This window comes from Microcebus murinus, chromosome 8 (genome assembly GCF_040939455.1).
Source record: "Microcebus murinus isolate Inina chromosome 8, M.murinus_Inina_mat1.0, whole genome shotgun sequence".
In the NCBI taxonomy this organism is placed as follows: Eukaryota; Metazoa; Chordata; class Mammalia; order Primates; family Cheirogaleidae; genus Microcebus; species Microcebus murinus.
Window position 1 is genome coordinate 87,136,306 of NC_134111.1, and position 144,179 is coordinate 87,280,484.

The 144,179-nt window shown below is 44.5% G+C and overlaps 2 protein-coding genes and 1 non-coding gene across 5 annotated transcripts; 2 read left to right on the top strand and 1 right to left on the bottom strand.

Annotated features, from left to right (window-relative positions):
* Positions 1-255: 255 nt before the first annotated feature.
* On the top strand, positions 256-53,241 carry SMARCAL1 (SNF2 related chromatin remodeling annealing helicase 1). 3 transcript variants are annotated; one of them, XM_012785181.3, is made up of 18 exons: positions 256-443; positions 1,566-1,602; positions 2,304-3,076; positions 3,868-3,918; positions 8,021-8,254; positions 9,943-9,993; positions 14,554-14,740; positions 17,053-17,203; positions 18,814-18,978; positions 21,475-21,540; positions 29,157-29,297; positions 32,759-32,977; positions 38,933-39,003; positions 42,300-42,402; positions 47,865-48,047; positions 49,128-49,228; positions 50,161-50,257; positions 52,954-53,241. In XM_012785181.3, exons 3-18 carry the CDS (start codon positions 2,362-2,364, stop codon positions 53,170-53,172), a joined length of 2,754 nt encoding a protein of 917 aa, XP_012640635.2. In that variant the 5' UTR covers positions 256-443; positions 1,566-1,602; positions 2,304-2,361; the 3' UTR covers positions 53,173-53,241. The 3 variants fall into 3 exon arrangements, with proteins under 3 accessions (XP_012640635.2, XP_075862039.1, XP_012640637.2); XM_076005924.1 differs by lacking the exon at positions 8,021-8,254; XM_012785183.2 differs by lacking the exon at positions 1,566-1,602.
* A 6,608-nt stretch (positions 53,242-59,849) lies between these two features.
* On the top strand, positions 59,850-68,578 carry RPL37A (ribosomal protein L37a). The gene is made up of 5 exons (XM_012785184.3): positions 59,850-59,853; positions 65,859-65,892; positions 66,250-66,378; positions 67,003-67,085; positions 68,456-68,578. Exons 2-5 carry the CDS (start codon positions 65,890-65,892, stop codon positions 68,517-68,519), a joined length of 279 nt encoding a protein of 92 aa, XP_012640638.1. The 5' UTR covers positions 59,850-59,853; positions 65,859-65,889; the 3' UTR covers positions 68,520-68,578.
* LOC142872785 (U4 spliceosomal RNA) lies at positions 63,282-63,422 on the bottom strand. Its single transcript, XR_012920879.1, has one exon. It is a non-coding gene; the product is annotated as a U4 spliceosomal RNA (small nuclear RNA).
* Positions 68,579-144,179: the final 75,601 nt, after the last annotated feature.

The window sequence follows — 144,179 nt, forward strand, 5'->3', positions numbered from 1 at the left end:
GAGACTCCGGTTTGGGAAACTTCAATGCCTCATGCTTTCAAGATCCGGCACTTAGCTAAACCTTCGAGGAAACCGAGAACTAAAACTCCCAGAGTGCATTCCTCCTGCCCCGCCTACGACGTTGCGTCTCCCCTAATGCTCTCCAGGCTCCCGGTCCAAACTACAAATCCCAGAAGCCGATGCGGCAGCGCTCCTGCTCCCTCTCACGTCACTCCGCTTTTTGAAGCAAAACTGCGGCCGCGTTGCCCGCTGGGAAATGTAGTTAAGTGGTGACCAAGCCCACCAGGCCTCGGTGCTACAGGAAGGCGGGCAAACTGGCGGCGCTTAAATACCGGATCCCCTAACCGTCCACTTGGAAGAGTAATCTGGCTTGGGAGGGCTCTGGAGACTCGCGCGGGTTCGGGGTCGCCTGTGGATGCGGCTTGCCTTGTAGGCCTTACCGGGTGAGAAGGCAGACTAGAAGGAAGGTAGCGGAGGCAGACGAAACCAAATGCCAGCCTGGAGCAGGGAGGGGGCTAAGGGGAGTGGGGCTTGGTGCCCCTTATCTTGGGGCCGACGTGAGGCGCGCCCAGAAACTGGGTGGAGCGAAAGTCCGAGGAAACGGGGAAGATGGGCGTCCTTGTGGTGGGATGACTTACTTTGTGGCTGGGGGCTTATCAGTGGGTCCTCCTCGCCCTATGGCCTTTTCTCCTCTGGCTAGTGGAGACAGCGCAGCAGGCCTTGCACCTGAGGAGTTTGGGGGTGTAGGAGAGCCCATGTCGGAAACTTTGGCAGGAGTGTGTTACCCAAGGAGATTGAGGGCTTCTGCTATGCCTGGGAAACAAAACCTTTCCCTAACTCCTTCCTAACTGCTGGTGGTTGGAGGAGGTGGAAAGTCTCCTAGGATAAAGGTTTGGGGTGGAGAGGAGGGAGGTCTGTCCAATGGGAGCCCCAGTGGGGAGGGAAACTTTTGAACCGTGGAGCTCCTCTTAGAGGCCTAAACAGTGCTCTTGGACATAATTTATAAGCATCACACGGCATTACCTTGGGTGGAGACTGTTTAGTCTGAACCCAGCCAGAGAAATTGGTGTCCCACCCCCTGGCTCTAGAATATTCCAAAAGTGGCTCAACACAGGAAAATCTAAAGGGTAAATTCATTAAAAAAAACACAAAAAACAAACCATAAAATGGAATGTATACAGTGATCATGTGTTTATAATAAATACCTATATCTCCTAAATTTGTGGTACATGGTTATGGATAGAAAAAAATTAGAACTATAAATGAACCCTATAAACAGTGGTTATTGATTGCTGGTGAGATTACAGATTACTTTTATTTTTTTTACATGTTTATGTAGCATGTGGATTTGTACAGTGAGCTTGTATTGCTTTGTTTACCATTAGTTTTCCAAGAGTCACTTAGTTTGTATTGTGTTTTGGAAGTCAAGTACTAAGGCCTGCTGCCCTGGCTTGCACTGGGTGGTCACATGCAGATTTATTTGCCAGGAATGATAAGAGTATTGAATGCAAGGGAGGAATTTAGTGTGCAGTCTATGTGAGGCTAGTACTTTTTTCTTTTTCCAGGTTGGAAAGAGGCTGTTTTAGCAAGTGTCATGCCATGGTATGTAATTGGTTGGTCTATTTCAGTCTAAACCATTATCTGTTCTCATTTAAAATGTCATCTTTTTTTTTTTTTTTTTTTTTTTTGAGACAGAGTCTCGCTTTGTTGTCCAGGCTAGAGTGAGTGCCGTGGCGTCAGCCTAGCTCACAGCAACCTCAAACTCCTGGGCTCGAGCGATCCTTCTGCCTCAGCCTCCCGAGTAGCTGGGACTACAGGCATGCGCCACCATGCCCGGCTAATTTTTATATATATATATATATATATATATATATATATATATATATATCAGTTGGCCAATTAATTTCTTTCTATTTATAGTAGAGACGGGGTCTCCCTCTTGCTCAGGCTGGTTTTGAACTCCTGACCTTGAGCAATCCGCCCGCCTCGGCCTCCCAAGAGCTAGGATTATATGTCATCTTTTTTTTTATCTGATGAATTTAAGTTGCACTGTATAACTTTCTTGGGATCTGAGAACTCACCTTGGCTGGGGGATGGGAAGGAGAAAAATATTGCTGCTGAAATACATTTTTTAGGTTTGGATTTGCTTTTTGCTTTTTCATCAGGATCATTATTTTAGCTCACGTTACCTACTATCCCTGTGTGTGTGTGTGTGGACTTTTTTAATTATCAAAGAAACTATAATGTATCTTCTGGTTGGACGCCTTATGCATTTGTTTCCATATTCTTTTTTCCTTCCACAGCTTTTGCCAACTTTCCGATTAAAGGTTGACATTCCTGCGTAAGCATTTCCTTGTTAAAATGTCCTTGCCTCTTACAGAGGAGCAGAGGAAAAAGATTGAAGAGAATCGACAAAAGGCTCTGGCCCGTAGAGCAGAGAAGTTATTATCAGAACAGCATCAGGGCACAGGCTCAGGCTCCTCCATTGCTGCCAACTCTTCCCAGTCCAAGCAGGTTCCTTGCCAAAATCTCCCAAGGGAGCCTTCTAAGCCAGTGAGCCATGGTGTCATTGTCAAGCAACAGAATCTCAGTAGTTCATCTCATAGTGACCAAAGACTTCATAATTCCCACAGTTGTCATCTCAGCCTACCAGAGCAGGCAAAAGGGATACGGAGGAGGCAAGAAGAAATGTCCACAGCTTGCCCAAGCCATAGTCCACCAAGTCAAGTGACTCTCACTGGAATCTCCCTTCCCTTGGCACAAAGTCCTCCAGAGGTCCCAAACCCGCAGCTCTTGGGTTATGAGTTAGGTCATGGTCATCCTCAGTCTTCACATGAGATGAAATTGACACCTGTTACTTCCGTCGGGCAAAACATTTCTGACGTCCTTTGTGGCTCAGGGAGTGCAACGCCCAGGACAGAAGGAGGACTCCAGCCGATATTTGAATCCTCACTCCAAAAAGCAGGAATCTCCCAGAAGGGAACATGCATAAGGAAAGGAGATCGGTTCCAGGTGAAGATAGGGTACAATGCGGAACTCATTGCGGTGTTTAAGAGTCTGCCCAGCAGAAGTTATGGTAATCAGTCTTTTGTTCTTTAGGCGGTTTGGGTTTTTTAAAAATTATTTTTAGAGTCTCTCTGTCTCTCTTTTTTTCTGGACTCTATTGTGGTTGAAATAAAGTCTCTTTTTAATCTAACAGTTTCTCATGAATATCAAGAGAATGCATTGGCACATTCTGTCCATCCAGTTGTTTAAAAATTTTCCATTTTAGCTTGTGTTTCTCTTTATAATAGTTGTTCCCTCAGACAGCTGCCAAACTTGAGGGTTGCCACATGGCCATATGGAGAACAGTGGAATATTTACTGAGAAGCCAGTTCCTCTGCCAGGTGCTTTATATGCATGGTAGCACTTAAGCCTAACAACAGTTTTTTGAAATAAGTAGATGTTATTTCAATTTTCAAGGCAGTGGAACTGGCTCAGCAAGGGGAAGTGACATGCTCAGTTTGATTGGTCTGGAAAGGTAGGGTCGGGTGTGACTAGTTCTCAGAGCCAACGCTCAGACCTCTTGGCCTGACTACACTAGGATCAAGAGAACATGGATTCATTCTAGTCCTAACTCTGCCCTCAGCCCTCTTAGATGAAGTCCAGAACTTCTCAGGATTTGAGCTGAACTCCACTATATGGAATAAAAGAATATTCTGTATTTGCTAATTGTCATTTACAGAGATTTTGTAAAATCAGTGGGGGCTTGCCAATCGGTTCTTTGGAACTTGGCATCCATTCATTCATTCATTTGGAAGATAAGCTTTTATTGAGTACCCAAGTACAAATTATAACTATAATCATCAGCCCTCTGTTTTATTTCAGATCCTGATACCAAAATGTGGAACTTTAGCATGAAGGACTACGGTGCCCTTAGTAAGTAGACACATCATTGTCCCTCATAGAGGGAGATACTGGCATTGAGGCTTCTTTGCAGTAGCACATGTGGTCTAGCTTATGGTGTGCATGGCTTCATAGGTGGCGAAAGTTTTCAGGGTACCACTCCCACATACCTTCCCACTAGCTAGCCTCATGGGGTGGCTCCTTGGGCAAAGGTCATTCGTAACATTAACAAAAGCTAGCACTTAATGATGCCTGCTATGTACTAGGCTATTCTAAGCCCCTTATGCTAACTCTTCTTTATTCCTTATAACAACCATTTTACAGATAGGGAGACTGAGGCCTAGGGAGGCTGAGTAACACAGGGTCATATAACCAATAAGTTATGCAACTGTGATTTGAACCCAAACAGTCTGACTTCAGAGTACATGTTTCCACCAGACTGTGCAAGCTCCAGCGGTGACAGGCAGTTGGGTCAGCCCCTGATCCCTGGAAGATAACAGTGCAAAAGCACAAATTTGTGCAAAAGCACAACTCCTCACAGCACACTCCATACAGCTACCGTGTTTCCCCGAAAATAAGACAGGGTCTTATATTTATTTTTCCTCAAGAAGACACCCTAGGGCTTATTTTCAGGGGATGTATTATTTTTTTAAGTACGGTACAATCTACATTTATTCAAATATAGTTAAGTCATCTTCCTCTGGAACATCATCATAACTCTCCAAACCCCAAATTCCATCCTGAATTTCTTGCGACTCTATTTCCTTTAGAACCATTGGCTCCAATCTCTCATGTCAAGCAATAGAGCTCTCATGGGGCAGATAAGAAGGGCTGCTTGTCTTTACTGCTCCCAGACGAAATGCATGGGTTGTGCAGATACGCTGTGTAGCCATGCCCATCACTAGGTCTTATTTTTGGGGTAGGGTTATATTGCGCAAATTCTGAGAAATCCTGCTAGGGCTTATTATGGGTAGGTCTTATTTTTGGGGAAACACGGTAGCTCGCTCGAGAGTGCAGCGAGGGGGTGCTGCCCAGCAGATTCCAGTTAATGCAGTGTTCAGTCATTGTCCCCTGGGTGTGCCACTCTGTCTTCTGAGATTTTGTTGACTGTCCTACGCGAAGGTTTTCATCCCCTCATTCTGATGCCCGAAGCCCACCCCCTGTCAGACAGCCAGCCGCCAGTGTTTTAATCTCCCATTTCACTCATCCTCCCGGCCTAGTGCAAAAAGGGAAGAAGATAGGGCTGTGTTCTTGGATCACTTCTCTGCACGTTTGGGCACTAAGTAGAATTGTCTGGAGTCACCAGTACAGTTTCTGGGGTAGAGGAATGGGGGTGATGGGATAATCCCTGCAGAATTTCCTGGTTTTCTCCTTGGCCTCCACTTCTTGAAAGATATGGCACTGGGTGAAATTCTTTCTCTGGTAGCTGACCAGGCTGCTGTGAGGGAGTACCACTGACTGTGTGGCTTAAACACTAGAAATTCATTTTCTCACAGTCCTGGGGCAGGAAGTCTGAGATGAGGTACTGGCAGCGTTGGTCTCTTCAGAGAGCCCTCTTGTTGACCTGCAGGTGGCTGCCTTCTCTGTGTCCTTACATGGCCTTTCCTCTGTGTGTGCACAACCCTGCTGTCTCGCCCTCTTCTTACAAGGACACCAGTCATGTTGGATCAGGGCCCACCCTAATGACCTCATTTAACTTATTAACCTCATTAAAGGCCCTGTATCCAAATACGGTCACATCCTCAGGTACTGTACACTAGGGCTTCAATATACAAATTTTAGAGGGACATGATTCAACCTGTAACACTGATGAAGTCAGCACCTTTTTGAGGGACTCATTTTTTAAAACATTTGTCAATGTAGGAAAGGGAGACCCAGTGCTCTGGGTTAAGGTTGTAGATTCTGACACCTGGTATTCTCATTGCTATTCATTTTTAGATCAGTGACTTGCACTGTTGTGGTTTGTTTTGTCATCTTTTTACTCCTGCTCTCGGACCACAATATGTGGTAACTTAGACAACTTCTGCTTTTGCGCATTTATTTAGGTTTTCTATGCCATATGGTTCCTTTTTGTAATGCTCCATGTGCTTTTTGAAAACTGTTGATTGGGCACAAAATTCTCCATGTAGTTTTTAAATGAATTTTACTAATTAAGTGTTTGGCTCCTCTTTATCCTTCCCAATGTGTTGCAAACTTGGTCTGTTATCTACTGAGACCTTGAAATCTCTCACAGTAATTTTGGATTTGTGAATTTGTCCTTGTATTTCTAAGTTTCAGATAGATTCATGATTGTTGTGTCATGATTGGCTTTGTATCAGTATAATATATAAAGATTGTCTCTATGTTGGGCTTCTGTCATTTTGTTTTAGGTATATCTCTGGATTTTTCTTTTTTAACCCTTCCACATACTCACTGTACAACATCTAGAACGTACATTAACATATAAGGAAGAAAAAACATCTCCCATAATTTCCGCTCAGTTAATCACTATTAACATTTTGGTTTTGTTCCTTCCAGCCTTTTTTCTATGCATTAAAATATTCACGGCTGGTCACAAACACCAAAAAAAAAATAAAATAAAATATACAGATTTTATATATGCATGTAATTTTTATCTTGCCATTTTTATTTACTGCTCCAGCATAAGCATTTGTATTTTAATGAGTGTTAACAGTTAATTCTAAGAGATAAAAATGTGAGTGTCATTATCATAACTGGTCATTGTGACCTTCAAGAAATGATTTCACGGCTGGGCACAGTGGCTAACACCTGTAATCCTAGCACTTAGAGGGCCTGAGGCTGGAAGATTGCTTGAGGTCAGGAGTTCCAGACCAGCCTGAGCAAGAGCTAGACTTCATCTCTACAAAAAATAGAAGAATTAGCCAGTCTTATTGGCATGGGCCTATAGTCCTAACTACTTGGGAGGCTGAGACAGGAGGATTGCATGAGCCCAGGAGTTTGAGGTGCTGTGATAATGCCACTGCACTCCAGCATGGGCGGCAGAGTGAGACCCTGTCTTAAAACAAAAAAATGATTTCATATTATTGAACATAACATTGGTTTCTGTACTTTTGTCTTTTCTAAATTTCTTAGTAAAAAAAAAAAAATGGCTGCATAACATTCCATTGTATGAATGTGTCATAAATTGTTTAAATCAATTTTTTTTACTCTTTAATTTTAATTTGCTCCCAGTTTTTCCAGTTTTAAAGCTGTAAGGAACATGTTTGTGCATAAGTTTTTGTCTGTATTTTCAACTGTTAATTGGGATAGATTCCCAGAAGTTGCATCATTATGATCACTTCTTAGAGACCTTGCTATATATATTGCCAAATTGTTTTCCGAGGGGTTTTATTCCCAACTAGCAATATGAATGTCTAATTGTTTTTTTATCCTGCAAGTTTGAAAAGTAGAAAACATTTTTTATTTCTTTAATTATTTGTGAAATTGAACATTTCTCTAAATGTTGATTAGTCTTTTGTCTCCTGTTTTGAATTGGCTACATCTCGATCCTTAGTTTGTGGTCTTAATATTTTTTGTAAGCATGACCTCTTTTTAAATTTTTTGCAGATGCAATTACTCAATAGCTTTTGCCTTACAGTTTGTGTTTTTTGACAATTTACTTTTATGTAGCCAAATCTGTTAATCTGTAAAAGCCATCAGTAATAGGTGAAGTAATCTTCAAAATTGCACGTTTGTGTCCTGGCAGTTCTGCTTCTCATTCCCTTGTCCTCTGAGCAGTAGACAGAGTAGTATCCTGGGAATAGGGTTAGGTGGGAGATTTGTGGTGTGTTGACTACAGTGGCTTCAACAACACAACAACATAAATTACCTAATAAGTTTATTCATCCTGGTGAGCTTCCTCTTCCCCTTGTTTATTTCTGAATTCTAAGTTTCTCAATTTGAAAAACTTGAGTAGAAGAGTTACATTCAATAAATAGTAACATTCCCAAAGCCCCAGTTAAGGGACACTTGCAAGCCTTTCTATCTGTCAGTGCCTTTTCTCACCCACCTGCCAGTCCCTGGTGACCCAGTCTGCCCTCCTCCTTCCCCCTCCTCCCTTCCTGCCTGAGCATCCCAGGGCCATGCCAGAGTCCTCTGCTTTGTCAACTTCTCTCCTTTTCCTCTTCTTTGGCAGTAAAAGCAGTCAAGCATCTCTCCATGGTCACCCTGGAGCCTTTGAAAGGTGCTGATGGCAGCAGGGAGTCACCCTCCACCAGCATTGGGGGACAGGCCAGCCTTCCGTCAGCTCCATCCCTTGCCTTTGTCAAAGGGCAATGCATGCTCATCTCACGGGCCCGCTTTGAGGCAGACATCGGTTATTCAGAGGACCTAATCGCACTATTTAAACAAATGGATTCCAGAAAATATGGTAAGGAATTGGTCTCTGAGTCCCAAGGATGTGGGACTCAGTAGTCAGTGATCTCAGCATAGGGTGTTTTACTTTATCTTTGAATATTCAAAAATGACTTCCTGGTCTGCTTTTCTTCCCTTGCTCCAGACAGCAAACACATACTGGGCCCGTTTTGTTGTTAAGGCCTCCCAAAGAGAAGGCCCCACAATTTTACCCATTCACGTGGTCTGTATCTTGGTAGAAGCAGATAAATTCCTACTTCAGCTATTTAAACACATCGGTTTTTTTTTTTTTTTTTTTTTTTTTGAGACAGAGTCTCACTTTGTTGTCCAGGCTAGAGTGAGTGCCGTGGCGTCAGCCTAGCTCACAGCAACCTCAAACTCCTGGGCTCGAGTGATCCTTCTGCCTCAGCCTCCCGAGTAGCTGGGACTACAGGCATGTGCCACTATGCCCGGCTAATTTTTTATATATATATATCAGTTGGCCAATTAATTTCTTTCTGTTTTTTTTATAGTAGAGACGGGGTCTCGCTCTTGCTCAGGCTGGTTTTGAACTCCTGACCTTGAGCAATCCGCCCGCCTCGGCCTCCCAAGAGCTAGGATTACAGGCGTGAGCCACAGCACCCGGCCAACACATCGGTTTTTATTTTGGCCTTAGCAGAGCAGAAAAACAGGTTGTTGTCATGAAAATAAATGTCTTTCCCTACACAAATTTAGGCAATGGTTTTCAAACTCTGAGGGTTCATGGGAACCTGGAGGGCTTGTTAAAGGCAGACTGCTGGGCCCCACTGGCAGAGCTTGGAATTCAGGAGCTCTAGGGTGGGGTCCAAAATTTGCGTTTCTCACAAGTTCCCTGCTGCTGCGGCTGCTGGTCACAGGCCCGCTGTCTGAAAACACGGGTGGTTGCCCACTCTGGCTGCTCCTTGGCAGCACTGGCTACTGCAAAAACACTGATGCCTGGTTCTCACCCAGAAAGGCTGGTTTATTTGGTCCCAGGTGGGGCCTAGGCATTGGTATTTTTAAAAATCTTCAGGTTAGCCTAATTATTAACCAGGCTTGAAAACTACTGGCCAAAGCGATAGTTTGATTTTATTTTTTGTGAGAATTTTCAAGAGCTTCCTGGTCAGAAATGGCTTTAAAATTCTGGGCTCCTGGGTTTCATTTTTAGCTTTGGCCACATTGTTGTTAAAAACTACCTGGCTAGGCTGGGCGCAGTGGCTCATGCCTGTAATCCTAGCACTCTGGGAGGCCAAGGCGGAAGGATCTCTCAAGGTCAGGAGTCTGAAACCAGCCTGAGCAAGAGCCAGACCCTATCTCTTCTAAAAATAGAAAGAAATTAATTAGCCAACTAAAAAATAAATATAAAAAGTTAGCCAGGCATGGTGGTGCATGCCTGTAGTCCCGGCTAGTTGGGAGGCTGATGCAGAAGGATCACTTAAGCCCAGGAGTTTGAAGTTGCTGTGAGCGAGGCTGATGCCACAGCGCTCTAGTCCGGGCAGCAGAGTGAGACCCTGTCTCAAAAAAAAAAAAAAAAAAAAGAGGGCAAGTACTCAATCTTATTACTGTATCCCTGGTGGCAAGTACAGGACCTGCCATGTTGTTCAGACTTAATGGAGGTGTATGAAACCAGAGAATAAAGGCATCAGTGTGATGACATAGCAAGAGGGCAGGGTGTCCCATTGACTTATGTATTTCTTCTCATTGCAGATGTCAAGACCAGGAAGTGGAGCTTTCTCTTAGAAGAGCACAATAAACTAAGTGAGAAGCCTTCCTTGCCTATTCTATGTCATGCGATTATTAAGTTTTAATAATCTGCCTTAAATTTAATGTATTATTAAAGAATCTCCTCCTTCCTCTGCTGCGGTAGCTTCAGATGCTTGAGTACAGGGTAAGTAAAGGTGGGAACGTTCTTGGCAGCCTCATCCGTGTCCACTGAGACAACGGCTTTGTGACAGCCTACTCGAACGCAGGACCTCTTCTTCCACAAGGGCGAGGCAATACTACTAGTCCTGCCTTGATAGAAGTGTTAGAAGGGAGGGTTTGTGGACTTTGGGAATCAGGTGAGCTGGGATTGCTTAGATTAGATGGAAGCTGCCCATTCTCCTAAGATGACCTCTGAGAGCATGCTCTCAGTTTACTTCTAGAACTAGATGACCAAGAGAGGCAGAGTCACTAGTAATGGGCTTCATAATGGGCTGAATTCTGTCAGGTGCAGAGGTCAAGACCAAGGGACTCAAGCATTTTAATAAGCACGTTGAGACTGACCAAGGTAAGGGGGTATGTGTACAGATATTTTAACTGTAAGAAGTAGTAGTCAGTTTTGGTTGATCATTTTCTTCTGTATGCTCTGCTTAGATGGGGCAATCTATTCTAATATGCCTGGGAAAGGGGCACATGGCCATATCTCAGCCTGTCCCAGAATGCCAGTCCCTCATCCATCTGGCTGTAATGATTCTGCATTGGGTATGAGGCTGGCTCAACTTAGGTTCCTACTGCTTGATGGCTGAGGCTCCTAGATGGAAGGAGGAGTCATTTTTTGGTACCAGTCAGGCCAGGGGAGACATGATCCAACCCTGGGAGCTCCGGGTTATTGGCTGTCTTGCCTATCAGGCTAGGGTTTTAAGGAAGAGGTTGAAAAGCAGGTTCTTTCCCTTTGTCTCCTTATGTGACCTCCTGTGTTACATTGAGTAGGTAATTCAACATTCCAGGTCCCATTTGTCCCTTCAGTTAAAAAAAGGGGGGGGGGGTGTTTAATCCATATCTGCTCTGTGACATAGAAATTACATAAAATGGAAAGGCTTTTGATTCCTTGAACGAAGACTTGCTATGAATTACAAGGTTAGGTTTGACTATGAGATGGTGCTGAGTATCAGTAAATGCTGGCTAAAGCAGAAAAGATAGCTGGTTCTCTGGCTGCTGCTATTTAGAAGTTGGGATTCAGAAGGAACTATTTGGCCAAAGCTGAATTTTTGATGAGAAATAGGAGCGAGTTCTTTCCTTTTTGCTTCTTTGTCTTTCCACCAGGAAACACATAAATATTCAGCTATAAATGTGTTGACTTTTACGGAACAACAAAAAGCAGGATACTTAGAGCATTAACAGATGAATGTAATGTTAAAAATCTATGACTGGTGACTCATACATACAGCATTATATAACAGTTCCTAATCTTTTGTGGACCATAGACTCCAAAATAACGCATGAAAACAATGGATTCTTCACCCAGAAAAAAATGCACATAATGGCCATACATAAAATTTTGCACTTGGTACTAATGATTCCACAGATCCTGAGTGAAGAATTTTATTAATAGATTTAGTTTTTACATGCTATCTCATCTTTACCATGTCTTATGGAATGTAAGACTGATCCTCCCCATTTCATAGATTGGAAAAAGCTTCAGCCCAAAGCTTTCCTTATTGGGAGCTTTTCAGGGTCATAGTAAAGTCAGTGACAGAAATAAGAATAAAATTGCCATCTGTGTTTGTAACCTGACCCATCATCAAATTTAGAATCAGCTCCATGAAGTAAGAAGCCGAAGAGGGAGGGCACTGCAGAATACAGCACCATTTCCTGGGCAGTGGGCTCCTCTCGCTTCACCCCAGGGTCTCCTTCCTCATGTGTGAAATTAGATTATTGACCCTAAGCTAGTGAGCACATACATATGAGAATGTCAGTGAGACCTGAATACATGGATCCTCAGTGATGAAGTAGTGAGAAGCATTTTTCTAGTAAGGCGAATCTAAGGACTTTCCTCCCCTCTCTTTTCTAAGTGTTGTGGGGCCTTTTGTCCCAGTGAAATTGGCATAAGGCTTTTTGTTTTCTCCTGGCTGTCACAGTCCAGAAGGGCTCTCAACAATCTTGTCTTGTCAGCTGCTATTTGAAAACATTAGCATCTCTGCTGTGTGGCTAGTAGCATTCTGCCAAAGAGCTATTTTACAGAAATGACTTCTAGATGACTCATGAAGCCAGACAGCATGCCTGTCATCTCCCAGTAGCAGGGAAATGACAGTAGAGACAGATGTTGACAGGGAATGGTGGCTTTCTCAAACACCCAGTTGGCAGAACTAGCAGCTGAGGATCTTGGAGATAGTTGGTAGGAGACATAGTAGATGTTGGTTTTATTCCTCTTAAATGGCTGAAAGAGCATAATGCTTACAAAGCACTGCATTTTACACCAGCCAGATCATCAGCTTGTTCTTAGCTTTCATCAGGTATTTGAGTTCTGAAGATCACTAGGATTAAAATGAAAATGATTTCTGAAAGCACATAGAGTGCTCAGTCTCCTGAAGTGTGCTGAAATCAGCATGCTCAGATTTAATTTGGAGGTATAAAACGTATTTCTGCATCAATATGGACAGTCTATTTTATATTAAAGCTGTCAGCCTTACCTAATTTCCTCTTGTGGTGATTCTGTTCATAGAAACTATTTCCAGAAATAACTGGTGCTTATATTTAGTGAAGGGCAGAAATTGATTTAAATCTATTGAAAATACAAAGTGATTGGAGGTAGCAGTAGATAGCTCAGTCCTGCATATGCACATCAGTATTTGCAATGGTAACCACTTGATGGTTGTAGCAAAAGACTTTGGGAAGACCTTGTGAGGATGTTAAGAAAACATAGGCTCACCATATGGAAAAGAGAACCAACAACCTTAGAATTTCAAATAATATTGGGTAGAAATGAATACACCCAGTTTTTCCTTTTGCTTTTTTTACTTGCTACCTGAGGACAATTAGCCTCTTGGGTTACTCTGACTCCTCAGGGTGCTATTGAAAAAGAAAAGGATAAAGAGCAATTGAAGATCTGTAAATAATGGTTGCTCTTCTAATTAGGTTTTTCAAAGGAAAATGATAAAAGGGAAGAACATCTTGAAAGTTACAGCCCACAGGACAGTGGGCTGTGATTAGTGATTTAATAATTCTACTGCCAGGGATCTCTAGGTCTGTCATCTTAAGTTTTTTACTTTTAACTCATCTCCCTCACCCCTGACAGTTATGTTCTGTTAATTCTTTCCTGTTTCTCTATTGAGTAAAGTTTTTTTTTTTTCTCTTTTTTAAATGTTAAAATTAGGTGAGACTAAGTTCTTTCAAAAAGCAAGGTCAGTGCAATTGATTTGTTTTCATTTCCATGTAGATTACAAATAATTTATTTCTCCCACTTGGGTGAATGGCCCTAACTAAAACAGATTTCTCCATATATTATATAGGGATCCAGGACCAGCATACTCGGAAGGAAAGTAAAGGCTGCTAAATGTAAATTGAAAGAGTCTGAGTAATGGTCACTTAAAGTAGTAGTTTAGACTCTAAGCTTAGCAGGGGTTGGTTAACTGTTTTTGTAAAGGGCCAAATAGTATTAATAAATATTTTAGGCTTTGTGGGCCATGTAGTCTCTATCCCAGTGGCTCAGCTCTGCCATCGTAATATGAGAACAGCCGGACACAATCCCTAAATGAATGGCATAGCTGTTCTCTAGTAAAACTTTACTGAAAAACAGGCAGGAGGCCAATCTGGCCCACAGGCCTTAGACTGCTGATCTCTGCATTAGAGAATAGGTAAGGAGCTAGCAAGGAACATCCAGATACAGAGTTTTTTAGCTTCTTTACCACAGAAATCAGTACTATAAAACTCACTTCTCTTGAGGGGAGATATTAATTCTCTTATGTAAAGGGCCAAAAATGTACTTTTTTTTTTTTTTTTTTAATCAGTTTGTGGCCTTTGCATAGACTTTGTCTTTTATTGTTGTTTTTAAACAACACCAATTTTTATCATACCAACCTTCTTGGAAACACCTAACAGCTTCTCCATAAAGAGCAGTGTTTCCTTGCCTTTTGATAGTTGGTAACTTGTAGTTCTCTGCCTCCTCAAACATCAGAACAAAACAAGGAGAACGAAAACAAGACAAAATTTATTCTAAGACTTGCTTTTTCTGGACTGATTTTTTTAGAGAATATAGGTCCTTATTTTTTTAATGGGAATACTGAGATAACTTTTTAAATTTCTTTAGGGTAAAAAAAAAAAATCAGTCACAAAAATGCAGTTCTTTCCAGTTTGTGTAGTACAGCAAATTGACTTGGCATTAATTCTTGCCTCTTATTTGCAGAAATTAAGGAATGGAGAGGGAAATTAGTTGTCCAGGTTCATGTACTTTGCCTGGGATGTAACTGTCAGCCCCTGATTTTCTCTCTAGTTAACCTTTTTGAGAAGATGGGGTGAAGCAGAATTTCAGTTATTGAACTGTATATCTCGAAGCTCCTTCTCTGTCCCCAGATGTTTTGAGAGTGAACACTCCAGCTCATTCACCTCTGTTCTTTCCAGTTAAAAGGGTACGCGATCTTCCACAAGTTCAGCTGGATCCCCTGCCCAAAACGGTCACCCTGGCTTTTGCTTCTCAGCTGGAGAAGACGTCTCTTCATCCCACGGCAGATGTCCCAGAGGCAGACCTTTCTGAAGTGGACCCCAAGCTCGTGCTTAATCTGATGCCCTTTCAGAGAGCTGGTGTCAAGTAGGTTCTTGATCTTGCTCACACCTTCTCTTCTCTTGCATGAATTTCATTACTCCCCACAAGCTGGGTTCGGGTGCTTCCCCTTTTATGAACTCTCATCTTCCACAAATACGTAGCAGAATCTAAGCATTAAGCAGCCAGGTGTGCTGTTTTCAAAACCTCATTGTAACTATTGACTCTGATTGCAGGGATGCAGAAACCCTATTTAAACTAGCTTAATGAAAGAGGAGGTTTCTCAGTGCATGTAGTAGAAAATCCAACATCTCTAAAGATCTCTTGAGGACTCTCCCTCTCTCAACTTTTCTTAGTTTACTCTGTTCTCACCCAGGTGCTCCTCGAGTGTGGCAACTAAGGCTGCCAGGGGCTTCCAGCTTTCAGTGCATCAGCTTAGCAACTACAGAAGCACTTTTACCCTGATGGGTTTGACACTGCAGTGGCTTAAGTCTGGTGTTGACGTTGGAGCCAGTCACTGTGGCCCTGAAGGCTTAAAGTCTTGTTGGTTAGACTGGGTGATAAGCCCATCCCTGAAGCCAGTGGGTAGGGCCTGCCCCCTAAAATACTTCAGCTGAGAGTGGGAGGTGGTGGCTCTCCAAAAGAAACTCAGGGTGCTGTTATTAGAGAAAGAAAAAAGATAAACCTGTGTCCTGACCTGTCCTTATTTTCCAGAGTTTCTTGGGAGAAGCAAAATGCCAGGTTTGAAGTTGCCATCTCTTGAAAATGCAGGTGTTGAAGGAGAGGAAAGAGGAAGTCTTGATAGTCTGTCTAGAGATAATGTGTGTTAGAGCTGTTATTAGGCAGTGTGGTTGGAGACAGAGTCCTCTGCAAGGGGTGGAACCTGAGTTATTAATATCAGTGGAGCTGACAAATGGAGACGGCCTGCCTGCCTGAGACCTGTTTGTGGTATTGGGCAGCAGTCTGGCTGCTGTCTCAGGCAGGACTCTGGTCTGTGTGCCGTCAGGGCACAACACGCTGTACCGTGGCCCCGTTGCCCCAGCCCTGCCTGCCACTCTTGTCTCCCTTTTTCTCCCATCTCTCTAGAGAGTGCACTTTACAAAATGTCATCTTGCTTTGCCATTTCAGTCCTTCATCTGTTGAGATGTCCTTTGTGCCTTGTTTTAACCAGGCTCAGAGTGGTTGAGTTCTTCTCCCCATACTTTTTGCTGATTAAAGGATGTTATGTTTTGTTTTCACTATGCGAGACAGAAAAGAAGAGCTATGCGACTGGCTTATTAGCAGGTTCCTGAGCAAATGTTCAGTTTTTCAGGAATTCATAGAAAGAGGACTAGTGTTTGGCACAGGGCACTAGACATCTGGCATTCAGGGTCCTTTTTGCTTTTTTCCACTGATTTCTTATGCAACTCAAGCAAGTCATTTTTACTGTTTGTGTCTTGTTTTTCTTTTTGAGGCATAATAGTTAGGATAGAAGCACTTCCTTAGCACTTACGATGGTGCCAAGCATTGTTTTCAGTGCTTTATATATTAACTTTGTTCATCTTCCTACAACACTGTGAGGCAGGTTCCTGCTGACTGCTGAGGGGCTGAGGCAGAGTGAGGTGAGGGAATGTGCAGGAAGGTGTGCAGCTTCAGAGTGGGGAGCTGGGACTCCGACATAGTGCTCCACACCCTTATTCATCAGCTATTACCCGGGGTTGTTGTACTCTAAGGGCTTTAGGATCCTGAGGCTGCTAGGGAGTGAAGAACTCGATGCTGAGGTTGGGGCTCCCTCTTAGACACACACCCTTGTTCCCCTTCTCTCCTGTTTGTCCTCTTCTTCTTCTCCAGCATTGTCTGTCTCTGCTAGCTCCGTCCCTTTGCCTTTATGTGTACTGAGCACTCTCTGATCTTCAGAAAGCCTTGTTTTCACGCCACCAACTCTTCTTTCTTTCCTTCCTTTCCAGGCGGACTCTCAGTGAGTGGGCACGCCCCTCCACAGCCCTGGCCATGGGCTGCCCCTCCCCCCCACTCCTCTGTCCACACCCGCTGGGCCTTGCCTGCGTTAGACTGAGGTTGACACTGACTCCTCTTACTGGAGACGTCCTCCCTTGTCTTCCATGACCTAAAGATCTTGTAGATCTTTTCCCCACCTTTTGGCCACCATTCCACATTTTCCCTGTTTTGACCTGCTCTTTTTCTTGTTTTGTTTGCCTCCTAACTGGCTTCTGCTCCTTCCTCTTTGGGGAGCAAGTCTAGCGGTGGGCGGGCCTGCGCTGGCCCGTGCAGTGCCCACCTGCTGCACGGAGGGCCGAGAAAAGCCCCTGGGAAACGTGCCATGCTGTTGCCTGTGCTGTTGTCCTCACCTTGTCTGCTTTCAGTTTTGCCATAGCAAAAGGAGGCCGCCTGCTGCTTGCCGATGACATGGGCCTGGGGAAGACCATCCAAGCTATCTGCATAGCAGCCTTCTACCGGAAGGAGTGGCCACTCCTGGTGGTCGTACCTTCTTCTGTGCGCTTCACCTGGGAACAGGTTAATTCTCTTTGTATTGTGATTTTTGCAGGGAAGGTTTTCCTCTGCGTTAGAGTAATGGAATAATTGGAGACAGGGCCTGGGGATCTTTAAGCATCTGTCTCAGGTAAGGGCAGGAGGAGAGATGAGATAGCCCCCTGAAGGCAGGCTGATGGTTTTCTGAATTAGAATCAGGGTAGATCTTTGGGGAAGAAAGCCAAGTAGTTACCAGCCTGGAGACCTAGCTCCTCCTGTCAGCAGACACTTCCAGTACTTCTGTGTCCCTGCTAATAATACCTTTTATCTGTAACATACTTAATTTTCAAAATATTTTTACCTCCTTTATTTTCCTTAATCCCATAACAGCCATGTGCAGTAGATGCACTAGATAGTAACCTGATTTATAGATGAGAAAACTGCATCTCACAGAGGTTAAGGCTGTGCTTCATGCTAATGAGGAGCCGCCATACAGGACCTTAAAGTTGCCTCTCCTGACATCCTGGCTCTGAGGTTTTGCACTCTGTAGAGGGTGGGGTGTGTAGCATGTTCATTGTCTGCCAGGTAACTTGATGGGTGAAGAATCTGACATGCACACTGTATTATCACTCACTCTTGAGCTTTTTCTACTATAAATCCAGGAATCAGAGTGCTTTTATGAAATGAATAAAAGTCCTTGTGAGCAAACTCAGAAGGAAGACCTAATCCATTTCCGTAGCTTTTTCTAGCTTTATGCTACTGAGGTCGGCCTTTGGCCTCCTCACCGCTGGGCTTCTTTGAGCCACTTGTGGAGAAGAGGCAGCTCCTCCTGCTCCTGGACAGCCTGATGCCCAGTCATGCCATTCTAACCGAAGAGAAGGCAAAAAAAACTCAAAAATGTGCATCAAAACAATACCTTATTCTTTTCCTGTCGTTAAGATCTGAATTCTGCCACCGCCTGTAGAGTATAGTCATTTAATACATATTCTGTGTGTGTTAGATTCCTACAGCACCCTCAGAAATTGTAGGCAAGAGTCAGATAGATGGTCACCAATGTTCCCTGTGTCAGAACAGTGTCAGCCCAGGCAGAACAGGGCAGCACCCAGATACTTGGGCACTGTTGTGAAGCCACCCTGGTGGCTTTCAACTGGCTGCAGCTACTCCGTTTGGCTAGAGAGGGTAAGATTGCTAGAGAGAGAGGGTGGATTTGGATTTGTAGAAATAGTGGCATAAATGTTTTCATCGTCATCAATAAACATGGTTGCCTTCAGTGTACCAGGCTTTGTTAAGTTCTTTATAACGTTCCTCTTAAAGAGAGTCTGTTCTTTCCCTGTAGAAATTTGCTGTCTAGTTAGAGATCCCAGTGCTGAGACCCACTGATGCCATGAAGTGACTGCTAACCAAGGAAGCGAGTGTCCTGTCAGGGGCACATGAAGCGGGTGGGAGGTGAGAGGGAGGTGTAGATGATGGCTGTTCATGGCCACGAGGACTACCGCGGATACAGGAGGACATGGTGGGAGAGAGACCACGTGTGTTCTTCAGGGTGTGTGAAAATTGGTCCGCGCTGAGAGTGCTGTTGACGGATTGGCTGGCGTCGTGACTGCAGCTGTGTGCCAGGTCATCATTGTGATTTTGTTCTCTCCTGTCATCTGCAGGCCTTTCTTCGATGGCTGCCGTCTCTGAGCCCAGAAGACGTGAATGTCGTGGTGACCGGGAAGGACCAGTTGAGAGCTGGCTTGGTCAACATTGTCAGTTTTGACCTGCTTAGCAAGTTGGAAAAACAGCTAAAGCTAAAAACCCCTTTTAAAGTTGTCATCATTGTAAGTGACTTGGCAAAGTCTCTTAAGTATTTTATCTCTCTGGAAACTTTCTTCTCAGAAATTCCAAGAACTTGCATATCCATAATCTCATTGAACCTCACTCAGGTTCTAGGAGAATAGAAATCACTTTCTTTATTTTAAGGGGAACTGGCATTTCATTTGTCTCAAATAGCCATTTGCAATCCTGGCTACATATTAGAGTCTCCTGGGGAGCTTTTTTAAAAATGTGATTTAATAGGGTCTGTGCTGAGGGTTTCTAGCCCATCTCTTCCCCATTGTGGGGTCACGGGTGGGGCCATCTCATGGACCCTGACCACCTAGGGCTCCTACAGCCTGGGCAGCAAGGGAGTGTGCCTGCGTCTGGTGCCATCTTGTCAGGATGGCTGAGACATGCAGTTCAAATAATTAAGCTTTTAGGCAATATGAAGATACCTCCCTCTATCCCCGCCCAAAAGGACTTTCTATTCTAGTTGCTTTTTTAAAGAAGGCTTTACTGGAGTCCTGCTGCCAGATTTGACAGCATATCTTGCAATTACTGGCTTTCCTTTTAACTCTTCATATACTGCCTAAGGAAAGTCTAGACAGACTTGGTACCCTGTCAGTACTGAATGTGTTGACATAGTTTGCAAAAGTATTGGAGGAGCTTAGAGAAGGGAAGGAGAAGATACAGTTACTGACCTCAGGGGATCTATTAGTATGTTTTGGACTAAGAACCACACTGTGTTCTTAGCATAAACAGACTAAGTGTTTATAGTTTTTTAAAGCTATACAGGTAATGAGTCTTTGGGGGAGTCATGTCTGGTTTGGCACAAATTCAAGTATGGCTTTGAAAAGATGTCAGCATACATGTGAAATGAAAACATTAAAAGTTTCCCAGGATGATAGTGATTGCCCTGGAGTGTGTGGGAAGAGTAATGCCTTCATTTCTTGAGTGTTACCTTGTATTAGGTACTTACATATAATCACCAATCTTCCAAATGGCCCCTGAGCAGGTATTATCCTTTATCCTTGTGAATTATCCATTTCACAGCTGATAAAACTGACAATGAGAGTAGGTACATAATCTGTCATAGGCAGAAAGCTAGCAAGTTGGAGAGTTACTGATTAAAACTAGGTTGCATCTGCCTTCAGAATTCATGTTTTTCTGTTTCTGACCCATCACTTAACCTGCCATATGATTTTTGGCAAGCCACTTACTATCAGTGTTTGTTCTTCAGTTAAATAAGAGCCCTATCCTCCTGTTTTCAAAAAAATGTTATAGGAAGGAATAGAGTCATGGCTTTGAGGTGTCACACTGCTTAGATGCTTCAGTATCAAGCTATTCTTTGTGATTTGCTCCAGTGTTGGCACATTTTTCAATGGTTGAAAGAGTCTATTCCCTTCCACATCCGACACCGTTTTCTGGACTGTCACAGGGCACATCAACAGGTTACGAATATAATACCCAGGCTTCTGGGACTAGTTATTGCCTTGACGTCTTGGGGATTATTTCACACTCCCCTTTGTTGTGGTCTCGAGGCCCCTTTTTGCTCATCATAGTTAAAAGGGAACAGGAGATTTCTTCCAGATCATCTTCAGGGACAGAGGTGGGATCTCACTGATCCCTCGGTTATAAGGTGGCACATGCCAGGAGTGCTTACTAAGCGGCAGAACTGTTCTAAGGACTTTGTGTGTGTTAGCCCATTTGAGACCCACAGCAACTCAACACACTGGGAACTGTAAAATGGGAAAATTAAACCCATTAGGGGAAAGTGGCACTGTAGAAAGGTCAACTAGTTGCTCAGAGTCACATAGCCAGGAATGTGAATGTGTACCAAACTGTATTTCCCCCAAAATACTAACAATGTCTTAGTTACTCATTTGGCTTTAGAAAACATGAGAAGTTTTGTGTTTGCTTATGCACAGAATGCAGACTGTAAATAATCAGACTCTGTTCTAAATATAATAGTCCCTTGAGAATAAGAATCATCACATCATCATCTTTCCATTTCTCAGTTCCTACAGAACTTTGTTTGCAGCCACTTCAGTGACATGTTAACAACACTGTCTGCTAGGTTGTCAGCACGTCTGACATCCTTCCCACACTGCAAGCCCCTGAGTGCAGGGGCTGGACCCCCAGGCTTCACGCTAGTGTGGAGCCCACCACGAGTCTTCAGCACACTTTACTCCAGTGCTACCCAGGTGCAAGGTGCCTCCTACATAACAGCAAACTACCTTTCAGTGGTTTGTTCATCCAAGCAGCCTCTGGAGTGGGCAGGGCAGGGATTCACTAACCCCACTTTACAGGTGGCAGATGGTCCCCAGAGAGATGAAGCAGCTTGCCGAGATCGTAGTAGAGAAGCTGCCACCAGAGCCGTGGGTCCTTACCTAGGCCTGTGAAAGTGCTAAGGGAGGCACCCACATTGCACGTGCCACGCCAGGGTCAACCTGAAGGTGGGCTCTGTCTCTGCCACTCAGGATGGGGCCTTGTTCACCCACATGGCTGTTTCTTTTCAGGATGAATCTCACTTCCTTAAAAACAGTAAGACTGGCCGCTGTCGAGCAGCTTTGCCCCTCTTAAAGGTAAGTACTGCTGAGAACAGACTCTGAGCCTGAGCTGCCTCAGCACTGAGATCTCACAGTATTTTGCTTGGTGTCGTGAAGGTCCTAGTAGAGCAAGGGCTGCAAGTCCAGGCCTGTGGGCCATGGATGTGACTTAGCATTGACTTACGGCATCTCTCCTGAGGGCTTTAGTGCCAGTTTCGTTTTTCTTCCTAACATCCTGCTAAGGAGCAAGTAATTAGTACTGTTGTCTTTGTCTCTCAAAAATGAAGACCTGTTGAGGGTCACAGGCTGGGTGGGAACTAGACTCCAGAACCCTCCTGGCTTCTTACCTGGGCAAGGGGAATCTCTGGCAGCTTGTCCACTAAACAGCTCAGGAAAAAACTGTATATCATCTAAGTCACTTGTAGTGGCAAAGCTATCAAAGTGCTGGAAATAAGGGAACTGAGTTAGACAAACTTAGAACTGGGCTAGATCCTATATATCAGCAAGATGCACTGACAACACTGAGACATGTCTCTAAGCCAGTGCTCTTTCCTGTGGTTCCCCTAGGCCTGTTTGGCTAACAGGAGGGCCAGCCATCCGCATTCCTCTCTTTAGGTCTGAACTTGTCCCTGAGTGCGTGAGTTCTGGCTTCAGAGCTGCAGAAATGGGCATTTGGTATAGGTTCAAATCTTTAACGCAACATCATAGGCTCCATGTTGGCTTTTTTGGTTGTTTGTTTGGGTTGAGGGGGCGGGGTTTGAGACAGAGTCTCTGTCCATCCAGGTAGAGTGCAGTGGTGTCATCATAGCTCACAGCAACCTCAAACTCCTGGGCTTAAGCAGTCCTCTTCCACAGCCTCCCAAGTAGTTGGGACTACAGGCATGCACCACCACGCTCACCTGATTTTTTTCTGTTTTTAGTAGAGATGGGATCTTGCTCTTGCTCAGGCTGATTGATCTTGAACCCCCTAGCTCAAGCCATCTTCCCGCCTCGACCTTCCAAAGTGCTAGGATTACAGGTGTGAGCCACCAGCCAGGCTCCATGCTTTGTTGGGTACTTTCTTCTGTGTCAGTGTTTGACATCCTAGTCTATACCCCTGACAGAGCACAGGCCTCCAGATTTCTTCCCATCTCTTTGGAGTGAGTTTTCCTAATATTGGGGGAGAAGAAGGGGAAGTACAATTAGAAAAGTAGCTTTTTCTCTCATGACAAGTTAGAAATCTCTCACAGATGATTTTGGAGGGACCCACTTTGGTTTGTGTAGACAGAACATATGAAAGCGTATGTTTATCCTGTGCTTAAATTAAAGCAGCCCTTGTATCACACCAGCATTTTAAAACTACAGTTTTGGCTGGGTGTGGTAGCTCACACTTGTAATCTCTGGGAGGCCAAGGCAGGAGGATTACTTGAGGTCACGACCAGCCTGAGCAAGAGCTAGACCCCGTCTCTACTAAAAATAGAAAGAAATTAGCCAGACAACTAAAAATAGGAAAAATTAGCTGGGTGTGGTGGTGTGAGTCTGTAGTCCCAGCTTCTTGGGAGGCTAAGGCAGGAGGATCGCATGAGCCCAGGAGTTTGAGGTTGCTGTGAGCTAGGCAGACGCCACGGCACTCTAGCCTGGGTGACAGAGCAAGAGTCTCAAAAACTAAAAAATAAAACAGCAGTTTTTATTGCTTAAAAGCTTTAAGTCTTACCTAAACTAGGAAAAACAAATATACTAAATGTTGATGAAGCTTAGTATTTGAAAATTAACTTAATTTTACCAGCTTCCCACAAAACACACTTATAAGTATCTACTCATTTCAAGTTTTTATTTATTTATTTTTTTAGGGATAACAGGTAATATACATATTCCAAGGCAGGGTTATGTCATATGCTCCAAACCTAAAAATAAAAGTCCTTAAAAAGCTTGATCCTCTGCTAATATTTCCTTTAAATATGTATATGCCGATAGCCATTTATGGACACACTTAAATGAAATGTTTTTCCTAGGGTGGTAACCCTTCTTTTGGGAGGCTTTAATATGTTTTCCTTAGAAAAATGTTAATAGGCTTTGGTACTCTGGTTCCAATATTATAGCCATAACTAAAATTAAATCTGTACCCTGATTGTTTAGACAAAAGAAATTGCACAATAGATAGATTATATCATTAAAGTTATAATATGAAAGCTTCTTAGCAACCACCTTGTTAATGCAGCTGTTGCCTGGTTGGGCAAGCTGAGCCACATATTGGTTTCTGAAATGTGTGCTTCCAAGTGGGACCTTTGGAAGCAGCAGGTACGTCTTTAATTATCATGGGTATATTTCAAAGTGACATTTAAAACAAATCTTTAAACTGCTAGTATATTTTATTCTGCATTTGCTATAGGACTTGGATGAGTTAATATTTTAAAATAGGACCCATGAACATGGCCTGCTATTTGCAAAGGTATATTGAAGTCACTCTCTTCTGCAACGTTGACTTCACATAATGCTGGACATGGCAGGACTGGGGTGGAGGGGGGTAGTGTTCTGTGCTATTCCCTTGACCAAACCTTTCATCTCTCTGTTATATTTTTGTCTAGATCAGAGTTTCTCAGGCTTGGCACTATTGAAATTTTGGACTGGTTGACTGTTTTTTTGTAGGGGGCCATTCTGTGTGTTGTAGGATGTTTAACAGCATCCTTGGCCTCTACCCACTAGATGCCAGCAGTACCCTCCCCCCATGTGACAACCAAAATTATCTCCAGATGTTGCCAAATGTCCCCTGGGAGTGAATAAATTACTTCTCACCCATCTCCTGCTCTCCCACCCTCATTGAGAACCACCGATTTAAATACTCTAAGGAAATGAATCTAAATGTTTTTGGAATAAGAAGATAATTGAGAGAAAATAAAGTATGTCTTTGAAAAGCCACATAGGGGCCTAATTTAATACCACTTTATTGTTCCTCTAATGTGTACATCTCTTAGAACTATATTCTGATAATATCACAAGATATTTTCAGCAAATGTGCTTAATGAGGTAATTAGATTATATTGTACAATCTGTGAGATAGCAGGGCCAGATCACATCCAGAAAATGTGGGTTTTGTAAATGGCGGCAGCAGTCAGCAGACCGGTGTCATCCTCCCCTGGAAAAAGGAACATCTTTCTTTTCTCCCAGCACTATTTACTGGGCTACTAATCTTTAACAAGGTAGTTCTGTTTTAATATATAAATGTGTGAAAGTAGACAAGACAGAAAAAAGTTAAAATCAACTTTAATCCCTCCAACAGAAAAAAACACTGTTAACAGTTTGGTTATTTTTCCAACATGTCAATTATAGGGCAAGATCATCATTTTCTTTTTTTTTTTTTTTTTTTTTTTTTTGAGACAGAGTCTCACTTTGTTGTCCAGGCTAGAGTGAGTGCCGTGGCGTCAGCCTAGCTCACAGCTCACAGCAACCTCAATCTCCTGGGCTTGAGTGACCCTTCTGCCTCAGCCTCCCGAGTAGCTGGGACTACAGGCATGCGCCACCATGCCCGGCTAATTTTTTTTTTTTTATATATATATCAGTTGGCCAATTAATTTCTTTCTATTTATAGTAGAGACGGGGTCTCGCTCTTGCTCAGGCTGGTTTTGAACTCCTGACCTCGAGCAATCCGCCCGCCTCGGCCTCCCAAGAGCTAGGATTACAGGCGTGAGCCACAGCGCCCGGCCAAGATCATCATTTTCAATGGTTATGGAGCATTCCATTATATAGACATATCCCATAATTTAACCCTTAGTATCAGACACTTGGTTGTTTCCCTTTTTTTGCTATTGTAAATAATTCTATAAGTGAACATAACCGTGTATAGGTACCTTTCGTACTTATCCTATTAGGACAAATTCCTATGATCAGGATTGCTGGGTCAGTTTTCATTTTACCTTTTGGTGGAGGCCTCTGAAATACAGTCTGGCAGGCGTTTAACAGTCTGCACTCCCATCCAGTCTGGTTCAGAGGTTCTTTTCCTTCACCTGACTGCAACCCTGAGGATTGTCAACACTCCTTTGAACAGTGAAATCCGTGTTTGGATTTTTTTTGTTTAGTTGCATTTTGTTTGTATAGATTTTTATTGTTAAAACGGTATAATAATAAAATGAAATTTTTTTGAGGGGAAAAGGACCGCAGAATCCCACCATCCTTTCTAATAAATAGCTGTTTCTCTTTTTCTGTGAGTAGAGTACTTTTTATGTCTCAGTTGATTGGCTAAATGAGATATTGACTAAAATGTTTGAGATTTTTTTCAAAGTAGGTTAAATAGACACCAAAGGGTAGACAGTGAAAAATAAGTGTTTCTCTGCATCCCCAGTCCCTTGATCTCCCCAAAGGCAGGTATAGTTACCAGATTTTCAAGTTTATTTCAATAAAATAGCTTGCACCCATGTGACTACAAATGTGTTTCCTTTCTCCCTCCTGAAAGTGATTCTCAACTGTTTTTTTTTTTTTTTTTTCTGAGACAGAGTCTTGCTTTGTTGCCCAGGCTAGAGTGAGTGCCCTGGCATCAGCCTAGCTCACAGCAACCTCAAACTCCTGGGCTCAAGCGATCCTTCTGCCTCAGTCTCCCGAGTAGATGAGACTACAGGCATGTACCACCATGCCTAGCTAATTTTTTCTGTATATATTAGTTGGCCAATTAATTTCTTTCTATTTATAGTAGAGACGGGGTCTCGCTCTTGTTCAGGCTGGTTTCAAACTCCTGAACTCAAACGATCCGCCCGCCTCGGCCTCCCAAAGAACTAGGATTACAGGCGTGAGCCACCGCGCCCAGCCGATTCTCAACTGTTTTACATTTATTTTTTCCCTTAATATATCTTGAAAGTCATTCCACATCATTCCAAATGATTCTACCTAATTCTTGCAAATAGTATTCTATTGTATAGAAAGACAGTTTTTTTCCTAGTCTGGGGTTCTGGTGAAATATGTTACAGCCAATCAGAATAAATCAGTAAAGCAAGTCATTAGCACAGTGGGGGGAAAAAAGATAACAACGGGAAATGATGGAGAATTGCTGGACCGTTTCTTGTATGAACTTAAAACAACTTCAGCTCTCTTCTCTACGATAGAACATTTTCTTGGCTCATAATTTAAAATCTACGTGCTGGCCGGCGGTGGCTCACGCCTGTAATCCTAGCACTCTGGGAAGCCAAGGCAGGCGAATTGCTCAACGTCAGGAGTTCGAAACCAGCCTGAGCAAGAGCGAGACCCCGTCTCTACCATAGATAGAAAGAAATTAATTGGCCAACTAATATATATAGAAAAAATTAGCCGGGCATAGTGGCGCATGCCTGTAGTCCCAGCTACTTGGGAGGCTGAGGCAGCAGGATTGCTTGAGCCCAGGAGATTGAGGTTGCTGTGAGCTAAGCTGACGCCACAGCACTCACTCTAGTCTGGGCAACAAAGCGAAACTCTGTCTCAAAAAAAAAAAAAAAAAATCGATGTGCAGGTTATCTACTTTGAATTACAACACTGAATTCTCCTTGGCAAATTGTATGGACCACTTGTCTTGCAGTCAACCTGTTCTGCAGGGCTTTCTCACCCCTATCCCATGAAGAATCTAAGCTTGTCTTTGAATATCATCTGTCCCTAACAGTGTCTGCACATGTGAATCACATTATCTTTCTAACACCAAAGAGAAAGTATTTTTTTACATTGTTCCATTGTAGGTTTCTTGGTGCTGCTTTCTTTCCTTAGCCAGGGGAGTTAACTGTAGTGTTTAATTTAGCATTGATTTATGTAGTTTTATGCTTTTATGTTTTCCTAGATTGAAAGATCTCAGAAGTGGAGGACAACAAATAAATCTTTTGCAGCTGGATATGGATTAAAGCCTTGGTAGATAGGTGACAGTGGCAGCAGTGCACTCATGTTGGGGCTGGGCTGGGAGCAGGCCAAATCACTCCATCACAGATGAGATGCCCTTCTGGGTTCTTTTCAAATCTGGCCTTTTTCTTTTTCCATCATGCTGCCTCTGCTTTTTGACACGCACAAACATCCATTTGCAATAGTCCCATCACTCTAGTTTGGGGATTGGATGGGAGAACTGACTCAGTACTAACTGCCCCCGGTGGATATCCAACAGGAGACCCTGGAGTTCGTTTTCATCACTAGATCCATGAGCTGTTTTTGCCCAGGCTCCATCCCCAGGCCAGCACAGCCATGTGGGGAATGAGTTTGCAATGATGAGAGATTTTCTCTTACTGATAAAACTTTTCATTTTCCCCCTTTCATTGAAATGGTCTTAAGCCAAGGTAAGAGATGTTGCAAACATCATTCAAGGAACTCATTGTTATTCTAATGAGTCTGCATTAAACCGTGCAGGAAATTAGAAGGCCTAGGTAATTGAACTGTGGAAAATTATAGCTGAAGAAATTCATAGCTCTCCCATCATAATAGAATTAGATATTGGCAGTTGCTGAGAGGGCAAAAGTGCATTTTGAGAATTGTATGTATATATTGTATATTTATAAAGAATCATTTTTCTTCCCAGTGTTGCACCTTTATTTATTTATTTTTATGAGGCAGTGTATCCATTTGAAAACCTAATTTCCTTCCCTAGGTGATTTATTGCATGTGATTGCTTTATATTACTGTCATTAACTCAAGGTTACAGTGGTTAACAAGCTGTTTCTAGACAACTAAGCTCTACAGTAGGGTCCCTTCCCAGAGCTGAAATGAATTTTACCTCCGGTGATTTGTGGTGATTTCGGGTGCCAATATAGTTGGAAGTGTCTCCTTTTCTATTCTTACCCTCTTTCCCATCTTAGTAATAAGTAAGATATTTGGATCTGATCTCCTTGAGGAGGTTGGCATCAGGATAGTGAGGAACCTGGAGTTTGTCCTTGGAATTGGCCAACTATTTATTTCCATCTTACCCACTGCTGATCAGGCTGTTGCAGACCTGGGATGAGTTTAGAGAAAACGTATCCAGGTCCCACCTTTTGAAGTCCTTATTAACTACAAAACGAACCTGAGTCAGGGATCTCTAGATGCAAAGCGTTGTGAAGCTGAGTTACTGAAGGCCTTATTTGTCCTTTAAAGAAAATGAAGTGGAGGCATATACACAGGCATTCCCTGATACCTGTGGGACTGGGAAAAGGCTGGTCCTGTGTGTCATTATCTAATAATGACATCCAGTAAGTTCAACTTGGATGTCAAGAATCCTTTTGAAGGAAGTTCAGACCTGTTGCTCTTCCCCCAAGCCCATCCTAATGCTGAACTCTGGTTTTACTCCATGCTCCCTAGGACACTGACTAGCTGCCTTCTGAATTCTTTTCAGCATATAGTACACATTTATTGGTTCCTTTGTGCCAGGCACTGTGCTACTGAAAATAAAGGTGAATACAGCCCAGTCCTTGATCTCAAGAAGCTTTTGGTTTAGCAAGGAAGACAGAAAAGATAGAATTCAGTGTAATGTGTTAAGTACTAGGATAGAGCTCAGCAGCGGGGGCTGTGATGGCAGCCAAGAAGGATTTATAGGAAAGGAGATGCCATCTAACTGCTTCCATTGGTGACGCCATTAGGTTCTCTCAGCACACATGGTCTTTTTCTCTGGAGGCATCCAGCTCCTCCCTCATTGGGGACATTTTGAACATTTCCTATGTGATCCTTCCTCCCTGTGTTCAGAACACCTTTGGCTGTTTGTTTTTCAGGTTGCCAAGAGGGTGATCCTACTGTCGGGCACGCCGGCCATGTCCCGGCCCGCAGAGCTCTACACACAGATCATTGCAGTCAAGCCAACTTTCTTCCCTCAGTTTCATACCTTTGGACTTCGCTACTGTGATGCCAAGCGGGTATTTATTCTCTCTTCCCTTCCTACTCCACCAATCCCTCACCCCAATTTTGACGTTTACTTTTCTACTCCTTCTCTGGGGTCATGGTGTGTGATCAGAAGAACACTGGCCAGGAAACTGGCCCAAGATTTTAGCTCTTCTAGCTCCTAACTCTGACCTTGAAGTATCCTCAAGGGTAAGAAGAAAATGGTCCCTCTTAGTTTTCATGGTTGTGATGATTCCAGGTCAGTGTTTTTCAGCAACAGGACCAGGATATGTAGGTGTGTGGAGCTCTGAGAGCCAACTGCTCTTACCTAAGGTGACAGCTCCCCCACAACGCACAGTGCTGGGGCCTTGGAAAGTCCGTGTCAGATGCTGGCCTGAGAAAAGGTGGTGGCAGTGAGGCAAGCTAGAGGTGAGGGTGAGGCCCTAGGCAGAGGGAAGAAAGTAGATGAGGTAGGTCAGGGTCTCTGCATGGGAGGAATATGAAATAAAAGCAAAAAAAAAAAATCCTTTCTGTGCAAAAAAGACAAAGGAGTGCCTCTGAACAGGTAGAGTGGGAGTGTCATCCCAGGCTGCCTTGGGAGGGCTGTCCTCAGCGAGCCTTTGCCCTTAAACGTTGACTCGTTATAGTGACTTGTACCTAGTCAGGAGGCCAGAAACCTCTAACCCACAAATTATTTTTATGAATCTGGTGCCAATAGAGCAAGTACCTCTGGACCTATAATCTGCACAGCTTTAAGTTCTCGAGACCTGGCTGGGGAAGCCCTATAAGCACAAATGCATTACATCCCAAACCTCAGTTTCTAAAACCATGTGAATTCAGACCTTGGGGATTCTTGTTTTGTGGTCAAGTTACAAATATACTGACCGCTTTGGAGAAAAGGCTGCAGCTTACTCTATAGGCCATCTATGCAGAAAAGCCTTGCTATGCAAGTTTATGATGTACATAAGATTGTCTGCCATATTTTTAAAATACTTAAAAAAAAAACTTTTCAAGTACTTTAAAACTATCTGTTTACATTAAAAAAGGTATTTCTAATGTAAATTGTAATGCCTAGCAAAGTTAATTGCAAACTATTTTTATTAAGGCAGGAAATTTCTTGATTGTTGAATGTATTTAAAAGCCATATACTTTAATCAAATCTGTAATTCACTTTCCCGGTGGATCAATCCAGATTAGATTGATCGTATATAGTTTTCATGGTTCCTCAAAACTCTTCATGTGTGATTTGGACCTCTGTCCTATTTGCATACAATCTACTTTCTAGAAAGGATCTTCTCCTCTCTTCCTCGACTGTCTGGGTCCATGGGGTAATAATCTTTAGGTAACAAAGGAAGGGGCTGAAGATAGAATTCCTTGCCTTTGCTCCCTATGCCTTCTCTTCCTGTGTTCCCAGTCTCAGACCACTATCTTCTAGTCGTCTCTCATGTCAGAAACTGAGGCACATTCTTGAATTCTGCTTTTTCCTCCTTCTCACTTTGAAACAATCACACATAAACACACATATACAAACACAATAAACAAATGTAAATTTGGGGGTTTATTTGCCCCCGCCCCAAATAAATCACACACAAACCATTGCCTTTTTTCTCTTCACATCCTTCCTTCTACCTAGCCCAGTGCCTGCTTCATGGTAATTTTTCAATAAAAGCTTGTTGGATTGTGATTGTTCTAAAATCCAATTTAAGATCTTTGGTATTATTGAGTTTTAACCTGCAAGATTAAGAGCTGATGATATTAGAACTTAGGAGTTTGATAGTTGTCTTAGTCTATTTTCTGTTGTTATAACTGAATACCACAGCCTGGGTAATTTATTGAGAATAGAGGTGTATTTAGCTCACAGTTCTGGAGGCTGGGAAGTCCAAAAGCATGGAATCAGCATCTACCTGGCTTCTGGTGAGGGCCTTCTTGCTGTTTCATAACATGGCAGAAAGCATCATATGGCAAGAGGACAAGAGCATATAAAGCCACCATTCCCATTATAGGGGCCTCACCCTCCTGACCTTATTTAATCCTAATTAGCTCCCAAAGACCCCTCCTTCAATCAACACATGAATTTGGGGATTAAGTTTCCAACATTTGAAATTTGGGGAACACATTTAAGCCATAGCAAAAGAAGAAACAGCTTTTGATTATTTTATTTCTACACCTTTGACCATCTCTTCTTAGTCTCAATGTAGCAGAGGTTTATAGGACACCTGCCCTGTCCCCACGATTATGCCGGGCTCTCTGGCCCTCTGAAAAGGATAAGCCCTGCCCTTACCCTCAGGGAGCTCACTGGCCAGCGGAGGGTAAGGGAGGAGAGCAGACAAGACCCTGAAAATACAAAGTTGCAGACATACTGACTCCCTGATTTTCTATAGGATTCTAGAAATCAGTCCTGTTTCCAATGAGATTATTGGTAAAGCAAAGGGTTTTTAACTGGTAACATCCTCTCTAGCTGTGTAACAGGGAGTAGACATATGAGCTCAGTGCCTTGGCCTCCCACAAGCTACTAAACGAGGACTTGTGTTTATGAAGGACTGCCCAGGCACTCAGCCAGGCTGGCAGAGCCTGTATTGTGGGCCCCTCCTGCCCACTCCAGCCACCATCAACAGTAACACTGCAGTGACTTTTTTTTTTTTTTTTTTTTTTTGAGACAGAGTCTCGCTTTCTTGCCTAGGCTAGAGTGAGTGCCGTGGCGTCAGCCTAGCTCACAGCAACCTCAAACTCCTGGGCTCAAGCGATCCTCCTGCCTCAGCCTCCCGAGTAGCTGGGACTACAGGCACAAGCCACCATGCCCGGCTGATTTTTATATATATATATATATTAGTTGGCCAATTAATTTCTTTCTATTTTTATGGTAGAGACGGGGTCTCGCTCAGGCTGGTTTTGAACTCCTGACCTTGAGCAATCCACCCGCCTCGGCCTCCCAGAGTGCTAGGATTACAGGCGTGAGCCACCGCGCCCGGCCTGCAGTGACTTTTACTGCATTGTACTTGGTGGTGTTGGTGTTGTCCATGCTGAGGAACAGCAGTTTTTTTAAAAAGTCCCTGTAAATCTCATGAAATGAAGATGTTATGGACCATATTTATTACATTGTGCAGTGGACTCTGTAGGATAAGCCCTGGGGAAGATTTATTTCTGTACTTAGTGTACAGGAATAGTCTGACAAGCTGAGTTTTTTGTTTTTTAATAAAATGGACACCCAGTCACTTGACTTTTTGCATTTGCTGCTGGGAAACTTAGTGCCGAATTGTAGAATGCTTTAATACGTGTTTTTGGTTCACCTCATTCCTGACCTTTATTTTTCCCCTTTTCCTTTCTGTTTCTCAATTTGTCTAATTTGGGGTTTATTTATCCCTATAAAGTCACATGAGGTTCTCTGAGCTGAGCCACGGTGGTCGTGAGAAGAGAAACCTGCCCGGAGCTCACGGCCCTCGTGGAAGTGGCCAGTGGGAAGTCTCACGAGTCTGTGTCTGTGTCCGCTTCTCCGCAGATGGCGTGGGGGTGGGATTACTCGGGCTCCTCCAACCTGGGAGAGCTGAAGCTGCTGCTGGAGGAGGCCATCATGCTGCGGCGCCTCAAGTCGGACGTCCTTTCCCAGCTGCCTGCTAAGCAGCGCAAGATGGTGGTGGTTGCCCCAGGGCAGATCAGTGCCAGGGCCAGAGTTGCCCTGGATGCCGCAGCCAAGGAAATGACCACCAAGGACAAAACTGTGAGTCTGGGGCTGGAGTTGGGCATTTGGAAGCAGACTTGTTTAAGCATTCCTTCCCTGAAAGTGCCCTGCAGAAATGACCCCTAGTTCTTTCAACTTACCTTCCTGTAACCTTTTCTCAATTCCCTGGGCAAAAACAGGGAGGCCATCTTACTCCTCAGCCTTCCCACCTAATGTGTTTTGAAAATCTCTTAGTAATTTGCGGTTTTATGCTTGTGTGGATTGCTGTTGATGGATAGTCGTAAAGGTCAACACAGAGCAGCAGGATGGTGGTATTATTCTGAATCTCTCAAAGTTGAAATTATGTTCAGTGTATTTTGATAATGCCTCAGTCTAGGAACAATTGTTTGAAAACTAGTCCTGCATGTATCTAATGTATATGTTAACCCTCTACCCATACCATACCATGTCATTTGCATTCGTTAAAATAACAAGCAAACACATACAACAAAATAAGAGTTTTCAAACTGTCTTAACCTTTTAAATCCCTATCACAGCCATTTATGGTTGGCAGGAAGTTGGCATTCTCCTTTTAGAGAGAAACTGAGGCTCACAGATTTCAGTTTGCCCAGGGTGTCATGGCTGCTCTCTGGCAGAGCTGAGGCTAGAACCAAGCGTCATATTTTAGGGCTCTTTCCATTATGGTAGTTTTTTCTTTTCAAAACACTTTTATTATAATATTTCATTCCTTTCTTTAGTATCATACTGTGCTAAGTACCATAAAGTAATCTGTAACAGCTCCATTTCTATCCACTTGGGATAAAACCTTGTAATTTTCATTGTCAAGAAAATAACAGTCATTGTTGATATTTTTTGACGTTATCATAAAGCATTATCTGGGCTTGATATTACCCGATATAAAGAAAGTTAGATATAGATGAGATCTCAGCCTTCTGAGAGATTACGAAATAAATAAGAATGACAAGAGGCAGAATGCATGATGTTTTTTAATGTTATTTTACCTTGTGATGAGCAAGATTAGCTGAAAACTTTTAAGAAATAGGTAGGATAGGGAATGCACTGGTACATTGTTAATCTGTATTATGCTGTATTACATATGATAATCTGAATGGTCTGGGAGAAATGAGCTAGCATAATCTCTTTGCTGTTGAGTTTTGAAACAAAGTCCAACAACATTGCTGTGGACATATAGACCAGCATTCTTAAATTTTATGTCAGTTGAATCATGAGCAGAACCAGGGAGCTTTTTCACTAAAACCAATCTTGGTCTTTTTCTGATTTCTAGAGATAAAATTCAGTGAGTGGAACCTTTAATGTCTGCTGACTTTTCTCTACTAGTGAACTCCATCAGACAAGAAAACCAATGAACAAGTATAGCAAATATTAATGGAAAACAGACATGCAATATTTTTAGATGAAAGATCTGAATATTTATAACATGTGTTTTTTACTAGAGATGTTCTTCCTTTTGTGTTTGAGATGGAAGTAAGTCTATCAATGTTCCATGGGATTCCCCAGAGAACAGTCTGGCCCTAACCTGGTCTACCTCCTGAACCAGTTTAAGAACAGCTAATGTAGACAACTGAAGAAGCAATTAGTGGGCATTTATATTGAGAAGGAAAGTCACATTGTCTTTGAATTATGCAGTATGCCCAAAAAGAAAAACAAAGAAATAGAAGCAGTGAGATTTTGCACTTAGTGCAGCAAAGTCTGAAAGCATGTTTTAAACTAAAAATACTTCTTAAAGTTCTACCAACTTGAGTGGTTCTTCAAGTTAGGGGAGTGGCTCTTTTCAAAGATGATTTCAGATGCAACCTGGAAGTTGATTACTTAATTTATCAGTGATGATAAGAAATTGACTAGGATGAGCCATGGGAATTAGGAATGTTGTATGTTTTATAACTTTCCTTAAATTCTTTGGGACATTTTAATATTTTCTTATCTAGAAAACAGAGCCACAACTCCCTTTTGGTGATAGAAAAGTACAAAAGATAATGTCAGTTGCCCAGAGTCCTATCTGTTGTGTAATTATCATCTTTGCTTCAGAAACACCCTAGAGTCTTAACTCTGTTTTGTAGATTATGACAGTGAAGCCTCAATTGCAGTGTAATTCCTCAAGAATCCAGCTGAGAAAGAGCACAGAGCTCTTCTCAGTTTCTAGCACTTGAGAGTTGCTATCTGCTTCCTTGAGTCAGGTAAATGAAGCATTTATTTCTGAAAGACAGAAATTGAGTTGGTACAGACTACCTTCAGTATGACACTGAAGCCAGATACCAAATTCTTTTTGATAATGAGATGAGTCCTTGAGAATGTGATGCCCTTTTGTGTTTTAATGTAATGGAAAATTCAAGTAGAAAATGAATTTGTGTGTGTTGTGTTTCGGACTATCACAGCCTTTCTATATCGAAAGTCATTGATTTGGTGCATTTCTAAGCCAAGGACCTGATCAGGATCATTGTTCTAACTTCATTCAGGATGGGGAGTCAGCATCACGGGGGGTGGGGCGGGGGTTGAACTAGAGACTGTAGACATCCCTTCCAAACTGGACTGGCCCTGAGATCCCACACTGAAAGAGTTAAAATAGGGAGTCATGTTTTTATGGTTTTAGTCAAATAAAGAATCTACAAAAAGCCCCCCACCTCAATTTTTTTTGCAGTTACTTTTTAGCCCCAAGTTTCCCTGTAGTTTTGCACCACATGGTGGCTCCAGCCAAGTAGTTCTGACCTGCCTGTAAAGAATTCATTCTTTTGTTCCTTCACACCTTTCCATCTGGAGGAAGACATTTTTTAAAAAGCTTTATAAAAAATCGGTGAAGCAGCCAATTTATAAAATATAACATATAATGAAAGCTTTTTTTCGTTTTGCAACTGAAATAATAGACATCGCTTCAGAGGCTAAGGAAAGCTGACTGTAATCATCTTTTGTCTAAAGCCATTTTTTCAGCAGCAAGACCAGGAGCAGAAAAATGGAACAAGTCCATGCAGATTTCCTGGTGACGATATTAGTTCACCTTGCCACTTGACAATCCATTCAAATTTCCAACATAGAAAAATGTGAAAACTCCAGCGGATCTAATTTAATAAGAGTCTAGGCAGGAACAAAGAAAGCAGGTTATTTAAAATTTCCTGACTGAAAGAAGTGAGATCATTAATGGATAGTATTATGTCTACACAGTTTGAGGGAGTTTTTTTTTTTTTTAACTATTGAGTCTTCTGACATTAAAAATACAATAGATGTCTCTTATATAAAATCTGAAAAATAAAGAAAAGTACTTATAATAAGTAATATTTATTGAACACATGCTACATGCGGGGCATGACGCTTTATATTTGGTCCGTGTAATTCTCACCATCAGCCCAGATTTTGGGCCTCAGAGCTGACACAAGTGCTGCAAATTCTGCTTCTGCCATTTAGTAGCAGCATGACAAGTAAGATCGCTTGACTTTTTTTCCTCTGTGGCTTCATCTTTAACAATGAAGATAATAGTACCTTCCTCCTACCAATGTTGATTATTAAATGAGTTAATGCACATACAATTCTTAGAACACTGCCTGGTCCATAATAAGTATTAATAGTATATGAATGTATTATTTTTATTACTATGCTGTAAAAAAGAATCATGTTTTATATCACATAATTTTGGCCTATCTCATTTGGGTATTTTTCTATAATTGTATTTTTTTGCTTTAAAATATATCTGCATATAAATATATATTAACTATGTGTATAATAAGCAATATATATATATATTTTAAAAGCAGAATTGGGATTATACAAGCATACATCAAGTAGGAGGAAAACAGTTTACAAAACTGTCTCATGAAGATGTTTCCATGTTGTTAAAGATTCTCTTAAAATATAGTAATTAAAGACTGATAGTGTTTTCTCACATGGCTGTAATTTTGCCAATCATTTTTAGTTGGACCTTAAAGATATTTTCATTTGCTCACTATTCTGAATAATATTATACTATAGAAGTAGCTAACATATGAATTTGTGCACATCTGATTATATCATGTAGTAAATTTTCAGGAGTAAATTGCTGGAATGTAGGATGTGGGCATATTTTAAAGGTGTTTGGTACATATTGCCACGTCATCCCCAAAAGCATTGGCCCAGTGTGCCCTCCCACCAACTGTGTGTGATAAAGGTGCTTGTTTCTTCACACCCTCATCAGCTCTTGGCGCTGAATCTTGGGGCAAGGTTTCTGAAAGTGCTTCTCATCGTTTCTCCATCTGTTTTTCCCTCTGCCTTATTAGGAAGTGTGGAGTGAGTGTGGGTGTGGGGAGTGGACAGTCTCTGAAGGACACAGGAGTAAAATCACAGACTGAGGCTGGCTGGAGTACATCCCAATTGAGGCACACACGCTGTGCATGAGGTCACCATATTCTCCTAGGGACCACCTTTTGTTAGAGGGTCTAACCTGCTGCTGGGGACCTCTAGAGGTCCATGAGTGGACTCCATGAAGTCTGTGAGCTCACTTGCCACAGGTGAAGAGTTGTATGTGTATCCAAAGCCCGTCACAAAATAGAAGGTTGGTGGCTGCTGCTGCCACGACACATGTAAGATACAAATGGGATCTGCTTTCCAGAGAGTCCCCTCACAGCTTCCTGTGGTTCCTGGGTGCCTTTCTTCTTTCCTGGGAAGTTCTAGAGGAAAGACAATGTTCAAAGCCAAGAGCTGTTTGGTTCAAACAACTTTTTCGACCATCTATGGTGTCAGTAATTTTAGGTACAGTCTGGGTGTGGCTGCTTTCCTGAGTTATTGAGAACCCAGGAATAATGAGTCCAGGGTCATGGGTAGTATTGCTGTTGAACTGCTTCTTTGTTCTGTGAGGAAGCTGTCCTGTCAGTCACTGGTCTCACAGAGCCCAGGCACAAGATGGGTGCAGCTGTAAACCCACGCTTGCTGGTGAGAGGAGGTGGCCACCTGTCTTAGTCCATTCATGCTGCTGTAATAAAATACATTAGATTAGATAGTTTATAAACAAGAGAAATTTATTGCTCACAGTTCTGAAGGCTGGGAAGTCCAAGGTCAGGGTGCCAGCAGATTCAGTGTGTGGTGAGGGCCTAGTCTCTGCTTTAAAGATAGCGTCTTCTCACTGCATCCTCACATGGCAGAAAGAACAAACAAGCTCTCTCAGCCCTCTTTTATAAGGGTACTAATCCCACTCATGAGAGCTCTTCCCTCATGACCTAAGCATCTCCCAGATGCCCCATTTCCCAACACCACTGCATTGGAGATTAAGTTTCAACATATGGAATCTTGAGGAGACACAACATTTAGACCATAGCACTGTCCTACCAAGGAGGGTAAGAGTGTCATCTCTGGGAGGCCAGAGCAATAGAATGATGAAACTATTTGAATACTTCCTGTGTTAGCATTCTTTATCAGGAGTAATTTAGATGCAAACCATAAAGAAAACATGGTTTCTTCTTCTGAGAAGTTAATTACCTTATGTGGGAGACAGACTAAAAATATGAATAATGGTTTTGAAATGATACTAGGATAGACTAGTTGGATTTAGTTGGAATTGATCCAGGAAGCCTTGAATAGAGGTGAGCTTGGTTGGTCGGGTACAGATGCAACTTGGCGGAAGAAAAGGGGGAGGCAGAAAGCAAGTTGGGCAAATGTCACATGTTCATCATCACCAGCCATAGCCAAGGTTGCATTTCAGTGGGTCACACATTTGCTGTGTATGATGAAGCCCTACCTGAAATGCTTTACCAAAGAGCTTTTATGTTTCTTGCCTGTTGGATCCTTACAACAGTCCTTGGAGAATGATAGAATAGCTGTAATTCTGTCTAAGGACAAAACCAGAGACCAAGCAGTTTCTATGACTTGGCCAAAGCAGGAGGATAAGTCACCATTAGTGCCTGGGTCTCTTGACTCTGGTGATTGGTAGTTAAGATTTGTAAAGCTCATAGTAGCGATAATTAGGTCAGCTTATTTCAGAGTGGGGGGACTTTAAACTCTACACTTCTCTTTCAACAGAAACAGCAACAGAAAGAAGCCCTCATTCTCTTCTTCAACAGAACAGCTGAAGCTAAAATCCCATCTGTCATGTAAGTGGTCACCAAGTGTCAGTATCTTTCTCTCTCTCTCTCTCAGTCTTTTGGGGAAAAAACAAAAAAATTATTACCTTAGTCTGCCAGAATGGTTTTACTGTTCTCTAAGAAGTGGTCAGAGATTAGAATTATAGCTGCCTTGAAAATAAAGTTTAGGGCACTGTGGGCTCATTACCCACAAGGTATAAGTTATCCTATAACTGGAACCACTGCCAGGGTGTACTTGGTCTCCCTAAGAGATCGTGTCTTCACCCAAGTAGGCAGGAGCTGCTGCTACTTAAAAGGTGAGGGTGGGGTTGTCACTAACACCAAAAGGAAGAGTTTTCTTCTTGTTTGGAGAGCTGTGGTCATTTGCCTTTAGGAAGAATATTAAGGGAGAAGCTGCCCTATAGGGTCACTCTGGACTTCCCCAAAGGATGAAACATGAGGTTTCATCCTTTATTTACCTAAAAGACAAATGTCAAATTTGGCCAGAGGCAATGGCTCACGCCTGTAATTCTAGCACTCTGGGAGGCTGAGGCAGGAGGATTACTTGAGGCCAGGAGTTCCAGACTAGCCTGAGCAAGAGTGAGAGCCTGTCACTACAAAAAATAGAAAAAAATTAGCCGGGTGTGGTGACATGTGCCTATAGTCACAACTGGGGAGGCTGAGGCAGAAGGATCATTTGAGCCCACGAGTTTGAGGTTACAGTAAGCTGTGATGAGCTACTATACTCTGGCCCGGGTGATAGAGTGAGATCCTATCTTGAAAAAAACAAAAAATTTAAAAAAGTAATAAAATTAAAAAACATTTTTTTTAGTTAAAATATAAAAAGATAAATGTCAAAGTTTGTTCAGAAGATTTAGGCAAGTAGACATTGTTACACTTAGTTCTCTTTCCACCTAATAAACTAAAGCTATAGCAATGATTTCTATTCTTAGAATTATTCATTGACTTTTAAAAATTTCAATTGTTTGCGTTTCTTAAAGAAAAACCCACTCATGTTCAAATACCATTGTGGTAGAAACTTGAGGCAATTCTAATGACGTGCAGTTTGCCTAATTTTTTATTGTTTAACATTCATGTGAGACTCTGGCAGGATAACAATCCAAGTGATGGGATTACAATGAAAACGAATTTCGTGTGGGCTGAGTGGTGCCAGACTGGCTGTGGGGACTGAGATCTGGGGATAAGTTAAGAAACAGCCTGCCCCAACCCTTCGCTGGGCCTGCTGACCTCTCCTCCACACCCTGCGCTGCGGGAAGACAGAGTTCCCGGCATCACTCAAAGCTACGATGCCCCATAAAAAGACTGCTGACTCCTGCCGGCTCTCCTTCACCCCTGGGCACTGCCCTTTTCATTTATGGTGCTGTTACGGGACTGATGAACTCCAGATGTGGCTTTTATGGCCTGGAAACTTCTCTCTCAGAAATGAACCTGAATTGCTCCCACCAACCCATTTCTCATGTGCTGCTGAGAACAGATGGCAAGGGTGTGCATTCGTTCTTTCCCTCGCTCCCTCTGCTCGTGACTTACAAAATTCAGGGTCTGTGGGGTGCCTCTCTCATCGAGTGTTGGGCCCAGAAACATCCATTTCCCTTAGAAATTTTAAGACTTACCCTTTTACCACCTCATAAATAAGCTTTGGGCATACCTTATACATACTTCTTCAAAATTCTATGATAAATTGTATAGTGCTTTATAGTTTCCAAACAGTTTTTACGTCTGTTAACTCATCTCACATTTACAAGCATCCTTGTGAGATCGTATAAGTCATACTGGCTCCATTTAAAAAACGTGGACAACTGAGTAAATCTCCTGTAAATCTCTGGACCTCAGAGTCACACAGCTAGTAAGTGGAAATTAGATTGTAAATCTTAAAAACCCCAGTTTCCTCTGCTTGTTATTTTTTTTTCCTCTTTTTGCTGTTGTTTGTTTTTATTTTAATGGGCATCTTTTAACATAAAAGCCAAGGTTACTATGGTCAGCACGTATTTCCAGCCCGGTAACTTAGGGACTTATAGAAGGATGTACAGCAGCAAGGCTGTGTCTGAGATGTAGAGGGGAAGAGGCCTTAGGAAAATTGGGGCCAATGGCTTTTATGAGACCACCAAGTTGATTTTGTAGCCTTGTGACTTTTTGATGCCACAGCAATAAACTTTTTTGCTTACATCATGGTAAATTTTATGTCTCTCAAAATAATTAAAGTCGATGCTATTAGTACCAGCAATTCACAATTGAACTCAAATCTGATACCCTTGTTGGTCACAGTGATGTTTGAAAAGGATTCTTAGATGTTTAGAGGACAGTCGGCTTAACCTTTCCCCCACCTGAGATTTGTCCTCTTTAAGGAAGGTTCTCTAGCTCCGGCCAGAGATCAAGACTCATGTCTCAAAAGAAAAAATAAAGGAAGGCAGTTTCTGCTCTCTGCCCAGATACACCCATTCCTGTGGATGACCTTAAGCAGAGCCAGGGAGCTCACTTCCCTAGCCTGTGTCCAGCACTTGCCTGTACTCAGTTTACCTCTTCTGTGGGACTGTGCAGCCTCTGCAGGGCACTAATCTGGCATGTGAGGGGTACTCCCTACCCCACCCCACAGCTCCCTTTGGGTGGCTGCCTGCCTTTAAGGCCAGGGCTAAAGATATGGTGGGGAGTTAAGGAAAAACACAGTGGATGGAGAAGAAGTAATTTAAAGGGAGACCAAGCAAACGCGATCCTTCCCTCTCCGTGTTCCTCTGCCTTGGAAGGAAATTAAGTTAGCACTGACTGACCCGTTCGTTGGCCCTGCCATTTGAAGTCCAAAGTGGGAGGGAGCTGGAGAGCTTCCTGAATGTCTGTTCAGTGTTATCACTTACGCCTCAGTGCTGAGCTTTTAGGAATCTGTGTACTGTCAAGAATCCCTTAATGTCCTCCGCAGGTGTGTTCACATCTACAGGAGACACTTCAATTGTATTGAAAATATATTATAGTGATATTAGCAGCTAAAGTGAAAACTGTTAATTATCTTCTGTGATCCCAGATAATGAGAATGTTTCAGTAACACACCAGAGACACATAAAATATAAGAATAATTTGATTTATTTGTGTATGTGAGATGACTAAAAAGTATGAACTACTCTCTCCACACCTGGCAGAAGAGGGCTCCCCCACAGCTCCTGCTGTTGCATGTTCTGTTTGCGTGACCTGATCTGAGGCAACGGGGCAGAGGGCAGGTGCCCTAAATGGGTCTGTGACAGATGTGGCCACTTTTAAGTAATTGACCTCAGCTGGATGAGTATAATTCTAATATATTTTGTTGTCTTTGTCAATTGCAGCGAATATATCCTGGACCTACTAGAAAGTGGAAGAGAAAAGTTTCTAGTGTTCGCACACCATAAGGTGGTTCTGGATGCAATTACTAAAGAGCTTGAGAGAAAGGTAAGCTCCCTTTGAAATTCAACACAGGATGCCTTTGTTGTTATGTGGCCAGGTGTTCTGAGTAGGCTTAAGTCAGATCTAAGCAAAGTGAAATGATAGTTTCTGGAAATATTGCTGAAGACTTTCTGAAGAAGAGTTCTTACTTGCAGAACCACAGTGGGGTCAACATATTTCCCCAGCTATGTCAGTTTAACTCCATGCTCTAAATAGATTTCCCAGGAGTCTTGCTTTAGGAACATCTCCCAGTGGCTCTTCCATTATTCTGCGTGATTAATTACAAAATTGGCAAAAGAGGAGGTAGCCAAATTGTTCTCTTGTGTGAAGACAAGTATTTGTATGAATGCCCTCCTCTTTCCCTTCCTTTTATTCCTCATTACTGCCAAAGCGCCTTTATTAATTGCACATGGCAGTGTGCAGACTTCAGTACAGTGTTTTCTGGCGCTTATGAAATTGAGTGAAAAATATCTAGAAGAATTTCTGAGGATGTTCATTAAAGCTAAACACATCATGTTTTCACTCCCTTTTCATTTTTGGTTAAATTTAGAACCATAAGTTGCCTTTTGTCTAACTTCATCATTTATATTTATTAATAATATTAGGACATACAGAGGAGTTCAGAGAAATATACAACTAACGCCTATGTGTCTCCCACCCACATTTAATACATGAAAGTTTTACTGTATTTATTTCTAAGGTTTATTTTTTAAGTAATAAAATACTTAGGCTCCCTCAGTATGTGAATTCCATTTCCCTTCTTCCCTCCCTAGAGATAACATTGCTATCCTGAAGGTAGCATTATCCATCCCCTCCATATGTATCATTATGCTTTACTCCAAAAGTATGTATCCTTAATGAATGTATAGTCTCCTTTTGTGTATTTTTTTTTAATTTTAAACGTTAATAAGTGGTAGCATAGTGTAAGCATCCTGCAATTTACTTTTTCACTCAACATTGTTTTGAGATTTCTCCATCCAGCGTTTCACATGTAGTTCATTCACTCTGACTGCTGAATAGGATCTCGTTGGATAACTATTGTGGTTCATCCAGTCTCCTGCCAATGGACACTGTTTTATTTATAGCTTTTGCTATTAGTGTGGATATTTTTGTATATGTGTATATTTGTGTCTAAGTATTTCTACATGCCTTGTGTATGTGCTTTGTGTATGTGCCTGGTGTGTGGGGTTATGTCCAGGCATGATCTTGCACAGTCATTGAATAGGCTCATCTTCAGCTTTTCTGGGTATTTTCCAATTGCTCTCCAAGGTGGTTATTCATGTTTATGATCCCACCAGCAGCATATAAGAACTCCTGTTGTTCTAAGTGCTCAATAACACATGGTATTATCAGACTTTTTACTTTTGCCAATCCAGCGAAATGAAATTTCATCTTATTATTGCTTTAATGTGCTTTCTCTGACTACCAGTAAAATATGTATTCTTTTATATGTTTATTGGCCATTTTAGCTGTCTTCTGTGAATATTCTGTGTGTATCCTTTGACTTATTTTTCTGTTGGATTATCTTATTGATTTAGAAAAATTCCTTATCAATTCTGAATATTAATCTTTTGTTGGTTATGTTTCTGTCTTTTCACTTTGTTTCTACTAAACAGAGGTTTTAAATTTTTAATTTTCAAGTTTATCTGTGTTTTCCGTATGGTTTGTGCTTTTTGTGACTGATTTTAAGAAATCTTTACCTACCTGAGGTCAAGAAGATTTTTCTCCTTTTTTTTTTTTTTTTTTTTTTTTTAAGACCAAGCTTCATTCTGTTGCCAGGGCTAGAGTGCAGTGATGTGATCGTAGCTCACTGCAACCTCAAACTCCTGGCCTCAAGCAATCCTCCTGCCTCAGCCCCCCCAAAGTGTTAGGATTACAGGAATGAGCCACTGCATTCGGCCTTGCATGATTTTTTGTCTGAAAATGTTAGAGATGGATCTTTAATCTGCATGGGTTTGATTTTTGCTTACAAAATGATGTAGGAAGGCAGCCAATAGAATTAAAAGCTGAAATCCCTGGGGAAAAACCAGAGCTGTCTTTATTTTCAAGAAACCTAGGACAATTAATTAGAAAACTATTAGAATACATAAGAGTTTAGTAGGGTGCCTGGGTTCCAAATTAATATACTACAATAAATTGCTTTTTTTATGTACTAGCTGTAACCAATTAATAAAAGTAATGGGGAACAGCATTAAAAATTACCAATAAAAATAATGGGTTCACAGCAACAAAAAATACACAGTACCTAATAATCTCACCAAGAAGAGTCAAGAAATTAATGAAGAATTGGAGAGACTTGTGCCATGCTTCTCTGTGAAAAGGCCAAAAAGTATAATACAAAAATGCCAGTCCTTCCCAAATTAATTTGTAGGTTTAATTCAGTTCTAATAAAAACCCCAGTTGGATTTTAAGGAAACTTTATACCATTATTCCAAAGGATGTCTCAAAAAATAAGCTCTTCTTTGAGAAAGAAGAGCTATGTTGGAAGACTTGTTTCTCTAGATATTAAAATCTAATATAAAGCACCAGAAATTAAAATTCAGTCATGCTGGTCCCCAAACTGTGGCCAGATGAGTGGAATAGAATGGACAGCCATTTACTGTGAATGAAAAACAAATAAGTGATCAAGGAAGCAACACAAATCAGGCTTAATTTCTCCAATAAAGTTTGAGTAATTGGCCAAGTAACTGGGAAAGAGGGAGGATTAAAGTGAAACTTTACCTGTTTAGTATATTAAGTTCCAAGTGAATCAAAGATCCTTGAAACCATAAAGTACTAGAAGAATATATAGATGAAAATATAGCTGATCACTGGATGGAAAATGACTTTCTAAGCATAAAAGCAAAGAAATTACTTAAAAATTTGATTCATTCTGTCACATACTTACAAAGTGGTGAAGTCATGGTTTTTTTGTATATTTGGTGTTTTTTGCAGGGCAGTTTGGCAGTAACTTAACGTGTGTACTCATTTTTCCATACTTCACTTCTGGGAATTTGTTGTAAGGAAATAATCAGACTAGTACAGAAAGATTTATGTACATGAACATTAGTCATGTTGTTTACAATACTGAGTAATTAGAAACCTAAATGTTCATCAGCAGATGTACCATTAATCATAGTTTATTTAGCCATAAGAAATAATAATGTGGATCAGTGGTTCTTAACTTTGGAGATCATTAGACCTTTTAAGAATATGAGGAAGCTCTCAAATTGAAGCTATTGGTATCTGGTTAGTATATATTGGTATGAGAAGATGTCCCTGATATATTGTTAAAAATCTACTCATATAATAATTTTTTAAAATTGTCATGCATAGAAAAAAAGCCTAACTAATATATACCAAAACATTAATGATGATTATCTCTAAGTAGTCTTCATTATCTTTTTAATCTTTCTGTACTTTTACAATGAGTATGTATTATTTTTATAATCAGAAAAATTTAAAGATATGTTTAAAAATAAAGGAACATTTGGAAAACAACATATGTATTAATATAAGGAAATAACTCAGGGAGACTGTTAGCAACCTATATGACATGCAAATAATAGCCTTTACATGTAAAGGTGACACTAACTCGCAGTAGAAAAAAAATGGAAAAAGTATATGAATAGATAATTCATCAAAGAAGTAACACTGAAGCTAACTAAAAGATATGAAAAGATTCAGTTCCACTTGTAATCAAATAAGTGAAAAATGAACAAGAGTTTTTTTACCCTAACAAATCAGCAGAGGTTTTAAGAACGTGTAGTGCTCACTGTTGATAAAAGTATGCTGAGGTGGACATGCTCGTGCCTTAGTGATTGGAAAGCAATTTGACAATAACATCAGTAGCCTTATGTTTTTCCTTTTGCTATAGTACTTTGATTTTTAATCTAATCTAAGGAAATAACCAAATGCTGGCATCCTTTTGAATTTTTGTTATTTTTATAGCATTACTGAGGTATAGTTGCCATACAATAAACTGTACATAAAGTGTACAGTTTGTTAAGAATCAAGGTAGTGAACATAGTCATCAGCCCCTCGAGCTTCCTCGTGTCCCTTTCTAAGCACTCCCTGCTGTCCCTTCACGCTCTCCCATCTCCAGGCAACCTGTCGCTGTGGATTAGTTTACATATTTGAGTTTTATATAAATATAGAATCATTCAGTATGTTATGTGCGCTTTTTTATTTTGACAGTCATCCATGTTGTTGTGTGTATATTAATAGTTTGCTCCTTTTTAGAGCTAAGTGACATCCCATTAACCAGATATACCACAAGGGTTTTTTTCAATCCATTTGCCTGTTGATGGGCATTTGCCAACCCATCCTTTATAGGGAAAATTTGAAACTCCCTGAATCTGCAGAAATATAATGGTTCAATTATACTATTGCTGCCACATAATGAAATATTACAGAGCCATTAAAAAGATGTTTTAGAAAACTTTTTAATAACTTCATTTATTTACAAAGTTCATTGGGAGAAAAAAGGATATACAATTTTTTTATTTAAAAGATACACATTGAGAAAAGAGCGACAGGAAAAATAGATTGGTTAGGTTATTAAATTTTTTATTTTCTTATAAGGTTTATCTTTATCATTAGCAAAAATATATAAATGCTCCTTAAAAGAAAATAGCAAACTAAGCACACAATTATCATATAACCCAGCAATTGACTCCTGGGCATTTGCCTCAGAGAAATGAAAACTTACCCTCAAACAGAAACCTGTACACAAACGTTCATAGCAGCATTATTTGTAGTAGTCCCAAATTGGAATCAACCCAGATGTCTTTCAACAGATGGATGGTTCAGCTGTGGTCCATCCATACCACGCACTATTCTCAGCACTACAAAGCAGTGAACCACTGATAAGGGTAACAGTTTGGATGGATCTCCAGAGAATGACACTGAGTGAACAAGCCCATTCCAAAAAGTGATAACATTATAGATTTTATAGAACATGTATGTAGCATACTTAAAACAATTCAGAAATACTGGACAGATTAGTGGCTGCCAGGGCCTAGAACTGGGAAGAGAGGCGATTGTGATTACGAAAGGACCACTAAAGGATCCTTGTGATGTTGGAACTGTTCAGTAAATTGACTGTGGAGGTGAATACATGAAAATCTACACAGGTGATAAAATTGCATAGAACACACACACACAAGTAAAATGAGAAAGCTGAAGATCAGTGGATTGTATCAAAGTCAATATCCAGGTTGTGGTATTAAACTATAGTTTTGTAAAACGTTACCATCGGGATAACTGCAGAGTGTATAAAGGATCTCTTTGTATTTTTTATAATGGCATGTGAGTATATACAATAATCTCGATACAAATTTCAATTTAGTAAGAAAGAAAAGAAAGGTTCTGAAGGCAGTGGGCAGGGCTGCAGCCTGGTTCTGCACTTGGAGCCGCGCAGGGCACATCTTGCTCGGAAGCCCCTGGCGCTGCCGCAGCCCACCTTGCTTCCCTTCCTTTCTCCGTAGCACGTGCAGCACATCCGCATCGATGGCTCCACCCCCTCCGCCGACCGGGAAGACCTGTGCCAGCAGTTCCAGCTGTCTGAGAGACACGCTGTGGCGGTGCTGTCCATCACTGCCGCCAACATGGGCCTCACCTTCTCCTCAGCTGACCTGGTGGTGTTTGCCGAGCTGTTTTGGAACCCAGGGGTGAGGGACACCAAAGACTAGGACTCCCCTAGACGTGTTCATGGCTGGGGGCAGGAGGGAGCGAGTGTTGGTCAGAGAGACATGGTTTCGTTTTCTTCCATTCATTATATTTTCCATATATCTGTTTTCGCTTCTTTTAAGCACTGCACATCTATTGGCTAATTTCTGGGTCTTCAGGGCAAGCTGTAGGACTTCAGACTTCATTTTATTAATGGGAAGATTGAAGCATTAGAAGGCTAGAACAAATCTTAGACTTCATCTCTGATAGGAGGAAACTGAAACACAGGGAGCTGAAATCGTGAGCCAGGACTGCACAGCAATGCCTTAAGAGGAGCACGTGGAACACCAGATGGCAGCCCAGGCCCCAGGCTTTCCAGCCTGTGCCCTGTGTAGTACCCGTCATCCTGAGCTGCTTTTGCCAGCCCAGCCTCCCACAGAGTGACAGCAGTAGGTGTCCCCTGAACATCACCACTGTGCCCACTGGCCTTACCTGACCAACGAGGGCTGTAACAGCAGATAGAAGACATTTGTTTGAACTCATAAAATTTTCTGCTAAGCTCCAGAAAGCACTTGTTTCCCCACTGGTGTTCTGGTACAGTGTGGCTATCGTTGACCATGCATCAGTGACTATTCTATAATAGAAATGATGCTCGTGACTTTAGGGCCTACCACTATAAAAACATCCTAACCCTAATCATACAGTGCCTCTCCCTTGGATGTGATCATTTTATTTATTCAGAAGGTGACTGTTTTGACTTAATAGAGAGAAGTGGACATGTGAAGGTTTCCCTCATTGGCCCCCCCTGCACCCCAGGAGCAGGGCCTGGGCTCGCTGTGCATTTGCAGTGCCCAACACTGAAAGGCGACCCACAGACCTCCCACCTGAGATTCTAGTCCCTCGATCAGAGTTTTGTTTGATTCTCTTTATTGTTAAGGCAGTGGGTCATTTGTAGGTCTAAGAGACAGTCAGTGCTTTGAGGAGGGAGGGTTGCAGTGGAGCTCAGGGGCCAGAGTCTGCCTGTTGTGGTGGCTGCAACTGCTGCAGGCCTTGTTGAGCAATTTTGATCCTTTGGCATGCAGGTGCTGATCCAGGCTGAGGACCGGGTGCACCGCATAGGACAGACGAGCTCCGTGGGCATTCACTATCTCGTGGCGAGAGGCACGGCTGATGACTACCTTTGGTATGGCTTGGCTGGGTGGCCTGGCATTGGAGTTGAGCAAGACTGGACACTGATGATGTGTTTTCTTTGCTCCCTAAGTGCTTCTACTTTTGCTGAGGTCTTCAGGGATCCACATAGAAGACCCAGTAATGCCCTCCCACTTTCATCATGACCATATTTGTCCTCTGTCACTAGCATTCACTGGTGGCTTGCAGGGTGCATGAGGAATAAGGAGATGTGGTTCCTTTCCCACTGGTCTGAGACAGGGTGAGGAACTGACCGTGATAACATGAAGGTGGAATTTAGTTTGTAAACCACTCTGCTCCCAGCTGTGAAGGCACTCTTTAGGACAAGGTGACAGCCTCCTTTTAGGCTTTGATAATGTGCACTGGTGAGGTGGGCCACACCTCACAGTGCTGCTGCCGGACCACAGGGAGAAAGTGAATTACCCGGGACCATGCAGTGCTTTGTCAGCAGAGCTGGATCGCTTTTCAGCCCCGAGAATTTGTGTCAATTACCTAAGCAAAAATTCCCAAAATGCTCCTTTCCAATCCCATTTCCCCCTTCCTGATACTAAATTTCTTCATTATCTCATGAGTTTCCACTACTTGTCTCTGTTTCCTACCATACGACTAAGGAGTCTTACCTTTGCAATATATGTGGGTCACCCCTACTTCCCTCTGTTTGTTTAGTGGATTTGTTAATTGCACAGCTCATAACATCACCAGATTCAAAGTTTGAACCTGATGATATTCTTGCCCCTAAATTGGAGGTCGCTTTACAATTGGGAGGGGGCAAGTATTTCAGGATGGGTGTTTGTGTCTTGAGAGAGGCAAAGATGTGAAACAGTAAACAAGTTGCAGTCCCATAACAACAAGAAGAGTGGCCTCATTTTCATCAGTCTGCTGGTTCTGTGCAGGTCATATTCATTGCAGCTCATTTCTCCCCAACAGGCCCCTGATTCAAGAGAAGATTAAAGTTCTGGGGGAAGCCGGACTTTCTGAGACCAATTTCTCAGAAATGACGGAAGCCACTGACTACCTCTACAAGGTAACACCAGCACATGGCACCTCGCTCCTGGAGCACAGGGAGGCATTAAGCTGCCTGCCAAGCCCTTGGGTTCTGAGTGGGAGGGTGTGAGTCACTCCTGGGGACCTCCCTCAGCCCTGGAGTTGTAAACGACAGGCCTGCAGTCACTCTCAGGTCAGTCCACATGTGCTTCCCTTCATGGGGAGGGAGATGATGGCACCAGCTCCCACAGCTTCCGACATTCCCTCACGGATGCTGAGTGCTGCCTCTTCTGTCAGGCCATTAGGAACTGACAGAAAAACTCCCTGTGGCAACTGTTGAGTTTTGAAAAGTACATCATAGCAGGCCAGGCACGATGGCTCATGCCTGTAATCCTAGCACTCTGGGAGTCCGAGGTGGACAGATCGCTCAAGGTCAGGAGTTCGAAACCAGCCTGAACAAGAGTGAGATCCCATCTCTACTAAAAATAGAAAGAAATTAATTGGCCAACTAAAAATATATAGAGAAAAAAATTAACCAGGCATGGTGGCGCATGCCTATAGTCTCAGCTACTCGGGAGGCTGAGGCAGTAGGATCTCGTGAGCCCAGGAGTTTGAGGTTGCTGTGAGCCAGGCTGATGCCATGGCACTCTAGCCCGGGCAACAGAGTGAGACTCTGACTCAAAAAAAAAAGAAAGAAAGAAAAGTACATAGCAACCACCACACAGCAGGGCTACCACAGGAACATGTCCCCAGCACAGAAGGCGTGTATGTAAAATAGGGTACTGGTTTTAGATAGTATATTTTCCCCTCTGTCATTTCATTTTATTCTTAGTGTCTCCCTATTTTATAGAGGGGTAAACTGAGACCAGGCAAAGCAATAGAACCTGCACAGATTTGCTGGGTATGTGAAGCCCCAAGGGAGCTGGCTTCCCAACTTGGCCCAGCCCTCCTCCTGTGACTTTAGCCCTCATAAAGGAGTGTAAAAGCCTTCCGAGCATCCCTCCTGACATGGGCATTTGGACGAGGTCTGAGCCTCATGCAGAAAGGCAGCCTTCCAGTGGTAGCTCATCAAGAAACTGAGGTGCCTTCACCTTCCCATGGAGTTGCTGAGCATCAGAAGATGAGTTAAATCAACAAAATCTTGTAGCCGACAATGAGATATGATTGTTCATTTTACATTTACTTAGCAAATAAATCCTTTCTTTTTAATGTGATTATTGGAATAAATAAGACTCAGATTGTCTTTCTAAACGCAGAGGATAAATTATCCTTTTAGACATAAACAATAAGCCAATTTTAAGACAGCCGTATTTTTAAGCTTTTTAAAGAACTTTCCAATTCAGTTGAATGTAAATATGTTAACAGAGCCTATTATATGACCTTTGAAAAGAAAGAGCCTTATTTTTAAAGGATTCTCACTTGAACTCATTTATTCATCCTGCCTTTCCCTCAGTTACTGTGAATTAGTTAATAAATTTCTATCTAAAATACAAGTGCAAGATAATAGAAGTGAGATTTATCAATATTTTGATTAATACCTATACCAATTTGTTTTTTTTTTAAGATAGGGCTGAAAATTTTAATAACTACTAGAACACGAAAATGTTGCTTCATACATAGAAAACAAAAGCAGAACGGGTTATGTCTCACCAAGATAGCCTTCTGAGAGGGGAAATGAAACATTAATCTGATCTTGGAACTCACAGTTAATTACACATGCTCCAAGTTAGCATTTACTGTTGCCTTCATCATAATCAATTGCACATTAACAGCTTTGTCTACTTGGAACAGGCTGCCTTGCAGGGCGGCATTTCCTCGATATTGCAATTGTTGAGAAAGAGGCTGATGAGGGTGTCCCAGGGGGAGGACATGTGCAGTGTTTGGGGGTAAGCCTTGATCTTTAACATCACTTCTAGAAGGCTGGGATCCTGAAAGGCTAGGCTATGTGGGGTATAGGTTAACTGAATAATCCGGAGTTCTTACTTGACATGCTCCCATGATCAGTTTTTAAGGAATTTCACCAATGTGGAGGGATTCTGCTAAGGAATAGTGAGGAAACTGTGGCCAGTTAGGTTGAGACCTAATTATAAAGGCCTGAAAAGCCAGGAAATCAACGTTAGACTTGATGAGGTAGGCACAGGGGAGCCCAATGACCTGACACAGAAACTCTTGTTAAAGAATGGGGTGGGAGGATCAGCCTGGCAAAGACCTGGGGCTGATTGAGATAGAAGGAAGCCTGCAGCAGGAAGTACAATTGAGCTACCACAAATCCACTTGGTACAAATTGTGTGGCCCTAGTAAAGAGGGTAAAACATATCATTTGGGAGTCGAATTACAGTTTAACTGACCCTTCAGTAGAGAAAAGCTTTGGAGGAAGTGAGATCTTGGGAGCTAGTTCAATATTGAAATACTGATTTGGAAAGTTATAAGAGAGAAAACATTTGCAATATAAATTATAGCATACGAACAGCTTCGTTGTTGCTCTCACGACCATTTCTCTTTTATTTTTACTAACCCAGTCAACTGCAGAGAAGGTAAGATGTCAAACACTAAAGCAGTAAGGCTGCTTTAGTGATAGTCTGCTGAGATGACCTACACTTGCCACCATGTAGCTCCCTGATAACTTGAAATGTGCGATCTCTCACCTTCCTGTTCTCCTGCCAGCCACCATGGAGGAGAGTTAGTGATGGAGCCTGAGTTCTTCCTTTTATCTTTTCTTTTCTTTCTCTAATGAAGGACCCAAAGCAGAAGAAGATCTATGACTTATTCCAGAAGTCCTTTGAGGAAGACAGAAGTGATATGGAGCTCCTTGAGGCAGCAGAGTCCTTTGACCCAGGAAGTAGTTCCCAGGACATGGAAGACACCCTGGATGAAAGCACACTGACAGCCAGTCCACCAAAGAAAAGAAGATTTGAATTTTTTGATAACTGGGACAGCTTTACCTCTCCCCTGTAAAAGGAGCAAAAAAATAATAATAATAATAATCATGGATTAATAAATAAATTAAGGTATTTTATTTTTAAAGCCTGTGCTTCTCTTGTCATTGCAGCAGTACCTGTGTGTGTCTCCAGGATCGGTGGGATACCAGGCCACTGATTGTGTGTATGTGTGGCCTTGCTGGGGAATCTTAATTAATCTAGGCTCCTCTGGCTTAGAAATGGAGACAGCCAGTTGTAGTAGTGGATAATTCACATTCTTTATTTAAGTAATGTGGTGCTTCCTACACAACCCCTAAAATCTAGACTTTTTTTTTAATGTAATGACTTAAAATATTTATAGAACACCTAATATATAGGCACTGTCCTAGGTGCTGGCAATAATTCACTGAACAAAAGAGGAAAAATATGAGCCTTTGCAGAACGTACACAGTAGGAGAAGCAATGGTTATAAGCCCTGTCTTCCAATAAAACTCTTATTTATGGACACAAATTTGAAATTCGTTAACTTTCACGTTTCACACATTATTCTTTTGATTTTTTCTTCAGACATTTAAAAATCTGCAAACCACTCCTAGCTCACCAAAGTACAGAAAACAGACTTGGGCTAGATTTTGCCCATTGTCCATAGTTTGCCAATCCCTGGTTTACAGTAGTATGGCCAAGCTGGATATGTGATCTTAACTTTTCTAATAGAACATTCAAAAAACTTTATAAAGATTAATAATTTATTTAACCCAATATAGTCGATATATTATCATTTTAACTTATAAACAATATTTAAAAAGTATTGAGAAATTTTACATTCTGTTTTTTGTGCTAAGTTTGAAATACGATGTGTATTTGATACTAGCAGCATCTCATTTGGGACTAGCCACAGGTTGCAAGTGCTTGGTAGCCATGGTGGCTGGTGGCTCCTATGGACAGCTCAGGTTTAGAGAGTGGTAATGATGCAGATATGGGAGCCAGAGGATGAGGAGCTCACAGGTCATGGTAAGAAATGGGAGTTTAATTCTGAGTATAAATGGAAGCCACCAACTGGTTTTGAGCAAGGGTATGAGGCAATCTGATTATATTTTAAAGATGAAAATATTTCACACCGGATTATTCTATACAACGCATGTATAGAAAGTAGACCAAGAAGGCTGGGCAGAGGGAGCAATTAGGCAGGAAGCTGTATCGCAGCCATCTGTGGGGCTGGTGCTGAAGTGTGGCTGAGTGTGGGTTGCAGCGTCAAGGAGGTGAGAAGTGGTCAGATTCTGGATGTATTTTGAAGGAAGCCCTGAAAGGATTTGCAGATGGATTGACCATGGGGCATTTAAGGAAGAGAGCCTGGGACCTCGGTTTTTGCCTGAGCAAAATGGTAAAAGATAATAAGAAAGACGGGGAAGGGGAGGCTGGGGGCAGGGTGAAATCGAGGGTTTGATCATGGACTTGTTCAGTTTGAGGTGGCTGGGAGTCAATCTGTAGCAGACTTGGGGACACCCCACCCAGCTCCCTTTTTAGGAGGGTCTTGCCCAGCTGCAGAGTGCACTTGGCAGGAGGCTGCACCTAGCCACAACTGACAGGTTTGTCTTGGTTTGCAGAAAGCCATGACCAGGCAAGATGGCATGAAGGCTGGACCATTTTGGCTGGATGCAGGACACCTCTGGTGGGCACTGTTAGCTGCAGAGCTCCCCACTCAGGATTGCCTGAGCCTCCTGCAGACCTGCATCACAGTTTGCTTCCCCTGCCCTGCATGTCTCCTCCTCTTTTCACAGACGTTGATCCCTAATAAGCATCTTGTGCCCCAAACTGTCTCAGCATCTGTCTCTGGAAAACCCAACCTCTGGCAAGATCCAAGTGGAGATGAGATGTTCTGTATGCAGTGGCATATGTGAGTCCAGACTGGGGAAAGGTCAGAACTAGAGCTGTGGATTCTGCCTGACCAGGTATAAATGGTGTTTATTGTCACGGGACTGAATGAGGTCACCTAGGGCTGTGGTCCCCAACACGAAGACCTCAGCCCAGTACCGGTCTGTGGCCTGTTAGGAACCAAGCTGCACATCACTGCCTGAGCTCTGCGCCCCATCACATCCCACCCCCACACACACCCATCTGTGGAAAAATTGTTGGGCCACACAGCAAGAGGTTAGCAAGCAAAGCTTCATCTGTATTTATAGCTGCTCCCTGTCGCTGGCATCACCGCCTGAGCTCCCTCCCACCATCGATAGAAAAATTGTCTTCCATGAAACTGATCCCTGGTGCCAAAAGGTTGGACACTGCTGACGTAGAGGACAAGGGTGGCTCAGAAGGAAAGCAGCTCTGATGGACCCTCAGAACACTCCCAACATTCACAGAAGATGACCAAGCAGGAATGTAAAAAAGGAAGAAAATAGAATGGGTGGCCAGGAAGGGGATTTTTAACCACTTTAGTACCAGTGTCGACTACAGTCGACAGCCACAGATGAACGTGAGCGTCGACTTTAGCCGACAGCCGTGATATGAAGGTGCACAGCCGAGCATCAATTTTAGTCGACAGCCAAAAGCTTTTGCTTTTATCTCTGCAGTTGCAGTGTGTACATTCAGCTAATAAGTTACTACGAATCTGTGACCTTTTAACAAGTCCTTAGTAGGAGTTATAGTTATTTTCCTAAAGCTGCCTGTAAAGTAAAACAAGCTTTCAGTGCTTTAAAGATTTCCCACAAGAGCAAAACGGATTTGTCATCAATGTGCAGCACAAACTATCATGCAGACTATGGGTGCCAGCTGGGCAAGGTTTCAAAGCCAGTGAGTGCGGTACCGAAGTGGTTAAAAAGTATTTCAAAAAGAAAGGAGTTGCCACTTCCACTGGTATTATAGGAAGACAGTGGGCAAGATATAAGCTAGTGTAGAGAGTCCAATTTTCATGCCAACAATGAAAGATGCTTAATTGGTCTGGTGTGACACTGCGTGGATTTGTTTGTTAGACTTAAAATAGTTTTCACTTTGACACTATTTACTAGGTGCCAGGCACTAGGCTAAGCACTTTAGGTATGTTAACACATTCAACCTCATCTTAGAAGAAGGTAGTAAGATTTTCATTGTGCAGAGGGGGAAACTGAGCTGAGGAAAGTTGTGGATTGCTTGAGTCCAGCTGAGAAGCGACAGAGCAGGACCTGCAGCCAGGCCACCCCACCCAGAGCCCACTCGTAGGTGTGTGCTTTGGCAGGTCCATAGCTGCGGTTGGCACATGGCTCCCTTCCAGAAGGGCTCAGCCCTGGCTGTAAGCCTGCGCTGACCTCTCTGCAGCCCACTGGCTGGCTCTCTGCAACAAACTCTAGAGCAGGAAGGCCCTGGAACGCACCACTTTCTGGTTCCTCTTAGTCCCCTTTCCTGGGCCTCCAGACAGTTCCAGTTGAGGAAGTATATCTTTGAGGGCCACTCGACCCCACTCACTGTTGTTTAGGGGCTTAGAGAGGAGGCTTCCTGGCATCTCAGCACAGTCTGGACTGGGGGACCCATGTCCTGCGTCAGGTCCTGGAGAGGATCACCTTGCTGCCTGGTGTGTGGCTGCCATGCTTCCAACTGGTCACTGTGTCGAGCAGCCAGCTGCTCCTCGGGACACAGCTCTTCTTAGAGGCCCAGCCTGAGTGCCGGAGTCTAAGCAGCACTAGTTGCTTCTCAGCTTCCTGAGAAGGATCGTGGAGGTTAGCAGTTAAGCCCGCAGTCCTCTGGCTTACCCTGCCACGAGGAGCTCTGCTGTGGCCAGCTCCCACTACTAACTAGGTCTTTGGTCTCTGCAACACCTGCCAAATGGAAGTCCAGGGCAGAAGGCTGGGGAGAGAACGCCTTGTCTGGCCTTTCCTTTGAGCCACCTGAATTGTCCTGCATCTTCTCACTCCTCGCACTCTGTTTTTAATTTTGTTAGATATACCAGTTTAACATCTTTGTCTATAACAATGACTGTGTCTTGCTGGAAGCTTCCGGAGGACAAGTATTGGGTCCATCTAAATTTTACTATAATTTTGTCCAAAACAAGCACTTAGTTTAAATAGTTTTCTAAGAGCAATTAACGAAACAATGGCTGCAGTTTCATCAAATAAGCTACATTATTAATAAGTCCCCTTGTGAGCGGTTGCTCTGTAAAGCCAATGACAGTCGTGTGCCACATAACAACTTCCAGTCAATGATGGACGGTTCTATAAGATTATGATGGAGCTAAAAATTTTCTGTCGCTATCACCTAGTGTTGTCATAGCCATTGTAACATTGTAGCACAACATGTTACTTTTCCTACATTTAGATAAACAAATTTAATACCAATATGGTGTTACAGTCGCCTATAGTATTCAATACCGTTACATACTATACAGGTTTGTAGCCCAGGAGCAAGCAATACACTATACCACATAGCCTAGGTGTGTAGTAGGCCATCCATCTACATTTGTGAAAGTACAGTCTGCGATGTTCACATGACGACAAAATTGCCTAACAAGGCATTTCTCAGAATGTATCCTGGTTGTTAAGTGACGCATGACGCCTGACTGTACATTGCTTCACGGCTGTTGCCCTTGGAGGTTTATAACCTGCCATGGGCCCAGCAATCAATGTGGATATGAAGAAGGACAGTCATTCGTGGCTTGGGTGGCCTAGTCGGAGGTGGCCCAATGTAGACAGAACCTATATGAAAAGAAATGCTAAAATTGTACATAAAGTTTTGATTTATGATGCTTGCATGGATTTTTGCAGTAAGATGTTCGCATGGATTTTTGCAGTCTTGGGGGCTCATTAATGGAAATAGCACAGTCATTTCCTTAGGGAAAAATCTTTGGAATGAGTTATGGTCCAGGAAGTAGAAAGGTTTTTGGATCACAGTCAGATTTTGAAATAATTTTAGAAAGGAGCATTTCTTCCTTGCCTGCCCCAGGGCCTATGCATGGCCTCTGCTCTATATATTTGAATCTCATGGCTTGATAAACGTTCAGGAGCCCTCCTCCATGATCCTGCAGACATCTCTAGAGACCCTTCCACTGCCTGCTGGTCACTCAGTCGCCACCTGAGAAGTTTTACTACAGTTTTTCTATAGGCACCTCTGGATTTGGGTCAGGTTCTTTATCTCTTAAGATCTCATTCCCTACTTCTATCAGTAGTTTCTTACTCCATGAATGTAGTTAGGATACAATGGGTGTATAGGGTGTACCCACACATTGGCTATGCTTCAAAACTCAAAGTCAAATGCATAGGTGATTTTAGAGACATACATACCCAGTGTTGCAAGGAGAATCACTGCCTATTGTTAAATCACTAAATCCCTGCTGTATGCACATTGGGACCTGTTGCACAGAACGGCCCTTGGGGTACCACAAGGAGCCAGATCTGTGGCTGCTGTGGAAGGGCTTGCTCTGAGTCCTTGCAATTTACTACCCATATTCGAGAGCACTATTCCTCTGTAGTCTTAGTGAGTATGGTCTGTCGAGCCTCTAAGGCCTCTAGCTGAACCTCAGTTTCAGCTGTTAAGGAGAAAAACTCACTCTCTCTTTGAGATGTCCCTGAGTTCCTCCAAGGCACATTTTATTTACACCACGTAGCCTATATATTTTAAGTTAGACCTCTGACATTTATGTTAAGAGCCGCCTAGAAATTTCTGTGTAATTCAGCAAAAGACACTTGGACTTACTTACATAGATAGTGAATACCTTTGGGTTTAAAGAAGGATTTCCACACTAACTCCTTTTTCTCCTACATTCCATAGCTCAGGCCAGACCTCCAGAACCGTGTTTTCTGAAATGTCAGTTGGAATGAAGAAACACTGGGCCCATCTCATCCCACTTTCATCTTTGCCATCAAATCGTACCCTTAAAGGATCTTACTGAACACCCCCCGCCCCAGCCCATGGAACTTGTTTCTGCCTTCCCTCACCAGGGTCACTAAGAGGTATCCTGTCTCCTGAGTGATCCTGGTTGATTTCCACCTCCAGTGCTGGCATCAGGAAGCCTCCAAGAGGCAGCAAACGATCCTGTTAGTCTTGATCTACTTGTGCTTGAATTAATCATGTCTTTCCCCCTGTTGGCTTCAGATGAGCCTTTTTCTAGGTCAGTGGGAGAGCTGAGACATGGAGCAGGAGGTGCTGTCCCCACACCGCTGGCTCTGAAGTGCTACCTCATCCGTGCACTCTTGGTGACTTTTGAATCTCCAGAGCTTTTTTTTTTTTTTTTTTGCAAAGGGGAGAGAAAGAAACCCAACCTTAGATTTGCTGTGTCCTCTCACTTCTCACCAAGTTCTGGATTACCAACATACAAAGTGGCTCGGAAGTTTAAAGGGGGTTAATTGAAATAGTCTCTCCTACATGTGTTTTGTTTCAGTTTTGTGTTTCCTGTGGGGTCTCAGTGAAGGAAATGATTCCAAACTATATTGGAAAGCATTGAGAAGCCTATGAGTCATTATGGCAGCCGATGGCTATTTGATTTTGCGACGTCCTCTGCCCACATTTCCCTCCCACTCTCCATTCAACAGATTTTGAGTACCAGGCTCTCTTCCTTTTTTTTTTTAACTGTCCTTTTTAAGTGTGAAATATACAGAAAAGTTCATAAAACAATTTATAGCTTAAAAAATATTATAAAATAAACACCCATGTAGCTATGACCCCAAGGTTATGAAAATAATATCTTGTAGAAGTTTTACTGTTTTTCCTTTAATGTTTAGATCTATAGTCCACCTGCAGTTTATTTTTGTACATGGGGTGAGATGAGGTCAAGGTTAATTTTCTCCATATGGATATGCAGTTGTCTCAGCAGCATGTATGGAAAAGACTGTCCTTTCACTCTCTGCTCTGCAGTGCCTTCTTTTCAATATCTTAAATTTGATGTAAAAATTCATCTAGACATGTGTAAGTAAAAAAATAAAAGTCCTATATTCTCCTCCCACCCTTAGCCCTACCTCCTAGAGGTAATAACTAATATAAATAATCAGGGATGAAGCCATTTGTAATTCCCTATGCCTACAAATATATGTAAATATACATAGAATTTGTTTTTACAAAAATTGTATCAAGTTCTTCATACTGAAAATGGCTCATTTCACATAATATATTTGGCCATTGTTTCATATGGATCCACCCATTAAATTGTTTAGCTTAAAGCTGACTCCTTACATATTTTAAGCTTGGTCTAAAGGTTTCTCTGTACAGAGTGAACTCTAACCGAACTGGATGTATAAACAGACGGTGACCTACTCTTGGAGCAAGGAACTGAGTCTCAGCCAACCCCAGGCTGCCAGGTTCAAAATGTGGGGGCTGTAACCAGTCCGCTGCTTCTGTCCCTCGTTTCCATTCTCTAGATGTCACTTTTCTTGTTCTCTTCATAAATGTCACCCAACCATGTGGCAGCCCCCAAGTCACCCTGAACTTATTCTGATTCGGGGGGGCTGCCCGATTCGCAGATTGTTTTTGCTCAATTAAACTCTGTTAAATTTAATTGTCTAAAGATATTTTTTTAAAACATGCCTTATCCCCTTTTAAGAGTTGCTGAATAACTACTCCCATGCACTGCCTGGTGTAAATGCTCTGTGAAGCATCTGCTAGCAACAACTAGAATGATTTTAAAGGGAATTTGAGAAGAGAAGGAAGAAAGGAAAGAATGTAGGTGCCGAATCCATTTCTGACACCCGGATTCTTTCTAGGCACCCAGGACTGCTCTCTCTTGGCAGCCTCGCCTCTCTGGCTGGGCCAGCCCCTGCCCGTGGCCCTTGGCTCCCAGGGGTCAGGACGGTGCTCTGCAGGCCTCGCTCTTGTCTTTGGCCACCTGGTACTTCAGTGAAGAGCAGGCTGTCTTCAGGCACGAGGTGAAGGAACAATGCCCTGGGACAAACCCTTGGTGTCCCCAGCACACGATGAATTGGGAATGCTGCTTGCACCTCAGCTTGCTTTCAAGAACAAAATGTTCCACGTGCCCCAACAGAACTGGTCGACTCAACGGCTAAAAGAACTGCTTTCTGGAGGCGACTTATAACTTATTTATTCTTCGAAAGGTAAAAAGTGAATTCTGAGTGCTCCTGAAAAGCAGGGGTGAGTCAGCAGGGATTTTTACCGAGGCTTTTATGAGGACACATTACAGTAAACATTCTCCACACCTGATGGTCCTCTAATGGGAATGGAAATTTATTAGCCTCCAGATAAGACAAATTGAGACTTTATGAGAGGCATGGTTCTCTGAAGTCACTCAGACTGATTTCATGAGAGTGGTATTTGTGCATCCTCGAGCTTGCTATTTAGAGAGAATTGTTCAGTTTTGATAAAATTGCTCTGAACATGAACAATTTCCTCCTATTATGGAGTGTCTCATTGTCAGCCACTCTGTTGCATTCTTACCCATGCATTGTCTCTTCCCTTGCCTGTGCTCCTTCTCTCAGACCCCCTGAAGGCCGAAGACATAGGAGGCCATGTGTAAGGGAGGCAGTACATTTGCTAAATGATGAGCTGAAGTAGGCTCCAGAGCTGACCCAGAAGGGCTTGCTGCTGCTTCAGCCGGGCTGCCCCAGTGGGAGGCTGGCTGTGCTTGCCCAACTGCCCCAGGTCATTGGAGTGCCACTGCTTCTTGGCCAAGCGACGCAGACTGAAACAGAAGGACCATTGCAGGTGCTTGTTTCTCAACACTCCTTCCATCAATTTCATTATTTTGCACCAATGTGCATACATTTTTGTTTTAATGTATAGTTTTTTGGAGACGGGCATAGTTTTGGTGGAGAGCATTCCAGGCAGCATCCGCAAAATGCAGTGCATTTCCTTCTGCGGGGAGAGGGACTTGTTCCCTTGACCCCTTGTCATTCTTCCACCCCAAGGGGGCAGAGGGCAAGTAGAGCCTGTGGCAGAACTGCAACACCCTGAGCACATCCTGCTCCCTTTGTGGGCTCAGGTGACAGTCGCCATGACTACAGCAGCCTCACTGCCCAAGCTGAAGAAATTAAAGAGAAAAGAGATGGACATATCTTTAAGGAAAGTGGAAAGCAGATTTTTTTTTTTTTTGAGACAGAGTCTCGCTTTGTTGCCCAGGCTAGAGTGAGTGCCATGGCGTCAGCCTAGCTCACAGCAACCTCAAACTCCTGGGCTCAAGCGATCCTCCTGCCTCAGCCTCCTGAGTAGCTAGGACTACAGGCATGCGCCACCATGCCCGGCTAATTTTTCTATATATATTAGTTGGCCAATTAATTTCTTTCTATTTATAGTAGAGATGGGGTCTCGCTCTTGCTCAGGCTGGTTTTGAACTCCTGACCTCGAGCAATCCGCCCACCTCAGCCTCCCAGAGTGCTAGGATTACAGGCGTGAACCACCGCACCCGGCCTGAAAAGCAGATTTGCTGTGGTTCTTTGAATATGGCAGAAGAGGAGACAGGATTGAAAAGGCATAAGGAGACATTGAAATCAGGTATTAGCAGCAATGACATTTCAACAATAATAATAACCACTATTTTATTTATTTTATTTTGAGACAGAGTCTTTTTTTTTTTTTGAGACAGAGTCTCGCTTTCTTGCCCAGGCTAGAGTGAGTGCCGTGGCATCAGCCTAGCTCACAGCAACCTCAAACTCCTGGGCTCAAGAGATCCTCCTGCCTCAGCCTCCTGAGTAGCTGGGACTACAGGCACGAGCCACCATGCCCGGCATTATATATATTAGTTGGCCAATTAATTTCTTTCTATTTTTATGGTAGAGATGGGGTCTCACTCAGGCTGGTTTTGAACTCCTGACCTTGAGCAATCCGCCCGCCTCGGCCTCCCAGAGTGCTAGGATTACAGGCGTGAGCCACCGCGCCCGGCCTGAGACAGAGTCTTGATCTGTCCCCTGGGCTAGAGTGCCGTGGCATCAGCCTGGCTCACAGCAACCTCAAACTCCTGAGCTCAATTGATCCTCCTGCCTCAGCCTCTCAAGTAGCTGGGACTACAGGTGTGTGCCACCACGCCTGGCTACTTTTTTCTACTTTTAGTTGTCTGGCTAATTTCTTTCTATTTTTAGTAAAGACGGGCTCTCACTCTTGCTGAGGCTGGTCTCGAACTCCTGACCTCAACTGATCCTCCCCCCTCTGGCCTTCTAGAGTGCTAGGATTACAGGTGTGAGCCACCAAGCTCGGCCTAGAACAGTTTTTATCTATCTATCTACCTACCTATCTATTTATTTACAGTCTCCGTAGAGACTGTCAAAAATTGCCAATGCTGACTATATTTCAAGTTGTCATGGTGGGGTATTGGGAAAAGTTTTCAATTAGCAATAATTGCGCCTCGGATAAACCTCACTGGCTACGATACTGCCACTGCACAAAGCCGGAACAGTTTTAGATTTACAGAAAAATTGAGGAGATAGTCCGGTTTCTATTTACTCTCTCACAGAATTTCCCCTATTATTAACATTTCAATATAGTATGGTACATTTGTTACAACTAATGAACCACTGATGACATTATTAGGAACTAAAGTTTAGGTTTTATTCAGGTCTTAGGTTTTACCTAGTGCCTTTTTTTCTGTTCCAGGATACCATTTAGTCATCATGTCACCTTAGGCTCCTCTTGGCTATGGCAAAATTTCTCAGACTTTCCTGGTTTTGATACCCTTGACGGTTTTGAGGAGCACTGGTCAGGTATTTTGTAGGATGCCCCTCTGTTGGAATTTCTCAGATGTTTTGTTTCATGATTAGATTGGGGTCACAGATTTTGGGAGGAGGACCAGGAAGGTAAAGTGCCATTTCCTGATATCATATCAAAGGTTTATACTACCAAGATGATTTATCACTGTGGATGTTGACCTTGATGACCTGGCTGAGGTAGGGTTTGTCAGGTTTCTCCACTGTAAAGTTATGCTTTTCTCCCCCCTTCCATACTGTACTCTTCGAAGGAAGTGATACTGCACAGCCCGTACTTAAGAAGTGGGGAATTATACCCCCTGCCTTGAGGGCAGAATATCCACATAAATTGTTTGAAATTCTTTTGCAAGAGAGAGTTGCCTCTTCTCCTTCATTTATTTATTTAGTCTATCATTTATTTCTGTCATCATGGACTCATGGATCTTTATTTTATGCTTTGGGTTATAAATCAATACTACCTTGGCCGGGTGCGGTGGCTCACACCTGTAATCCTAGCACTTTGGGAGGCCGAGGCGGGCAGATTGCTCGAGGTCAGGGGTTCAAAACCAGCCTGAGCAAGAGCGAGACCCATCTCTACTATAAATAGAAAGAAATTAATTGGCCAACTAATATATATAGAAAAATTAGCCGGGCATGGTGGTGCATGCCTGTAGTCCCACCTACTTGGGAGACTGAGGCAGAAGGATTGCTTGAACCCAGGAGTTTGAGGTTGCTGTGAGCTAGGCTGACGCCATGGCACTCACTCTAGCCTGGGCAACAGAGTGAGACTCTGTCTCAAAAAAAAAAAAATCTAAATCTTAAAAAATAAATAAATACTACCTTATTCGTTGCTCAAATTTTTCCAATTTTGGCCATTGGGAGTTCTTTCAGTTGGCTCCTATATCTCTTTGACATACCCCATCAATGTAGGGTTTTCTGAACATTTCCTTGCTTTCTGGCACTATGAGATGCTCCAGGCTTATCTTGAATATTTTCTACCAGGCCTAGATTCAATCACTTCTCCAAGGAGCCCTGGGTTCCTTTTATTGGAGAATGGTACTAGAAACAAAGATCTGGGTGCTAGGGATACTTGCTTCCACTGGAGTTGTTAGGGGTTTTCTCTAATGGCAGTTTTTTCAGATTATAAAAGAAAGGCATGCTTATTGTAAAAGATAACTAGAAAACAGAAATACATGAAGACAAAAATGAATTTAACTATTCCCACCTACTACCCACTACCGCAAAAAAGACTTTTTCCTTTTTCTCCTCCTTGCATTTATATAGCAAGACCTGGGGTAACAAATAGGGGAGGATAAAGAGAAAGCTACTTTTGTTTTACAAAAAGGTACAAGATGGTGTTATCACAAAGTGCCTGGTAAGTCACTGCCCCAATAGCGCTCCAAATCTGGAAGCTCTTCCTGGAATCACGGAAGGTGAGAACTGAATGGGACCTTGGAGATCATCTGGTCCAGTCTCTCGTTGTAAATGTAGGTGGTGGCTGCTAGGAGGTTGGAGGTGGTTCTCCCATGCAGAGACTGTGGCTCGCCCAAAGTCCTATCACAAGGCTATAGAGCCTGGCTCAGACAAAGTGCCAGGGACCTGATTCCCAGTCAAGTACATTTCCTACTCTGCTTTCTCAGTGCACTAATTATGTATTCATTGACTGTTCACAGCAACTTCATGAAGTAGGTATTACAATTATTCAGAACACACCTTCCACTTCCTGGTCTCCACTAGAAATCTGGCCTTTTCCTGCAGACCCCCTGGAGGGAGCTACAAGGATAGAGAACAGAAAGAAATGAGATTTGGAGTCAAAGACGTAGGAGCCCTCTTCTAAGCTAAGTCCCAGTATGCAAATCACCTAAAATCTGAATCATGGAGGAATTCGTACCTGCTTTGCAGGCTTCTGTGATATATGTAAGACACTGTGCGCGTGTTTCGCTAGAGTTTGCCAATCCGGGTGATGCTGGGGGAGAGACTCCTCGCTTCCCCAAACATTCCCCAGGAGGCCGCCGGAAGCTCCGCCTCTAGGAGGAGCGAACTGCGGCAAACCGCCCGACCATAGAGCTCAGTTGCTAGCTAGGCCTCCGCGCGCCACTTCCGCTTCTCTGCCTGATACCGCGTCTGCGCACTGCGTCTCTTCCTCTCCGGGTTCGGACCTGGTTCGCGGCGACATGGTGAGTGTGGGTCCCTGTGCGGCCTAGATTTTTTATCCGTCTTCATCTGTCCTTTTCTTGGTTTCTTCGCCGCCTCTGCTCACCTGCGCTGGCCCGTGTCCTCGCTGGTCTCCGTGCCCTCGCACGAGACACCACTCTCGGACGCAGCCCGAGGCGAAGGGAGATGCGGCTTGGCCGGGCCTGGCCCGCCGGGTCGGGTTAACACGGGGCCTTAGGAGAAAAGGGAAATTCGGGGGAAACTAGGGCCCCCTCGCCCACTACGAGGGCGAGGCGGAGGAACGGCGTGTGGAGGCGCCGGACCTGGGTCCCAACTCAGTTTGAATGTCGCTGGTGTTTCCCTTTGCTCACTCTGAACAGGCTAAACGCACCAAGAAGGTCGGAATCGTCGGTAAATACGGGACCCGCTATGGTGCCTCCCTCCGGAAAATGGTGAAGAAAATTGAAATCAGCCAGCACGCCAAGTACACTTGCTCCTTTTGCGGCAAAGTAAGGTGGTGTGTGGTGTGGGGGGAGAGGGGGACGGCAGGTTTCCTTCCGAAGTGAGGCCTCTGTTTAAGTTAATTTATAAACCATGTGCTGGTGAGCAGTTACCATTGCACATACTGTTGATTGTCAGGTACGAGGTAAGAGTGTTGACGGGGTAACACAAACACAAGGTTTGTGGAACGTTTTTCACTTAAAACCACTTAGCAGCTAAAGGACAAAATATCTGGCAGAGAGCCCCATTCTAAGCCAGACCTGCCTTGTGGGAAATGATTCCATCAGTTTTGTCTACCGTTGTTTGTGTACCAACCCCCAAGATGTCATGTCTGTGCATCTAAATGCCGGGCTAGGGACTTTTGTTTAATAAAAGTTTAGGGGTTTACTATGTCCAAAGTACTGCATTATGGCAGTCCTTATTTTTGTTTTTTGTTAGGGAAGAGGGACTTAAACATCCCTGGTAATATGACAAATCCAGATTTTTCTTTTAGTAAATTTAAGGGGATTAGAAACATACCGTTACTTCATAAAACACACCAGCTTTGGTTTTCTTGTGTAACAGACTCCGGGATGCTTGTAAGATGAAAGATTGTTATTTGGTTCATGGTGAAAATTGGTTGTCTTTTATAGACCAAGATGAAGAGACGAGCTGTGGGGATCTGGCACTGTGGTTCCTGCATGAAAACAGTAGCTGGTGGTGCCTGGACCTACAAGTGAGTTCATTTCTTTGTGGTATTTGGAAGTGTGTGGACCACATAGGTCCAGATTCCAGGCTTGATGCTGGATGGGCTAGTTTTAACTCTTGCACGAGACTGAGAAAGTAAGGATGCTTTTGTTATTTTCAGGACTCTAGAGTTATGGTTTATTTTCAGTTACTAACAGGATAAACACAAAACTACTGAAATGAAAGTTGGAAATCTGATTTGTGTATTAACTTTAGAATCCTACAGTCCTTGGGGTCATCATCATTGCAGGTCCATTAGTAGGGCTGATTCTGTATTGAACCTTGATTTACACTGCAGGTTTTTGTAAAAATAGTTAAAAGAAGTCAGCTTAAAAATATATTTGGAAACTTGAGGCCAATTGGCCCACCACACCTTTGTCATTCTAAACCGTTTGGGTTGGTCGTCTTAAAGTTTGTGACCCTGACAGGACCAGGTGATGCTGTTGAAATAAACCTATCTATACTGGTTATTGCTTGCTTTGACTCTTTTCTGGAAACAAAAGCCACCGTGAAAGACCTCTAATCTTGGAATTCCTTGCTGACCCAGAGGTCTGAAATGTTCTCTTGCCTACCTCTAGACTTGTGTTGTGCAATACACTAGCTAGCCATGCATAAAATGATACATGGCTACTGTGTAAAGAATTGAGTTTTTTTAAGTTTTAGTTAATTTGAACTTAAACTGAAGCAGGGTAAAATATTGGGAAATTTGCAATGATAATATGAATATATATTTAAGCATCTTATGAGGGTTTTTGAGGGCAAAAGGGAAAATGAGGACGAGGGTGTCCTCTTGGTTCTGATAGTAAGGCAAATTAGCAGTCATATACCCACCATATGGGATGGTGATAATGTTTTTCAGGTATAGTTCCTGAATTTTGTGGTAAAAAATTTGTAGTAATTTTTATAGCTGTCTTTCCAAAACATACTTTAGAGTGCTCTATAGCCTTAAACATTTTCTTGATATTTCTCATTGGTCCATCTTGTAATTTATTAGTTTCTTCTGATATTCTATCCATTCCCTTTTAATAAGTTCAGGTTGGCCTCTTAGTTTTTTTATATTCCTGTCTGAGAAATCAGATGCATGAGATTGCATGTATAGTTTGGCCAGAGCCTGAAGACATGGCTCTTAAAGGATGCTGTCATGTAGTTTAGAAGTCACTAATTTCTGAGCCTGTTGAATCTTTGGATTAACTGTAGAAAAGCATTGACAGAGCAGTCTATCTCAGTATACTTCTTTCCAGGAGAATGTGGAAAGAGACCCTAACAATTATGATTGTAACAGGAAAACGAGGCAGATTTACTTGCCATTTCATGTGCTAACATGCGTAATTATATTGGAAACTGAATTTTTCTTTCCAGCACCACTTCTGCTGTCACAGTAAAGTCCGCCATCAGAAGACTGAAGGAATTGAAAGACCAGTAGAAGCTCACCTTTGCAGACATTACTAGCCTATAATAAATGGGTTAATTTATGTAACAGAATTGCCTTGGTTTGTTGTTAATTTTATTAGATGTTCTGATTTGCATTGTGTTAATGGTGCTTTTTCAAAAAAGTCTTGGAAATTGAAATTCTAATTTGTTTTGGAAAAGCATGCTGAGATGGGTTTTTGTAAACCAGCCTTTTTTTTTCCCCAGTAGTCAAACAGTAGGGGTACGGTAGGGAATAAGTGGAAGTCTTTCAGGTTAGGTGTTAGCTTTTTATAAGTCTTTATGTGTCTTAGCTTTTTACAAGGCTGCTCTTTTTTAGCTTGACTTTTGGAAGACATTGGAACAAATTTTGCAAACTTTAGTTTTAAATTGCAGTTAGTATTTTAAAAAGTGTTTCTAAAGATACAGGATATACAAAAGGATAAAGGATACACATATACTGCCTGTTCTACTTAAGATGTTTCTGTTGATCATATACTATTAGCATCTTTGATAAACAGTTGGAATTTCACAACAAATTTTGTATAAGTCTGCCCATTTTCAGTTTGCACACAAGAGTTCATAGGGTGAATTCAAATTGATAGAGATGATCATACTAACAGAAAATGAGGTGCTTTGGAGGAATTAAAGAGGACTGATTAGTTAGTTACAATTATTAGTCTTCTAAACCTTTATTCATTTCATCACTTAATTCATTGCCAGTTTTGCTGTTCTACTTCTCAAATATGTCTAAGCTACTTTCTATGATGTGGACTCTACAGGCTTCCTTACTGGTATGTCTATCTTTTTGTCTAGAGTCTCCAGAGTCTAAAGGACTCTGGAGCCAGAGTCCTTTAAGAATGCAAATCTGACAAAAAATTTGGAATTTCTTAAGTAGTACTTAAGAAAGGTCTTTCTGTAAACTTTTCCCTTCACTTGTACTCCAGTGTTGTCTCTGGCACAGACATCACCACCTCAAGGTAACACAACTGCATCAAGCTCTTAGACCCTTAACAGTAACTGCTCAGATTTTTTGTATTGGTTATTGTTGCCCTCAGCAGTGTTTGGTTTACTATATTATAGTTTGGCTAGGTGTCCCCAATATCTAGCTTAATTCCCTGCACATGGTAGGCTTAAGTAGTTGATGAGTAAACATGTGGATCTTGTTTTAGTAAGAAAATGGTGTCCGTACTGATTTTGTACTGTGAATCAAAAAGTACTGTGGGTCAGTAGGTGTGGCACCAGGAGTGACAAGTCAGGGTTATCAGGCTTTCCAGGAGTCTACAGGAGAATGACTAGGATTTCACATCAGCTAGGAGAGTTGAATGAACATTAGGTGGTCTAATGCTGTGCTTAAGCGCACCAACTTAGCCAAACTTCTGGGTAGTTGTGTGGGCCAGCTTAGCGTGACTTAACCTCTCTGCTTCAGTTTCTTGTGTGATGCCTCGTAGTAGAATGGAGTGTATGGTAGGAGTTACGATTACTGATATGAAATTTTAATTTGAAGGCTTCTATCTTACCTTGTTTAGGAATTTGAATGTGATTGTGTAAGTGTGGGGAGAACCATTAGACTTTTTTCTTTCACATTTTTGAGGAGACAGCCCTCCCAAGTGCCGAGATAGGTGTGAGCCACCATGCCCACCCCATTTTTGTAATCAGTGAAGTATAACTTGTAACAAATTTGGGTTATGACAGTCGAAGAGAAGTGGGTGGGGGACATACTGATAGAGACTGGTTAAAAATATGTTAAATGTTTTTATAACTGGAAATAATGACTTTCCCAAGATCCCAGGGAGGCAGTTCGTGTAGGTATAGCAGAAAATAGGGTTTCTGACTGTTACTCCTGCTGTGCTGGGCTGCCTTATGTTTTCTGGGCTCAGAGTATGTTCCTTATTAATCTGCTTCTTCCCAGATTAAAGATTCCCACCTTATTTTACTCTTCAAGCAACTCCATCTCCTGGCTTGTTCTCACAGTGGTTTCCTAGGCCTTTGGTTCTAAGTCATTAAATTGAACATTGTGTCAGGATTTTAAAGATGAGCAAGGTGTATGTTCTTCACTAGACTGTAAGCTTCCAGGCATTTCATTCTATCCTAAGTATTTGTATGGGTGCTGTGACAAACATACAGGTAGGTAGACAGCTAAGACAGAAACATGTCTAATTGCAGGTTTTGTTTTGGGTGTGGAATTGAGGGATAAAGATACTTGAGTTTTGTTTTAAAGGATTAATAGGTCAGGTGTGGTGGTTTATAGCTGTAATCCCAGCACCTTGGGAGGCCAAGGTGGGAGGATTGCTTGGGGCCAGGAGTTCAAAACCAGCCTGTGCAATGCAGTGAGACCCCATCTCTACAAAAAATAGAAAAATTAGCCAGGCATTATGGCAAATGCTTGTAGTTCCAGCTACTTGGAATGTTGAGGCAGGAGGATTGCTTAAGCCAAGGAGTTTGAGATTGCTGTAAGCTATAATGCCACTGCACTCTAGCCTGGGCAACATCGAGACTCTGTCTCAAAAACATAAAGGATTATCAGTGAGAGATGAGGCAAGGTAAGCCAAGAACTGAGACTGAAAAGGAATTTGGGAGAATCTAATAAAGATTGGAAATAATAGCTCAGCAATTTTGAAATGTAGCAAACCAGAACCGAGCAATCTGCAAAGTTTATACTGTTAGTGTCTTCCTCTGGGAAACCTGAAATCCATGTTGATAGCACCTCAGGCCAAAATTCATCAACATGGAAGGGAAACATTGATTATATGCTTGAGGGTATACAGTCAAAATGAGTCAAGGGTCAAGTTAATGTCATAGTTAACCCAGTAAGCCAGGGCCCTTGAGAGTACTGTGGGGAGGGTGGTATGGCTAATTGCTAAGACCCACAGGTGTCTGTAGGTTCAGTTAATGAGGAACAGGGTTAGTTGAGGGTAAAGGCCATTATTAAACCAGGGTGCAGTGACCACTCCCTGCAATACGGATAAGACATGATCACTTGCCAAAGCTTACAGTTTAGCAGGGGTGAAACAGGCATGCCTCCTTAAACTTAATTACCAACTCCGGATTTAGACAACTTTATACAGTAAAAATGTTATTACCTTCCAAGGTAATTTTGTATATGTATATACATGGCAATTCCAATCAATATGCCAATTTTTTTTGTCTTAGGACTGTAAAATGTTTCTAAAATTATTTGGGAACATAACAGTGGGCAAGGAGAAGAACCAGAAAGTGTTGCATAGTGGTTAAGAACATGGATTCTAGAATTAAGAAGTAGGAATTTAAATTTCTATGCTGCTATATTAGCTGTGTGACCTTGAACAAGTTATTTAAGCCTTTTGTGAACTTATAGTTTCCTCATTTGTAAAATAGATATAATGGTTTTTCTGTCAAACAGAACAATTAGATAAATTTGGGTCTAGAACACTCACTAATGGTTGGGTTCAGGAATCCTGGATTTTAGAAGTGAAGAGGACTAACACTTAGGACATACTGGTATGTTTTCCAGGAAGTGTTAGAGGTTCTAGGAGGCCAAAGGAGAAGGAATCCGGAGGGAAACTGCCTATGGCACAAAAGAGGAGGAGACAGGATTGAGGCCAGGAAAGCCATTCTGGTTTTGACCTAATAGGAAAGAGGAGTTAAAGCAATATTTTTGATAAGAGAATACTTTGATAAAATAATACTGATCCTGCAAAAACGCTTGTGGGTCTTTTGATAACAGCCATACTAGCTACTCTCTGCAGTACCCTCAAGGGTCCTGGCCTTCAGGGTTGACTGTGGCATGACATTGTGTGTGTGTGTGCGTGCGTGCGTGTGTGTGTGCGCGCGCGCGTGCATGAACACACATGCATGGTTTGTCCCCAGGATATGAAGCACTTTGGGCTCTTGTGATTTTCCTTGTAAGGGGAAGGTTTATTTTGCTCTTGAATTGGATCTGCCTGTGCTGTTTGTGTTGTCTATGTGATGTTGTCATGCGGTTGAATTCCTGTATGTCATGGGTTAGATTCTAGCACATTTGTGTTAAGGATCAGGCAATACCCTATTTCCCCAGGTGTTTTGCAGTCTAATTGTAGATTACTTAGTCTGTCTTCAGCTTAATGCTAGACTGTAGAGAAAATAAGTTATGGGTTGGCTGCATTTGCACAGAAACCATAAAAAGATTGTTCCAAGCACTGTAGGGAAAGGATGAAGCCATTTTCTTAGTTAGAGGGTACTGACTGGAGATGGAATAGTCATTTTTAAAATACGGAACCACAAGAACTGAAGATGGGTTCAATTCTTGGTGGCTGAGAGCTAGTTGCTACAGATTCTCTGTTCTGCTTTCCCAACCTTTCCCCATGTGGTAAGAGCTAGGAAAACGCTGTAAGCAGCAGGATGCCAACATCACTTCCATCATGAGCCCATTTACAGGAGCACTAGAAGAGTGAGTTTCTCCTGTGCCTGTAGTTCCTTCTAGGCAGTGATCAGTGAAAAGAGCAGGAGAGACTGATGGATGTACACCTATGTGATTTATTGTTTACACCCACTGGACCACAGTAAGCATTTCCAAGCATGCAGGCAGAAGGTATTATAACACTTTTATACACAACTAAAGTTCCTTATTTTCATGATCACGTTTGTGGCATACATGATCTCCCAAATTTCTCCCCAAACATTTACTCAGGTGGGAAATATATCAGTCAGTGTCTTAGCAGAGAACTGTCTACATTTTGCAGAATCATGAGTAAATCACCATTGCATTCTGAGAAGCAGCTTACAAAGGTTATAATACCACATCTTGGTATGGTAGCTAATTGGGAATTTGGGTTGATTAATGAAGGGATGAATGCATTTGTGGTTCCACATTTGATACTTGGGGGGTGTTTAGGAAAAAACTTTTTTTCCTCTGTTTACACTCTAACAGCAGTCAACACAGAAGACAAGACGTCTGTGACAAAAGGTGGGGATTTCTCCTCATCACCAAGCAAGCAATCAATTCTGCAGTGGACGCCAGCTTGGTGTCCTGTAGTTTAATTCTGAATTGAATTACACTGTCTCCAGGTACACTATCTACCTGGAGATAGCGTCAGATCCCACAGGTTGAAGACTCAGTCCTCAAAACTTTCCCTCACTCCCCAGACATCAGTCACAAGTCTAGGCCTTTGGAACATCTGACCAGCCAGCTTCAAGTTGGGGTTCTACCATGTCCGTTTTTGGATTCGATTAATTTGCTGAAGCAGTTCACAGAACTCAGGGAAATACTTTCTTGCATTTACTGGTTTATTAAAGGATATTACAAAGGATACAGATGAAGAGATGCATAGAGCAAAGTATGGGGGAAGGGATGTGGAGCTTCCATGCCCTTCTCGGTTAGGCCACCCTCCAGGAACCTCTATTGTTCAGCTGTCTGGAAGCTCTCCAAACTCTGTGCTCTTGGGTTTTTAAAGCTTCATTATGCAGGCATGATTGATTAAACCATTGGCCATTGGTGATCAACTTGACCTTCATCCCTTTTCTTCCCTAGAGGTTGGGAGGTGGGGCCGAAAGTCCCAACCTTCTCATCATGCCTTTGTTTTCTTCTGAAGCTATCAGTCAACCTTAGCATATAAAAAGGCAGCATATAAAATCCTTTGGAAATTCAAAGGATTTTAGAAAAACCAATTATGTATTTCACAATATCACAGGGGCATCTTTGGAATTGCATATAAGGAAAGAAGGGCACATGGAGTGCATTAGAGAGTCCATCAGAGTCTTCCCCAGCCAACAGATACTGTCTGTCACCGACAGCCTTTGGTACTCTGTTTCTAGTAACTGAACACCCTCAACCCACTCAGTTGATTGGACCAAGGATGGACAACTGGTAGAGTAAATGGAATCAATCAGTTCTCTTTTGATGATTTGGACCACGTGACCCAGGAGCTGAGTTACACTAAGGGAGAGCACTAAGATTTGGGAAAAGTCTATGGACTTTTGCTGCCGGACTCACAGAGCAGACCCTGATTTCTACCTGTTTTAGCTAGAGATATTTTTTTTTCATTTTATAAAATAAAATCTAATTCTAGCTAACTAAAGCAGAAAAAAATATTTATTGGAGGATAATAGAGTGCTTCATAGCATTGAAGAAAAATTAATGGAACAGATTTGTAAGGCAAAGAAACAGCATTCTCACAGATGTCACTAGCAGGAATGGAAGACAGTCTCCTTCAAGAGCCTAATGGAGAGCATCAGGTCTGCGCTTCATGTCTCTGCCACTTGGTTCCAGAGTCAGAAACCCAAAGGAGAGAGTCTAGTGGCCTAACTGGGGTCACATTTCTGTCCTTTGGTGCCTTAATTGACAGTCCCACCAAGATTACATGTGATAGGTGAGAAATAAATTTCTAAAAGGAAGTTAGAGATTGGTCATAAGTTTAGGAGGTCAAGTGTCCCTCACATCAAATTTGAATTATTTAGATTGTATTCTTACTGCTTATGTTTTTATAAACCATTTAATATGAAAGTAACACTTCTTGCATTTTGTCCCTCAAGCCACCTTGCATGTTGCAACTCATGTAGGGCACTACAATAAAGCCACGAGTATATACTGTAAATTGTTCCCCTGTTCTTCCCCATGAGAACGCGAGGCCATTAACTGTTGTCAGAGTAGGAGCATATAAGGTCAGATGATGTCTTGGATTGAGTCTGTCTCGTAGTGGGTAATATGGAATGATAGCTCCTTTGGTTTTTACTATATTCACTGAATGGTAAAATCCCTCCATTTGTCCTTTGCCCAAATAGAGGGAGGGCTATTAGGGTTGGAAAAGTCAAGTCCAAACTTATAGGGTTGCCTCTCCCCACCACACACCAAAATAGTAAAACAAAAGGAATCCTGGGGGGATCATGAATTAATGATTTGTCCAAACACCTAAAATTTTCATGAGTATTGATTTTATGATTGTAACTCAGCTGTGATTCTGGTATAGTTGTATATTGGAGGAAATCAACATATCTCCTGGCTCTGACATGCTGCTATAATCCTAACACCTGCTTTTCCCCCTCATTTCTATATGCAAAGTAATCAAAATGAGTTTGTCTTCACATTACAGGGACAGCATTATACTTTCATTGTTTTACTTCAGAGCTATCAACTCTCATAATAAGTCCAGAAGGATCTTGATCATGTTGATACCTCACAAAAAATATTGATCAATTACACTGATCACATAATAAGTGGACCTAATGAGATCATGAAGTATTGAGAACCTTATATGCCTTAGTAGGACATGCATACGGTGTTTAGGTCATCTTAGGGATTTCCTACCTAAAGTAATAAACAGATTGCTGTACCTTGGACCTCTTACCCAAATAAGAGGCATAATGTTTATTGGTTCTGTTTGGATTTGGGTGGGCAAAATAAATCAATCACATTTGAGTGTGCTTCTCTCTGTTTCATTTACTGAGTAACTTATGTGACTTAACCAGTTTAGAGTGGAGCCTGGAGAAAACAGACTTGGCAGCTGATACAAGTTATAGTCCAAGTTTCTCTGGTACTTAGACTCTATGACCTAGCAAATCCAAGTAGATTTGAAGTGTTAGTGGCAGATAGAGATGGTCTATGAAGCCCCAAAAGAAGAATCATAATGCATTAGGGATTTGCAGTTAGTGACCTCTTCTGCTAACATCTATTACCCATTTAAAAAGTCTAATAGCTTGCTTGCTACTAGACCCTGGTAGAATACCTAAATGTGGAACATCAAGTTTCTATGCAACTGAAACTGCCTGTTATAAACTTGATGTTAGCCAATCTATAAAATTATAGATTTTATAGATTGTGTGCAACAGCATTCCATATAATGGAATATAGATGTGTGCAACAGCATTCCATATAAAATGGAAATGGTATATACAGAATTGGACCAGGAGAGATTCAGAAAGTACAAGTCAACTGCTCTAACACATAGCTTAGATTCTCATGTAGTATATATAGGTAATACTCAGTGTCTCAGTGTTTCTCCCATGATTCAGATATGGTGTCATTGGGGAGTTTTCTGTGTCAGTTAATGAACGAGAAAAATGTGCATTATGGATGGATCCACACACTGTTGGTACCAGCTGAAAGTGGACAGAGGTAGTCCTGAAAGACAGTGTCAAAGGGAAGTCCTCCCAGTGGGCAGAACTTAAGACAGTGTCCACTTTGCATGCGAGAAGAGATGGCTTGAAGTAGAGATTTATACTGATTCGTGGGCAATGGCTAATGGGTTGGCTAGCTGGTCAGAGATCTGGAAAGAACAAGAATGGAAGATTGGATATGTTTTCAAGGTAAGAAGGATATTTCAGGGATATATATAGGGATAGAATTCTTTGAGTACAAAGTTGGTAATATTTATAGCTCATGTAAACACCCACCAGAAAGCATCCACTATGGACAGTGCTCTCATTAATCAGATATAAAAGATAATCCATTCTGGGAATGTCAGTCAACTCTTTTCTCACCTTAGTGTTTGCTCAATGAACCTATGAATAAAACAATCATGATAGCAGAAATGGAGCCTGCATATAAATGAAAAAACATGGACCTTCCCACACCAAGGTTGATCTGGGTATTGACTCTGCTGATTGACAAGCTGCAACAAGAGAGGCCAAAGCTGAGCCACTAATATGACACCATTCCCTAGGGGTACCATCTAGTCAAGTGATTACATTAGATGTTTCATCATGCAAAGGGCAGCAGTTTGTCATTGTAGTAATAGACATGTAGTATGGGTGTGAAGTTACCTTTGTCACCTACAGTATGTCTGCCAGTATCACTATTCATAGACTCACAGAATGCCTTATCCATCACTGTGATATCCCATACAATATAGTCTTTGACAGTGAAGGAATTGTAGCAATAGAAATTGCAGCAATAGGTCCAATGATGGGACACATGGAAATCATTTGTTTTACCATGTGTCCCATTATCCAGAGACGGCTTGACTTAATGGTTTGCTGAAGGCCCAGTTATGGTACCAGTTGGAAGTTAACTCACTATGAGGTTAAAGTACTATTCTATTAATATAAGGTTCAGTATATTCCTTAAATCTACCAGTATGGGTGTTATCTCCCTCATAGCCAGGGTGTATGAATCAAGAAATCACATAATGGAAGTGGGACTTGCCCCACTGAGGCAATTGACCCACTGATGGCATTTTTATTTCTCTGCTTGTGACCTTGAGTTTGGCGAGTTTGGGGGTCCTGGGGCCTTAGGATGTAACGTTTCTTCCAGGGAATTCAACCTTGGTTTCATTTACATTGAAATCTTGAGACAATCATATGATCATTTTGGGCTCATAATGCTACTGAACCAACAGGCAGGAAAAGTATCTCTCCAGATACTCACATCACCTTTACGATCCAGCTCCAGCTCTGTGCTCCAGGAGATTCCCTGTCTTGTCAAAAGAAAATATCCAGAAAGACGTTTCCAAAAAAAAAAGAGGAAAAGAACAAATAAATATAAAAGATATAGGAGCTACAGTGAAGAGTTCTAACATATATATATATAGTTGGAGTCCCAAAGAAGAAAGAAGGGAGAGATGATAATGGCTAAGAATTTTTCAAAACTAATGAAAGATAACAAGCCACAGATTCAAGAATCCCTGTAAACCTTACACAAAGTAAATAGAAAAAACCCTCACACCTAAGAATGTAGTGGTATTACACAATATCAAAGACAAAGGAATATCATAACAGCAGCTAGTAGCAAAAAGGAGCAACACTTAGCAACACTAAGACCATTAACTGCTTAACAGTGGAATCTAGAAGACAATAGATTTATATCTTTAAAGTGCTTCGAATTCTATACTCAGCGATTTTTTTTTTTTTTTTTTTTGAGACAATCTTGCTCTGTTGTGCCTCAGCCTCTTGAGTAGCTGGGACTATAGGTCCCACCATTCCTGGCTAATCTTTTATTTCTATTTTTAGTTGCCCAGCTAATTTTTTCTATTTTTAGTAGAGACGAGGGTCTTGCTCTTGCTCAGGCTGGTCTTGAACTCCTGAGCTCAAGTAATCCTCCTGCCTCAGTCTCCCAGAGTGCTAGGATTACAGGTGTGAGCCACCACATTTGACCTATACTCAGCGATTATATCCTTAGAATATGAAGGTGAAATAAAGACAATTTCCTCCAACAACAACAACAAAATACTGAATTTATCATTAACATACCTGCACATGTCACAGAAAGTAAATAATCCAGGGAGCAGACTTGGTACAAGAAGGAATGGCAGTCAACAAAAAGGGGAAATATGTAAGTAAAAACAAGTGAATATAGATTACATAAATAGTAGCAACAATAACTCTGGGGGTAATGTTAAAATGTATTACAAAAACAGCATATAAATTGGGAAAGGGTAAACAATGTTAAAATGTTCTAAGGTTCTTGCATTGTTTGGGAAGAGGTCAAACTACAAAGCAAATAAATACATGTTGTAATCTCTGGTAATCATTATAAGAGTAGAAAATACTATATAACTAACAAATTAGTACAGTGGAAATAGAAAGCACTCAATCAGAAGAGACAGGAAAAGAGCTGGTGAGGCAAGTAGTAAATAGTAAGGTGGTGGATGTACTACCTATATACACACATATATGTGTATGTATATAAATGTGTCAGTAGTAACATCACATCCAAATAAACCAAATACATCAATTAAAAGATTAAGATAGTCAAATTGGATTATATACCCAAAGTATGAGGATTAAAGACAGACCTAAAATATAAGGAATTGGATATAAATAATAAAATATAAGGATACAGACACACCAAAATCATAGAGATACAAAAAGATTGAAAGTAAAAGGGTGGAAAAAGATACCCCATGCAAACACTGATCCACTAATGAAAGCTATATTAACACCTGACAAAGTGGACTTTGAGGCAAAGAAGCATTACTAGAGAAAAAGAGGGGCATTTATATTGATAAAGATAGAAAAAAGTGTGTGCGTGATTTTTCAGTATTCCTGGACCATTGAGAAAAATATGAAACACTAGGTAAGAAGATGGCAATGGCTTTGAAAATGTTCTTGGGGAGTATATTGAAGAATTTATTGAAGAACTTACTGCAGGGGTCCTCAAACTTTTAAAACATGGGGCCAGTTCACTGTCCCTCAGACCGTTGGAGGGCCAGACTATAGTTTAAAAAAAACTACGAACAAATTCCTATGCACGCTGCACATATCTTATTTTGAAGTAAAAACACAAACAGGCAAAACATCCGCATGTGGCCCACGGGCTGTAGTTCGAGGACTCTTGAGAGAAAATCAAGGAGAACTGACAAAATCTACAGTCAATGACAATGAGCAAGACAACCCAGCAAGTTGGGATCATAAGCTAGAAAATGTGTGAATTAGTTAATGTCTAAATAATAGATATTTCTATGAAGCAAAAAGGTAGAAGTAATGGATGCTAATCGTTTAAAAAAATTAACTTATTGCGCTGTGCTGGAACCAACCTCTTTGTGGTTTGTTTTTTGTTCCTGAAACCTGCTGTAACATTTTGTTTCCTGAGTTGTCACTGAGCATTTATGTATCCCTAAATATGTCAATAGGGGAAAGCAATAATTATTGTTGCATGTATATCACTATATTTACTATTTGTTTTGTGTACTGACTTTGGAAAATTATCTTCGTAAGATGTAACAGTATAGTCAGTAGTTCCTCTAGTTGTTGAAGATTTATATAGTGCACTTTGGCCTTGGAACTTAATGGATTTACATACTTTTTTTGAGAACCTAATCTGTAAATCAGGAAAGTTTTTACCTACAGATATTATTCATTCCTTCAACAAAGAGGAGAAATGTGTGAACACGTACTGGCTGCAAGCATCATTTATGACGCCAGGGGGCGATACAACACAACCAGAGTAAAGGGAGATAGACTGCTAAGAATTAAATGTAAGGCTGGGAAGATTCATCTTGAGGGCACCTATAAAATGGGTAAAAACTTGTGTAAAATTATTACTTCCCTACTTTAGTTTAATAAATACAAAGTGGTTGTTTTTTTTTTTTTTCAGAGATAGGGTCTCTGTTGCTCAGGCTGGAGTGCAGTGGCATGATTATAGGTCACTGCAGCCTGGAACTCTGGAACACCTGGGCTCAAGGAAACCTCATACTTCAGCCTCCCAGAGTGCTGGGATTACAGGTGGGAGCCACCGCGCCCAGCCTACAAAGTTATTTTTAACTTTCCATAATGCCATAATGTGACCAAGAAAACTAAGGTTCATAAAAAAAAAAATGGAGACAAAGGAGTTAATAATTATAGGTCTTCTGGGACAAACAACCCACTAATACATAATTAAGATGAACTTGGGTGTATTTTCTGGGATCTGTTAGTTAGAAGAGAAAATTTTAATTTAGTGGTTTCATTGTATTGATTACATTAAAAATTATCTTTACCAGATATAAAAACAGTGATAATGCATCATTAAAATATATTTCATTGAATAAGATTTTATTTATCGGATGTTTCTCAAATTAGAGTGTGCAGGTCTCTGATCACATTTTCAGGGTTTCCAAGAATTTTTTTTCCCTGTAAAAAAATCAGTACAGGAAGAGAGTAACAAATACAGCATCATAAACACTGGACTTTGTAATTGAGTAACTAGAGCAGTGAAGACCTGAACCAATGGGGGAAGCTGAGTGAGAGCCTGGCCTCCCAAAAGTGGGCCAAAAGGTTACTCTGATGCGGGGAGACACCCTGATGGCCAATGGGATGCTCAGTGTGGCTTGGAAGGGAGCCAGTAAGAGAGGGGTTTCTTTCTGTCAAGTGGGAGCTCTGTGTGCATGTGTGTGTGTATGTGCTCATGCTCACACATGAAATGGTATAATTTGTTAAGGTCAAAGACCAGGATTATAGGGGTAACATGTGGGTCTTCTCTTTCCTGATGTTTTTTCTTCTAAGACTTTTACACCCCCGTACTCTTTTTGCAGCAACTCACCGACTTAAGGCTGTTCTGCTCATATACTTCCCTACTTTAGTCTCTAAGTCACGATTACCATTGAGAGGCCTAACTCATGCACCTTCCTGTGAGCCATGCTGTGTTCTCAGGACGTGAACTCTAGAAACTCATTTGCTCCTCACCCCAGCTCTGTGCTGAGTGACTGTGGGATGGTGATTTACGAGGCCCTCATGACTTGACACCTGCTTGCCAGCCCCGTCTGCTGTCCAGTCCTGTTTCCACCCTAAGGACCAGCCACAGTGAACTTCTTTCAGTTACTTGAATGCGCCGCGCCTTAGGATCATGGCTAGTATTTACTGTGCTGTTTCTGTCGACAAGTCTTCCTCCTGCATCGTCTCCCCTTCTTACACCACATTTACAGGATCAATATGATTGTTTTCCCCATTTTACAGAGGAGGAAAAAGAAGCTTGGAGAAGTCAAATGTTATGTCTAAGATTGTGTTTCAGAGAGGGCTAATAATGTGGAAAAAGCATGAGTTTTGGACCCGGAAGTTAAGTTACCCACCTTCAGCTCTGTCATTTACTAGCTTAGACCCCAGAGAATGTTTATGCTCTCTTTACAAATAAAGAAACTGAGCTACAGAGTGGTGTTTTGCGAAGGATTTTGGCGATGGGAGGGCCAACCTAGGCATCAGACAAAGGCATAAGATTAGGGAGAACAGCAGAATGGAAAGGAAAGAATATTTTCAAGAGATAATGCTGACAAAGCACAAACAGGACCCCAGTGATTAGATTAGGGCCTGTGCACATTTCTTGCCCCAGACTAGGGAACGTGGGCATGCCACATTTCCACACAGGGAGATGAACGTAGAGGATGGATGGCAGAGGGAGCCCTGGGTGAGTCTTGCCATCGAGATAGGAACGAGAAAGTGACATTTTCCCTGGTGCTCCCTGGCTTGTTTCTGCCCACTCTTATTTCCTTAACAGGAGTGGCCGTGACATGTTAGCAGTCGTGCCTGTCCTCACAATGCCCTGCGAGGTTGCTGCTTCATTCCTCTTCGCGAGATGAGGAAAGCAAGACTCAGAGGAATTGAATAACTGCCCCAAGTTCAGTTTCACGGCTGAGAAGTACTTACTTGAGTCAGGATTCCAATTCTCAGGGCTCTGGGATTCTAAAGTGCAGCCTCCTCGTGCCAAAGTCACTGTTCTGTGCCCTTACCCACCTCTTTTATGGTCCTTATCCTCCTATGCAGATGCAAAGAGGGTTCAAAAGACACTCTCTCAAAGTAAAATGTAGGGGCATTTTAGGAGGGACTTTTATTAATAGAAACAAAATGCTTTAACTCAAAGGAGCTGCCCCACACCCAGCAGGCCTGTGGGAGAGAAATGTGGGGGCTGGTGGCAACAGCAGTACCTGGGGCATGGATTTGGGGGCTTTCATGTCCCCCCATAATTTACATTCACACATACCTCCCATCACTCCATCTTCTATAAGCAGCTGACATTATCCTAATCATATGTCAAAAGTTTTGCCAATATAGCTGAAAAACCCTTCTGTGGCTGCCACCTCCCAACCTTCCTGAGTACCACTGTGGCTGGCCTTTGTTGGCAGCACTCAGCCTCCTCCTGTGAGCAATGGTGGGCTAGGCCATGCTGTGCTTGGGGACCCTCAAAACGGAGGAGCTCCAACTATGCATCCTCAGTTGCCACAAGATAAAGGCTGCTGTCCTCTCTCCTTTCTGCTGTGGGACCCTCACTGTGCAGCTCGGCGTGGGACCAGGTCTTCAGGAGGCTCTGCGAAGACTCGGTGACAAGCTGAATTGATGGATTCCCTGCCTCTGCTGCCCTCTTGCCCACTCCTGCAGGTTCTGGCCCCCATCCACTGTCCGGCTGCCTGAGGGGTCTGCTTTTCTTTGTTGAGTCAGCACCAATAAGTCAGGGCCAAGATCAGCTGGAGGCAGAGGGAGGACTGCAGGAAATTGGGGACGGAGAAAGAAGTCAGTGGCCCAAAGGAAGGCATGGCCAGGAACATCTGAACGGAGGGCATGGGGCAGGGGTGGTCAAAGGAAGAACTTCCCTGACCTGCTGATGTCATTGACTATTGGCTATTGGTGGAACTCCTTCTTGTAGAAAAACAAGGGATTACTCAAATCATTGCGTAGGGCCCTAGACAATCCCAGTCATATCCCCATTGTGCTTCACCTCCACTCTTCTAGAGATGCCAAAATGGAACCAAATCCCCACGAACTCTGCTAATGGAAGAGGAAGAGAAGGTAGATGAGAGAGAGTCTCAGATGTGCCCAACAGCAATCCAGCCATGTCTGTTTGCCAGAGCTGCTGAGGATCAAAGCACAGTGGCTGGTGGCACTGGGGGGCGTCCTGCTGTACTTCTCCATGCACTGGCCATACACACTGTAGTGTGGGCAGGTCAAGAGTTGGATATTGCTGGAAGGTAGGTAAAGGGAAAGAAGTTAAAAAATTTTCCCCCTCAGATTGATAGACTGTAGAAATCAGCATTTCCAGTAATGCTGAGGGAGAGAGTAAATGGGAAGAAGTAAGCCAGTGATGCTAGTCTTGCTAACAACCAGGCAAGATAGTTATGCCAACATTGTCCCCAGAACCTCGATCGCATGGCATCCTGGAATCATATTGCTGAGTGCATACTTAGATGCTGTCTCGTCCAACTCCATCATTTTAAAGAGAAGGAGATGTAGGTCCAGAGAAGCAAAGTGACTTGCCCATGGGCACCCAACTAGATGGTGACAGAGCCCCAATCCAAGGGTCTTTCCTTGAGCAGAGCCCAGGACCAAATCTGCAACAGGCTGTGAGAGGAGTTCGGAGTTGTTCTGGACACGTGTGGGCATGAGAGATTCATTACTTCCCTGGAGCCCTTGGTTTGACATTTCTGTTTCTCTGAAGGAACCAGTCTCTTTTCAGGTCTGTTGGACTCTTGGGCCTTTTTCATTCTCTAGAGTTAGATCATCAAAAGAGAGGGCCATGGAGAGTGAAAATATCCCCTTAAAACTATCATGGGCATCTGCCTACTAGAAGAATGAAGACGGTCTGGAAGGTGCAGGAGGGTTTGCTGGTTGCATGGTCTAACCGGGCGGGGGATATGGGAAGTCCGCGTGCGCTCCACCAGTGCTGTTCTAGGGAAGGAGTAGGATTTCCACTCTGGGGATGGTTTTTGTCCCTTGCTCCTTTCTTATGGGGACAGAGGAGCACCACTAATGCTTGTGAGGATTAGTAGTATAAAAATGAACGACATTCGTAAGTCTGGAGCCACTGGATGAGGCCACACCCCCTACACCCAGCCTCCGCCACTTCTTGGGTAAGTGATTTTCGTCCACATATAATGATCTCCTGATGAGGGCAGAAAGGCATTCCGCTTTGGTGGCACATTTCTGACACAGCAAGGTGGCGACTTTGGAGAGGCACACAGCTGGAGTGGACCTCTGACCTTGGGGGACGGCATGGATTGTGGGCTGAAGTGTTCACCCCGTTTCTCCAGGGCTTTCTTCCGAGGAGGTTAGAGCATAGCACCAATGGTTTTTTTCACTCTACAAGGGCAGGGCAGTGGTGAAAATGGGTCTTGCTTTCAAAGTTGAAGACTGTAGGGCAATAATATTACCACATGGCAATGTCACAGAGTCTGAGGTATCCCAGGTGGACAAGGTCTTAGAGGTGACCCAGTGCAGCACGGAGGTCAAAGGCTGGGTGCTGATGTCAGGTCATTTGTATTCCATCAATAATTATTCTCCATATCTTAGATTATTCTTACTATCTAAGTATTCTTGCCCTTGAGCAAGTTTTCTAGCCAATCCAGGGCTCTGTTTCCTGGTCTATAAAATGAGGATAATAATATCCACCTTATAGGGTTGTTGTACACATAAAAGGAGACAATTTTTCTAAAGTGCTTAGCTTGACTCATGATAAGCATTCAATTAATGTTTGATTTTTTTTTTATTATGTTATTATTCTCTCCCTCACTTTACAGACATCGAAATTGAGGCCCAAAGAGGCTATATGTTTCTTGAAGTCACAACGCCAACCAAGTTTTGTGTGAACATTTTCATTTATTAAAAATAAAGGGACATGTAGGCATTGTGACATGAGCCAGGAGAGACCAAGCTATGTTGCAATAACAGCTCCCAAATGCCCATTTCTTGCCCACATTCCATGTCCACAGTGGGTCATCTGCCGGCTGTGCTAGATCCTATTGCTATTGGCCTTGCTTCAGGGCCTGGGCAGACAAAGCACATAGCTGGCCCTTAGGAAGTGACTCAGATCACTTCTGCCCACATCTCGTGACCAAAGCAAGCCACGTGACCATATGGGAATTCAACAGTGTGGGCAAGCATGACCTTCTTACAGGGAGGTAACCAGATACTGGTGAAGAGTAATATAACTTACGACCATCTGCTACATAGGCAAAGATGATCTTAGCGTGAGCTATCCTCTAACATGAACCAATTAAAACATCTGCCCCAAGATGTCAAAATCAGTATGCAAAACTCAGAGACCCTTCAGTAGCGTTAAAAGGGACATCTATTGACGTCCACTCAAAATGCCCAAACCGTGGATGAAAATCAAAATTTTCACTCATTGAAAACCATCCACACAGAGTCATGTGGCTCACCCCAGGATGAGCGAGTCCTTGTACCAGAACAACCCAGGAGGTTCACTTTCCTTCTCGCCTCCCAAAGTATTTCCCACCTGTCCCATCCCATTCCATAACTTGTCGTGATTCATTCCGTTAACCTCTGCTGATTTAGTGCTAATCACTGGTCCAGATGGTGGAAACACAGAAGAGAAAGGGACACAGACCTTGTCCTCAAGGAAGGGGGAGAACTTCCCTCTTCGGGGGAAAGACTAGCAGTAAAGTCAACAAATAGAATGTAAGGTAAGTGCTGGTGTGGTCTGGGAGCTGTAGAACCACAAATGAAGGTCACTTAATCTAGCTTGAGGATGTGGAAAAAGTTCAATGTGGGAAAGCTGATGTTGCTGGAATTCTATTCTTAAGAAAGGGTGGTAATTAGGCAACTGGTTGAAGGTAATGAGATAAGATAATGAGATGAGATAATGTTGGGGACAAAAACTTACGTCCTGGCCGGGCGCGGTGGCTCACGCCTGTAATCCTAGCTCTCTGGGAGGCCGAGGCGGGTGGATCGTTTGAGTTCAGGAGTTCGAAACCAACCTGAGCAAGAGCGAGACCCTGTCTCTACTATAAATAGAAAGAAATTAATTGGCCAACTAATATATACACACAAAAAAAAATTAGCCGGGCATGGTGGCACATGCCTGTAGTCCCAGCTACTCGGGAGGCTGAGGCAGAAGGATCGCTTGAGCCCAGGAGTTTGAGGTTGCTGTGAGCTAGGCTGATGCCACGGCACTCACTGTAGCCTGGGCAATAAAGTGAGACTCTGTCTCAAAAAAAAAAAAAAAAAAAAAAAAAAAAAAAAAAACTTACGTCCTTTAAGAAGAAAGTGTTCAGGTTTCTTGGTATTTCTTATTTATTGGGAAGCTCTTTTATGAATGCTGGGCATTGGTGATGAGCCAGGCAGTTAAATGACACGGTCCATGGCCTTTGGCACTTAACCAAGCTGAAGCAGAGGTTCTCAACGTCTCCTGAGGACTGGAATGGGTTTCAAAGAACAGGTGAATCTCCTAGGGGCTTGTTCATAATGCAGACTTGTGCAGACACCCAGGAATCTCTAGATGTGGAACCCCGAAATTGACATTTTCAACAAGTATCTATGATATTTTTATCATATTCGAAGTTTGAGGGCCACGGCTTAAAAGGCAGCCATATATTGATGCATGCAGAGAAGACCCGGGGAAACGGGATGAGCATATTGAGCAAAGAAATACATTGGGGCAAAAAATATTTGTGTTACCTATGAGTCAGGGGCCAATGCCCTTTGAAGTGTGGTGCAAAGGTTAGAAAACTTGGCATCTCTTTTTCAAGGCTGCTGTTGACTTCAGTGCAGATCCATTTCTTTAAGCCTGTTTTCTTATACCAACATGATTTTTTTAAAAATTGTGTTGCCTTTTATCTCTTCCAATAAAACAGTTTTATGGCGGAAGCTGGTACTTACTTTGTGTACAACAGTCAATTAGGGGTGAAAATGATTCTGCTAATAAGAGTACCTATACAGTGGGCACAGGTATTTTTATTAGCCTCGTTTTGCACTTGAGGAAACTGAATTTGGAGAGGATGGGCAACCCGCCCTATGGCATGTAAGGTGACTGGTAAGCTAGCCGTGCTGAAAAATGATGGACTTCTTTGAGAGCTCAGCCTTTGGGACGATTCCATTGTCTCTGATGACCCTGGGTGAACCATGTGCCTCATTGATAGCCAGGCTGCCTCTGGCAGAGAACTCACCCCTTCAAGACAGCCCCATGAGCCCTGCTCCAAACACTTGATCCCCCGCTTGGACCTTGGCTTTCCTTAACACTGCTACCTCAACAAAAATGAGGTGGTCCAGGTGAGTGTGAGGGAGAGAAAGAAGAAAAGAAGATCAAAGAAAAGGTCAGAAGGTGTAGCCTGCTCTCCCACTGGCTAAACTCAGCAGGCTCCTGTTTGCAGCGCACAGGACTGAGGCTGGAAAGACCATGAGGAAGTCGTATACCACCTTCAGTCCTCTTCATCTCCCTCAACTGCCCCCCTCACCCCTGACCCCTTGCCTAACGTTTAGCTTGGTGGTTTCCTCTCTGTCCCAAAGGGACTGTGAACTCTCTCAGCATGGAACAGTTGGGGAGCCTGGGTGGTGCTCTTCCCAGGGGCATGTTTTTGCTTTGAGCACAGGCTGATCTTGGGAGCTATATATCCCTAAGGAACAGAGGATTAGGGGGCAGTCTTGGCCAAGAAGGAATCTCTGTGTCTGTCATTACAGAGTGACTTAGTCTGGGCTGCTATAACAAAATGCCATAGACTGGGTAGCTTATAAACAACAGAAATTTATTTCTCACAGTTCTGAAAGCTGGAAAGTCTGAGATCAAGGCAGATTTACTGCCCAGTGAGGGCCCACTTTCTAGCTCACAGAAGGTGCCTTCTTGCTGTGTGCTCACATGGTAGAAAGGGTTAGCTAGTTTTCTGGGGTCTCTTTTATAATGGCTCTAGTCCCATTCATGAGGGCTCCACTGTCACTCATCACTTCACTGACCTCATCACTTCCCAATGGCCCCACCTTCAAATGCCATCACCTTGGGGGTTAGGATTTCAACATATGAATTTTGAGAGGCCACAAACATTCTGACCATAGCAGGGAGCATCCCAGAGAACTGTTTCAGACCTCTGGTGGGAGGAGGAAAGGCCACAGAACCAGGGATCGTGGAGAGTCTCCTTCCTTTTCTTTGCCATGTCTTTTCTTTGTCAGTTCTTTGCAGTACTACCAGTGACCGGAGATGGCTTTGACTTTAGAACCTGCGCCAGAATCCCAACTCTACCAAATGTGTGCAGTGGTCTCTGACAAGTCTCTTCAGCCCTGTTGTGCTCAGTCTGCCCAATTGTTGAGTGGGGACACAAAGGCCTGCCCTGCCCACTTCATGGGTTGGCTGTGAGACTCACAGGAGATGTACGAAGCTAAGCCAATGCCAGCTGCACAGTATGGAAGTTCCAGGAAGAGTTGAGTGGAGTCAGAATGGAGGTGCTGAGTCCCTGAGGACAGGTCTCTATGAGTGACAACTCTGAGTCCAGTGAAAGATTTCCATGCAACAAGCCTGAGCAAGGCCCACGGTGAGCTGTCACCAATCGGAAGCTAATAGGGCAGTGGATGGGGCCCCTTCAGAGGGTGGGCTTGAGCCAGACGAGCTGTGCTTCCCCGACTCTGGCTGTCCCTAGTTATGTGACTCTGGGAAATTATGCCCCTGGGAAGAGTACCGTATAACTTCCTAATTCTTTCATGTTGAGAGAGTTCCAAACCTCAGTTACCTTGTCTGTAAAATGGAGATAATAACGAACTCTATCAAAGAGTTTCTCTAAGAATTAAGAGTAGAGTGCTTAGCCAAACACCTAGCACAGGAAAGAGGCCCATGAGTGTGAGCTGCTGGTCTCATTATTATATTTGACTGCATGGACTACGCTAAGGCCAGTGCTTTCTTTGTGCTCACAGGACCTGCGCCTGAGAGGCCTGGGGGGCACAGGCTAAGCATTGAGCAAGGACAGGAATTCATTAAGTGGCTAAACGGATGCAATCAATGAATTATGCATTGACACTTGTGCATGCCGTGGACGGGTAAATGCACATCTGATCGGGTGGCTCTGTTTCCTTTGTGCTCTCCGAGGTGTAGGGGTGGGGGTGGCCACACAGAGGTCCATATGCCGCCATGTCCATCAAAACAGACAGAATGACACTCTTTGTTTTGCCTTTGCCTCCCTCTCCTGGGTCCCTGGAGGGAAAGCAGAGCGACTCTGACTGCAAAGCTTTTCATCCTGGCCATCTGGCCGACTCCAGCCCTGACTCACATTCATCTGTATGTATATTCTCAGCTCCGAACCCCGGCCCATGGCTGGGGAACCTGCGGCATTAAGGCCACATGTAGTGTTCTAGGTCCCTAAGTGCGTCCTTTTGACTGAATCCAAATTTTACAGAACAAATCTTTTTACTAAAAGGGGTAAGGCATAGAAAGATGAAGCTTTTCTTATCTCTTTTGGTGCTTAAAAAAGACCAATCTTGAAATCAGAAGGCCACAGGTCCCCCACTCCTGCCTCCCCCGCCCCAATCTCAAATGAAAATGAAAATGAGGCTGCAGGAAGGCTGCTGTGCTGTGTTATTGGAAACAAAGGTTGGGTTGGCATCAGTTTGCAGTCCCTAGTTCATGCCCTGGATCTCTACTTATGCCCGGGTCAGCTGGCAAGAAGCACCCCTGCCCCTACCCCATTTGCTTTACTTAACAGTGATTTTGGGGGAAACCTTGGGAGGGGGTTTTGTGCAGAGCCTGGAGAATTTATGGAGTTGCTGGAAGGGATGATGAGAGGGGCTGAGAGAGGGAGGACAGCCCCCTCCGTAGTGGGTCATTTCAGGACTTGCAGAGCAGGGAACTGCATGACAGGGCATGGGGTAGATTCCCTGGTCTCCTATGACCTCCATACATCCCAGCATCTGTTGAGGTGAGAGTGGACAGGAGACCATCTCTTTGACATGCCAGTGTGAGCATGGGGTGTGGGGCATGGCTTGCTTTCCTGTTGAGGGCTGGTATTCTCAGAGGGTGCATTGGTTTGGGAGGGAGTGGGTGTGGGTTCCTACCTCTGTGGCCACTAGCCCACAGTGCCTGTTACTTAAGAACAGAAAAAAGAGATACCAAAGGAAAACTGCAAGATCAAAATTAATGTTATGTTGAACGAAAACTTCTCCTTATGTCACCTTCATTAATTATTAAATTTGGCATTTACAGATTTCCTATGAAATAACTTTTACCCAAAGTTTTCATATTTAGTAGGAAGATGAAAATATTTCATATTTTTCAAATTTTCAAACTGTTTTCAAAAAATATTTCATATTTTTTGTTCTCATCATAGAACACATAATAAACACCCAGGAATCATAAGCAATCACAAATTTAGTAAGTTACTAATAGACCAACTTCAAAAGCAAAATTAGATCTATGCTTTAGAAATTGTATGGACAAAATTCATTTAATGTGAGTGCAATTGGACATGTTTGGTATGATGTAGAACCTCCATGAGAACAGGGCCCAGGCCCCAGGAAGGTCTTATTCAGCCCTGCCAACAGCCTTGTTTGGTGAGGGTGATGAGTTAGAAGGTCTCTCGATTTCTTCTCTATCTAAGAATCTGTCTAGTCTTGCTGTTTTTTCTTTGATCACTTTATTTTTCATCCCATAAGATAGAAAAGGTAATCAATCATCAATCAATCAATTGATAGGAACCAGACAGGCTGCATTGGGAGGCATTTGGTAGAGCTTGGCAGTGTTTCTCCAGGACCTTTATGACTTTTGTCATATTTGCATATTACCTCACTATTATTTAATAATTTTCTGTAAGTTATCTCATTTTGGTTTTTTTCCAATGTATTTTTGAATAAGTACTACACTCACATAATTCAAAAAGAAAAAAAGAAATCGAAAAAGATGATACAGTTAGAATTCTTCCCCCTGCCCACCTCCCACCACCCCATTTCTTTTTATTCCCTCTTCATGGCTAACAAGGGATCAATTTCTCCTATAACCCTCCCAAGTCTTTGCATGCACGTATTAAGAAATGTAAATAAGTTTTACACAAAAGTTTTGCAGGTTAAATAGATATGCACCTACTTGTTTTACTTAGTTATATACCTTGGAGATATTTCCTTAGTGTTATAGAGAGTGTCTTTAATCTTGTTTGTCTTAACAGCTGCATTGAATTTTCATTGTCTGCAACCGCCAGAATTCATTTAAACCAGACATCCTATTGATGAATATTTGGGTTTGTTCCAAACCTTTGCTGTTACAGGTAGTACTGTCATGAATATATCTCTATCTAAAAATCTGTGAGTAATCTTGGTGTTTTTTTTCTTCTTTTATCACTTTTTTTTTCAGCCCATAAGATCAAACATATGTCATTTTGTTTGTACATAAGTGTTACGGACTGAATGTTTGCATCCCCCCTCCCCAAATTCACATGCTGAAACCCCAACTCCCAACATGACTATATTGGAAGATAGGGCCTGTGAGGAGGTAATAAAGGCTGAGGTTACAATGGCAGGGCCCTGACTACATGGGGATGGTGCCCTTACAGGAAGAGGAAGAGGGGTCAGCGCTCCCTCTCTGCCATGTGGGGACACAGTGAGGAGGTGGCTGTCTGCAGGCCAGGGAGAAATCCCTCACCAGGACCCAAATCAGCCAACACCTCGGTCTTGAACTTTCCAGCCTGCAGAACTGTGAGAAATGAACTTCTGTTGGTTAAGCCACCCAGTCTGTGGCGGCCCGAGCTCGCTAACACAATAAGCATATCTGAAGGCTAAATTGCCAGAAATAGAAACACGGAATCACCAGGTCAAAGGGTGCATGCGTTTACAGATTTGAGAGGTATCGCCAAATTACCCGATAAAATGGGGTGCCCACGTTTATTCCCGCCAGTGATATGCAATAGTGCATGTTTACCCACAGCTTTACTGTCCAATTGTGTTTTTTTTTTTTTTTTTTTTTTTGAGACGGAGTCTCGCTTTGTTGCCCAGGCTAGAGTGAGTGCCGTGGCGTCAGCCTAGCTCACAGCAACCTCAAACTCCTGGGCTCAAGCGATCCTCCTGCCTCAGCCTCTCAAGTAGCTGGGACTACAGGCATGTGCCACCATGCCCGGCTAATTTTTTGTATATATTAGTTGGCCAATTAATTTCTTTCTATTTATAGTGGAGACGGGGTCTCGCTCTTGCTCAGGCTGGTTTTGAACTCCTGACCTCGAGCAATCCGCCCGCCTCGGCCTCCCAGAGAGCTAGGATTACAGGCGTGAGCCACCGCGCCCAGCCCCAATTGTGTTTTTAAACTTGTGTCTTTTTTTTCCAAACCAAGAGGTAAAAGTGATTGTTTTATATTCTTAACCAAATTTATTTACCAAGGAAACATTCTATTACTGGTCTGAATTGAAAACTAGCATTTTGTTTTTCATAAATAGACTGGAACTGTCAAAATAAAAACAAAGAAAACAAAATATAGTATTAAATTTGTGCTGGCTGCTGGTGCCTGCAGAAGGGTCTGAGCCTGAGATCTGTCCTCTGTTATTAAAAAGAGAAGCTTAAAGGGATGTTAATGGCAGGCCCAAACTGAGGCTTCTTGTTGACATAACTTGCAGTGGTCTATTGATCTGACTGTGGTCCCAGACTCCCGGCTTCTGCCACCCCGCCAGGGCTTCTGTTGTGTAGCTGAGGCTGTCGTGTTAGGTGAGCCAGGGGCTTACCCTCGGCTGGGCGGTCCACACATAGCTGTCTGGATGGCACAAGGATGGCCTGATCCTGCCCGCAGACTCATTAGGTCAAGCGAACAAGTCCCTGAGGCTCACACCTGCTGGCCTTGTCCCTCTAGGAAGGAGAGAGGTGCCTGCCTCCTGCCCTGTCACTGGAAGGCAGATTCTGGGGTGGGGTTTCACTCTCAGTTTCTGACCAAGTGCCTGCCGATTCTAGCTTTCTGAGTCAAGTCACATTTTTTTAGCTTACTTTTTTTATTAGTAGATTTTTTTTTTTTTTTGAGACAGAGTCTCACTCTGTTGCCTGGCCTAGAGTGCCGTGGGGTCAGCCTAGCTCACAGCAACCTCAGACTCCTGGGCTCAAGCAATCCTCCTGCCTCAGCCTCCCGAGTAGCTGGGACTACAGGCATGTGACACCATGCCTTGCTAAATTTTTCTGTATGTTTTTAGTTGTCCAGCTAATATCTTTCTATTTTTAGTAGAGATAGGGTCTCGCTATTGCTCAGGCTGGTCTCAAACTCCTGAGCTCAAACAATGCACCCACCTCGGCCTCCCAGAGTGCTAGGATTACAGGCGTGAGCCACCATGCCCGGCCAAAATTTTATTTTTTTACAATGGCTTTAGATTTAAAGAAATATTGAGCAGATAGCACAGAGTTCTCACTGGCCCCCATCTATTTGTATACATAATATGCTATATTTGTTACAATTAATGCACCAATATCGATACATTATTTTGTACTAAAGTCCATACTTTATTCAGATTTCTTTAGTTTTTACCTAGTGTCTAATTGTGTTTGAAGTTGTCATCCAGGATACCACATTTTATTTACTTGTCACACCTCCTCAGGCTCCTCTTGGCTGTGACAGTTTCTCAGACTTCCCTTGTTTTGATGACCTTGATGGTTTTAAGGAGCACTCGTCGGGTATTTTGTAGGATGCCCCTCTATTGGAATTTGTCTGATGTTCTGTTTCATGGTTAGACTGGGGTTATGGGTTTTTGGGAGGAGGACCACAGAGGTTCAGGGCCATTTTTATCATATCATATCAAGGGTACATACTACCAACATGATTTACCACCTAGCTGAGGGGGGGTTTGTCCGGTTTCTCCACCATAAAGTTACACTTTCCCCTCTCCACACTGTGCTCTGTGGAAGGAAGTTACTCTGCACAGCTCACTCTTATGGGGCGGGGAGTTATACTCCCTCTTCTAGAAGGCAGAATGTCTACTGAGAGATTTCTCTTTTCTTCCCATTTATTTATCGTCCAATCATTTATATCAGTATGGATTTGTGGATATTTATTTTACACTATGATTGGATTATAAGTCAATACTATTTTATTTACTGCTCAAATTTTTCCAGCTTTGTCCATTGGGAACTCTTTCAGTTGGCTCTTATGTCCCTGTGACATGCCCCCATTATTGTAGATTTTTGTTTTTTGCTGTTTTTATTTGATGATCTACAGGAACACTGTGTTTTTTTTTTTTTAAGTTATTTTTTAGCACTTCCTTGTTTTATGGTATGACAAGGTGTGCCAGCCTCATCTTGTGTATTTCTTGCTATAGTCCTGCTAGAATCAGACATTTCTCCAAGGAACCCCCTTTTTTTTTATTGGACAGTGGTATTAGAAACCAAGATCTTAGTGCGGGGTATACTTGTTGCTTTTGGGATATGAAATCACATTTTTTTTTTTTTTTTGAGACAGAGTCTCACTCTGTTGCCCAGACTAGAGTGCTGTGGCATCAGCCTAGCTCACAGTAACCTCAAACTCCTGGGCTCAGGCGATCCTGCTGCCTCAGCCTCCCGAGTAGCTGGGACTACAGGCATGCGCCACCATGCCCGGCTAATTTTATATATATATTAGTTGGCCAATTAATTTCTTTCTATTTATAGTAGAGACGGGGGTCTCCCTCTTGCTCAGGCTGGTTTCGAACTCCTGACCTTGAGCAATCTGCCCGAGAATTACAGGTGTGAGCCACCTTGCACGGCCTCAAGTCACATTTTGAATTGGCTGAAAGCATTCGGGATACCTGTATTTCTAGCCTCTCTTTAATGTCCTGATAATTCCCTTCAAAACCAACTGGTGACCTCACTGCTTCCCCAAAAGGCCTTGGGGTTTTACTTTTTTTTAAAAATCTTTGCCCAACCTTTGTCTAAATTCTTCTTGTCCTTCAGGCCTCAGCCCTCCTTCTGCCACCACCTCTCACCCCACCTTCCTTTTCGACATCCCTAACTCTTACTTCCTGCTCTGAAAACTCAAATGCAATAGAATCCTGAGTTACTCTTAGAAACAGAATTCCACGAAAACCAAGCAGGACGGAATTAGGAAGGGAAGATAGCATCTATATAACATCTTTTGTCTCCATTTCTCCCTCTTTTCTTAACCCCCAGAATTAGGAGAAATCCATTTCTTTTTAAAATGTATTTGTGTGAAGCTTGGCGCAGTGGCTTATGCCTGTAATCCCAGCACTTTGGAAACTGAGGCAGGAGGATTGCTTGAAGCCAGGAATTGGAGACCAGCCTTGGCAACACAGCAAGACCTTGTCTCTACAAAAAATACAAAAATTATCCAGGTGTGGTGGTACACACCTGTAGTCTCAGCTACTTGGGAGGCTGAGGTGGGAGGATCGCTCAAGCCCAGGAGTTGGAGGTTATAGTGAGCTATAGTGACACTACTGCTCTCTAGCCTGGGCAACACAGCAAGACCCTCTTTCTAAGAAAAAAAAACATTAGTTCTGTGGCTTGAACCCATATAGCCAGATTATCTGAGTTTAATTAGGGCTTCTGCATCTTTTTAAGGTTCTGACGGAGGTATCCGGGTTGCATTTTGTGATTCAGGGCCGGAGCTGAACTTTGAATTCTGCGCCCAAGCACTGCATCTGTGAAGCAAGCACAAGAGAGAATCAGTGATGATTTAAGATCATTTTGTCTAGCCTCTCCACTGTAGTTTTACAGATGAGATGCTCACCTAGAGACATATGGTTCAATAAAGGAAGAGCTGGATCTTCTTCTAGACTTTCTCATTGGGGATCTAGTGCTCTTTCTGCTGCTGTGTAAGGGCTTAATTAAAATTTTTTTTCCCTAAGAAGTTTGTCTTAAAATCCTCATACTGCACCCACTCAGGCAGCCAGTGACACTCTATAAGAGGAGGGCAGCCCAGTTTTTCAAAGATGCATGGGTTTTGGAACCAGTAAGACCTGTATTTTATTTATTTATTTATTTATTTATTTATTTATTTATTTATTTATTGAGACAGAGTCTCACTTTGTTGCCCAGGCTAGAGTGAGTGCCATGGCGTCAGCCTAGCTCACAGCAACCTCAAACTCCTGGGCTCAAGCAATCCTGCTGTCCCAAGTAGCTGGGACTACAGGCATGCACCACCATGCCTGGCTAATTTTTTCTATATATATTAGTTGGTCAATTAATTTCTTTCTATTTATAGTAGAGACGGGGGTCTCACTCTTGCTCAGGCTGGTTTCGAACTCCTGCCTTCAAGCAATCCGCCTGCCTCGACCTCCCAGAGAGCTAGGATTACAGGTGTGAGCCACCGCGCCCTGCCAGCAAGACCTGTATTGAAAGCCTAGGTCCATCCCTTAACAGCCATTTGATCTCTAGGCAACCTCTCAGAATCTCAGTTTTCTTATCTGTAAAATGGGTGTAAGGATTCCTGGGCCACAGGAATTAAGTAAAAACATAGATGTGAAAGCACCTGGAGCACGGCAAGCATGAAACTGGCGCTCAGCATTTGTGCAACGGTCTGGATTAGCTGGGATATCCCCGAAGCAAGTAGAAAGCTCCTTGGTTACTTTTACTTTTACTTCCTTTTGTATCTCTACAGAGCTGGACACACAGCAGGTGCTCGAAAGCCCTTGCTGGATGAAGAAATACCACAGAGCAAAACCTGCCCTTTAGAACTCACCCCACAGGGAGAAGTGGAGGGCAGAGGGTGTTGCAGAATCTCCCGGTGTGTTTGTGCAGCGTGAAGGAGAAGGAAAGCAGTGCATGAGGCTCGCAGGCAATAGAACAGCCCACTGAGTACTCCGGGTGGGGGTGGGGGATTGCCTGTGGCTTCCTAGGGAAAAATCTGCTGAGCTGGGCCTCTGCCCGATGGTCAGGGTGGAGGCCAGATAAAGGATCCAGCCTCCTGCCCCTGCGTGGGGCCCGGGCACGTTCATAGCTGAACAAGATGTGGCAGGAAACCATGAATCAAGAGGGTGAAAGCATTAATGAAACTGAGCTGACTTCTGAGTCTAAATCCCTTTCCCTTTGCTTCCAGGCTTGCTCTGGCCTGTCGTCGGGCCTGGCAGGGCCTGGTGGCTGCTCTCAGCTCTGCCTTGCAGATCCCACTGGGAGCTGGATGAGAGCAGGGACCAGGGCTGGCTCGGCGAGCATAAAGAAAATTTAGAATCTGGTGACCAAGGTTTAGTGCTGTAGGGATGGGCACATACTTTTATGGAAAGAGAAGTTTTCTTTGCTTTATCTGTTAAGAGTCAGTATAACATAGAGCAGGGGTCAGCAAACTTTTTCTATAAAAAGCTAGATGGTAAATATTTTAGGCTTTGAGCATCCAGTCTCTCCTGCAAATACTCAAACTCTTCTGTAATAGCAGAAAAGCAGCCAGGCAATGAATGTATGAATGAACAGATGTATTCTAATAGAACTTAAAGTTCTAATGGACACTAAAATTTAAATTGCATATAATTTTCATGTGTCTCAAAATATTAATCTTTTGATTTTTTTTTCAACTATTTAAAAATGTAAAAACACATCCTAGCTTGATGGCCATGCAAAAACAGACCCCAGGCAGAGTGCAGAAGGCAGTTTGCAGCTGGCACATGGCTTGCACCTGGGAGTCAGACAGGCTTGGATTTAAACCCAGGCTCAGCTATACTCTTGTCATCTGCCCTGTGATAGGGGACAAGCTCTCCGAACCTCAGTTTTCCTATCCATACGTAGGGATAATAATAATTTGTACTTTACAGGGTTTTAGGAAGTAATAGATGCAGTAAAGAGTACAGAGAACCTGACATGGACTATTTGAAATCCTTGATACTTTTCTCAACCTTGTCCTCGAGAAGACTAGTAATGAGAGCCTAGAGTGATATTCCACTCGTCCTGTTTGCCCAGAACCTCTGATGTCTATGAATAAAGGCAGCCATCATAGGATTTTTACAAAATCTGTAACCCCCTGCTCTGTGCTACGGTTAACTCATCTTTTTTGTGTTCAGTTAGTTCTCTTCAATTTAACACAAAGTGCTGACTTTGTACAAGGCTCAGGGTGCAGCAGGAATGGAAAGATGGACTTGCACAGTTCCCGCCAAGAACTAGGTATCTCTTTCCGGGCAAGATAAGATGCAAACCCAAACAACCATAAACCAAAACTGCGTGTGGAGTAAGACCTCCTAGGGAGGCAACCATGACTCCCATCTACTGAGCGCCAGGCCCTAAATTTAATGTTATTTTCTAACCCCATGAGGAGGGCATTGTCATTATTTGCATTTGATAAGTGATAAAATGGAGCAGGGAGACCGTGAAGGCCCTTGCCAAAGGTCACACGTGGGTGAACAGAGGACGGAGATCAGACCTGGGTGGTGCAGGAGCCAGAACCTTCCTGGCTGGCCTAACGTGACTCTCTGAAAGTCCACTCTGGCTCTGACGTTTGGGAAAGCTTCGCTCAGGGGGCAGATTTTGAGCTGTCCCTTGAGACCTGGGCAGGGTTTCTCTCGGCATCATGGGAGTGTGGAATGCTCTGGGCGTGTCTGGGGAACGGCGAGCGGCGTGGGAGCAGAGGGTGCATTCTGTCCTAGTGTCCTGTCCCTCCGTGGACCTCCGTGTGCCTTCAGGCAGGGGTGGGGGAAGGCAAGGTCCGATGACTTCACTAGACTCGCATAAACAGGAACTTCACTGCGGCAGAGTATGACCTTCTCATTTTGAAACAATTAGCCACGCAGTGTATTCCACTCTTCAAACTTGGTTTTCATGCATAATTCCTCCCCCAACGTCCAGGTGACACTTTCCTAATGTGAAGGGGAGGCCAAGTGGTGCAGTAAACACAGTGCTGGGCATCGACCTGGCACGTGTCCCTGGAGGCGCTGCATGACCCTGGGCCGGTCACCTCCTCTCTCTTGCTGCAGTTCCTTTCTGATTCTAACCTTCCACATTATGACATACTAGGCCTGTCTCAGTAAGGGAGGCAGCCTTCTTCTGCAGCTTAGGTCTTTGGTCCCCAATTCCCAGGCCACAAGCCAGTACCAGGCCGTGGCCTGTTAAAGACTGGGCTGCAGAACTCCACCATGACCCCTGCCACCCCCCACAGGTGGAAAAATTGTCTTCCATGAAAGTCAGGAAGGGGAGGGACGCTCAGCAGGAGGTGAGCCAGCGAAAAAGAAGCTCCATGTGCATTTACAGCCGCTCCTCATGCTCACATCACTGCCTGAGCTCCACCTCCACCTGCCCCCCAACCCCAGTCCGTGGAAAAATTGTCTTCCATGAAACTGGTCCCTGGTGCCCAGAAGGTTGGGGACTGCTGGCTTAGAGTAGGTGAGGCCACTTTGTAGCAGCATTACACAATTCACTGCAGTTCCTGAACATCCTGGGAGCTGGGATTAGAATTTCCAGCCTTGGTGTTGTCAGTATGCTGCTTAGATGCTCGCCTCTTACTGGAGCTCATGGGAGCCATGTTCTTTGTCCATCCACCCACCGATACATCAACTTTTAACACATCCATTGATTTATCCACACCCAGGCACTGGAGCCAGACTGCCGGAGTTTCAGTCCTGGCTCTGTGACCATGGGCAAAGTTACAGAACCTCTCTGTGCCTTAGTGTCCTGTAAAATAGGGATAACAGTAGAAACTGCCATATACAGGGTTGTGGGGATTATATTAGTTTATACACACACACACACACACACACACACACACACACACACACACATATAAAGTGCTTAAAACCATTCATGGCATGTAGCAGGCACGATGTATGCGTTTACTATTATAATTATTCAAAGCATTTCTTCAGCAGTGTGTGCCAGACGCTGCCAGGAGCTGTTTCTGTGTAGCATGTTAATCTGCCCTGCAGCCCTACGAGAAGGGCATTGCGGAGCCTGCTTCTCACAGGAAAAATCCGAGGTGTGAAGAGGGGACGTGCCTCGTGCTGCCACCCCCAGGGCTGCGGCAGGGCCCGAAGGGAGCAGGCTGGGACGGGCGGGCAGGTCACCGCCTGCCCCTGCCACCTCACAGTCGTCTCACATTGCTCCCTGCTCTGCCGTCTGGGTTCTCGCTGCAGCCTGGACTCCTGCTGATGTCCTGTCTTGAACGGCGTAACCTGTCAACACATGAGAATCACTTGCAGGGACTGGGGCGCGATGTGATTTAGGAGCAGGGGAGGGGAGCTTGGGGGGAACCAAAAACTGCCCCTTTGCGGTTCATTTTGGAGCTACTTCTTGGCCAGGCCAAATGGGAAACTTCCTGCTTAGAAACAGTCAGGACATTAATACTCAGTAGAGTGAAGACACACATGTCTCCACTCATATCCCAGGCGGATCAGACCGGTTATGCTGCACCGTAGTGCAATTTCCTCTCGGTTTTTATTTCTTTGGCCCGACACTGCACAGATGGTAAGCTCTGCTTACTGGAAGTATGGAAATGATAAAATAGGAATACAAGACATTTAGATATCACTGGAGCTGAAACTTGACACTCTAGGTCTGATCGAAAATCCAGCTGGCCTCTTTCACAACCATTTATCCCGATCCCCTCCCTGCCAAAGTCCCCTGCTCTCCCGGAACCCTCTGTTGTTAGCTCTGGCTCGTTAGCCTGAATTCTCACCAGAGATGTGTGACCAGGTGATCCTCACCATTAGAGTCCCAGGATATGTGTGCACGTGCACACACACATATCACACACACCATAAATATCACATGTGTGCACACAAGCACACACCTACAGCATACACACCACACACATGCATGCACACACACAAACATACTACATGAATCACATGCACATACCACACATACACACACATCACATAATACACACATGCATGCACACACAAACATACCACATGAATCACATGCATGTACCACACATACACACATCACATATCACACACATACATGCACACACACAAACATACCTCATGAATCACATGCACATACCACACATACATACACACACATCACATACCACACACATACATGCACACACAAACATACCATACATATGCACACACCACACATACATACATGCACACACATCACATACACACACCACACACATACCACGCAGGTCTGTATGCATACATACCATGCATGCATGCTTGCAGACACCACACCTGCATAAACACACCACACCACACACATCTTTCAGGTGCTTTCCAAGACTCCCTTTGTAGCTTTCAACTTATCATTGAGGACTTTCTGGTGTCCACAGACCCTTCCTGAGTTTCCCTCTCGCACTCTCCATGGGACAAGGCACTCTCCTCTGTCCTCGAGCTCCATCTCCTTCCTCCTTCAGAGCCCAGCTCGCAGAGCCTCCTCTAGAAGTCCTCCTTATTTTTCCCACCTGTGGCCAGCCTTCTGTTAACATTTGTCCCAGTCTCCTGTCCCTGTTTGAAAGTTGCTCTCAACACGGAAATGCAACTTGCTTAAAGTTTCAGTCCGTCTTTCCCACGTCTCTAGGCCTCACCATCCTGCAGTCTGGAGCTCTCACCCCCCTGTGCTTCTGGTGGTTTCCATAGCAATTGCAGATTCCAAGCCAACTGAGGTCTCCACAGTACCTGCATCAGGGCTCGTTGGAATTCTGGAAACCTACTTCCTCACTCTACTCTCTGACTGGACCAATTTTAGTTTAACCAAACTTCAAGACTGTAGTTTTGCTTGTTCACTTTAATAATTAACTTGCTTCGAGGAATCCGAGAGCCCAGACACAGTGACTGCTGACCTAGCTACTGACCCATCCTAATGCGGTCTCCCATGGGGGTTCACCCTCAGGGCTCTGGCCCACTTCACGTGAGAACGTGCACCCCTATTGGGCACCGGTTTTTCTTCTCAAGCCAGGTGGAAATATCGGCCTGCCCCCTTGACCCTGCTTCTCATGGCAGTTTGGTGTATAATGGCCTATAGAGAGAAAGATTACGCAGGCTTTGTTTTAGGTTTTGTGTTTTAATCTCTTTAAACCCCAGTTTTTAATCCCATTGCTTTGAAGTCCTGATCGTGTCAAGGAAGACACCAACCACTGTGCTGCTGCGGCACAACTCCAAGCCACCTGGCCTATCCCTCTCAGAGCTGCGCTGAACTGAGCTGAGGATGCTACGGGGTCCCCAGGTCCCCAAGAGCCGAGGGCCAGACGAAGGCATGCAGGTGGCCAGCTTCCCTGCATGGGCACCCTGTGATCCCGGCAGGCTCGTTTGCCCCAGTTTCTCTAAGGCACCCCTGGGCCGTTGCTCTCTGTGTCGGTTCGCCAGGGCAGCTGCAACAGTGCACCGCACACGGGCGCCGTAACAACAGAGCTGTTTGCTCACAGTTCTGGAGGGTGCAAGTCTGACATCAAGGTGTCAGCAGGACTGGTTTCTTCTGAGGCCTCTCTCCTGGCCTTGTGGGTGGCTGTCTCCTCCCTTCACACCATCTTCCCTGTACCTTTGTGTCCAAACTTCCCTCTTACAAGGACACCAGTCACTGGGATTAAAACTGGCCCGAATGAACTCGTTTTAACTTAATTACCTCTCTAAAGACCCTATCAGTTCGGGAGGAACTGGGGGTTAGAACTTCAACATATGAATTTCTAGAAGACACAATTCAGCGCATCATATTCTCCACTTTTAAAATATACACTGCCTGGTTTTAGGGCATCCTGGACCTTAATTTAGCCATTGTAGGGGACATTTCCTCCTCCGTAAATGGGATTAGTAAGAATGTGGATCTCTTCGGGTTGTTGTGAGGATTCAGTGCACGTGAGGCTTAGTGAAGCCTGGCCCGTGAGTGCCCAGCGAACGCTAGGGGCGTTTAAACGGATAAAGCCGGTGACGATGACGATGATGGTGACGGTGACGAATGCCACCGTCATTAGCAGATGTCTTGGTCATAATGGAATTCCTTTTTTATAGCACCCGATGATCCTTTTGCTTGTGTCATTTTCATTTTGCTTATTTCTTCTCCAAAGAGTCTCCACCGCAGCTGCCCAGCTGCCCCAGACTCGGGGCAAAGCCGCTCTCCGCTGCCTGCTGTGTAGACTTTGAAGCGCTCTGGCAGGGAAGGCACCACTGGGCCTGCTGCACACCTCTCCCGTCTCCTCCTGCTAACCAGGAGGCCCTGGGGCTTTCCTACTCACAATTTGCTCACTCAGGCGTCTGCTTTTGACCTTGGCACCTTCCCCCGTGCTGTGCCAGGTGCCTGGGCCACTGCCAGCTCTCCCAGCCTGCCAAGCTGACTCTCTTCCATCACTAGGACGACCTGGGAAATCCCGTCTCTCCTCCAGCAGGGAGTCTCCCTGGATGGATCACAGGAAAGCTGCTGCAGTCTGGGCACACGGCTCCGCGTCCCTCCCCTACGCACACCGTCGCTTGGCACGCACCCCCAGCAGAGCTGAAGCCCCTGACAGAGGCTTCTGCTCAAGACTTTCCTTCCGTCTACAAGCGTCCAAGTGTCCACCTCTGTCAAGCTTTTTCAACAGTGTTAAATTGTAAGGCCGGGTCTAATTCCATCCTCTGTCCTGGGCACTACATGTGCATAAACATGCCTGGGGAGAGGCTGGGTCTTTACAGTTTTCCAAGCAGTCACGCTTGAGCACTTTCTCCCTCTCCTTCTCCCCTTTCATGCTTCCGTGCCTTCGCCTCTGCTGCGTTCCCTCTGCCCGGAGGCACACCTCTGCCTTGTGCCCCGGTGAACGCCTGTCCCGAGTCCGCCTGGGCCAGGCTCGGGGAGATGCGTCGCTGACCCTGGGTAGAGACAGTGCCTGCTTCCTTGACGCTCCCTTGTGCCCTTGCTGCCATCGTCTGTGTCCTCACTATACTGTCCTGTGATTGTCTGCCTGTGTAGCTTCCTCAGCTGGACCGGGAGCTTCCTGAGGGCAGGATGACGACTCATTCAACCGTGCGTCCCCAGTGCCCAGCGCAGGACCTGGCTGCAGGTGAAGGAAGGCAGCGAGGAGGGCTTGGGGCCCTGGCCATGCTGAGCAGTGCCTTTCATGGCATTCTCTGTTTGGCCTCACCTCTTCCTTTGTCCTGTTTTTAGCCTAATTCCTTTCAAGGCTCTGGCATGGGACTCTGAGCTCATGATTGCTTTAAATATTTGGGGCTGTTGGCATGCCAACACGGGGACCCACACCAAGGAGGGAGAGGAATTCTCCGGCTCTCTGGGTCCTGCCCAAACAGAAGGAATGTGCCAGAGGCAGGGGAGGTTCTGAGAAAGTGCCAGCTTGGGTCGAACGACAGCGCCTTCCTACCTGGCCTGGGGAGCCAAGAATTCGGGTAGGAGACAAGAAAGTGAGAGGACACAGAGGCGTGTGGACTAGGGGATGGCACTCTGGGAAACCCAGGAGGGGGCCCACCTGGAAGGGAAAGGGCAGTTGTGGCGCCGATCTGGAGATACAGTGTGTGTGCCTGAAAATGGCGAGGAGCCCTGGGGGAGATGCCTGGACGTGGTCCAGTCCCGGGAGCCACTTCTGAAAACCAGAGAGATGGGAGGAGATGCTGAAGTCTGGTCATGGAGGAAGTAGGAAGCCGCAGACATAAGCTCATGAGTATTCAGCATAAGGAGGGGACACGGAGGTCACCCCAGGCAGCCCTGCCACTTTATCGGTGGGGAAACGAAAGCTCAGAGGTGACCAAGGCCACACGGCTCGTGGTGGTGGTGCCAGCACTGGGACCCAGGTCTCCTCTTCCTTTTCCAAGGTTCCTACCCACGAAAGGGCTGGAGAGGAGCTAGAATGAGGCTCTTCAAGTTTTCCCAACAGCTGTTGTAGATGGAATGGAGAGCCTGACTTCTGCTTGCTGAGTTCTTGCTATATGCCAGGCACAGTGTTAAGTGGTTTATATGTTTTTTATCTTATCACAGAACAGTCTTTTGTGTAGACATCCTTATCTCCATTTTAAAGATGGGGAAACTGAGCTTCAGAGGCTACATGATTTGCCTCAGATCAATCAGCTACAGAGCTGATGAGGCCCAGAGCTTAAGCTTTTAACACCTGTTTTCTAAACTCTTTCCTGCCTGGCCTTTATAGACCTCAGGAGACTGAGTTGAAAGAAAGATGGCCTCAAACTTCTAGATGAAAATGCAGGCCCAGGCCTCCCGACAGTGAGACTCGAGGCAGGTAACTGTGCGGTTATGGGGCAGCGAGGGACAGGTGACCTGTGATGGACTGCTGATCCCAGGGTGGGCTTTGGGACGAGGCCGCCCAAAAGGGCCGTCCAGAGAAAGGCGACAGAGATCCCAGGCTCACTTTGCTGACCGGCTGCTGGCTGCAGCGCTCAGGTGCCTAGGCAGGTGGAATCCTAGTGCAGGACAGCAGCCAGGTAAAATGCACAGCTTTCCGTGTTCACAGTGACTTGTGCCGCCCACGTCTTCTCACTGGATTCTTACAGCGAGAAGGCATGGCTATCATCCCCACTTTAAAGATGAGGACACTGGCCCAGAGAGGTTAAGTGACTGGCTCCAAGTCACCCAGCTAGCTAGCAGCAGTGCCAGGACCAGAGCCCAGGTCTCTCGAGTCCTACATGGAAATCCTTTATCTTAACACCCCTGCCAGTTGACAAAGGAGCCGGGAGAGATGCCACTGGAGGCTGCCTTGTCGTCTCTGGGGATGTGATCCAGCTCCAGGCTTGCCCTGATTGGGCTGCAGGAAATCCCATTTCCTTTACCACTAGTTGGTTCAAGAAAGGCCACGTGACATAATTCTAGCTAATAAGGCAGGAATGGGGGTCTGCTGAGCGGCCTGTGGGAAAACTTCTCTTGTTCCTAAACAGAGTCACAGAAAGGCAGTCTCTACTCCTCTAGAGGCTGTTATGCCTCGAACATGATGACGGGAACTGCTGCAGCCAGTTTGCTCCTTGGAGGAAGGCTGCACGTGGAAGAGGGATGGGCAGAGGCGAGGGAGTCGGGGGGGGGGCTCTGATGACGTCACTCAACTAACAGTGAGAACCAGCTCCCCGCAGGCTGCACAGCCCAGGCAGCCGCTCAGATTTCAGACACGGCACAGTTTGGGCAATGAAAGAGTCAGATAATATCAAGTCTCCTTCTTAAGGGTTCAAATGATATCCCCAGAAGGTCCCCAGTGGACTCCCCTCATGACGTTTTGGCTGGTGCTGGGTCCCTTGGCTGCCCTGAACTGGGCAACAGTGACAGGCACAGGAATGCCATGATTGTACCCGAGTCAGGGCAAAATCAGCAAGCGCTCCATAAACACAACTTCTGTTATGTGCCAGGCACTGTTCCAAGTGCTTTCCTTATGTTGTCACATTTAACAACCTTCGTAATGCCCTAGAAGGAGCACTGTCAATATCCTCATTTTATTACATGAGGAAATTGAAGCACAAAGTTTAAATAATTTGCACAGCTAGGAAGTGGTAGAACCAAGGTTTGCATTGAGGCTCTAGTGCCCACATCCTTAACTACTCGCTGGAACTAAGAATGAGATCAGCCTCCTGAAGCACAATGCTGTGCAGATTTGAACAAAAAGAGAGGTAGAGACCTGAGAAAAATTGAATTTCTGTTGGAAAATAGATGCTAGTTAGCAATGGTGTTTGCCTATAGATTTCCTGTGATGTGCACTAACAAATATCTCTATGGTAGAGACCAGTTTGAGTGTTTCTCAAACTATTACCCATAGCCCAACTGCCCTAACTACAATGGGTTATTACTGTGGGCTGGAGTGGTCAGAAAAGCCTTCAGGGAGGAGCGTTATATGCAGGATGGATAGGATTAGAGCAGATGGACATTCCAGGTTAAGAGCAATGCAGGCTAGGTCCGGAGATAGGGCTGAGACACAGAATGGGTCAGATCTTTGAAGTCCATGGTGCCAGCTGGAGGGGTGCGGGCTCCACTCAGGGGATGAGGCCTGCAGGGGACCCTGGAGTAGGGGAAGGACTGGGTGTTTAGAGAGACCCATCTTCAAGCTGATCAAAGGAAGGAGTGTGCTGGGAAGAGGCTGTTGCAAGAGGAACCGCCTTATGATAAAAGTTTAAATAGGGTGACAGTAGTAGAAATGGAAAAGGAGAGGTAGTCCAAAAGATATGGAGGAAAAATAACAGATTGGATCTGAAGACTGCTTAGATGTCAGAGGGTGAAGAGTCCCAGGTGCCTTTGAAGTTTCAAGCTTTGGTGTCATGCAGATGGAAACTGGGAGGTTGCCTGTGGGAGGTGGAGGAGAGGGAGCAGGGTTTGGTAGATTTGGTGTTAGATTTGGAGGTTTGAACTGATGGGACAGCCACATAAGAATTAGTAAGTAATTAGAGATATAGGGTTGTGACGTCAGTGATGAGTGAGAGCTGGAGGTGTCAGGGAGGAAGCAGAGGGGTGGCTGGAGTGGATGAGACCTCTGAGAAAGAAGATGGGGAGAAAGGAACAAAGACTGCTGAGGTCTGGACCTCAGGAAACATCTAGCATTATCAGGACAAGGGATGCAATAAAAGGAGTGGAGAAAGATCAGAGAAATAAAAGGAGATGGAGAAAGAGAACCAGCAATTTGAGAGTTTCAAGACAAAGGGGTTGATAGTGCTAAATCCTACCACTACAGAGAAGTTCCAGTTGATAAAAGCAAACATTTTGAGAATTTTAAAAGAGGAGGTTTCGAAGACTGTGGACAACCCAGTGTCTTTGTAAATTGCTTGTGGGAATGTAAATTGGCATAATCCTTCAGAAAGGCAATTGGGCAATATGTTTCAAAGGGCTTAAAAATGTATGAAATAGCTGACCCAGAAATTCTTCAAGGAATATAACCTCAAAGATACAATAATTAGAGTACTTTCTCGACCAACGACACAGTGTTGAGGATGGCATTGTTTTAAGCACTTGTATTTATTAACTTATTTAATCCTTAAGATAGCCCTATAAGGTAAGAACTGTTAACACTTTTTACTGATAAAGAAAAGGAGAGACTAAGTCAGTCATCTGAGCAAGGTCTAACAGCTAATGAGTCATGACATTGGGATCGAGATTGGGGAGAACAGCTGCAAGGCCCTTGTTCTTAACCACGAGCCATCCTGCTTCTTGAAACGATTAGAAATGAACACAACACTCACCCTGAGGGTGTTCATTTTACTTTATAATAACAGGAAACAATCTAAATGCTTAACAGCTGGAGATTGGCTAAATAAAATATGACTCCCAAACGAGGGCATGCTATATAGATGTCAAAAATCACGTCGTAAAAGAGCACTCAATGACATGGGAAAACGTTGATGATACCTTTTTAAGTGAGAAAAGCTGTTTTTAAAACAAGCCCAAATATGAAAAGAAGAAAGATGTTTGTGATTAGTCTCGTGTGTGCACACTGACAGACGGACCTGGTTTCTGCACCGGTTGTCTATGCCCCGCCAGGCTCCCTCTTCCCTCCTGCCCTGCCTAGCCTGACAGCCCATCCTCGGACCCCAGTTTGGGGCAGTCATCCCTATGCCTCCGGATCGAAGAGCTGCATGTTGTAACAAAGGAAAGATAATCGGGATGCGTGGTGAAGTTCCATGCCACAAGTGTCATTGTTTCCTCTCGAGTCATACCACGAACACTTTCTGGATGACTGGATGAGGCAGGATTCTTAAGGATTGTTGACTATTGGAAATGGTTGGGTAGAGCTCATAGGAAGAATGTTTCAGATATATGGTGCCACTTAGGTGTGGAGGAGAGGATGGGTCCCCCAAATGTTGGGGATTCTGGAAAGTGGCTGCAAGGGGGTGTCCTGCTCCTTGGACCATGGAAGGCAGGCCAGCACCCCTGGCCCCTGGGGTCGCTGGCTTACATTGTAAGCAGCTGTGCTCCAAGGTGATTCGGACACCCCACTCAAATCCTCCTGGTTTTCTGTCCTATGCTTCACCCCGGCTCTGTATCCCTGTTCAGGCAAAGCCCAGAACTGACTGCTTAGAAAAATATTTAATTGAGATTCCTCCTACAGTGCCTATTTCTGCCTTGATAAGGCCTTGGCATGCCATGGATGGCTAAATATATTGGTTGTTTCCTCTCCAATGCCAACCTAGTTTTTAAAATGTTCCCAAGTGCATCTGCCCAGCTTTCTTCTTAGAGAAAGTTTACAGCATTAGCCCTCTGTGACCTAGAAGAAAAGAACTGGGGAGGATGTTAACTTACCTAGAGAAGAGAAACCAGGGGATTATGTCTGTGCATGAGAAGTGTCTGCATGCATTCATTTGTTCATTCAGGTAATCATCTCTTGAGCTCCTCTTGAATTTTTGGCACTGTGTTTAACATAGACCACGTGGACTGATGGAATTAGGCCTGGTCCCTGTCCTCAAGACGTTGACAGTCTAGACCTACCAGCAGTACAGCGTTAAGTATGGAAGGAGCACAAAACAGAGCTGAGAGGAGGGTCTGCAGTGTCCTAGAGGGAGGATACACAGGGAACATTCTCCTAAATAGCAGCATCTCTACCTGTCCTCGGAGTACTCAGGAATGAGGGAATGGGGAAAGCTGGAGAAAGAGAGAGCAAGAATATAGGGTAGATGGGAATTATATGCAGGTTACATTATTTTGGGGACAATACCATAGGCACTTTTCTCAATAGAATTCTTCTGTTGGATTTGACATCTGATTCTAAAGAAGTCTTAAGCACAATTAATTTTTCTTTGGGCTGTGGTTTCTTTATCTACAAAATTTAATAATACAGACAAATGCTTTATAAACATCTTTAGACCCACAGAACCCATTTTGCAAACAAAACACATGCAGTCTCCCAATATTTGAGACCAATAACGTCACAGATGCTATGGTTGAGTCGGGGTGGGGCAAAGCCAGCTCTGGCCTCCTGCCATCCCTGACCAAGACACCTCAGCAGGACGCCAGGGCTCCCTGGGGCTGCAGTTGGGACCTGCAGGTTGAGATGCTCTTTCAGGCATCCCTGGCTCAAAGCTGGTTCCTCAGTGCTCTCTCTTCACCTCCCTTTGGGCATGTGCCTGGTCCCTGTGTCCAGGAGGAGTCTGCACCTGCTGCTTGGGAGCTCTGGTGGAGGCTGCTGGGAGGTGGTCTTGAAGTGCTTGGCATCACCAAACCCTGGGAGCAGTCGAGTCATGGTTCCCTTGGTGGGAAGAAAGTAGGTTATCATCTGAAAGCAGGAGGAATTTTGGCAGACACAAGGGTAAGCACAGTCTGGTGCCACGTTACTAAAGGCTCTGGTCCCATTACCCATTAGGTAGGTGCCTCTGGAAGATGTTCTAGGGCAAAGAGTCCTCGTTTTCTCATCTCCTTGGCTGGATAACCTCTCATTTCATAGATCCCAACAGATACTTCCTTTCAACACGCCAAGGTCTTTAGCATCTCAGATGGGCTTCATTCTCTACAGTGTCAAGGCAGAGAGTGGTCTTCCCATTTTGTAGATGGGGAAACTATCGCCCCAGTGTGGTTGTCCCTTCCACAAAAGAACACTGAGACTCACTTTGGATTATGGTCTTTATCTCACACCCTCGCAGACTTCCGAGAAGTTCTTTCTGTTCTCTAACCTTTATCCATTTCATTGGTGTGGCATTTCCTCTGTGTTTGTTTGTCTGAAAAATCTAAAGTTGGATTTCTTTCCTTTCTCAACATTGCATAGAAGGCAGCGGCAATATTAAGGGGTCTGAATGAATGCCCCACAAGACTTGCACAGATTACCATCTCTGTTCAAAAAATGCTGCTTTGGTCATCTTGGCAGGGAGCTGGACAGTGGACATGATATTTTTAGGGTGAGGATGATTTCAGTTCTGGGGAGTCTATAATTCCCTCAATCTTATTAACATAGGGGCTGAATACCAGGCGTTCCTTTGGGTCTGCGTGCTGGTGCGGTCAGCCTTTTCTAGCAACTTCTCCACTGGTCTGGAACCTTTTAGGGCATTCCAAGCCCCCGCACCTCTCCCCCCCGCCCCAAGGCTGGCCTGCAGTCAAGCATCTTCACACTCTGCTGCTTCCATCTGGAACTCCCTTCCTCGATTCCTGATGCTGGCTGCCTCCAGGCCTGCTTGCTATTCTGGTGCCCAGAAACCCACACAAGTTTGCCAGCCAAAGCCCTGCTGCACTCAGCAGCAGATAAGGGTGGGCTTCCCTGGAGGCAGAGCGCACGGAGTACCCATCCACCCTACCACTGACACGTCATCAAGGGTACCTTAGAGAAAATGAAAAGATAAGTCACAAACCCGGAGAAGATATTTGGAATACACTTAATCCAGGAAGGATATTGTCAAGGGCATAGAAAGGACATCTCCAAGTTACCTTTGGGCTCAACGATTCTAATATTCTCAATGGTATTGACTCTCCCTGAGACATGAGACTTGCCTTGTATGGAGTCAAATCCTTTCCATGGGAGAGTCTGAGCACAACATGTGGGGAACTGCTAGCTGACAGCTTCAGGAGCCCAACTAGCACTCAGGAAACACAGGTGTTAAGCACACCTCTCTGGATTCCTTGGGACAGCTTGCATAACTTCCTGCCTCCAGGCAGACCTAGTTATGCATTCAGTTGAGTTTTTGGGAAACTTGATACTGGAACAAAGTGAGAGCAGGGGGTAGAATTAAATAGAAGGGGAGCCAGGCCCTGCCCCCGAGGGGGTGTGCACCTTGGAGGACATCCGCACGGAGGGCACGTGTTCAGGCATCTCTCATCAACTTGCCCAAAACTGACCAGTGGCTTTCTTCTCCGGGCGAGCCCCCTCCCTCACTGCCCAGTCTCCAGTGTTGTCGGGCCAGGAGGCACCCCCATTGCACTTCCCTTTGCCCCTACGCCCGAGCCCCGGGTGAGCCTCGCCATTCCCTCTCTTGTGGAGGATTCTCCACTGGCTCCCTGCCCTCCTCTTGCCTTCAGCAGTCCATTTGTAAGGCCCCGATCTCATGATGTCAGAATCTACAATGGCCCCATTCCCATGAAATCATGGCTGCCGGCCTCCGCCCAGCTTTCCAACACCCCCCACCGTGCCCGCCCCGCCCTGTCACATCCTGCCCTCCATGGCTTCTCTTCTGGGCCAGGCTCATCTTGTCTGCCCACACTCTGCGCACGTGGCAGTCTGGTCCCTCCCTCCATGGTGGGGCCTGAAGAGCTAACTCAGTTCTGCTCCAACCCCCCAACCCTTGTGGCCCCTCTCCTCTGTGCAGCCTTCCCAGTCAGGGCCACCCCTTTGCGCCTGGGCTGTTTCCGTGTTGCTTATTTCCAGCCTAGCACCAGCCTGGCAGTTTATCATACACTGCTCTGTGTTGTCTTTTCCACAAGGCTGGGCCTGGTAATGCCTGTTCACATCATCTCCCCGCTACACCTGATGCAAGCATGTGGGAATAGGAGAAATTAACATTTATTAAGGGCTTTAAGGCATTATTTCATTGGGCCCTTTCAACCCTATGAGTTAGGTATTTTTTTTCTCTATTTTATAGACGAGGAAACTGAAGCGCAGAGAAATATTTTTGCATTCACAGCTGCTAAGTGGTTGAGTCAGGATTTGAAATGAGGGCTGCTTAATACCAAAGCATCTTTCGGTACTCCGTGTCTCTGTTCCAGAGTGAGGCGTAGCTGCTCATAAATGCATTGAATCAGAAACAAACAGTTTGACACACGAAGCCGATATGTGCTTTGAGCCATTGCTGGCATTGAACTCATATGTGTTTCTTTGGATCACACCCTGAGAGCTTAAACCCAAGACTCATCCATTTTAATGCTTTTTTTTTTTTTCCCCAAAGAAGCTAAGGGCAAGTTTTATGACTGATATCTTTTAAAAATATCCTATTTATTTTTCTGGAGACATGTTTCTTCTAAAAATTTTGCTTGGTAGGAAATGGCCCGGGAATGTGTGATGTTGTCTCTGAACTGGACAACCAGATAGGAGGCCGTGATAGCCAGGAATACTGCTCTCTCAAGGCTGGTGCCATGGCAGTTTGGGATTTAGGGTGAGTTAAAGCAACTTGGCAGAAAATGTTCTTCCCTTTCCATAGGATTAGATTGGAATCAAAGGTCACAGGGTCACAAAGCAGATTTTCAAAATGGAACTCAGGTACATAGACCTCGGTCAAGTTCCCGGATATGAGAACTTCCCCTGTGACCCCAAAGGAAAAATATTCCATTGCATTAGACTGCATTAGACGAGGGTGGGAGGAGACAGAGAGAGGGTGCTCAAGCACAGATGAGAAAGATATAAAAAGGAAACAAGAAAGAAAGTAAAGAAATGAGGAATAGAAGGAGGCTGGTAGAAGGTTTCCTCTATTAAGAGGATGGAAAATATGTCCTGAATCTTCAGGACTGGAAGGGAAAGTGACTTTTGTCTTAGGCACCAGCTCTCCCCACATCCTTTCTCAGACCCCAGTGGAGTGAATACAAGGCCTGGTGTTTTGGGCTCTCCCTGGCCAGTCCCCGTGCGACTCTGGCCTGTCTCTCCGGCCTCCCGCTGCTGGGGGAAGAAAGAGGATGGGGTTGATTAATCTCATCTCAGTCACTCCGGTTGCTCAGCCTTGATTCTTGAGAACCCTCAGCCAGGAAAATGAAGGGTTCTGGGGCCTTACCATGGAATCCACCCGAGCTCTCTGCAGTTCTGAAATGGCATCGTGCTCTCTATTCTCTCAGCCCCTGCGTATCTCTCAGTCTATCTTCCTTTGGTTCAAAGAAAGAGGGGACTCAAAGGCCTGGGCGCCCGAGGGGGTGAGCTTAGAGGCCCACCTAGCAGTCCTATTTCCCTCTGCTCTGGCCTCTGGGCAGCTCCTGGCCACACACACCACAGCCCTCTCGGGCCCCACCTCCAGAGAATGCCCCAGACCAGCCCCCTGCCCACTTGATTTTTCTTGAGAACATTTTACCGCCTCCCGAACCCCGACATCATATTGTCTCTTCCATAAGCTTCACATGGGCAGAGATTTTGTTTGTTTGTTTCTCTATTTTTTAAAAATTTATGAAAGCAATTTTTTCATAAGCTCTGCATTTCAGGAAATGTTTTCCTCTTTATCCCAGTGTCTGTAACAGTCCCAGGTACAGAGTAGATATCCAATGAACATTTGTTAAAAGATTATAAACCAGAAATATGGGAAGGGGGTATTCTGCTAGCTAGTGGGGCAGGGCAAAGGGGCACAGGTCACAGGTCTGCATGTCTGGGCCAAGCAGAACTTCAGCCTTTTCTTGGCCATTCACCTCGCTGCCCTGAGGCTTACACGGCCATGTGGGGTGACCATAGCAGGACATGGTGTATGGCTGTGGGAGAACCCTAATGCTCCAGGCTCTCTTGCCCAGACACCTGGATTAAGGTGTCATCTTCCCCCACACTGTGCTGGCCACAAAACTCGAGAGCTCTAGTGCCCGCCCCACGCCCAGGCTGCTCTTTTTCACCCTGGGCTTGGGGTATACAGGGCAGTGTGGGGCACAGGAAGCCACGACTTCTGGATCATCCCTTTCACCTAATGGCCATTCACCTGAAGAATCATCGTTTCAGTAAATCAGCCTCAAACATACCATGTCATAGAAAGCACGACTCCCATCTTTCACAAAAGGTGAACTGGGGACTTCGGAGAAGTTTCACTTTTGCAGGGTGGGGGCGGGGAGGGTGCAGGGGGAACTGGGCTCTGGAATAGGAACCAGTTTGCCTGGGCTTTTGCAGGTCTTCCCCAGTCAGCTACTGGCAGAAATGTTCGGATGCCCTATTAGGGGTTCGTGGGCGCAGGTGCTGGACTGGAAACGTTTCTCATCAGAGACGAGCTCCCCATATGTAAGAGCCTTACTCACCGTGGAAGCTTGTGGAACGAATACGCCCAAGATGTGGGCTGGTGGAGGGAACCCAGGACCTGTCAGGAGAACTGGCTTCTAGTCCCATCTTTTCCATTTCCGTGTCGTCCCTGCCCTGAATCTCATACTCTTCCTCAGAGGAGGAGGGGGCTGGGCTCCATCTGTGAGGTCAGCACTCAGAGGTGTATGGGAGTTAAAGTCTCAGGAGAAGACCAGTCCCCACAACTGCACGCTGGCCTGACAATGCATGATTAGCTCCATCTCCCGTCACCAGTCCCATGGAGAGAAGATGGCCTGATCCTCCTGCCAGGGACACCTCGGGGTCCCTGACGTCACTTGGCTTTTAGAGCTGGCTCCTGGTGTCCCCGCCAGAGCTGGCTCTGAGGAGTGGCAGGATGTTCTCTTTGCTCACATAGGCCCTGGGGACCTGCCGGAATTGGAGGTTGTTCGGAGTTTAGGGACCGAAGAGCGGGAGGAGGAGAGCCGGGGGAGGGAGGGGCCCCGTGCTGGGCGCTGGCAGGGTGGGCCACAGAGAGAAACTGGGCTTTCTCCTCCCAGGCTGGGCAGGCTGCTTCTTTATGGATATGGCGTGATGTTGCTCACCCCTCATCCCGTCTGTCCTTCCTGAGCACCACGACGTTGTAAACAGCTTGGCTTGGAGCAGCCCCCCCAAGAATTGATCTTGTCTGTCCCCCTCTGTGGCAGATTTAACACCTGGCCCCCAAATTCTTTGATCCTCCTCCCCCTGAGAGGTGGGATCTGCCTCCCCTCGCCTTGGATCTGTCCTTGTACTTGACAGATGAACACAGTAGAGGAGGTGCTGTGCCAGTTTCCGGGCCCCGGCCTTCAGAAGCTGGCAGCTCCCACGTCCTGTTCCTTGGTACACTTGCTCCTGGACCCCAGCCACTGTGCCCAGAGGAAGCCAAAGCAGCCTGTGGGGAGGAGAGGCCCACGTGGAGAGGGGCCGACACTCCGAGCCCCACAGCCCTGGCCGAGCTCCCGGTGACGCCAGCACCAGCGTGCCAGCCTGGGGACAGCCATCCCTGACACCCTGGTCGAGCTGCCCCAGTGGACAGGGTCTGGGGCAGAGATGAGCTGCCCCACCTAGCTCTGCCCAGACTGCAGCTAGTGAGCACAATGAATGACCGCTGTCCTTTAAGCCACCAAGTCTTGGAGTGATTTGTTATTCATCATGGAAAACTAACTGGCACACCTGGCTCTGGAGGGCAATCCCTCAAGCCCTACAGATGGCTGTATGTATTTTTATGAGACTGGCACCTGCCCCACCATCCTGCAGACTCTTTTCTCTGGCAAAAGGCTCTCAGCCCATCTCTCTGAATGAAGATGGTGATTAGCAGGCATTTTATTCCCAGAAGCCCACTCACACTCTTTTCTCATCTCATTTTTCCTTCACAAATTGTTTTTACGTCCCCTCCTACTTGTACTTCTCCCTCCTTCCAGCAGACACCTTCATCTCGACCTCAGGCTCACCCAGCCCCAGCCAAGGATTTCACTGCATGTCTTGGTGGCATCTCAGGTGTGCACGTGCGTGTGTGTGCATGTGTGCAGGTGTGTGCAGAGAGCAGTGTTGCAAGCACTGCAGGAGGTAGTTGAGGAGCTGTCACTCTGACTGCTGACAGTTGTGGTTCACTTGGAAACCAGCTATCCTTCTTTTAACATACTTTAAACGAAGGTGAATCTTTTCTCGTTGCACCATTCTACATTTTCCAGATTTTCTGCAGTGGACATGAATCGTTCTTGTAACGAGGAAAATAAAACTCATTTCCAATGCTAACGTTCAGGGTTGACAAAAATTCACATTCTGGTGAATTTCCTTCCAGACTTTCATCTGTACTCAAATGTCTGTCGGGTATTTCAGATCATGCCGCAAATGCAGTTCTGGGTCTTGACTTTTCGCTGTACTATGTATTTTCCCCCTCAACAAATATTTTCCCAAATCTGATTTTAATGGCTTTATCGTGTTTCTAGCATCTATAATGTTATCATGTTCTACATACGTAAATTATTTATTTATGGATTTAATTTGTTTAGCAGAATTAATGCAACATTTAGATTGTGAGATATATATATGCGTATGTTTGTGTGTCACATCTTTGCACATAAATCTCTAAATCTCTGAATCTTTAAATTTTTGAAGGTTTTTTTTTTTTTCACTTTGATTCCTAGAGGTGAAGATTTCAGGTTAAGCACTACACACTTTCGGGAGGTTCTTGACGTAGAGTACAAGATGGCAGAAGCCATCTCTTCTGGAATGTCTGCTTGGCTTTGGGACCCATCTCCTCATTGTCTGGGCATCTCTGGCCCTTTTATTCCCAGGAAAGGGCCAGGGATGGAGGAGCCCAATGGAAGAAGAGACCAGGTGAAGATATGGGAGGAAGTATAATATGCAGACAGCAGGAAAAACACCTTAACTTAGTTTATGAGTCTTTGAATGGCTCAAGAGACAGTTTTTGTTTCCCAGCCTAAAAAGATGAAGGGGGAGAAGGAACCAGCAGTAGTCACGTGGCAGACACTTTCCATACATGGCCCCATTCAATCCTCACAAAGACCCTGGCTTACTATTATTCCTATTCCATCTACGAGGATATGGGCCCCGAGCAGTTAAATAACACATCCAGGGGCTGTCAGCTGGTAAGGGCAGAGCCCAGGTGGGGGCCCAGGACTGCCTGGGGAAGGTGAATTGCCTCCCTGCCCCAGTTTGCTCTTTCTGCTTTTGAATAGGAGGGACAGAAATGAAGACAAGGAGCCTTTTCCCCACGGTCTCAAGATAGGGGACACCAATCCCCAGAAGTTATTGAACCTCCTTCCCTGCAAAAAGGTCTAAATCTGGACGAAGCCTCCAACCCCTCCATCTGGGTGGATGACCCTTGGCGACCCTGCCGGGCAGAGGCTGTCGCAGATTGCTGGGGCGTCCTCGGTGGCTGTTATGACCTGCATTCTTCCAGCACGTGTTGTCTAGGAGCATAAGCCCCCAGCTATCCAAGGCGGGGAGAGGAGCTGCAGGGAGTCCGGCAGATCAAGGAGTATTAATAATGTGGCCACTGGCTGCTAGGCTGTCCCCAGGGGCTGTGGCAGGGGAGGGGTGCAGAGGGCAGCCCAGGGCAGAGGAATGTGCATGCCACTCTGAACCCTGTGTTTAAACCCTAGCATGCCGCAGGAGGATTGCTCCTTAATCAGAGCTTTGTCCAAACCCTCACTCTCCCAGCCACTAAATTGCCTCTCTTACCCCTTCAGATTTCCTTTGCGAGATCTGTCCTCTGGGGAGCCACCCCAGATGGACCCCACGTGGCTCTGTTTAGATGCCTCATTCCATTTGGGTAGCTTCATCTGGAGGTGACATTCAAGCTATTTAAAAACAGTAAGAATGAGTCTAGTCCTAGTCATCTTAAGGGACAGCCAGCTCTGGAGGCACCCTGCTAGGGCAAGGGTTAACCCTTTAGCTGCTGGGCTTGGGAGAGGTCTGAAGGTGCCAGCAGAGAGAGTGGGTGGTCAGGGGCTCCAATGGGGCTAGGGGTAGTGCTATTTCCCAAGGGATTCAGAAGTTTTTCAGTATTTTAGGAACTGGGATGGCTGTACCAGTGCATACAGGCATAGCTCAGGCTCCGCCTAGCTGGGAAAAAATGGAGATGTGTCCATGGTTTCTTAGCATCATTGCAAATGTCTTTCCTGACCCCTCTGTAGACATGGCCAAAGGTCCCTCTTCCTCTGCATCTCCACACAGAGCCTCACAACGGTTTCTGGAGTCATGTTCGAGCAGCTGCCACATTCTAGCTCATCAGGGAGGAGCCCAACAGGCCCCAAAGCCTGTTCCCAGATGTGAGGGCCTCCCTGTTTCCTTCCGAGCAGACAGCCAATCAGAGGTGGCTGGAAAAAAAAGATTGGCTTTCGAGGAGGGTTAAATTCTATGTGGGAATTTTAAGTTAAGACTTGCAGTCCTCAAGGATGGCGTGGCTGACGGCACATTCTCTCTTTCCAGTGGATGTGGCCATTCCTCTCTGTCACGGAGGCAAGACACTGACCCAAGATTCCAGAGCTGGCTCCACCACCGCCAACTGCATGCCTTAGGCAAGAACCGCCCCTCGCTGGGCTTTGCTTTCCTCCTCTGCAAAACGAGGATTTGGAGAAGCTAATCCCTCAAACCCATTCAATTTCTAACATGCTTTAGTCCTGTGGTTCCCTTCCACGGGATCAGCCACTCTCTAGCCTTGGGCATAATAGTACTGTAGCAGACTTGTGAAGGTTAAATGAGTTTGTACTGGTAAGGTGTTTAGAACGTTATCTACTTTTTTTGTTTGTTTGTTTTGAAACAGAGTTTCACTGTGTTGCCCCGGCTAGAGTGCCATGCATCTGCCTAGCTCACAGCAACCTCAAACTCTTGGACTCAAGCAATCCTTCTGCCTCAGCCTCCTGAGTAGCTGGGACTACAGGCTTGTGCCGCCATGCCCGGCTAATTTTTTCTATATATTTTTAGTTGGCCAATTAATTTCTTTGTATTTTTAGTAGAGACGGAGTTTCGCTCTTGCTCAGGCTGGTCTCGAACTCCTGATCTTGAGTGATCCTCCCACCTCGGCCTCCCAGAGTGCTAGGATTACGGGCTTGAGCCACCACCCTTGGCCTAGAACTTGATCTATTTTTGCTGCCTCTGGTTCTCTGTAGGCTTTATGAAGGCTGAGATCTTACCTTTATTAAGTGATACCCAAAGCTGCGCATCTTAATCTTTAATTGAGTAAGCCTGTGAGCAGGTTGCCCTCGAGTTCTCTATCCTGTCTTAGGAGGAACAGAACTGCCATCCATTGTGGTTTCACTCTGGGCCAGCCCTGTACCAGCCACTGAACATACACTATCTCATTGAATCCTTGCAACCATGGTAAGAGATAAGTAGTATTCTCCCTTTGCTTTACTCCTAAGGAAATGGAAAGAGGCTCAAAGAAGATGAACATACACTGAACATACACTATCTCATTGAATCCTTGCAACCATGGTAAGAGATAAGTAGTATTCTCCCTTTGCTTTACTCCTAAGGAAATAGAAGGAGGCTCAAACAAGATGAAAGCCACATGGCTAATAAATAATGGATTATAGAGTCACACCTAGTTCTATGGGACTCCAAAGCCCAGGCCAGGGTGAGCAAAATGAGTTCCTCTGGAAAGACAGTTCACTATGAGCCCAGGCTCTTCCCAGGGTAGAAAGCTGCAGGGCAGATACCTGCATTTGGAGAAGGAAGCCATCCCAGGGGTGGAAGGGTGAGCATTCCCCTTAAGGCCATCTCCCTCCTCTTTCAAGCCAGGCTCAAGGCTCCCAACCACAAAGGAAGATGAAAGAACCTTGTTGATGAAGTCCTCTACCCTGGGAAGAAGAAGATTAAAAAATAAAAAAGAAAGAAAAGAACAGAGGGAGGGGGGAAAAGAACAATCCTTAACAAATATTTTCTGTTAATAAATTCCATTTTGCCTCTAAAATGTTTGCCAACTATCTAAGCAGGAAAAATTTTTCACATACCAGGTCAAACCGTCGCCGAAACGCCTCTCCGGCCTGCCCACAGTCCCTGTTTCCATAGCCCCCAAGGGACAGCCTCTTGTTGTCCTTCCCCAGGAGGACCTGCCCTTTCTGTGAAGGAGATTCGGGGGGATTTAGGCATGCTTTCCTCCTCGTGCCCGGAAAAGACGGCCTCAGGGCCCTGCAGGTCATTTCGGGTACCCATATCCCTCCCCTCCCCTCCCCTCCTCTTTCCTCTCTTTCCTTCCCTCCCCTCTCCTCCTCGCTGAATCAGAGTGAAGGAAATTCATTTCTCCTTTGCTCTCTTGCCTCCCTTCCAGTCCATCCACCTCTGCCCAGTGAGGAACAACGCTCTCTTACCCTCCCCTCCCTTCTCTGCCTCCATCTCCCTTTTCCCTGTGTCCTTCTTCTTTTCCTTTTTCCTCCCATACTTGGTCGGTTTTGTTGGGATGGGAGAAAAGAGCTTCTAGAACCCTTCGTGTAGTCTTCCCACACTCCAGCCCTCCGCCTTCATGCATAAATGGATGCAACAAAATTTACAGGGGGCTTCCTGGGGGCTTCCAGTTTGAAAAGTGCACCAGGCCTCAATATTGGGTTTGGAGACAATTCCAGCTGGTGCCAAGGACTTGTTCATTTTGTTTTATTGAATTTGCTTAGGAATAAGATCTCTTGAAGGTCCCGCGGGTAGATTTATGCCAAAACATACACCATTCAGGGACTCCTGAAGCCATCTGGGGAATGTCTGGATGAAAAAGAAAAGCATTTGTCAACATCATTCTGCCAAGCTGGGGAGCAAATGTGGATCTAGTTAAAATTAAAATGAGGAAATGAGGCCAGAGGGTTGCTTACCTTTTCCCCTGATGGACCATCTTTCTACCTCCAGCTCAACTCTTCCCTTCCTGCAACAGAGAGAGGCAACATCTACCCCGTGGTCTTCACCCAGCCCGACGAGGAGAGTGCGCTCTGCTTATCGCAGAAAGAAGCATGCTTGCTGTCCTGTGTCAGACCTTGGGGTTGAGTTACTCTTACTTTTCCCTCTGGTGTGCTGTGGAGACTTTTGGAGAGCCTGTGATCTCTTATTCTTCGAGGTCATAAAATCAGAGCCTTTGGGTGGGCTGGATACCAGGGCCCAGCCTCTATTCAGGATGACTCTTCCTTCCCTTCCCTTCCCTTAGCCACTGTTTGTTGACGCTCACTATGCTCCCTGAGCGGTGCTAGATGCCAAGGATGCGGTGATAAATAAGACAGATTCTTGCCTTGACGGAACTTGCTGTCTGGTGAAGGAGACAGAGGCAGAGCACCAATGTGCATCAGTCAGTGTCGGTAGCAAGTATGACAAGAGCCATCTTGACACTTTCCAATATCTTGTGTTTTGTCCCTTGTCATTGTTTTTTTTTTTTTTTTTGAGACAGAGTCTCACTCTGTTGGCCAGGCTAGAGTGAGTGCCGTGGCGTCAGACTAGCTCACAGCAACCTCAAACTCCTGGGCTCAAGCTATCCTCCTGCCTCAGCCTCCCGAGTAGCTGGGACTACAGGCATGCGCCACCACACCTGGCTAATTTTTTCTATATATATTAGTTGGCCAATTAATTTATTTCTATTTATAGTAGAGATGGGTCTCGCTCTTGCTCAGGCTGGTTTCGAACTCCTGACCTCGAGCAATCTGCCTGCCTCAGCCTCCCAGAGTGCTAGGATTACAGGCATGAGCCACCGCGCCCGGCCTGACCTTTGTCATTAAAAGCTTCATTTTATTCTAAACTCTTTGACCCTGCGATTCTACTTCTAGCATTTATCTTTATCTATATGTGCAATAGCATATAGATGCAATCTAGTAATATAATAATATAATGTTTGTTTACAACAGCATTACAGTTGTTAATGTGATGTTTGTAATAGCAAATGATTAGAAATACACATCCCAAGAGTCCATCAACAAGATATTGGTTAAATACATACGATATATCCATATAATGAAATTCCATTCAGCTATAAAAAGAAAGCAAATACGAGGAAGTTCTTTTGTGTACACATGTATGAAGTCATCTCCAAGAGACAGTGTTGAGAGAAGACAGCAGAGTAAAGAACAGGGAGTTTCATGTGTTAGCATTTTTGTAAAGAAAAAGAACAAAGAGTATGAGCGTGTGTGTTCATGTTCGGTTGTTTATGTACAGAGTGTCTCTGGAAGGCCACAGGAAAGGGGAGCGCTTTGGCTACGGGAATGTTCACTGAAACCTCCTTTGTACATTTTGGACTTTCAAACCTGTATAGTACTTCTTCAAACATTTTAATTTCACTTTTAAAAAGAAGAACTACAGGGAGAGATGAGGTCAGTGGCAAACTGAAATGCCCTTTGTATGGTGGGCGGCAGTCACACCATTGTCCCCGATATTAGTGTGGGCTGATGCAGGTTCCATGTTGCCAGATCTTCTGATTTTTCAAGAAAATCTGGAAATAATAATATGTTTGAGAAATCTTCCAATTTAAAAATGTTGGCTCAAAGTGAAAAAAAAAAAAAAGTCAGGCTAAATAAAGCAGGTCCATAAGCTATGGCTAGTCTGAGTGTGATCCTTGTGGTCGGGACTCCAGGATCCCTTAGGAAGCCACTGTCTTTACCTAGGAGAGAGGTGACGAAGGCCACTTAGGTGCGGGGAGCAGGCGCCCGGGCGGAGGCTGCGTGTGTCTGGGGGCTGGAGCACTGGGCAGGAGGCAGAAACCACGGGATCTGGTGACAGCTGGATATAGAGGAAAAGGGAGAAAGAGGTGGAAGAACACTCTGGATTTCAGGTTTGAGTGGTTTGTAGGATGGAGCGATTTATAGGCAAAATGGAATGAGAATGGCTGGGAAGTCAGGGAGACCTGGATTCTCACCCCTCCTCCACCATTTGGAGTAAAAGAACGATTTTAAAAATCATTAAATGTAAATAGTACTAAATGCAGATTGGTACTAAATAAAATAAGGGATGTAAAAGGTTTATAGCACTTGAAATGTTAGTTGTTAACCAACATTTGCTCTTTTTGGTCCCCAGCATCCATTTTCTCTATTTCCTGCTCAACAGCCCCACGTTCCTTACGGTCCACGTGATCCCACTTCACCGCCATGAAGGAGGGGCAGGAAATCAAGTCTGACCGCTGAGTGGCCCTCACCCTCTTGGTGACAGTGACAGGTTCAGAGGTGGTCACAGGGCCCAGTCAGACCAATCAGAGCTGCTGAGAGTCAGTTCTGGCCCTTCCACTGGCACAGGAGTGCTGCCAGGGTGGGCGCCTGGCCGCTGCAGCCACCGCCTCACCACCCCCAGGGAGACCGGGTGTGAGACGGAGCAGGCCAGGCTGAGCAAGCCGAGAGGTGAGGAGAGAGAGCTCAGGACCTGGGGAAGGAGTTCACGTCCCAACACATGCCTGAACTCCATTCCTGGTGTTTTCACTTACCCCTGAGCCAGTACACCCCCTTTTACCTTGGATACATACATTTAAACAAACAAACAAATGAACAAACACAAGCGTCCATGGGCAAGGCACGGGTAATTGCTAAGCAGGCCACCTGGTGTCTGGTGTCCTGGTGTCCTGAGACTCACCAGCTTCCTAATCCCCTTGCAGACCCTACAGGTGGGAGGCCCCGTAATCGTAAGCTGGCTAGCATTCCTGGTGTCCGCCTGCAACAGCCCTGTGTCAGCGTCATGAGATGCTCCCAGATCCGTGAGAACATAGACACGCAGTGAAGTGGGAGCCCAGGGGAAAGCAAAGGGGACAGAGAGGCAGGAGCGAGGCGTGGGAGGGAGGTGGGAAACGGCTGTTGTTTCCAGATTCTCGTGCAGGGAAGGCTCTGCGGGGAGGCCTGCGATCCCATGGCAAAAAAGCATGCCAGTCACTGTTGGAACTCGGGGCCTCACGTCACACAGGACAGCCACCTCCAGAACGTGGCACCTGCAGAGGAACACTGAAGGGGTTGAGTTTGCTCGGGCAGAAGAAGTGAGTCTGCGCTGGTCCCTGAGTGACGGCCTGGCAAAAGCTGTCTGAAGCGTGTGTGAATGTCCCTGTGTCTTCCCATCTAAATGGTCAGGGTGGGGCCCAAGTCCCACTCCTCTCAGTGACCTTCATAAGAGCACAGCCGGACACATAGAAAGAGCTAGAATAAAATGTGTTTCACAAGAAAAAAACTGGAAGAATTCAGTGGACTGTTTCTCTTCTCCCTCCAAGAGTGACCCTGAGCAGTGGGCTAGTTTGGGGACTGGGGAGCTCGTGCCAACCATGACATGAAGAAGGAAAGTGGACCTGAGGTCCCTCGGGGAGCTGTCAGTCTTCTGGACTGCTTCTCTTGCTGGGAAATGTTGGCAGGGAATGGGGTCAGTTTCCCGACACAGGGTCTGCTCGTCATGCTTCACTGCGGCTGCAGGCGCGGGGACAAGCCTGCAAATCAAAGGGCCATGTTTGGAGGGGAGAGACAGTGGGCATCTAGTGGCATCTCAGCCCAGCCGCCCTGCCTTCAAGCACCTAAAATGATGACCTCTTTGTCTTGCAGCTACAGGGCCCTTTTACTTGCGATCCAGGCTACAACACTTCTAGACGGTTGCCTCCTTACAGCTTCCAAATGGCCTGCCCCCTGCAGCCCTCACTGTCCTCCTCGGTAGGTCCTGGATGGTAGTTGGTAGGAGAGGAACCCAGGTGCCATGGGACCCCAGCAGAGGGCCCCTTCTGCCGGCTCGCTTCCTGGTCTGTGCACCGGGTATGTGGTGCCACACCACAGAAGGAAGGCAAGGGGGCTTCGGTGTGCCTGTTGTGGTCCGACCTTGAGGAGGAACTTGGACCCAGGTTGGGCTCCAAAGCAAATGCTGAGCAGTGGTTCTCAAACTCCAGGGCACCTTAGAATTAGAACCTGGGGGACAGCTTATTGTGAAAGGTAGATTCCTGGACCCAACCCTAGGAATTCTGATTCATTTTTAACCACTTTGGTACAGCGCTCACCAGCCGCGAAACCTTGCCCACGGCCGGCACTCATAGTCCGCACGATGGTGTGTGCTGTGTGTTGACGACGAATTCATTTTGCTCTTGTGTGACGAGGAAAGCTTTAAAGCACTGAAAGCTTGTTTTACTGTACAGGCAGCTTTACTTGTAAGGTAAATCAGAATAGGTGACACAGGCATATGTGTTTTCATGATGTTATTTTTAAATGTTCACAGTTTTATTTTGATAAATGAAAAGTTAGAAAAGTCATATCACGGCTGTCAGCTAAAGTCGATGCTCGGTTCATTGTGGCTATTGACTATAGTCGATGCTTGTACCAAAGTGGTTAAGAAGTACCTTGAGTTGATCCTGAATGCAGATGGTCCATAGACCATGCTTTGAAAAAGGCTGTCTTTGACATTCCTGACAACTCTGACATACTGACATTTCCCCAACTATTGGTCATTTATTTGAGTTAGCAAAAGTGTTCATGATTGAGCCTGGATTTTGGCTTCTCCCCAAGGTGCAGGCTTCAGCTTTTTCTCTATGGGACCAGCTGGTAATAATTGCCGGCCGACTCTTTGACAGAAAGCACACCTGTTCATGCAGTGATTCTCCATTCAGATGTTTGGAGAGATGTAGAGTGAAACCGCAGTATGGAGTCTAAATAGTTTCCGATGAGCAAAACACCTGAATGTTCTACATAAGACAGCAGTAAAAAGCATGGGTTAATAGCACATGTTCTGAGGCCAGTTTGCCTAAGTTTCAAATCCAAACTTTTTCGCTTTCCAGTAAGACCTGGGGCAAGTTACTTTACTTCTCCTTGTCCCAGTTTCCTTCTTTGAAAATGGGACTGATAATAATGGCACCTGCCTGCCAGGTGTCGCAGGAGGTAAAGGAGTTGACAAGTACAATGAGCACTTAGCACGGTGCCTTGTGCTTGTAAACAGGAAACATTACCTGTTATTAACAAAGCCGAGGGCACACACGTTCCTAACAGGTAGAAACCAAAAGGAAACTGAAAACTAGAAAAGTGAACATAGGGGCTGTCCCTTATAGTCACTACAGATCAGTGCGGTTGGTGTTAGAGCTGGGCCTGTCTACACAGAGGCTTGGGCCTGAACACTGTTCAGGGACAGGAACCAAAGTCCTGAGCCCGTGGGAGGTGGTGTGTTAGCACTGAGACTTCAAAATAAAGCCAGGACCCTGCAAGGACAATGTCCTTTAAAAAATTGTAGAGCATAGAGTCAATCTCTAGCACAGAGAACTGAGAAGAAAGCGTGTTTATCTTGAACTGAGCTCAGCTCAGGAGGGGAAAATGTCACCCTTAAGAATTCAAAACCACCAGCATGAGCCTTTCATGGGTTTGGGGTTTGAATAGACAGTTTCTGCACAGCCTAGAAATCCCTAGGCTAAGAAATGACATAAAATTTGGTCTGGGCCAATTATGCTCTGTTAGAAGCAAACGGTTTAATTATACTGGTTTCTCCAGATTAAAGCCCTGCTGAACATGAACTCACAATCTGAAATCATGCAACACATGAGAAAAAAACATGAGCAATAGTGCAGGCCCAACAAACAACAGGATTAGACCTTCCAGAGCCTTAGATTATATAACTATCAGAGGGGACTATAAACTAAGTGTGTTAAAATGCTTAATACTATAAAATAAGGCTTCAAAAACATAAATATCTGGAAAATGAATAAAATCAGGCAGATTTTAAAAATAAAACAAATAATACCCTTTCTTAGAAATAAAAAAAAGTATTCATTAAAATTTAAAACTCAACGAACAGACTAAATAGTAGATTACACATAGTTGAGAAAGAATTAGAAAACCTGGAGATAAATCTAGAAAATTACCTGATGGAGCCCAGAGATGAAAACTATGAAAAAAAGAGATATTAGGAGACACGGAGGATGAAATGAGAAAGTCTAACAAATATGTAAGAGGGGTTCCAGAAGAGAAAATAGAGAAAATGGGGTGAGGATTGATGAAAGATAAGAATGTTTAGGTTCAGGTGTCACAGTGAACCCCAGACTGGATCAATGAAACCAAAGACTCTTTCAGATACACCATATCTAAAGAGCAGAACACCAAAGACAAAGAGAAACTTTGTAAAAGAAACCAGAGAGAAAAGACCAAGACCCATTACAGCTGAGAATACCGTGGGAGAAGCCACAAAGACCACGTGGGCGTCAGTGTTCCCAGGACCTGAGACCTAGGAGTGGAGCCTGCGGGATGCAAAGAGGGACCTGTGGTGGGTCAGATGCAAAGCAGAGTGGGGGCAGAGGCAGGGCTGAGATCAAGGATGACTTCAAACGCAGGCCGAGGGTTTGGATTTGGTACAGAAGGCTGCCGGGAGCTCTTGCATTGTCGCAGGATCCAATGAGACAAGATAAATAGGCTTGTTAACTAAAAAGCAATTTCCAAAGAATTGTTGTGCAGTGACTGAGTGTGGAAATGAACCTATTCTGGGACTCTTTGTTCTCAACTTCAAACTGCTGTTTTTAGTTTAGTTTTTTTTTTTTTCCTTTTCTTCTTTTCTCTTTTTTTTTTAATAGCACAGTGAGGTTTTGCAATAATCTAAGAGACTTGAGAAAAGTGTTAAATTAGTTTTGAGCAAATGCTTGCTATTTTACTCTGGATTAAGCATTTTGTGTGCAGTGTTGACATTTTTTGGAAATGGCATAAATTATCTCACTTCTTTTGCCCTCTCTATTGCTTGGTCATATTAGACTGACCCTACTTCTGGTTAAGTCAAACAAAGGTATTCTTTGGGGTATTTAGGGGAATATTCCTGCAAACTCTTTATATACAGGTTGGTATTTTTATGTGTTTGGTGTTCTTCTGATCTGTGTTGACAAATGGAAAGTGGGAAAGGACTTGCTCAAGAAGCTCCAATAAAGAATCATGCACAGCCTGCCAAGGAATGCGAGTGACTTAACAGGGGCTTGCCCTGGGGAAGTGAGGAGATGGGCTGGGTACCACTCAACTCACCCCATCATCCACCCAAAAGCTTTTATCTTGTTGGCCTGGGCATGAGGACACATCTGGTTTGGGGACAGTCAGGGAGACCTTGTTCTTTCAATACGTTTTTATTGAGTGATGACTGTGGACTGTCACTGTAGTCAGTGTGCTAGGGACACTATAGTAACCCAGAAAAGGCCCCTGCCCTCCGAGCTTGGACTATAGCGTGAGATGTAAACAAGAAACTATGATGTAGCTCTAAAAGTGCTAGATAATGGAGGTGGTATAAACACGCGATGGGGAGACGTAATGTCTGAGGCTCCAGAGGAATAAGTAAGAGCCACTGAGGGAAGGAAATTCAAAGAACTGTGCATTGTTCAAGTTTTATAGGGCACCAAAATGAGAGGTGGACAGTGAGAAATATTGCTGGAAAATCAGGCAGGAACCAGACCAGAAGGAATTCTGTAAGCCATAGTTAGAATAAGCCTTGATCTTTAAGACTTTGGGGGCATCGAAGGGTTTTATGTAGAAAAGTAACCTGATCAGATTTTCTTTTCAGAAAGCTCGCTGTGGCTGCTGTCTGGGGATTCCATTAGCGGGGAGAAACAGGAGGCAGGAAACCCATCAGGCAGCTGTTCCGGCAATTGCAGGCAGAACCAGGTGGCAGCAGTGGCGATGGGACAGGGGAAGATTAAAGAGGTGCTTCCGCAGGAGAATTGACAGGTGATTGAATGTGGGCTTTGAGGGAGAGAGAGGATGCAGGGCAAGTTCAGGGGCCTGGTTTGAGCATTAGGCAGATGATAGGAGGAAGTTGTCTCCTACACCAAGACAGAGCTGTAATCTATGTTGGAGAAGAACAGATACAACTCAAGGAACATTGGACCAGCTTCACAGGGGTTCGCCTGCGTGACCCGAGCCGTGCTCGGGTGAACGCTCTGCTGGCCATCTTGAAATCTGTAATAATTTTATCTTTGAACTTGTGTTTTGTAAGTGAAGACTGGTAGGATGACAGAGCTTGCTCAGGAGGAGAGGAGGGGAGGTGTGTGTAGTGTGTGTGTCCTCCATTCCTGCTCTATTCCCCTGGAGCGTTTGGGGTGCCCGCGGGCACTGAATCCCAGTGGACACACATGCATGGCAGTTCAGCAAGACTCCAGTGGGTACGAGGTACGTGTGTTCTGGAAGCTGGTGGCTTTGAGTGTCACTGAACACCGAGAGTCCCCGTTCTTGTTCTCTGTCAACATAACTAAGACTGAGTAAGTGGGGTGCTGCCAGCCCTGAAAGGCCATGCTCTCCATTCGGATCAGAACTTGTTTCACACGCAGGTAGAGGGCAATGGCGTCCTGAGAAACACAACGACCAAGGAAGCTCCTTAGTCCTAGGGCTTCCCTGCGCTGGCCAACCCTCTGTGCTGCAGATGATGACACAGAAAGGAAGGAAAGCACAGGGCAATGCAAAGCTCTTTCTCCTTTGAGTCCTTTCTTACTCAGCATTCAACTGAAGGCAGATTTTGAAGTGAAATATAAAATTAAAAAAGAGAGAAAAAAGAAACTGAAAGTAGAGGGTGGTGGTAGAATGTGCATTTATCAAAGACACTTGAGTTAAATTGGTGCCGTGTTTCTGCTCTTTTGGTAAGAATGAGATACATATGCATGGATGAGCTGCAATATGCAGATTGTGTAATTTCTGTGGTTCTGCATATGAGTTAAGCTTCTTATATTTGCATTTAAAACTGACATTGCACAATATAAAAATAAACAGTAAAATTCATGCTAGTAATTTAAAGTTTTAATTTTTCTTCGCTTAGAATGACAATAAATGACATTTTTTAGCAAATAAAAACACCACGACAGTGGAAATGCAAAGTGGTACAGCCACTTTGGAAGACAGTTCAGTAGTTTCTTACAAAGCTAAACATAGCCTTAGCATATGATCCAGCAATCACACTCCTAGGCATTTATCTAAATGAGCAGAAAACTTATGTCCACATGAAAGCCTGCACATGAATCTTTATAGCAGCTTTATTCATAATTGCCAAAACATGGAAGTGACCAAGACATGCCTCAACATCCATCTGTGAATGAATAAAATTGTGGTACATCCTCATGATGGAATAGTATTCAGCGATAAAAAGACATGAGCGATAGCCTGCTAAGGTTACAGAAAGGCAGGGAGGAACCTTAAATACCTACTGCGTAGTGAAGGAAGCCCGTCCTTCACCGCAAAGGTCACCTTCTGTACGGTTCCAACTGCATGACATTCTGGAAAAGACAAAACTATAGAGTAAGTTAAAAGATCAGTGGTTTCCAGGAGGGTGAGGAAGAAGAGAGAAATGAATGAAGCACAGGCCATTTTGGGTGGTGAAACTCTCTTCTATACGATACTGTAATGACAGATACATGACGTCATGCCATTATGTGCAGTCAAAACCTATAGGCTGCACAGCACAAAGGTGAGTCTTAATGTAAAATTATGAACCTATTAATAATAACGAGTCACTGTTGTCTCATCAATTGTAACAAATGTACAGCACCAGTGTAAAAGTGGAGAGGGGGTTTAGGGCAGCTTTCTGTATTTTCTGCTCCTTTTTCTCTATTAAAAATATAATCTATTAATTAATAAAAAAGAAAGAAGAAATCTTAGTCCCATGCTGTATTGACTTCTGGGAGAGTGGCTAAGACACTGGTGGTGGAGAAAGTGACAACCACTCTAGAAAGTTCGAGGAGTGACCAACGGCCTCTTTTCCTCGGCTTGAGCCCCTGCTGTGTCAACAGAAAGTGGAGTCAGCAAGGACCCAACCACATGTCAGCTTCTCCTTTGGGCACGGCCTGGATTTCAGGTGGCTGCTGTCAGAGCTGGTGCTCAGGTGTGCTTTGTCATGGGTGAGGGCTCAGTCTCTACCCTCTATCTTACCTTCCTCTTGCCCCTTTTCAGAATTTACAAACTATGATTTCCCTCCAAATCTACAAGAGATCAGTAACGATGTTTCTCCCTGGACAGCCAAATGGTTGTTAGCATTATCAGAAAAGAGACTTTAGTACCATCTCTGCCACTCACTGGGTGACTCAGAACAAGCTGCTTCCCTCTCTGGGACTCATTTGGCCTGCATGTAAAAGAAACACAGTGTGGAGGGAGACAAGTTAGGTGATTTTCTAAGACAGCTACCAAAGAACCTCCGTGTGTAGAAAGATATAAGCAGGGCTCCTCTGGGTGCAGACAGGGAAAGGTGGTGGTGGTGGTGGGGGTAACCCAGAGTCCCAGCCCGTCACTCACCTGTTCTCTTGACCCACTCGTGTCCTGGAGCTCTGGAATTTCTAGAAACCCTAGGGTACCATAAATACAGTTTGAGAACACCTGATTTGATCCACCGCCCTCATTTTATGAATAAAGGGCAAAGGACTTGCTCAAGGTCATCAAGGAGCTTGTGGTCATGACGGAATTAAGACCCAGGTCTCTTGACATCTGGTTCAGTGCTCTTTCCCCTGGCTGTTTTGCCCCAGTCCTGTTATGGCCACTCTTTGTTTATTGAGTGAGAAACACCCTACAAGCCCAAACATGAGCTCTGCCCTCTGGGAATGGAAACAGCAGCCCACACACAAATCATTGCCGCCGCCCATGCACCCACCAGCGATGTGATCCTGACAGGTTATTTGTGTTTATAACCACGTATGAGGTTCCTTAGGTCCCAGGCCTGTGGTGAAGCTCTGTCAGGGTCTTGGATGGACCTCTGGCTTAGAGTTTCAGCAACGTTAGCCATTGTCCTCAGTGCCAGCACAGCACTTAGTTATGCACAGGCTTGCGTCCGTATAGCCCAGCCCTTTCGTAAGTACTGGTCCTATCTCTTCAACTATATGCTCTGCTCCTTAAACATGCAGTCCCCCATGCCTAGTCTGATGATCTGTACACAGTGGGTGCTTAGTTACTCATGCTTCTTTTCAAGGCCATTCAACCTGCTTCTGCTCCTGAAATGGGAAGGGGAGCAATGTCAGAAGAGAGTTCCAGAGGCAGGCAAGCTTTTGAACCTGTCAGAAGGGGCAGTGCACCACTTCACCCGGCATGGCAAAAGTGAGAAGGAACTAGGCTGGCAGCCAACGCGAGTGCACTACAAATAGCAGCTACAAGTTTGGAACGTTTACTGTGCTGAACCCGGCAGGTGCGTGATCTCCGGGAATGCTAAAAACAACCTCAGATGGACTTATTCTTCTCATTGTGCAGATGAGGCAGCTCAGAGGCTGAGAGAAAGGAGGGAACTTGGACAAGGCTTCAGAACTATAATTAGAACCCGGGTCTAGCTGATTCCAAAACCCAAGTTGATAATCTCCATATCAGGATGACCAAGGGCAATATATAATAATTAGGTTTTGAAAGATGCTATGGGAAGCATAAAGAGCTTGCATATCACATTTTTTGACAGTCCTCTGCGGTCTTTAACCTTCAGCCCACCTTGCTGTCTCCCCCTCCTGCAGGCTCCTAAAGAATTTAGGACACCAGATGAAAGGACTAGAGGATGTAGAGAGCCAGCAAATGTATAAACCAGACATGTTAACATGGCCCAGAGCTCTCCAGGGAAGGGGGAAGTGGGGTGCTGGCCGAGACATTAACACAGTTAGAGATGGAGTCATGACTACAGAAAATCTGCACAGTTTATCCCAAAGGTCTGTAAATCAGAACATTGTGATCCTACTGATCAGTCGCACAGATGCTGACATGATGAGTAAAATCTTCTTTCAAAGTCCACGTGGGTCTCTGAGAGTGTAGCAGGGTGGTTGCTCAGGGACCCCGGGGTGTGACAGACCCGAGTTTCATTCCCAGGTCCAGATAGGTCACTTATTAGCTGAGGGACATGGGGCAAATTATTAATACTTAAGCCTTTGAACTTTAGTTTGTCATCTGTATCTTGGAGATAATAATACCTACCCCAGAGAGTTGCAAAAATTAAGTGAGACTCCTGTTCAGTGCTTAGCATAGTATCTAACATATTATAAATTTTCAATAATAGTTATTGTGATTATTATTAATGTTATCCATGTTCAGCTTCTCATAATTTTCTTGACAGCCTAATGTTTGATAGCTCCCTTTAGCGACCCAGTCTGTCCTTGAACTCAGACTCCAGTGCAGCAGTTAGCTCTTGCTCTGCCTCAGTCTTTGCACACGTGGGGGCCTCCTGAAGGGCCCTGGTGGAAAGACAAATTGCGTAGGCTGTTTCCAAAGATAGATTGGCTGGTAGTTCAGAAACATAATTACCCAGACCCCAGAAACTTTAACCTTCTTGAAAATTCTTGAAGCTACCAGAACATTCAAAACCATCAAACCAGTTCTAAAGTTCTTGCTAGCCTGAAGGCAACAAGAGACTCAAAATATTTAAGCTACACTATAATATGGAAACTTAGAAATCATCTGATGCAACCTCTTTTCTTTAGAGAGAGGTGGAACTTTGACTAGAACCACAGATTATTAGAATCACAAGGCAATAAACAGCACCGTGAAGGACTGAGAATGAGACCCAGTGGAGACTTTCTCTGGATCAAATCGTCTCTAAGTCCAAAGCATACCAGTCTCCCTCAGTTTCCTGACTACTCCAGTGTGTGGCAGTTGTTCCTGCAGTGAGGCTGGCTGGAGTTCAGTTGTCCCTGTGGTCCTATGACTGATGGACTTGTGGCCCTGTTCATCTCAGGGGACAAGAAGCTCCTCAAGGGCAAGGAACACTTTAGCAACTAGAATTTTAAGATCACACACACGCTTTAGCTGGAAGGAAACTTTAGCTGAAATGCTTTAGCTGAAATGACCTCATTTCACCCCTTTATTCTACAAATGGGAAGGCAGAGCCTTGGTAAGGAAAAGGGTCACGTTCATGGTCACCAGTTCCACGGTGGCAGGGCCAGCTCCAGAGCCTAGAGTTTTCTGACTGCTTCACTTTTCTGTGGCGTTGCCCTGCACACCTAGTAGGCTCCCAGCATGCTGACGGCTCATCCATTTTTGCCCCTAGCTCAGCCTTCTCCCCACAACTTCTGACTTGTAAATCCTACTTCTGACTCAGCATCTCTACTTGCATAAGGAGCAAACATCCCCATGTGTCCAAAATGGAGCTTGGAGAAGATTGAGTGCGTGTGAGTGCATATGCGTGTGAGTGCATGTGTGGTGTCAGGGGTGGGAGTAGGTGCTCAGCACACGTTAGCTTGCTATGGGCTAGAAACACTGACTGGCTAGTCCTGGTGGTGCTAATAGATGACTGGGCGAAGGAAGCCTTGTGTGTTCTCTGTAGCAGATACCAGGGAGCAAAACTGTCATGTTGGGTAAGTTTCAGAACCAGCCCTTCCTCCTGCACAGAGATACAGCTAGCATGCCCAAGGAAGAACATGGAGATGTCAACAGAGAGAGGGGGAAATATATATATATGTGTGTGTGTGTGTGTGTGTGTGTGTGTGTGTGTGTATAGTGTTGGAAACTGCTTTAACTCTCCTATTGTTGATAGGTTAAGACCTCCATGTTCAATTTCACATAGTATAAAACAAACCACTCTGAAAATGTATTAGGGTAGCTGTTATCTGTTATCAGCTGTTTTTTTGTGGCCTCTGTAGTGCTCTTTGTTAAAATTCTGCTTTTCTTTTTAAAGAATTTTACCCTGTTGGAATGGCCTATATGAAAAAAAACTGCAAAATGAGGCCTCAAGGGAGAGGATGAAACAACTCACTGTGCAAGATTGACCGGCACCTGCATGAGCACCTACCAAACATGATGTCCTCATGGATGCTGAGCTTCCCCCTCCTGCAAAGGCGATCAACGAATTCAATAGTGCCCTAAGGCAGCAGCAGCGGAACGGGGTGAGCCCTCCGATTTGCTACGGCAGGAAATCACACATCCAGAGTCCTCGACAGCTGTCCCAATTTGTTCAGATGACAACTCAGCAGGAAGGGTCCCACGACATGCAGTCCTTTCAGGCATCTTTAAGACGGGAGATTGGGTTTCTCATAAGATAATCCCTCCTTCTCTGATTTCCACGGTTGAGTGTTTTATGTGCTGTGGGAAAAAGTAACACAACCAGGAACCGTGTCAAGGTAATCCGCGTGGCCCTCTAACCTTCAGTGGTCTGAAGAGGGGACATCGGTGCATGAACTTCTCAGGAAGTCCTCATGGCCTTTATTCGGTTTCCTTCTGTGGGTCCTCAGGAAATACAGTGTGTTTGCACAATTGTATTCTATGTGCTGCAGAATAGAAATTAAGAATAAAACAGAGAAGGGGAAACGGGAAGCAGGAAAGGCTACGAGGTACAATCCGTATCTTCGTAGCAGGGCGACCACACGCGTCACCATTCACTACTACAGTTTCCTTTTGCTGATCCTGCTGTCAGGGAGGGCATCTTCCTTCCTGAAGTCATTTTCCTTAGCAGCTTCCTGAGTGAAATCGCTGTTTTCCTGTGACACGTGCCCCTTCCAGGTTGAGGGCTAAAGGTGACTGCCTCATGCCTTAACTGTATTCCCGCAGGACCTAGCCCCAATGGTGCAAGGGAATGAACATGGGCATTTTCCCTTAAGTAGGAAAAAAAAAGAGAGAGAGAGAAAATCCTGAAAGTCTGTTCTAGTTTGTGAGGAAAGGAATGAACAATGCGGGCAGGGAGGAGAGTCTTGCTGCGATATGATGAACATGCAGGAGGTTGTTTACAAGGTATTTCTTAAAAACGACCTTCCAACAAGCTGCTCGTGTATCTGTTGCTGTGTAGTAAGCCACCCCAAAATTTAGTGGCTTCAATCCAGCACCAGTTATTAGTTTTCACAGTTGTGTGGGTTTGCTGTGCAGGTCTTCTGTCGGTCTCACGGGGCTCTGCCTGCTACAGCTGCACGCAGCAGGCGGGTCTATGGGGCCAGTGGGGCGTCTCTCCCCACGTTGTCTTCTGTCCTCAAGGAAGCTGGACCACGTCCCTTCACATGGCAGTAGTGGCCGTGTCCCGGGAGAGTGAAAGCAAAACCTACCATGCACGGTCCCTCAAGGACTAGCCCAGAGGGTCACCGGTGTCGTTTCTGCCGCACTCTATTGATCAAAGCAAGTCACGAGGGCAGCCCAGGTTCAAGGGATGAGAAAATAGACTCCGCTTCTCCATAGATGTACCTGGAAGCGACACAGAGAAGGGCCGTGGGCACAGGCACAGGGGAGACGTGATTCATCAGTAGCCGTCACCATCACAACCCACCCCATAATACAATTGTCAGATATTAGGAAGGATGTTGGAGCCACCAGGGAACCAGGACAGGACCCAGGACTCTGCTAGTCCGAGCCTCTTCCCACTAAGCCAGTCATTCCAGGCGATTATCAGTTCTCGCTTAACTGCCAGGAGATTCAAGCACATCGTGGTGCCAGATGTGGCTTCCGGCACCGGCCTACTCAAATGTGGATGACCGCCTTATGCCCTGAGCAAGCCCAGCTCCTTCCCACCTTTCCCCGAGCTTCCCACACCATTTCCATACACGTCATACACTCAAAACATTCTCCCAAATGTTAAAAGTTGGTGAGGAGTTTCTACAGTCTTTTTTTTTTTTTCTTGTAGAAAAATTGAATATAGCCGGGCATGGTGGCGCATGCCTGTAGTCCCAGCTACTCGGGAGGCTGAGGCAGGAGGATCGCTTGAGCCCAGGAGTTTGAGGTTGCTGTGAGCTAGGCTGACGCCACGGCACTCACTCTAGCCTGGAAAACAAAGCGAGACTCTGTCTCAAAAAAAAAAAAAAAAAGAAAAAAAAAAAAAGAAAAATTGAATAATAGCAAACACCTCACGGGAGGAGGACTTGTCTGGGAGGGCAGCCATTTTTAAAGAAGAGTACGTGAAGTCACAAAGAGTCACAGCTGATCCACTTTGCAGTGTCACCATACGTGCCCAACTAAATATTGAAATCCCAGGAAAAATTCACTGTGCGTCATGTTCCAGAAACCAGCTTTGCAAATGGCCTTTTCGGATGAGTACATGTTGTGTATTGGAGCTGTATAATGTATATTTTCCTCCCTCCTCATCCAACCGCTGCCCCTAGAGTTAATTCATCAGCATTGCCAAAAAAGCACCTCTATAAAGGACTTAATTTCAGGTGGTGCAGGGCCAAGTCGATCCCCCAGGCCGTCTCTCCCTCTAGGACAGTAGTTTTCAATTGGGGGTGATTTTGTCACCCCCGGGGAATTTTGTCAATGTCTCCAGCACTTTTTATTGTCATGACTTGAAGGAGAGGTACTATAACCCTCTAGTGGGTAGAGGCCAGGTGTGCTGCCCAGTGTCTTACAGGACAGCCCCCAAACAAAGAATGATCTGGTCCAAAATGCCACTAGTGCCACTGTTGAGAAACCTGCTCCAGGAGATTGTAATTATGACACCGGGGATGTCCTGTCTTACGCTCTGTGGAAACGCGATTGCAGATCTTTATTTAAAGCATCGTTTCCCTCCATTCAAATGTGCTTAAACTATTTAGAAGGAAAGGAACAAGGGAGCACATTCTGGTAGGGGTTGAGTTATGAAACACACAGTTTAGAAAAGAGATTATTTTCCATAGTGATTACACATTCATCACAAAGGAGGGACAACTGTGTACGTTAGGATATAATTGCCAGGTAAATATTTTCCTGACTCCAAAGAGATGTCATGGGGTTTTACCCGGGGATGGGAGAATTCAGATTAGCTGCCACTTTTCTTCATTTTTCTGGTTCTGATCTGGAGGCAGCTACAGCCATCACTGACATAGGACCACGGTTTTTGAGACCCTTCTTCATTACTTATAAGAAACTAGCTTCTTCTCCCGAAGGGCCTGGATCGACAGGTAGAATGAGACCAGACAAGGTCTGGACTTGTCAGTTTCTGACATACGTGGTTCTGGAATCAAGTCCTTTGTCCCAGGATCCTCTTGGTGATCATGACTGGTGACCAGGCCTGGCCAGGGCCTGGGCGGTTTTATCTCATGGGCCCAGGGACTCAATCTCAGGGAATCTACATAATTTGCCTAATGACACGCACCTGGTAGGAATTGACAGGAAGGCTCTGAAGCCCCATCTTCTCTATTCTAGATTGGGTTGCTTTTATACTGACTTGGTATGCTGGAAAGAGCACTGGATTGGGAGTCAAAAATAACACCAAGTTTTCTGTGGCTTTGGGCAAGTATTTTAACATCTCTAGACCTAAGTTTCCTCTTCTGTAATTTGGGATGGCAATCATGTCTGGTGAGTTCATGGGCCTCAAAATGTCCATAATCACGTTGGATCCAGAGCCCTTGCACTAGGCTTCTAAGAATTCCAGCCTCTTCCATCCACATGGGTGAGCGGTGGGTGCCAGAAGGAGGAGACAAGGCTGCTGCTGATTGTGGGTGGGGGTGAGGGAGAGCAGCTCAGGCTCTCCCTGCCCCAGGCCAAAGAGGCAGAGAACAGAGAGGGTGTGGTGTGGGCATGTCGGGGCCACACAGGACAGGGGACAGGTCGGGGTGATTGCAGCAGCAATAGCAGCAGAATCAAGCTACAGAGAAGCTGGACAAAACGGAGTCCTGAAGAGCATCTTCTCGACTCTTCTTTGGTCTGTGCAAAGTGCCATCCATCCATCCATCCATCCATCCATCCAGCCAGCCAGCCAGCCAGCCTTCAAGTCCAAACTCTGCTCTGAGCATGTGGTGGAGAGTTAAAGTTAACTAAGATAAGATGGATCCCTCCCCTCCTGAGGTTTACCAGTGGGTAGAGGTGTGGGCATCAATAACGTGTCTCCCAGCTCTGCCACTTTCTTGGCAAACTCTTTCACCTCTCTGTGCCTTGATTTCCCCATCTGTAAAGCTGGAAGAATAATAGTGTCCACATTAAAGGGCTGCTCATAGGATTCAATGACATAATTTAGGTAAAGCACTTAGCACAAGGCCTGATACAAAATGAGTATTCCATAAATGTCAGCTATTGCCATTGCTGTGAATTGATGAGGCAGATACGTGACTGGCTAATTGTTAGCTGCCCTGGAGCCCTGCCTGGTAGATGGAGATCACTGAAGGAAGCTGGAGCATTCAAACACCAAAGAAGAAAGAAAAGAAGATGACCCAAGAAGCCACTATGGCCGATATATCTCTTTTCTTTCTTTTTCTTTTTTTGCTTCTACTTGGACAGAAGAATGAACATGTAGCAAAGTCCCCATGAGAGGAGAATTCAGATGCCACTAAGATGTAGAGAGTGCTTAACCCAAAGCCAAGCAGGTCCACCCTGTGATCTGCTCTGATCTTTAGAAGGACCCTGGGAGATAGGTATGATCACTTGTTAGCTTCCCAGGTCTGCTGTTACCAAGTACCACAAACTGGGTGGCTTCAGAAACCAGAGATTATATTTTTCTCACAGTTCAGCAGCTCAGAGGTCTGAAGTCAGTAGCACTTGGCCAAAATCAAGGTGTTGGTAGGTGTATTTGTTTGTTAAGGTTGCCATAACAAAGAACCACAGACTGGGTGACTTCAACGACAGAAATGTATTTTCTCACTGTTCTGGAGGCTAGAAGTCCAAGGTCAAGGTATTGGAGGGGGTGGTTTCTCCTGAGGACTTTCTGCTTGGCTTGCAGACGGCTGCCTTCTCTCTACGCTGTTCTCATGTGGTCTTTCTCCTGTCTATGTGCATCCTTGGTGTCTATTCCTTTTTTTTTTTTTTTTTTGAGACAGAATCTTGCTCTCTCACCCTGGGTAGAGTGCAGTGGTGTCATCACAGCTCACTGCAACCTCAAACTTCTGGGGCTCAAATGATCCTCCTGCTTCAGGCTCCCAAGTAGCTGGGACTACAGGTGTGCATCATGATACCTGGCTAATTTTTCTATTTTTAGTAGAGATGGGGTCTCGCTCTTGCTCAGGCTGGTGAACTCCTGAGCTCAAGTGATCCTCCTGCCTCAGCCTCCCAGAGTGCTAGGATTACAGGCGTGAGCCATTGTGTCCTTCCCTCTTTGTCTTCTTATAAGGACATCAGTCCTCCTATTGGATCAGGGCACATTCTAACAGCCTCATCTTAATGCTCTTTTTAAAGACCTTATCTCTCCAGGCTCGGCCATATGAATTTTGGAGGGTGGGTACAATTCAGCCCGTAACAGTAGGAGCATGCTCCTTTGAGAGGCCCTGTCCACTTGTTGCAGACCCGGGTGTCTACTAGCATTCCTTGACTTGTGGCTGCATGTCTGCTTCTGTGGTCACTTTGCCCCCTCCTCTTCTGTCTGTGTAATTTTCCTCTACCTCCCTCTTCCAAGGACATTTGTGATGGCATTTAGGGCCCACCAGGATAATCTCAAGATCCTTAACATAATTATATCTTCGGAGACCTTTTTTCCAAATAAGGTAACATCCACGGGTTTCAGGGATTAGGACATGGATTTCTTTCGGGGGGCTGTTTTTCAGCCCACCACCCCATCCCATTATACAGATGGGAAAACTGAGGTTCTATAAGCTGAGGCAGCCTGCTCACTATTATAGAGAGAAAACAGGGCTCTGAACTCAATCCACTCCTTCCGATCCTCGTCGCTGTGTCCCAGATGGAAGCAGGATGAGAGACAACCCTGCTAAGAAGGGGAGGAGGGGGGAAGAGCTGCTGCAGGGGACCGAGGGACCAGAGGCGTAGCTGTGGCCAAGCACATTCCTAGAAGCAAGGAATGTGACATGAGCCGCACATCCAGAGAAGCTGGGTTTATTTTGGGAAATGTCTCAGGTGGAAGGGCCAGGCTGCTGGGAGAGCTCTGCGGTGATTACCCTGGGCAGGCCAGCGCTGGGGACGGTGTTTATTCTGCTCAGGAATGAAGCAGTGGGCACGCGAGAACTTGCCGTGTCTGGTTCACACAGACGCCGGCGGGCAACCACACGCGGGGAGGGTGGCGGCCTGCACGGTGGTTTGGACCTGGGTGTGCGGAGAGGGGACTGGGCCCTGGTCTCTGGTCTCTGACAGGTGTTTTCTGTATGATGAAGCAGACGCTTGCTATTGACAGAGGCACCAGAGCAGGTTGGTGGCCAGCTCCCTCCAGTTTGCGGTCCCTGTTTAAGCACTGGACGTTCCATATCTCAGCTAACCCCTTTTTCCTGGGCAAACAGAGACTGCTGGTTGCCCTCACTCCAGCTGCCCTCACTCCAGCACTCCTTTGAGTAAAATGAGTGCCCCTAAGTCGATTTCAGATGGCCAGACCATGGCCACAGCTCTGTCTCCCAGGCAAACTGTCCCCAGACAGGAAAGATAAAAAGAGATGCATTCACTGGATATGAGCTTGGCTGTCCTAGCAGAGACAACAAGAAACCATGCCTTCGGTGTAATGGAAGGTCATTTCTCTTCCACTTCACAGCCTGGGCTTACACAAGTCAGAGCCAGTGTGGCAGTGTGGCCACGGAGCTAGAGGACCCGAGCTCCTTCCATCTGGTTGCTGCACCATCTCTAGGGTGTCACCCCTACGCACACAGCCCACCACGTTCACGTTCCTCACCGTCCCCGGTCGGCCTGCTCGGCTCCCCCATCTGCCATGTGAACAATTCCCTATGTCACAGTTTTCCTACTCAAGTGTCTAAGGAGGTTTCTGCTTTCCTAATTAGATGCCGACAGATACAGTCTGTGACCTGAACATGACAAGAGCTATAGCGAGAAAACGGGCAAAGGAATGCCACTGACATACCCATGGCAGACACAGCTCAAGAAGGGAGGCCAGAGAGAGGAGCGCAGGTGTTTAAACTGAGATGGGGGAAACATCTTCACGTGCTATCTGTGAACAGGTAGTTCAAGCTGCATGGAGCTGCAGAGTTTAAACCTGGATCAAGGCTGCAACGGTGGGCGTGGTCTCAGGCGGTGGGCGGGGCTGAGTGGGGTGAGCAGGGAGGTGGTCCTCAGCAGACTGGCTGGAGGAAGCAGGGGATGAAGCCAGTGAGGGTCAGCAAGGGGCGGGTGGTACAGCAGCCAGGAGCCCCTCCCCAGATGTTGGAGAGAGTCTGTAAGGAGAGGCGGCAAGAAGCCCTGGATGGGGAGTAGGTCGGCAGGGGTCATCACTTAAGGTCTCTTTTATGGGCTGAGTTGTGTCCCCCCAAGTTTATAGGCTGAAGTCCTAATCCCAGTATCTCAGAATATCACCGTACTTGGTGACAGGGTCATTAAGGAGGTGATTAAGTTAAAATGAGGTCATTATGGTGGGTCCTAATCCAACATGACTGGTGTCCTTATAAGAAGAGATTAGGACGCAGAAATGTGCAGAAGGACTATGATGTGAAGACCATGTGCAGGCACAGGCAGAAGACGGCCATCTACAGGCCAAGGAGAGAGGCCTCCAAAGAGACCAACGCTGCCAAGTTCTTCATCTTGGACTTACAGCCTCCAGAACTGTAAGAAAATAAATTTCTGTTGTTTATGTCCCCTAGTCTGTGCTATTTGTTGTAGCAGCAAAGCTGCTGATACAGTCACTTACTTATCACCACACCTTGAATCCTGCCCAGCAAACTTTTCTGGGAGCATTTTGCCTGATCAAACTTTTTTCTTCTTTCCTTTTTTTCTTTCAAATTTTAAGAAAATTTAAAAATGCATAAAAATATAAAGACTACTAAATCCTCATATTTTTGTTATGCAGAATTAACAACTGTAAAAAAACTTTTACTTATTTGTTTTAAGAGTTTTCAATAAAATAGTTAAACATTTTGACCATAGTTAAAGTCTCTTTGTCCACAACCCTAAGCCTTTTCCTCTTTTCTCCTTTCTCAGGGCGATCACTCTCAAGGAACTGATATGAATTCTTTCAATGCATGTGTCTGTGAATAATGGTTGGTATTGGTTTATGTGGGTTTTTAATTATTTGCATTCATGATACACGTATTGTATACCTCAGCTTTGTAACTTCTGAACATTGTGTTTGATATTTCCCAAAGTATAGCAGGCAAACAATAGGACCAGAGATGATGCCACCCCTTCCAGGGACTAGCAGGGCATTAAATAACATGGAATGGAATAGTGACAAAATTATTCCCTGCAGATTAAGTCAAAGAGAAGTCTTAGGGGGGACTAAATATTAAACACTTGCTAATTTCTTTCTTTAACAAACAGAAAGTATATCCTCTTAGCTTTCAGGAAGCAAAGTTATCCGGCTATATTTTCATACTATTGTCATCGTCCATGTATTTATTTTTATAATTACTTTCTACTTAAGGTGAGTGATATTAGTCTTTCATTTATGACACTAGAATAAAACTACCCTATAAAATCAATTTACATGTAAAAAATTAGGTAGATTTAAATTTAAAATATTAAGCTAACACAGACGGCATGTGGCTGTTGAAAATTAGTGAAGGGAATTCACAGATAGGATTTTGGGAAAAGTGGGTTATGTCCACGAGCAAGTTGATAGTTATCTACATTTATTGAGCAATCTGTCTGCCTCTGGTATTGTAGGATACATTCTGTACATGATTCGTTGTAATCTCGTAACAACCATGAAGAAGGGATGATTAGTCTCCTTTGGAAAATTAGGAAAATGAGGTCCAGAGGAGTGATGTAAGTGCCTGAGCCCATGTTTGAACTGTCTGATCTAAGACTCCTGTATTCGAGCTATGTGTAATGTCTTGAGGTCTCAGCTGTAACATGAGGCTTAAAGCACTCCTGCTCTGGTGAACACAAAGGACTGTCCAGACATCAA

Coding starts and splice junctions, on each gene's coding strand:
- RPL37A (XM_012785184.3), top strand. Junction 66,379..67,002: donor CTTGCTCCTTTTGCGGCAAA/GTAAGGTGGTGT, acceptor TGTCTTTTATAG/ACCAAGATGAAGAGACGAGC. Junction 67,086..68,455: donor GGTGGTGCCTGGACCTACAA/GTGAGTTCATTT, acceptor TTTTCTTTCCAG/CACCACTTCTGCTGTCACAG.
- SMARCAL1 (XM_012785181.3), top strand. CDS start 2,362: ATGTCCTTGCCTCTTACAGAGGAGCAGAGGAAAAAGATTGAAGAGAAT. Junction 3,919..8,020: donor GAAGGACTACGGTGCCCTTA/GTAAGTAGACAC, acceptor CTTCTTTGGCAG/TAAAAGCAGTCAAGCATCTC. Junction 42,403..47,864: donor CTAAAGAGCTTGAGAGAAAG/GTAAGCTCCCTT, acceptor CTTTCTCCGTAG/CACGTGCAGCACATCCGCAT.